Raw genomic sequence first — 139,432 nt, forward strand, 5'->3', positions numbered from 1 at the left:
GGGTCTCATGATGTCCCTTCAGCCACTGGTTTTCTTCCGGGAGGGGCACCATCTGCTTTTTTTTTTTTTTTTTTAATTTGACAGATAGAATTAGACAATGAGAGAGAGAAACAGAGAGAAAGGTCTTCCTTCCTTTGGATCACCCCCTAAATGGCCGCCATGGCTGGAGCTGTGCTGATCCAAAGCCAGGAGCCAGGTGCTTCCTCCTGGTCTCCCACACGGGTGCAGGGCCCAAGCACTTGGGCCATCCTCCACTGCACTTCCGGGCCACAGCAGAGAGCTGGCCTGGAAGAGGGGCAACCGGGACAGAATCCGGCGCCCCGACCAGGACTAGAACCCGGGGTGCTGACGCCGCAAGCGGAGGATTAGCCGAGTGAGCCGCGGCACCGGTCCTCCTTCTGCTTTCGTTGGGGAGCTGTCGTTAGGAAGAGGGGACAGCCGAGAAGAGAGCGTTTTCCTTCTAGTCCTCCTCCTCCTGGTTTTCAGTCTGCCTCGCTCTGGCCCCTGAACCTGCAGTTGTCACAGTAATTGCGCATTCAGGAGGGTTAAAAATCCTCACCCCGGGGCGGCGCTGTGGCATAGCAGGTAAAGCCGCCACCTGCGATGCCGGCATCCCATATGGGCGCTGGTCTGAGTCCTGGCTGCTCTACTTCTGATCCAGCTCCCTGCTGTAGCCTGAGAAAGCAGCAGAAGATGGCCCAAGTCCTTGGGCCCCTGCACCTGTGTGGGAGACCCAGAAGCTCCTGGCTTTGGATCAGCTCAGCTCCGGCATTTGTGGTCATTTGGGGAATGAACCAGTGGATGGAAGATTCTCTTTCTCTCTCTTTCTCTCTCTCTCTCTCTCTCTCACTCTACCTTTCAAATAAAAAACTCTTAAAAAAAGAAGAGTTGAAATGGCTCTCTGTGTGAGGTTGGAGCGTTATACTGGAAGAACTTCGGCTCGTAGGAACTGTTGAAGAGAATGTGGCCTTTTGCTGAGTGCGTTCACAGAGAACGCCACAGAAAACACCTGGTCCGACCCTGCTGGGGATTGTAGTCCTGGCTTTAGATAGAATTTGGAGGGGAAAATGCAGACCGGAACCAGCCCCATTTTTATGAAATAGCCTGCATTTGGGGACAGAATGTGAAATGTGCATGCATTTTTAAGATTACGAAAATGCGGCCATTTAGCTGGGGCTCGGGTTGGAGTGGGCTGGCCATGGACGTGGGAAGTTCCTCTCCTCTCGGGAAGTCCCCTGCCCGTGGGAGGTTGGTGGAGATACGGGGTGACTGTCTGTTCTTGGAAATGGAGTGTAAGGAGGAAGTTGATCTCGGTGTGGAAAAATTGTGAAATCCACAGCTCGTTTTTTCCCAGCACACGTGGTCATGATTCTCCGATTCCGAATCAGCCCCTTTGTTCTGCAGGTAAATTTGCAGAGACAGGAAGTGATCTGGCCGCGTTCCGGCGGCTTTGCAGAAACAGGGTGGAGTCTGACCCCCGACTCCCCCTCCTCACTCCAGTGCACCTGCTACCCCCTCCCCACTCAACTGCTCAGCTGCCCCTGGGTCACAGCACTTGGCTTCCTGAGCTTGGCACCAGTGAATCCTTCTAATCGTGTACTTGCCGTACCCAGCCTGGGGCTGGTGATGTGCTTTTCGTCCCTAGACCTCATATTATTTAATTATATATTTTCACTAGAATACTGGCTGGGAACAAAGCAGTCATCTGGTCTACCTAGGGCACCTGCACGTTGCAGATTTTGAGTCAGGAAACCTAGATTCAGACCCTGGCTCAGCTTCTATTTTTTTCTTAAGATTTACTTTATTTATTTGAAAGGCTGAGTTACAGAGAAAAAGGTCTTCCATCTGCTGGTTCACTCCCCAGACGTCCACAAGGACTAGAGCTGGGCCAGACTGAAGCCCAGGAGCCAGGAGCCTCCTCTGGGTCTCCCACGCAGATGCAGGGGCCCAAGCACTTGGGCCATCTTCCACTGCTTTACCAGGAGCATTAGCAGGGAGTTGGATCAGAAGTGGAGCAGCTGGGATTCGAACCGGCACCCATTTGGGATGCCGGTGCTGCAGGTGCCTGCTTAACCTGTTAGGCCACAACACCAGCCCTATAGTGTGATCTTGGGCAGATGACATAACCTCTCTGTGCTTTTGTTTGCCATTGGTAAAATGGGTTGATGTTAACCTCATAACACTGACATGAGAATTAGAGAGAGGGAGAGCGAGCAAGTGAGAGAGCGAGAGCGCCTTAGCACGGTGACTGTGCCGGGGAGTGGGTGTTTAGTAAACGTCACCCCAGTCCTCTGGTCTCTTCCTGCCTTCCCTCACCCGCCGCGCCCTCCCTGGAGGCCCACGCGCATCTCTCCAGGCACCGGTGTCTGTTTCAGGCGCAGGAACCCGACTCAGCTCCCACTGCCAACAAGTTTAAGGGCCAAGCACCTCAGCACATAGGCCTTTCCCGATGAGCCAGAAGAAGCTTCCTAAAGATTTATTGATTTGAAAGACAGCGAGATAGAGAGAGAGTGAAAGAGAAAAGACTCCTGTCCACTGGTTCACTGCCCAGATGCCCTTCAACAGCCAGGGTTCCACGGCCAGGGGAAGCCAGGAATCAGGAACTCAATCCAAGTCTCCGGAGTGAGGGGCAGGGACCCACCACTGAGCCATCGCCACTTCTTTCCAGGAAGCTGGAACCTGAGTGGAGCTGGGATTTCACACCCAGGCACTCCCATACGGCATGAGGGCCCCTTAACCAGTTCCTTAGCCATAGGTCACGTGGCTGCCCCAGAATTTCTTTTTAATGCCTCGAAATCCCATAGCAAGCTGGGAGCCGGAGCACAGGCGGCGAGGGTGGCACCTGCCGAAGCCCTGCCACACGCTCACCGTTTATCTCAGCCTCCAGGTGGGGGAAGTATCGTCACCTCCATCTTGCAGATGAGAACACTGAGGCACAGAGACCACGCTCAGATGGAGAAGATGGTGGCTGGATTCTGCAACTCTGAAGGTTTGACCCTAAAATTCTTTTTCCACTAAGATGCCCCGTTCTGCTTCCCGGGTCGGTGCATGCGAGACCTTCTTCCCCTGGGGCCGGGGGGGGTGGGGTAGGAGCCGAGGAGGAGGCTGTGGTCACATGGAGTACCTTAGGACCCAGCAGCAGGAGGTCTGGGGACCCGACCCCCTCCTCTGCGGGCCGGTCCCCCGACAGCGCAGGTAGAGGTGGGGCCGGGCTGAAGCAGGCGAAATGCTTGGAAAACAGGGGCCACTGTGCTAAAGAAAAGCAAGCGGGCGCTATGCCCTGCGTGATGGGGGCAGGGTCTCTCCTCGGGCTGTTCTTCCATCTCAGAGGAGACAGGAGGGCTACTCCGGGACGGGCCTGAGGAAGCACCACAAAGCTGGCTCAGACGGGGACAGAGACCACACCACAGATGGTGCCAAGTCCACATGGCGGCCACGGGGGCGCTGAAGCCGTCCCCCAGCCCGGCATCAGAACCCAGACTGAGACCCCAGGGAGAGAGAGGCCAGGTCTGCTCGTCGAGGCTCTGAGTGCAGACCCAAGTGCCCAAGCTCGGCCCAGGGGATGGGCTTGGGGGTCTCCCAGACCCAGGAAGAGACGGCTTAGGGTGGGAGTGACCTTCATCGATGTCACCAGCTTGGGCAGCGGACAGAGAACCTCACCTGGGAGCCCAGGACCCCGCACCTGCCTCCCCCGCCCACTGCCTTCCAGCCCCAAAGTTCTAGGGGACCCGATCAAGCCTCAGGCAAGGGCTGTTCGTGGTTTCATCTCCAGCCTCCAAGGGACAAGAATGGAAAAATAATTAAAAAATAAGAGCAGGGGGGGATGCCTGGATGGGGGGCGCATTTCCAGAGGGGAGCGGGCTGGAGAGTTGGAGCGGCTGGCGTGGAGATAGCCAACAGATGCGATGGCACAGATAAGCGTAGCAACTTAGATAAATCCAGGCTTTGGAGCTGGTCGCCTGCGTCCCCTCTCCTCCGTCTGCTTTTTTTCAATTTTATCTCTGAGCCAGGGGAGGGGGAGGGGAGGGCCACGAACTCCAAGGGGTGAGGAGAGGGGAGGCGGGGAGGCCGGGAGGGGGGCCGGCTCCATCTTCGGGGACTTGGGCTTTTCTTTTTAATGTGTTTTTCCCAGAAGGTGGGAAATGCCAACACACACTCGGAGACCTAGAAGGCGGCCTATGTTTTTTAAAAAGCGGCGGACAAAAATCAAAATATTTGAAAATGTATTTCATGGTAATTATGTCATATTTCATGGGCTGGTGCCACTACTGAAAGAGAGGCTGAATGCCTTAATTTGTATAGAAATTGTAATCATTTGTTCATTTCAAGGTGAAAATTGCATTTTTTAATTTAAATTGTATCCTGCATGATAGTCTATTATCTAGTAAAATTGTCTGCATGTCTGAATGCCTTATATGCAGCTGCAATGCTTGTTACAAAAATCCACTTATATTCATAAGCAGGTGGACATCTCAGGAAGTGGAAGCCGTGGTGTGTGTGTGTGTGTGCTTGTGCACGCGTGTGGGTGCGTGTGGATGCGGCGGCTCTCCCGGCCCCTCTCTCACTCCTGCCTTCCCGGCGCCCCCTCCCCTCCCCACCTGCGACTCTTCTGTCAGCATTTCCACACCTACTTAACGAATGATAATTAGTCGGAATAAATGAGGAAGCTCCACGGCTGGAAAGAACCGGCCCGGACTGAGTCAGGGGGCTGGGCGGGGTGCTGCCGCCCTCCACTGTGTGTGCCTGGGTGGGCTGCAGCCATGACCCCCTCTGGGCCTCGATTTCCCCCATCTCGAACGTCAGACATCCTGCAAGCAAAGAGCAAATGTTCTGTGCTCACACAGCCAGAAGGTGAGGAACAGCCTGGCTCTGGGTCCCGACTGCCTGCCGGAGGCGCCTGGTTTTCCGCTTTCAAGCCGTGAGGTGCTGCACAGGCTCCTCCATCTCTCTGGGACTCAGTTTTGTCATCTTTAAAATGGGTAACAGCAAAACCTGCGCCGTGTGCTTGTTGTCAACAAACCTTCCCATCACCTTCCCTTACAGCCTGGGGACGCAGGGAGGTTTTTGCCTTTTTTGATGGTTTAAAAATATATACTATGGTCGGCACCGCGGCTCAATAGGCTAATCCTCCACCTGTGGCACCGGCACCCTGGGTTCTAGTCCCTGTTGGGGCACCGGTTTTGTCCCGGTTGCTCCTCTTCCAGGCCAGCTCTCTGCTGTGGCCCGGGAGGGCAGTGGAGGATGGCCCGAGTGCTTGGGCCCCTGCACCCACATGGGAGACCAGGAGGAAGCACCTGGCTCCTGGCTTCAGATCAGCGCAGTGCACCGGCCGCAGCGGCCATTGTGGGGTGAAGCAACGGAAAAAGGAAGACCTTTCTCTCTGTCTCTCTCTCACTGTCCACTCTGCCTGTCAAAAAAAGAAAAATAAATACTATGTGTCAATTAAAAAGAAAAATGGAAAAGAACAAGAACAGGGGATGGTGTCTGAAATCCAAATGTAAGTGTCCGTTGAAGTGTTCCTGGAACACGCACACTCTCGTGTGTCCACGCACGGCTGCTCTCATGCCACGGTGTTCAGAGTGGAGCAGGTGCACCAGAAGCGGCGTGGCCCCCAGCTTCCCCGCTTTACCACGGGCCCCTCATGGCAGGTGCCGGCCCTCGAGTAAGGGAAGTCAAGCGTGGAGCCCGGTGCCTGGCTTCAGATGTGGGAGAGTTTGGGTGTCATGAGGACAATGAATCGGGGCCTGGGAGTGATTAGATCAAAAGGCCGAGCCCTCACGAATGGGATTAGTGCATTATAAGAGACACCTTTGGGGGCCGGTGCTGGGGCATAGCAGGCTCGGCCTCCACCTGTGGTGCCAGCATCCTATATGGGGGCTGGTTCGTGTCCCAGCTGCTCCACTTCCGATCTGGCTCCCTGCTAACGCACCTGGGAGAGCAGCAGAAGATGGTCCAGCTGCTTGGGTCCCTGCACCCACATGGGAGACCCTGAAGAAGCTCCTGGCTCCTGGCTTCAGATCAGCCCAGCTCTGGCCAATGCGGCCATTTGGGGAATGAACCAGTGGATAGAAGACCTCTCTGTCTCTCCCTCTCTCTGCCTGTAACTCTGCCTTCCAAATAAATAAATTTAAAAAATCTTAAAAAGGGGGGGTGGTGGTGGTGCTGTGGCACAGGGGGTTAATCTGCCTGCAGTGCCGGCATCCCATATGGGCGCTGGTTCGAGTCCCGGCTGCTCCACTTCTGATCCAGCTCTCTGCTGATGGCCTGGGAAAGCAGCAGAAGATGGCCCAAGTCCTTGGACCCTTGCAAGCCATGTGGGAGACCCAGAAGAAGCTCCTGGCTCCTGGCTTCAGATCGGCACAGCTCCAGCCATTGTGGCCATTTGGGGAGTGAACCAGCAGATGAAAGACCTTTCTCTCTCTCTGCCTCTGCCTCTCTGTAACTCTGCCTTTCAAATCTTGTTAGAGAGAGAGAGAGAGACCCTTTGTCCCTGGCCTTGTGGGCAGTCAGGGCGAGAAGACACCATCTGGGCAGCAGAACGTGGCCCTCACCAGTGCCCGCCTTGCTCCTGGATGTCCAGCCTCCGGAACTCTGAGGAGCACCCATGTCTTGTTTATAAGCTAAAACCACAACTCCACCAGCCTTAGTGGCCGCGACTGTCACACAGGCCCAGCACAGCAGGTGCACGCTGGCTGAAGACGGCGTTTCTTTTTAGAGCAAACACCAGAACTTTCCCAGAGTCTTCTGGAAAATTCTATGGCTTTTTTTTTTTTAAGTCTAGGATGACAGAAGGGGCTCTGGCACAGGAGCTGCCCGCCCTCGTCCCCTCATTGAGTCTGGGCCTCAACTTCTCACCAGGAAAATGGGTCCCTTCCAGCAAGTGGCGCCCACGCTCCTGGCACCCAGCGCTGCCTGCAAGGGTGAGTCCCTTCCTCTCCTTGCCCTGGGGCAGGGTCCTTGGTCACTGAAGGACCCTAGAAGCATCTACTACTCACCTTGCAACTCATTCATTCATTCAGCAATTCCTAAGCTTTCCCAAGGGCCGGGCAATGTCCGGGCCAGCCTCTCAGGCTTCATCCCAGGCTCCCTTTGGCCAGGGCACTCACACCCTTGTATGTGATTCTATCCCTGAGCCTCAGCTTGCCCAGCCAGGAAATGGGAACAATCATTGTCCTCTGCCTCACAGGGGTCAAAGCTCCGGTCAAGTGCAAAGCCCGGGCAGGTGTAATTCTGAAATTCCTGTGCTTCATTTCATTATGATGACTTTGTCTTTTATTGTGAAATATTTCAAGTAACACAGAAAAGCATACGGAAGAGTTCAATGAGCACACAGAGGCGTAGCGATTTTTATCATTCGCTACATGTTTGATTCATGTGAACATCACGTTTGTACACGTATACGCTACTATTTGAAAGCAAGGGTGGATTTGTTGACGTCACATAATGTGGGATTCATGACAAAAGTCATAAAATGAGGAAAGAAGGTGTATGATTACGGAAGGGGCATAATTCAGCAGACAGCACGTATGAATGGCAAATAATACGGCTTCCTCTGTGTGTGTCTCTCTGTGTATGCATGTATACATGTCCACACCTCCACGCATGAGAAAACACGCAGCATGCAATTGTTGCTTTAAAAAGATGTGTTTATTTATTAGAGGGAGAGACAGAGCACGCTTCCATTTGTTGGTTCACTCCCCAAATGCCCTCCACAGTTGGCTGGGGTCAGGCTGAAGCCAGGAGCCCGGAACTCCTCTGCTGCCTTCCCAGGTGCATTAGCAGGGAGCTGGCTTGGAAGTGAAAAGCTGTAGAAGATGGCCCAAGCACTTGGGCCCCCTTCGCCTGCATGGGAGATCGCAAGAAGCTCCGGGCTCCTGGCTTCGGATCGGCTCAGCTCCAGCCATTGTGGCTGTTTGGGGAGTGAACCAGTGGATGGAAGACCTCTCTCTGTCTCTGTCTCTCTTGCTCTCTGTCTCACTCAATCTGTAACTCTGCCTTTCAAATAAATGAAATAAATTAAAAAAAAAAAAAAAAGTGGAGCAGCCGGAGCTCTGATCCGGGATGTGGCTTCTCGGGGACTTAGCTGGCTGTCACAGCGCCTGCCCAGTTGCTGTGTAGTGGTTTATCTTTCCCGGGAATCAGGCTGGGGACACGTGTCCCCAGAGCACAGGGCTGAAAAGTGACCCAGAAGGGTCTGATGCGAAGCCCGGGCTCCGAGTCGCCCAGCACGCTTCCTTTCCGGATTCCTTCTCTGGAGGGACGGGAACGCCACCCTCTGACTGCAGCCGGGGGAGCTCAGGGTAGGAGAGTGAGGGGCAGGGTTCTAGGGCCTCAGTTTCCTCACTGGTCGTCAGTACCGGGTGTGTGTGCATCACGGCGCCTGGGCCCGGGTCCCAGAGGTTCAGATCTGGGGGTGGGGGTGCTGCACGCTGGCTGGGCTTACCCTCCCCCACCGTGCTCCGCACTCTCCTGTCTCTGGTTCTTCTATTATCTTCTATTACAAATTATTAATTTGTAATGTCGATTCACACACGCCACTTGCCCAGGCTGTGGGGCGCAGGGCGAGGCTTCTGCACACGTGTGCAGGGAGAAGTGATCAGATCAGGCACTCGGCGTCTCCGTCCCCGCGTCCCCACATCCCCGCGTGGCCATATCCCCGTGTCCCCGCGTCGCTTCCCGATCCTCAGGCACTGCGATCCCCACTGTGCTGTGGGGCACCAGGACCTGTGACTTCTCTCTCTGATTTGGCTCCTCGGAGCCAGTCTCCCCCTCTCCAGTCCCCAGTCACCCTCCTCCAGTACCGTCTGTTCTGGGTTCAAACGGACAGTTTTAAACTCCCGCCTACGAGAAGGGAGAAGTGGCTTCCAGCCCACTTCGCCATCTGGAAACAGTGCCAGGATCTCGTTCTTCTTCAGGGCTGGCCAACATCCCACATTTCTTCCATTCAGTGGACACCTAGGCTGATGCCATGTCTTGGCCTCTGTGACCGGGCTGCCATGAGCATGGGCGCGCAGCTGGGCCTTGCACAAGCTGACTTGGTTTCCCTTGGGGAGACGCCCAGAAGCCGGGGTCAGAGGGTAGGTCTCCTTTTGGTGTTTTGAGGAATCTCCATGCTGTTCTCCATGATGGCCGTGCTAATGTGCATCCCCGCCAGCAGTGTGCTCGGGGTCCCTTTTTCCACATGCTCACCAGCATTTGTGGTATTTTATCTTCTTGGTAACAGCCGTTCTCACAGGAATGAGATGACACCATCGTCATTTCGATTTGCTTTTCTGTGACGGCTAGAGATATTCCTTTCATATATATATATATATATATATATAGACAGACAGAGTTAGACAGTGAGAGAGAGACAGAGAGAGAGGACTTCCTTTTTCCGTTGGTTCACCCCCCAAATGGCCACCACGGCCAGCGCTGCGCCAATCCGAAGCCAGGAGCCAGGTGCTTCTCCTGGTCTCCCATGTGGGTGCAGAGCCCAAGCACTTGGGCCATCCTCCACTGCCTTTCTGGGCCACAGCAGAGAGCTGGCCTGGAAGAGGGGCAACCGGGACAGAATCCGGCGCCCCGACTGGGACTAGAACCTGGTGTGCCAGCGCCGCAGGTAAAGGCTGGAACTGAGCCAACCTGAAGCCAGGAGCCAGGAGTTTCTTCAGGGTTTCCCATGTGGGTACAGGAGCCCAAGGACTTGGGCCATCTTCTACTGCTTTCCCAAGCCATAGCAGAGAGCTGGATTGCAAGAGGAGCAGCTGGGACTTTAACCGACACTCCTATGGGATGCCGGTGTGGCAGGCTGAGGCTTAACCTATTGTGCCACAGCACCGGCCCCTGTTGCTTTCATTTCTTGGAACTTTACTGAATTTACCAATCCAAACAGTTTTCAGTGGAGTCCTTAGGTTTGTCTGTACCTAGACTCCTGTCATGTGCAAACAGGCCTCACTTGACTTCTTGCTTTCCAGTTTGCAAGCCTTGTATTTCTCTTGCCACGCGGCTCTGGCCAAGGCTTCCGGCACTGTGTTGAACCAAGCCGAGAGCGTGGACACCCTTGCCTGGTTCCAGATCTTGGAGCAATTCTTTTTAGCTTTTGCCCCGGCCAGTGTGATGTTCGCTGTGGGTCTGTCACATAGAGCTTCTGTGACGCTGGGCTATGCTCCTTCCGTACCGAATCTCTGGGTTTTTAACCAGGAATAGATTTTCTGTGTTTATGGAGACGATGGGGATTTTTCTAGTTCATTCTGGTGAAGGGTGGTGTCGCGCGGGCTGGTTTGTGTATGCTGAACCACTCTTGCGTCCCAGCGATAAACCCCGCTGGCTTGTGGCGAAGGGGCTCTTCGCTGTGTTGCTGGATCTGCTTTGCGGGTTTCCGTGGGGAACTGCAGCTTCTGTGCGCATCAGGGTCACTCTCCTGCGGTTTGCTTTCGTTGTCGTCATGTCCTTGTCTGGTTTTGGAATCAGGGTAATGCTGGCCCCGTGGAATGCGTCTGCGGGAGGGGGCTGTCTCTGGGATTCGCAAAAGTGGGTCCTGATCCTAACACTGCCCAGAGCCCATCCACGCCCCGTGATGCAGGTGAGGAGATGCGGGAGAGCTTCAGGATCAGCTGGGGACCTGACCTCCCCACCTGCCCCGGGGGCTCCTCTCCGGCCCAGGAGGGACAGGGCTCAGGGAGGGGCCAGCAGGTGGGGAGCTTTCCTTCCAAGCGTGTTGATAATGACATGTGACAATGGTTGCAGCCTCCTGGCTCCTAGGCGCTCGGCCAGGCTGCCCCGGGGGAACCACTCTGCCCGGCTGTGCTGCCCCCCCACTCCCCTTTGCCCTTGGAGACATCCTCCGAGGCTCCCTCGGCCCCTGCTCCTGCTTCCCAGCCGCCTGCCCTGGATCCTCCTTTGCTCTCTGACTCCAAAGCCTGCGAAGCTCCGTCCGCGGTCCTCTTTCTTCTCCACCCTCTCTCCCTCCCTTAGTGATCTCAGCGGGGCTGCAGTGCTGGCTGGCAGGTGGACCATGGTCCTCACCCCTGGGCCATGGGGCTGCCAGGCAGGGCTGCCCTTCCTCGGGGTCTCCCTGGGAGCCCTCAGCTCTAACCTGCAGAATCTCCCGGAGCCGTGGCTGCTTCCTCCCATACATGGCCCCCAGGTCCTCCCGGTAGTCCAGGCTCAAAGCCCAGCCCTCTAGCCCCCTCTCTTAACTCCCACTGCATCCCAGGTGTTGGTAGGACCTGAGACGCCTCCTCCAACACTCGCCCTGCACCCGGCAAGTCTCCCCTCTGCTTCCACAGCCACCACGTGGTCACAGGTGCCCTAGCTTCCCTGCCTCTCCTCCCACCTGCCCGCACCCTGCCCTCTGACAGCAGTGGAACAATCTTATCCCAACATACATCGAATCACGTCACTCAACTCCGCACCTGAGCTTACACCGGCAGAACCCCCACCCTCTCCCAGGCTTTATGAAAAAGGACGAAGCGTACCCAGCTGAGAACGGGCATCCTGCTGCATCCAGCTGGCTTCCGCCAAGAACCAGGTCAACTGCCACCCTGATCAAGATGGAGGAAACACCACGTTCATTCTGTGGCTCGGACACAGCCCTGGGGAACCGAGGTCGCAGCCTCCCGGCCTCTGTGTGATGGCGCCAACCCCCTCCCGGCCCTCCCTCCAATCCAGAGCTGGTCAGCCACGGCACTCACATTTTAGGCCAAATCCCCCTGTGCTGTAGGGACAGTCCTCTGGCTCGGTTGTGATAACCACAGCCGCCTTTAGACATTGTGCAGGCAAATTGTCCTCCGCAGAGAACCAACCTGAAACGGAACTGTCGTGTCTCACGTAACCTGGGTGGTCCTCGCTGCTGTCTTCTCACGACCAAGAACAGCTCGCGCTGAGCATGGGCCACGTGGCAGACGCCCAACCTAAAACGGACCGACTCACTGCACCCATCTATCCCAGCAGCCCTTTGGAGCAGGTACTATTGTCAGCCCATTTTACAGATGGGGCGACGGAGGCCCAAGTGGGTCAGATGAATGATCCCTAGCCAGGTTCTCTGCTGCTCCCGTGCCCACATTCTTGTCCTCATTCAATCCTAACAGCTTGGCAAATCACAGAGCTAGGAAGCTCAGATTCTACAGGGGCCAACAGGGCTGCGAGGTTTCCGTGAGCTCACCCAGGGTCCCAGAGCCACGGCACATGGCAGAGCCAGGGTCGGAGCCCAAACCTCATGGCAAGGCTTGGCGTCTTTCCACCACTCCTGAGAGCCTGCGAGAGACGCACACGCATACTTCCAGCCTGACGGGTCCTTAAGATCGTTTGCTTCTGCAGTTCAACAAACGCTTGATTGTCCTCCGTGATGGGCCAGGCCCTGTGGCTAAGGGCGTGGCTGGAACTCCCAGGGAGGAACTGATGTGAGGTCAGGGGTTTGCTCTAAAGGAACCAGGGGTGTGGAGGGGCGCCGGGGGGTGAGGATGGGTGAGACAAGACTGGGGGTGATTTGGTGGCTACTGAAGCCCGGGCGGCTGCCCCTCCTTGTGTCATCTGAGGGCCGGTGCTGTGGCATAGTAGACTGAGCCTCCACCTGCAGCACCAGCATCCCATATGGGCGCCGGTTCGAGTCCCAGCTGCTCCTCTTCCGATCCAGCTCCCTGCTGTGGCCTGGGAAAGCAGGAGAAGTTGGCCCAGGTCCTTGGGTCCCTGCACCCACGTGGGAGACCGAGAAGAAGCTCCTGGCTCCTGGCTTCAGCTATGGCCATTGTGGTCATTTGGGGAATGAACCAGCAAATGGAAGACCTCTCTCTCTCTCTCTCTCTCTCTCTCTCTCTCTGTAACTCCAGCTCTCACATAAGTAAATAAAATCTTAAAAAGAAAGAAAGTTGCCCTCCAGCAGTGCTGTCTCAAGTGTGGACACAGAGTTCTTGTTTGAGCTCGGCCTTGGGCTTCCGGGGTAAGTTTCTTCCTCTCTGGACCTCAGCTTCCCCGTCTGTAAAGTGGGGATAATCATTTCTAGCTTGCGGTGCTGTTGGGAGGATGAGGTGAGATCGTCCAGGGGCAGCCCCTGCACAGAGAGGCCCTGGCCAGCTCCTCCCCTCTCACCAGGGCAAGGACCCCACTGCTTGCTGGGGATAGGGGACGCGTGGCCTCATCCCACTGCTATCCACGGCCCTCCTCCGGCACAAACTTCCAGGGAAGCCCTCGGCCTTGTGGTGGCCCTGGAGGACCGACCCTGAGACAAAACCCCTAGTCTCCATGAAGGGCTCAGTGTCCCCAGCTGCAACTGGACCATGTCCTCCTCTATGCCTGGTGGCAGGGGTATCTGCAGGGTCCTTGGCAAAGCCACTGCTGAGAGGGCCCTCCCCCTACTGAGCCCTGGCCCCCCGCCTCCTCCAGCCTCTCCGGGCCCCTCGGCAGCTGGCCGGGCTGCTGGAGCGATTTCCAGACTCCCAGGGGCTGGCGCGGACTGTTGGCAGCCCTCAGGAGTTCCGGCTGGGTGGACCAGGCAGGTGCCCTGCTCGGTGCCTGTTCACTTCCCCCGGGCTCACGGGCAGGGCTGCGATGGTCTCCTGCTCCCAGGATGGCTGCTTTAGGACCTCCGCTCGACAAACACTCCGTGTGCTCCCCTACACTTCCCAGACTCCCTTGCGGGAACATATGGGGGTCACATGACCGATTCCAGCCAATGGGGTGCAAGAGGAAAGGGGCATGTAACTTCCAGAACCTGGTAGCTGAGAGCCAGGCTGTCTCGCTCCCCCTTTTCGTCCCCAGATACAGTGGAGGGCCAGTGGCAGGTGCAGACGCCTGGGGCCAGTGGCAGACGGGGTATGGAGGTTTCCCAGGGTCACTCACGCCAAGTCTGAGTCCCAGTGCCGGGACAGTCAAGGACCAGGGGTCCTGTGAACCCCACTTTTCTGCAGGTGCGACAGATTTCACAGCCTGTCTTTCTGGTCACAGGCCCAGGACAAAAGGTCCATTGAGCTGGGAAGTGTGAGAGAACCCTCACAAACCTCTGCCCTGCCCTGAGCCACTGTGGTGACTGTGGTCACACACGGGCACCCCGAGACAGAAAGAAAACCGGCCCCCTACATAGAGGAACCCGGGGCTCCCACTTTGTGACGAGCATGGACAGAGGCCAGAGCTCGCTCGCTCTCTCTCTCTCTCTCTCTCTCTCTTTCTCTCTCTTTTAATCTTTTACCTTTTGTGCCTCCTCCCTGGGGGCAGGCGCAGTCTCAGGCACCGTGTGACAGCGTCGGAGGCGGAAACACTAAGAGAACGCATTCTTCAGGACTCCGTGACGAGAGAGAGACCCCTGCGGGCCGTGGAGGAGGGAGGAGAAGAGGAATTGCCAACTCTGCGTCTGAGCTGACGTGGGCACCAGCTGGTCTCCAGTGGAATGAGCATTTTTTTTTTCAAAAGGCAAAGGCTTGGAGAACTGAATGAGGATGTAAGCAACCACCCGGGCCCCAGAGAGGCCAGCACGTACCGAGTGGCACTGGGGGGAGAGGGAGAGACCCCGAGGACAAAGCAAAGGGCTGACGTCGGCAACGCTGCTCGCAGAAGGCAACACGGCTCTTGCTGTTTGAACTTGAACAGGTGCCGGTCTGCCCCGCCGGGTCCTGACAAAACTAAGGAACAAGCAGAATGTCCACACTGCAGAGGATTTTCACAAGCCCCAGACCCTCCCAACAAACTATCCAAAAAGTCCTGAATTCCTTGGTATACTAAAAACCAGGAAACTAAGCCCTAAACCAACGCTGAAGGGAAAACACAGACAATAGATGTTAACCCTGAGATGACCCAGATACTGGAAATACTAGAGACTCTCATGCAGGTATTGCACCTCACCCGTGAGATGCAGGTGGGTGTTCTTGAAGCAAATGAAAAGATAGAAATCTCAGCAAGGAAACGGAGGCTGTCAAAAAGAACCCGGTGGAAACATGCCATAGCAGCATCTTTCAATTATTGGACGAGTGTAACAGTAGATTAGAGATAACAGAGGAAAAGTTCAGTGAACTGGAGGCCACACCAAGAGAAATTTTCTGAGCTGAAGAACAGTGGTGGGGGGTGTGCAGTAGCTAAGATACCACTTGGGACATCCACATACCTCGGAGAGTGCTTGGGTTCAAGTCCTGACTCTGCTCCCGATTCCGGCTTCCTGCACATGTACACCCTGGGGAGCAGCAGAGGACGGCTCGGGTAGTTGGGTCCCTACACACGGAGACCTGAGCCACGTCCCCTGCTCCTGCTTTGGCCCGGCCCAGCCCTGAGCATCGTGGGCATCTGGGGAGGGAAGCAGCAGATGGGAGCTCTGTGTCTCGGTCTCTCTGCTCTTTGAATAAATTAATTCCTGAAATACAATGAACGGAACAGACTCTCAGAGACGTGCTTGGCCATGATAAAAGATCTGACTTTTCTATCCCTGACCAGGAAGAGTCAGGGAGAGACGCAGAAAACATATTTAAAAACATAATAATGGGGTCAGCGCCGCGGCTCACTAGGCTAATTCTCCGCCTGCAGCGCCGGCACCCTGGGTTCTAGTCCCGGTCGGGGCACCGGATTCTGTTCCAGTCACTCCTCTTCCTGTCCAGCTCTCTGCTGTGGCCCGGGAGGTCAGTGGAGGATGGCCCAAGTGCTTGGGCCCTGCACCCACATGGGAGACCAGGAGAGGCACCTGGCTCCTGGCTTCGGATCAGCGCGGTGCGCCGGCTGCAGCGGCCATTTGGGGGTGAACCAACGGAAAAAGGAAGACCTTTCTCTCTGTCTCTCTTTCTCTCACTGTCCACTCTGCCTGTCAAAAAAAAATAATAATAATGGTGGAAATTTCCCAAACTCAGTGAAAAAACATAAATATACAGATTCAAGACTTTCATTGATCCCCACGGATGATAAACCCAAGGAAACTGTGCCCAGACACAATGTAATCACTTCTGCCAAGCGTAGACCCAGGGAGCCTGGAGAAAAGGTAGCCACACATAAGGAGCAGCAGTTCAAGGTCTGTGGCTGCTTCCTCCGAAACCAGAGAGGCCAGGAGACACAGGAATCTTCCCCAAAAGGAAGGGATCACCAACCCCGAATTCTACACTGAGCCGGGATAGCCTTCCAATGTGAACGAAGACCAAGACCACGCTGGCCCAGCGCGTGCGCTCTGAGCAGAAGCCCAGGGGTTCTGGCCGGATGAGAGCTGGTGCCAGCGGGAGACCTGGCGTCTCGGGGGTCGGGTGCGACAGGAACGGCAGATGTGGGGGTACAGCAGGCTGCCACGCTCCCCCGGGCGCTCTACAGTGTGTTAAGGATGCAGTTGTCTGAGAGGTGTAATGCATGTACGTGTAACACAGAGGCTGACCGTGGCGTCAAGGCTTCTAAGATGTCTACATTTTATTTTTATTTATAGGTAAGATAGTACCCTAAGCAGACTATGCATGCAAAGGTAGGGATGTATATTATAATCCCTGGACCAATCACTACAAAATACTACAAAGAGATACAGTAAAAAAGCCAACAGAGAAACTAAAACAACATAGTAAAACACGTTTAAATAACCCAGTGGACAGAAAACAACAGAGATAAGCAAAAGGAGGTGATGTATGGGATATAGATGAAGTGGTGGATTGAATATGGCCACCTGACTTTACCTTCAACGTGAATGGTCTCAGTGTAGACTTGGAAGACAGATTCTCAGATCCTGGTCATGCTGTCTCTAAGAAACATCTAGAACTATCTCTGTGCAATAGCTATATATAGGTATTATATAGTTATTGTCTCTACATAGATAATTAATGTAATACTTATTTAATAATTTTAATAATAAATTTAATAATTATTAAGTAAATAATATACTCCAAATTTTTCCAGAATACATACTGTTCAGCTCTTGGCCATCCCATACTTACCAAAAGCCTGGTTTTTTTTTTTTAAGATTTATTTTATGTATTTGAAAGAGTTACAGAGAGATGTAGAGCCAGAGAGAGAGAGAGAGAGAGAGCGAGAGAGGCAGGTCTTCCATCCTCTGGTTCACTCTGGTTCACTCCCCAAATGGCTACAATGGCCAGAGCTGTGCTCATCTGAAGCCAGGAGCCAGCAGCTTCTTCTGGGTCTCCCACATGGGTGCAGGGGTCCAAGCACTTGGGCCATCTTCTACTGCTTTCCCAGGCCACAGCAGAGAGCTGGATCGGAAGTGGAGCAGCCAGGACTCGAACTGGCGCCCCTAGGGTATGCCAGCACGGCAGGCAGCAGCTTTACCTGCTATGCCACAGCACCGGCCAGTTTTTTGTTTGTTTGTGTGTTTGTTTGTTTTTTAAGGGAAAGAGTTTATTGGGGGAAACCCGACAGTCTGGAGGGAAGGCGCAAAGAAGGAAAAAGAGAGAGAAGGAGAGTGTAAGAGAGAGAGTGAGAGAGAAACCAAGAAACAGAGAGAGACAGAGAGATCAGGAGATGGAAAGAGAGCCACGTGTTCAGGAACAGGGTCCTTTGAAAACTTTGCCGGGGGCGGGCAGGGAAGTAGAGCAGCGAGTCCCATTAGGATGGGGGTGGGGCTGGCACCGGTGGTTGGGCCATGTGGCCACCTGAAAAGGTCATGCTAAGTGTGGCTTTCTTAAAGGGCTTACTCTCCTCCTCCAGACATCACCAAATGAGCCTTGGAAGAAGGAAGCCACGAAGGAACTCGTCACCTGGATCACATCCTGTTGTCTCCTCACCTGCCGCCAGGACTTCTTTGGCTAAGTTGCTACCAATGGGGCGAGTTCTGGTGCAGGGGTGAAGTCCCTGCTTGGGGCACCCACAGCCCATGTCAGACGCCTGGTTTGAGTCCTGGTTGCTCCACTTCCGATGCAGCTTCCGGCTAACGTGCACCCTGGGAGGCAGCAGGGACGGCTCAAGCACTTGGGTCCCTGCGTCCATTTGGGCGTTCTGGGCTCCCGGCTTCAGTCTGGCCCAGCTTGGAGTCCTGCAGTCACTCGGGAGAGTGGACTGCTGGAGGGAGCGCCACGCTCTCTCTCCCCATCTCTCTGCCTTTCAAATAAAATGAAAATTAAAAGCATCAAATTGCTCTCAACCTGTATTGAAGACTAGGGTGTGAAAAACACCTCCCCACACATCTTCAGGTATTTCACAAGTCTGTTCTTCTTTTTTTTTCAAGATTTATTTGAAAGGCAGAGTTACAGAGAGAGATCAATTGATCTTCCATCCGTTGGGTTACTCCCCAAATGGCCATGATGGCTGGTGCTGGGCCAGCCTGAAGCCAGGAGCCAGGAGCTTCCTCCAGGTCTCCCACTTGGGTGCAGGGGCCCAAGGACTTGGGCCGTCTTCTACTGCTTTCCCAGGCCATAGCAGAGAGCCGGGTAGGAAGTGGAGCATCCAGGACTCAAAACAGCACCCGTATGGGATGCCGGCATTGCAGGCGCCAGCTTTACCCGCTACGCCACAGCGCCGGCCCCTTGTTTGCTCTTGAGTTGTAATGTGTATACATTTTGGGTTGAGCAGGATTTGTCTTCCCTGTTGTTTAAACTCTGATGTCTTCATGATTGACAGGTTAAGGATGGAGACTTGCTCTAGTGATGGGGCTGATGGGAAGTCTGGATTTGGGGGGGAGGGGGGTGGTGTGCCCTTGCAGGGAGGTTCTTGGATGGGGTTTGATGTTTCGAGTTCCAGTTCAGCCTAGGTTGTCTCTGCTCCTCTCTGGCTCACCGTGTAATCACTGTGCCTATTATCTACCATAACAAGGCCACATCAGACGCCACGTTCTGGGGCCACCCCACCCTGTAACCTCCACCGCAAATAAACTTTTCTTTCCCGGAGAAGTTCCTCTCGGGTGTTTCAGTTAAGGTAATGAAAAGCAGACTAACGCAAAGCGCCGTGCAGTGTCCTTCCCCTACCCAGCTGTGCGTCTTCTCACCAACACCAGATCTTCGTAACTCATCCGCTCTCCCCCTGGCTGCTAGGAAGCTCAGGTTCTCCCCAGCAATGCCAACAAGCACACCCACTGGTCTAGTAAGGTTAGGACACACAGGTCTAAGGACAGTTAGGTCAGTTTCTTTTTCTCTGCCTTATGTAGTCCTCGCAGTCACCTGGGAAGATGGTGCTGTCTTTATGGCAGATTGACAGAGGACGACACTGAAGTTCAGACAGCGTGTGCGTGATTATCCAGGATGATCCAGGACTGGGCAATCAGCTTCCAGAGAGAAGGTTTGCCTCCAACACTCCTCTCAGAACTTGTGGCAGAGTCAGTGCTGTGGCATAGAGGGTAAAGCCACCACCTACACTGCCGGCATCCCATATGGGTGCTGGTTCAAGTCCCGGCTGCTCCTCTTCTGATCCGGCTCTCTGCTACGGCCTGGGAAAGCAGTAGAAGGTGGCCGAAGTCCTTGGGCCCCTGCACCCACGTGGGAAATCTGGAATAAGCTCCTGGCTCTTGGTTTCAGATTGACCCAGCTCCGGTCATTACTGCCGTTTGGGGAGTGAACCAGTGGTTGGAAGACCTCTTTCTCTCTCTGCCTCTCTGTAACCCTGCCTTTCAAATAAATAAATAAATCCCCCCCTAAAAAGGAAGAAGAACTTTTGGCAAATCTCACACATGAAGCACGTGGTGGGGCGGGCATTCAGCCTGCGACTAAGACACCAACTCAGATGCTCGGGTCCCAGATCGGAGTACCCGGGTTCGACCCCCAGCCTCCCGGGAAGCAGCAGCGAGGGCTCAAGTGCTTGGGTTCCTGCCACCCACACGGGAGACCTGGACTGAGTTCCTGGCGCCTGGCTTTTGCTGGGCCCAGCCCCGGCTGTTGCAGGCATTAGCACAGTGAAGCAACAGATGGGCGTTCTCTCTCTCTCCATCTCTCAACTAAACAAAAATTTCAAAAACCATTGAAAACCCAGTGCCCAGCACAGAGAGAAGCGCCAATCCTTACAGCATGGGCAGCTGTCGCTTGTCTCAAGCCTGGCTTCACCAAAGGGTGAGACTTGTGGGCAGGGAGGCCTGGCCCTGACGAGGTCTCGGGGAGGCAGCCACCTCCACCTATAGACAGCCCCGCCCTTTCCAGACCCTGATGTGGCTGGGGCATTCTCCCCCTCCCCCACCCGTGCCTTGACTTTGAGCTTGGCCAAGAGGCTTGCAAGAGAAGAAGCTTGAAGTGGAGACTGTGGAGGGGACCCCATAGCACGTTTGACCTCGGGCGGTCTGCCGTCATGGGCCCCCAGAACAAACTGCCCAAGTCTCTGGCCTGGAGCTGAGCTGCCCATTTGAACTAGTTTTCTATTAATGGGTGAAGGCCACGCCCACTTATCACTCCCAAGTTGCTGCGGGGTCTCACCGGGAGGAAATCAGGGCTGGGCGGGGGCTGTGCTCTCATCCGAAAGCCTGACAGGGGAGAATCTGTTTCCAGGTTCACCCAGGCTCTGGGCAGCAGTGACTCCTTGCTGGCTGTGGGACAAGGGACACCCTCAGCTCCTGGAGGTGCCTCCACGTCCCAACTACGTGGCCCTCACACGTCACAGCAGTGTGTTTCTTTAGACAAGTAGATTTATTCTTGGGGCTGATGCTATGGTGTAGTGGGTAAAGCCACGGCCAGCAGTGCCAGCATCCCATATGGTCGCCGGTTCTAGTCCCGGCTGCTCCACTTCCATTCCAGGTCTCTGCCATGGCCTGGGAAAGCAGTAGAAGATGGCCCAAGTCCTTGGGCCCCTGCACCCGCGTAGGAGACCTGGAAGAAGCTCCTGGCTCAGCTTAGCTGTGGCCATTGTTGCCATTTGGGGAGTGAACCAGCTGATGGAAGATCTCTCTCTCTCTCTCTCTCTCTCTCTGCCTTTCTCTAATTCTGCCTTTCAAAATAAATAAGTCTTTTAAAAAAAGATTTATTCTCATTTGAAAGGCAGTTACAGAGAGGGAGAAAGAAAAAGAGAAAGAAAGGTCTTCCGTCTGCTGGTTCACACCTCAAATGTCCAGAACAGCTGGGGCTGGGCCCAAACCTGGAGCCAGGAGCTCCATCTGGGTCTCCTATGTGCATGGCAGGGGCCCAAGGACTTGGACCATCTTCAGCTGCTCTCCCAGGTGCATTAGCAGGAAGCTGGATTGGAAGCTGGGACTTGAACTGCAGCCCCTATGGGATGCCAGCACTGCAGGCAGCGTCTTTACCCACTACGCCTCAACGCTGGCCCCAGTAGCAGTGCCTGTCTGTCAAGCCAGCAGGCAACTCTCCCTCCAGGCTTGACTTACGTGGCCTAACACAAGCCCACCAGCGGCTGTCCCATCAGCGTTTCCGATGCCATCACATGTCGAGGCCCATCAGTCACAGATTCCACCGACCCTCAAGGCGTGTGCGTAGCCAGAGGCAGGAATCTTGGGAGCCACCCTGGAGAGCCACTTGCCTCCCCCACCGTCCAAGCCCACGCTAGCTGATCGTGGCTGGCCTACACACCCTGACCGTGAGATTTAGCTTCTGCAGCGGTGAGTCACTGAGCCCTGGACTCCTCGGGCAGCAGCCCTGTGACAGGAGCTGATGGGGACAGTTCTGTTCAGGCAGCACTGTCCCTCCCGCTCACACACTCCTGTCCACCGTGTGGTCAGGTGATTGTGCGATAGGGCATTCAGGATCAGTTGGGTCTGGGTTTGAATCTTGACTCCCGTGCCTTCCAGCCGAGGGGCTGTGGCCAGCGACTTCACTCCAGGGTCAGGAAACCCAGCACAGCGCCCTCATCGGGTTGTTGAGAGGACTGACAACGGATGTGCAGAAGCGGATTGCAAACACGAATTTCCTCTCCCAGCTCCACGTGCCCGTCTTTCTGGGCGTGGTGGTGAACGTCTTTCTGGGCGTGGTGGTGAACGTCTTTCTGGGCGCGGTGGGGGCGGTGGTGAATGTACTATGAATTCTTGAGGGGCCACTGCACTGCTGATGTCCTGGGTTGCTGGCTGGTGACACCACCGGATGACAGGGTGACCTGCAGGGCTCTGTCCCTGGGCCGACTCTGGAGCGTGAGCCAGTTGGCAGAGGGCAGCCCTGCCTGGTTTCTGTAGGGTAGAGACCCTGGACACCCACCCTCACAGACCCCTGCAGTATTAAAAGGTGGGGCTGGCACTGTGGCGTAGTAGGATAAACTTCCGTCTGCGGCACCAGCATCCCACATGGGCACCAGTTCACATCCTGGCTGCTCCACTTCCGATCCAGCTCTCTGCTGTGGCCTGGGAAAGCAGTAGAAGACGGCCCAAGAGCTTGGACTCCTGCACTCCCATGGGAGACCCAGAAGACACTCCGGTTCCTGGCTTCAGATTGGCCCAGCTCAGGCTTTTGTGGCCATTTGGAGAGTGAGCCAGCAGATGGAAGACCTCTGTCTCTCTCTCTCCCTCTGTCTGTAACTCTGCCTCTCAAATAAAAAATATTTAATAAAATGTGACATGGTGACCTTTGTGGAAGAGCTTGGTCCCCACCACCAGCTGGGTATGGGGCTTGGGCAGGTGACCTGACCTTTCCTTTCTGACCCTTGACCTCCTTCCCTGGGCATCGGGGTTAAAGCCCCATCTCGGGCTGTGACAGTGATGAGGGGGTAAAAGCTCCTCCCTAATCCGCTGGTGCGTGTTCCTAACGGGACTCAGGGGTCACCCCTCCCGCAGTCCCCTCCAGGTCCCGCAGGGACACAGCAGAGGGGAGCCCCAGGAACGTGTCCATGTCCCTTCTCCTGTCCCCCATGCGTCTGACCCTCAGGGTAGTGCTGTGAATGTGTTCTGGGGGGCAGTCCCTAGCGGCGTCCACTGGGTCTTGCTTCCCACCTGCCAGCCCCTCTGGGCTCAAGTGCAGCAGGACCACGAGTATGAGTGGGCGTGGCCTGACTCCGGTGGAATCCTAAGAGCTGGAGTGGGAGTCCCCAGAACCCTCCTTCCCGCCGGCTCCAGCGCCAGCGGTGCTCGGGACAGCGCCCTTCTCCACCTGCTGCAAGGAGGGCGGGGTTGCAGGTGACCCCGGAAGTGCATTGCTGCACACTGAACCCCCGGATGAGGATGTGAACGGTATTTGGAGACGGAACCTCTGGGAGGTCATTAGATGAGGTCATGAGGGTGGGGCCCTGCCATGGCATGAGTGGCTTTATAAGAGAGCAGAGTCAGCGCTTGCTGTGCCCCCTCGGGGTGTCCTCAGCCCCATGACGATGCAGCAAAGAGGCCCTCAGTAGATGCTGGTGTCACATTCTAGAACTTTCCAGCCATCAGACCTATGAGGCGAATAAGCACTGTTCCTCATAAATTGCCTAGTATCGGCTACTCTGTTAGAGCAACACAGCTGCTTGGGCAGGCGTGCCTTCTAAGTCACTTGCTTGTCACCCTGGAACAGCCAGCAGCCAGCGACTGAATGGTGTCACGGTACAAAATGCCCAGCCCCTCCTCCACCCCCAGCTGGGGCTAACACTGGTGCCGCAGCCCACACTGCGAGCTCTCTGTGGCACCGGGCTGAAGCCAGTGGCGGAGGTCGTCCCCTGGCTGAGCTTCTCCCCTGCCCTTCACTCCCTTGGCTCCACCAAGAATCCACCCTGCATCCGGCTCTGCTTCTAAGACAACGTGGAAGCTTCCTGCTGTCTCCACTTCCAGGTTCCAAGCTTAGCAACAGGACAGTCACGTCCCGGCAAAGAGAACGGAGCATGGCCGCCTCCCCTGGCACTGCGCTGCTCTCAGCTGCCCAACGACTCTTCAGTCCCAGCATCCTCTGGTCGAACGCCGAATAGACAACCATTGCACGGTCGGCACTGGGGGAGCCAGCAGGGTGCAGGAGAAACCCACTTCCTCCCCTGACCTTCCAAAGCAGGTCAGAACCCCCACCCCCACCCATCCCGCGTGGGGCAGCCACATAGCGATAATCCACTGAGCACAGAGAAACTTGCAAATGCTTTTAATTTCTTTTAATGTGTAACAGTTACGCCTGAGTTACAGAGGAAGCACGTACAAGCAGCAGGTAGTTAAAGCAAATACCAGTTTCTCTTCCTAGTGTACTACTCCATATAGCTGAATAAATTATGGTGCGATTATATTTAAACACACACCCACGCACGCACCCACGCACGCACCCCACTCACACGCACACACACTCGCTTCCGTGGGGAGGAAAATGGCTGGAAAACGCGGAAGCAGCAACGTGGTAGTTACAAGGAAGGAATGATCTAGAGAGAACTCTGTGGCCATTCCCCAGGCAGGGCGGGGCTGCGTCCGAATCAACAGAAGAAGCATCAGATACGTGGGGGTCTGGAAGCGTCTCGAGATGGCGGCTGGTGGACCCCATTCGCTGCTTCCCATTTTGCAAGGGGAGGGAGGCGAGACCTGCGTGCCCCCAAAAGCACTCAGTTCAGAAGGACACATTGGGGGGGTTTGGTGGCAGCATTGACCTGAGAGGCCCCAGTGACAACCGTGGAGTTTCATGGAGCCCCAGGATCCACAGTCCAGGTCTCCCCAGCTGCCTGGATTTGGGCGGGGCGGCCACAGTCAGGAGCCCGACCTGAGCTCCACTCGGGCCTCGCTCGCTCTCGCCTCCTCCCCGCCCCTCTTCTTCTCTTGCTCGTTCCTCTGGCCAAGGCACAGCCACGGTCCGCCAGGTGTAGAAGAGCAAGTGCTCCCACGCCTCACCCCGAGGCTCTTCGTCACGGCAGGAGGAAGCGACACGCCGAATGGAGACACAAAGCGACAAGACCGGAGGGACCCGGCCGAGCCAGGAATGTATACTCTGAAACGCACGATACGCAGAGAGGTCCCTACAGGTGGTCCCTGGCACTAACACGACACACACCGCAGGCTTTCCTGTTGTAGCGTGTGTGTGTATATATATTTATATATGTATAAAAAAGTCCACTTCCTATAAACAAACAGCACGTCACCACATTTCCAACTAATGTACAATGAACTCGGCAGAGGCCCCGCCCCCCTCGCCCCCGCCGCGAGCAGGACCGACAGCTACGGGCGATCAGTTGAAGGGAACATCTCTTATCTGCTATGGACTCTATGTACAGGGGTGGCTGAGGCTGGCTTCTGGGGTGGCCAGGCCTTCTGTTTCCGACTGTGGCCCCCAGCCCCCACTGAGATGGAGGCCTGGAGCCACTCGTCCAGCGTCGTCGCTGGTGAAACTGCCGGCTCAAGGTGGAGCTTCATGGACAGAGCCGGTCACACACATCAATACGGAAGGTTTTAGGGACAACCTGTCCGGGTCAAGGGCATCCTGCTGAGGAGGGCGGGGCTCCTCAGTCCTACTGAGACCGTGGCCTGGGACGGGCTCAGAGGTGCCGGGTGAAGCCGTCTGGATACGCCCAGGCAGGTGTGGGGTCCATTTCTCCCTAGGGGATAGACACTCGGCGTTGGTCCTAGCGTTGGAATGCCACCTTCTGGGGGGAGTCAGGGGTCGGGCTGCATGGTCCTGATGTCACCTGAGATCCCTGCTCCTCAGACACGTCCTGAGAAGGCCTCCAGGGACAGATGCACCATTCCAGGAATGCGGATGAAGTGGTTGGTCGTCGGGAGGAGCTCACCACGCCTTTTCTCTCGTCCGGAGCTTGGAGAACCGGGGTTCCTGGAGCTGGAGCCCCAGCTGAAGCCTCGGCTGACCCTGACGGGCCACAGGCGTCTGGGTGTCCACTGCGACCACAGTCTGTCCGGCCCCCACTCACTTGACCAGGCTCTTCTCAGAGATCTGAGCTGCTGTGGCCACGCCCAGGACAGCCGAGGACGAGAAGCAGGTGAGCATTTGTCACAGCGGTGATGTCCACGCAGACAAGCGACTTCGGGTCCTGCCCGTCCAGCCTTCCTGGAGACCTCGGGAGACACTGAGGCAACAGCCCTCCCCTCTGGGGGGCGCTGTGCTGGGTGGGGACAAGAGACATGGACTGAGCATAGGGCTGGCTTCTCGCGCCCAGGTGGGGACAATCGGGTCCAATGTTTATGCATTCAGTGCCGTGTGCACATCACAGGTGCCGGGTGCACAAGGCGGGTGCCCTGCCCTCCAGCAGCACTTGACAAAGGTGAGCCAAGGGCAGAACAGACAACGATGCTGACAGGGAAGACGCACACGACGCTGGCAACTAGACAAAGGTGGCGAGAAGCCTCGTGGGAGGAGTGAACAGGGGCTTGGAGGGCCCCCGAAGGGCCCAGCTCTTCAAGAGAATGGAGCTTGAGTGGTGAAGGAGGGTGCTTCTCCCTCGTCTCTGGAACCTTTGGTATCTCCCTCTGCAGGGGGTGGTGCCTTGCAAAGCGGCCACACGGACCGGACCTCAGCTCAGCTGTGCTGCGTCACGGGCTGGGCGTGCGTCAACACTGAACCGTGCCACTCTGCGAAGACAGCCACATGCCCTGATGCGAGGGGACTGGGAGGTCTTATCTGTGGGTAAGTGGGGGGGGGGACCCCTGCTGGGTGCAGGAGCCCAGCTCCAAAGGTCTTTGCAGCCCCCAGGGAGCCCCTTCTGAGATCAGGCATGTGTGGGCGGGGCTGGGGGCTCTGCCGGAGGCTTTGGGCAGAATCTCAGCTCCATGGGCTGTGGATCTGAAGGCTGCGAGCTGCCACCTTAGCCAACCAAGGCTCGCACCCCCAAGCAGAGGGGTCCTGGGTATGCAGGGTCCATCCTGAGCCTCCTCTCACCCGGGCCCCCTTCCCCAAGGAAGCCGGCAGGTTCTGCAGGTCCAGGCCCCACGTGGAGTAGACAAGTTGGAGGTGGGGCTTCAGGCAGAGTCCTCGGCTTCCAGGTGTCTGCTTTGGGGCTAACCAGCCCTGCCCCCACCCCATGTGGCCCCGCTCCCTGACAGAGCCTCTTCCTGCCTGGGCTGTGTCTCCCCCTACCCAGCAGGGGTGTGTGGGGAAGGTCCTGAAGCCCTCCTGATCCCTGCGTGGAGGCCAGACTGTTGCCTCGCTTACTCCCCGGGAAGAGCCCAGGGCCGGGTACCCCCTCTGCTGGAGCCCCAGTGCGCAGAGGCGGCAAAGGCTGTGCTGCCGACACTGGGCCACTGACCCACCTGGGAGGGCCGGCCCCCAGCACCTGCAGCTGAGAGCGGCCCTGGGGCCTTATTCTCCACGTCCGCCAGGGCACCCCCTGCACCCCGGCCCGAGTCTCAGGCACCATCCTTCTCCTCTGGGAGCCTGTTCAGGGTGAGCCAGAGGTGGCCCGGAGCCCAGGACAGGCTGCACGGCGAGAGCACCATGGGCTGGCCACACCCTCTGGGGAGAGTGCAGGGCGGGGGCTGAGAGGGAGAAACCAAGGGGGTCACTCTGGGTCCGGAAGCGCAGGGGAACACACACGGGCTGTGCACCTCCAGGGGCCGGCGATGAGAAGGGACTGGGCTCCCCTTGTGGCCTCCTGAGACACCAGGGGCAGGAGCGGGCTGAAGCGGGGAGGGGGCTGGGCGGGGCTGGGCGGGGGGCAGGTTGCCCGGGCCCTAGTAGGCTTGGCCGGTCTCCACAGGCAGCAGTCCCAGCACGGCGGAGTGCTCCCCCAGCTTCATGCGGCGCTGTGTGGACAGACTCACGTTTTTGGCCAGGTAGTCAACAGCAGCTGGGGAGAGAGAGAGACACTTGTAGAGACTGGTGTTCTTTCTTTGTCCCTCCATCTTCCTCCTCCTTCCTCCTCTCTGTCCATCCACCCAGCCAACCATCCCTCTACTCATCCTTCCATCCCTATACCCACCTGCCCACCCATATATCCACCCACCCATCCATGCACTCACCCACCTATCCATCCATCCATCCACCTACCTATCCAGCCATCCACCCATCCATCCACCCACCTATCCATCCACCCACCTATCCATCCATCCACCTATCCAGCTATCCATCCACCCATCCATCCACCCGCCCACCTATCCATCCATCCACCCATCCATCCACCCATCCACCCACCCATCCACCCACCCACCTATCCATCCATCCATCCACCCGCCCACCGACCCATACGTCCTTCTGTCCATCCATCCGCCCTCCCATTCATCCATCCTTACACCTCTTCCTGAAGCTCTTTCTTCCACTCCTCTCCAATCATGCAGCAAACGTCCACCAAACACTTATTTGCTCAGGTCCCTCAAGAAGTTCAGGCGCCCACCCCTCTTCCAGAAAGCCCTGCTACGGAGGACATCCGGCAAGTCCCACTGAGTCCAGGCCGTCGGGAGGCCAGGTCCTCTGCCCTCTCTCGGCCATGAGCTCAGCTCCCCCCGGTTGAGACAACGCAAGACTCCCGCTCCAAAGCCAAGGCAGCCTCAGCAAGTGGCCTGAGGGCTCCACGCAGAAGCAAGAGCCAGGCTCGAGCTGAGACACCAACACGCAGGAGCCAGGTCTGGCCACCCAGAGGGGGCAGACGAGTGTGTGAGGGTGTGTGCACGTGCGTGTGTGAACAGCGGGCACAAGACGACCTATGGAGTAATGATGAGTGTGGCCGTGAACTTCACCTGAGGGCAATACCTGCTCTAGCACATCCGTGTCTGCGTTGTGCACCCTCGGGAGAGGGTGGGACAGTGGGGATGCCTGGGCGGGCGCTGGCACCACATCTAGGCGAGCGCCACCCGAGCCAGGGATGTGTGCCTGTTTGGTACAGCCATGCCATGCGCTTGAGTGCGTGTGTCTTTCTTTCCTAACTGTGGCTTCTGCGGTCAGACAGAGTTGCTGCCTCCGAAGCCAGGGTCCGGTACTGTGGCCAATCCAACGCCCCAGGGCCTCGAGGACCAGGAGTGAGACAAAGGCAAAGACAACACCGTGCTAAGCCCACCACTCGCTCTACCGCCAGCCCAAGAGGGACCACACTCTAGATGCTTGCCCTAAGTGGGAGGCTCCCGCCGAGGGCAGGTGGGTGGAGCCATCAGGTGATAAACACCGAGGGTGGGGCTGAGAAAGGCAAGTGGGCAATGCTGGTCACCGAGCCACAAAAGGCATTACTGCCTCGCGGTCTGAATGACCTACGATCAAACCCGGGCCTGCCGCCTGTGGTTTACAGTCTGGAGCACACCACCAGCCAAGCCTCAGTGTGCTAGTCTGTAAAGTGGGGATGGTCCCAGCAGGAGGCTGCAGAGCTGTGGTCAAGGGTCCACAATAACCTGCCTGTGAAGGTCAGTGGCAGGTGCCTGGCACACTGGCGATGAGTTCAAGCCCCATGGGCTCAAACGCAGGGGGACCCCAGAGCTGGCGCTGGGTAGACCAGTGGGACCCCTGATGAGGACAGGCAGGACAGGGTGGCAAATGGGAGGCTGGCAGTCCCAGCTCCTCCTGGCTTGCGTGGCCTCGGGCAAGCCCCTTTGCCTCATTAGGTCTGTTTCCTGGGGAGCCAGTTCCGGCTTCCTCCAAGGCCGCTGCTAACACCCTCATGAGAAAATGTTCTTCAAGGTGGTAACCTCAGAGGCTTAGAGGCACAACCACCTGGATTTCAAAAGCATGTGCAAATGCCCTGGGGTCTCTCTGAGGGAGGAGGGGGGTGTCTGGAGCTTGCCAAGCCCCCAGGTGGGTGATGAGAGCAAAGTTACAGCCCACGTATGGCTGAGCTGAGCCCCAGGGGCTGCCGTCCTCTGATTTGCGGGGTCTCCAGGCTCCAGACGGCACAGCAGTGAGGGTTCTGGCCAGTCTTGCCTGGGGCCTGTCCCTAATTCCGGGAGGGGGTGAGGCACTTCCATCTCTGGTCTGGGGGAGACCTTGGGTCCCTGGCCACATCTCCTCTGCCACCTCAAGCCAGGCTCACCTGGGCACCAGAGTCCACCCTGCCCTGCTCTTGGTGGGGTAGCGGCCTTTGGCAGGGGAGGCCCTGGGACCCCCAGAGCTCGCTGGAGCCAGGCCTTGTTCTAAGCTCTTAGGGCACACCACAGCTCTATGAGGCACCAAGTGCTGACGTCCCCATTGTAGAGAGGTCAGAACTGAGGCCGTGAGCAGCTGCCCAACCCGCAAGACCACAAGGCTCGTGACCTGCGGAGCCAGGATGCCATCGGACGCCAGCTACTACTCCCCCTGCACAGAGTAGCGCTGCATGTGAGCTTTGGGTCTGACTGCTCCCATTGTATGGATGTGGAAACTGAGGGCCAAAAGATCACGGGAACAGCGTATCAGCAGGAGGAGCCGGGCTGGATCCTGCTCGCGCCTCTGGCTACTCTGTGTGTCCCCTCTTTTGCCTCTCTCAGTCAGCCCGCGGACCAGCACACAGTAGGCGCTTACCCCGGCCCCATCCAGGTGCCCAAGGAAATGCTGGGAAGCCCAACGTCACCGGTGCCCCTGCCAATGTCAAGGGCGCCGTGCGGAGCCCAGGGACTGGCGGGGGCAAGGCTGTGCTGACTCTCAGCATGGCCACTGTCAGGGGCCCTCCCTGTGCCTCTGTCTCTCCGTGTCTTCACTCCTCTGCCTCACACCCGCGCCCGAGCTCTACACATCTCAAATTAGATTAACCGGGAGGTGGCAGGAGATGCGGTGGTGATGCCAACCAGTAAACAAATCTCAGCCGTCAACGCCTCGCCAGCCCGCGGCCCCAGAGGACCCTTCTAGACACAAATTCTTATTAGACTTGTCAGATCTATTAAAATTCTTTTCACACTTCTGCGTCCTATCAGCCCCATCATTAGCACAGCCCCGGCCTCTGGGAACACCGGGGCCATATTAATCTGCCGGGTGCCCCTGGCCCTGGCCCCCTGCCCCCACCCACTGCAGGGACAGGGAGTGACAGACAGATGGACGGACAATGGCCGGGGTGGGAAGGAAGGTGTGAAGGTGCCCCCTGGCAGCAGCAGAGGCGCGGGGAGAGGGGAGGCCTCCGTGGCTTGCGTCTGGCCCACGTGCCTGTGCCATCCAGGCACACCTGGAAGGGGGCCCGCGTGGGCGGGGCTGCAGGTGCGGCTCTGTGCTCACTGAGTTCAAGGATTCGCGCTGCCGGGTGCCGTCAGGCAAACAACCGCTCTCGGGCTCTACTTCCTCATCTGTGCAATGGGCACAGCCACGTACACGGAGAGGCCGAGACGGCGGAACGCCAGACCCGGAGCAGGTGCCGGTAAGCGGTTCCTTCACCCACAGTGTATGTGTGTAGGACTTAGGTGTCTATGCATACACTCTCGCGGGCCAGGGCTCCCATCCGATCCACCTCTGTGTGCGTCGGTCCGGCTGCAGGTGCACCTACGAGCACCGATCCATGCGTGGGCGGGTGCCGCCGTCTGGCCTGAGTGTCTCTCACTCTGCTCTGTGACTTGGAGTCAGGGGGCACGGAGCCCACCGGCCCTGGCTGCGGACTCCGGGAAAGCTGCCCGGCTCCCCTTAACCTGTCGTCTTTGCACCTGCGCTACGCTTATCTGGGAACAGTAACTTTGAAGTCATGTCAATGGCCGGCACTGCGGCTCACTAGGCTAATCCTCCACCTTGCGGCGCCGGCACCCCGGGTTCTAGTCCCGGTTGGGGCGCCAGATTCTGTCCCAGTTGCCCCTCTTCCAGTCCAGCTCTCTGCTGTGGCCAGGGAGTGCAGTGGAGGATGGCCCAGGTCCTTGGGCCCTGCACCCGCGTGGGAGACCAGGAGGAGGCACCTGGTTCCTGGCTTCAGATTGGTGCAGCGCACCTGCCACAACACACTGGCCGTAGTGGCCACTTGAGGGGGGGGTGAACTAACGGAAAAAGAAAGAGCTTTCTCTCTGTCTCTCTCTCTCTCACTGTCTAACTCTGCCTGTCAAATAAATAAATAAGAAAGTCATGTCAATGAGAAACACGCTAAACTGGTGCCCAGGACAGAAGTGAGCAGGTGAGCGGCCAGGCTGGGCGTGCCCCAGGCAGTGTGGACACACAGCTCCTGCACACATGCTGAGGGAGCCCGGGCCCGCGGCCGTGGGACACACCTGTCCTCCAATGACAGAGGTCAGGGAGATGGCACAATGGAAACTGGAGGTGGTGGAGTCTGGTCCCCGAATGCCATTTCACAGATGGGAAGACTGAGGCCCAGAGAGGCAAGTGTGTGCCTCACCCAAACAAGCAGGTGGCAGAAGAGCAGGCTGCCCTCCGGGCCCGGCCAGCCCCAGCCCACAGCCCAGTGCCTTTGGGTAGGCCTGGAGAAAGCGGCCCAAGGGCAGCTCTGAGCTCTCCCTGGAGGAGCTGGGGGGCGAGGGGAGGGAAAAGTTGAGGCAGGAGGAGCTCCTGGCCTCCCCACGCCCCGCTCCTCCAGCAGTGGGAACAAACGCGCCTTTCTCGCCTCCTGGGCCCCTTCCCTTTTTTGATCCCCCTCCCCCAGCGCCCCATGCCGGCTGCGGGGTTAATTTTATTTCCGAATCGGGCAGGCGCCTCTGGAGCAGGGCACGGGCTCCGGGTGTGACTAACGCCCGCCCCAGGCCGGCTGCCGCTCTGATGAAGAGCATGTGTGTCCCGCGCCACGCTCGGGCGCATGGGCGGGGTCAGGGGGTCGCCGGGGCCCTTGGACACTCGCCCATGCACACGTGTGCACCCTCTCAGACACGCATGCGGTCCCACAGCCCTGTGGGGCACACAGGCATGGCACACTCACACCCCCTGCTGCTGGTGCTGCACTCCTACTGACCCACAGCCCACAGGGCACCTGACCTTGCACACACAGCCCCAGACACACACCATGTGCCTGCCTGCACACACACGCACATGTATGTACTCACGCACACACAAGCACGTGTACACACATCCATATGCACATGCCGGAATGCACTGTAACCATACGTGTGCACACACATTCACATACAACCACACATGTGCATCCTATGTGTGCTGTGTGCTATTGTGTGTGTGTACAGGAATGGCCCTGTGCACATTCCTACACATGGCTGTCATACTCACACACACACACCTATATGCCAAGACGCACGCACACACACACACATGCTAAAATACTCAGACACACCCCACACACAGGATGCGTGCACGGCCACACACGAGTCATCACACATCCGGGACAGCCACCTCCACGCACATGTGCAAGCGTGCACACACGCACGGAGGGTCCACGCACACAGCTGGGAGGCGGAGGCCCGCACAGCTGGCTCTCATTTAGCCATGGAGGCCAAGGTCATGTGAGGAAGAGCTGGGGGGCGGTACAGGAAGCAGAGGGCAGAGAGGCCAGGCCAGGGCCGGGGCGAGGGCAGAGGGTCCCTCGGGCTCAGAGGCCCCGCCCTCTCCCCCCGTGGGCCCTTCTGATTAGTTTGACACCAGCAGGTGAGGCCTCTGTAGGGAGGTGGGGCAGGAGGGGAGCCTGGCGACACCCTGCTCCCTGCCCCCGGCCCAGGGCCTGCCTTGCCACTGGCCCCGTACGGAGGCCTCCTCCAGCCGTCGGTCTGGGGGTCTGCGGGTCCTAGCTCCAGGCACGTGGTGCCAAGGGGACAGTGGCCACTGCACACACAGTCCAGGGAGATGGAGGTGAGGGAAAGAGCTCCAGGCTTGGCTCCCAGCCACACCTGGGGCGGGAAGGGTGAGCAGCCCCTCGGCCCCTCGGCGACTGAGCACAACTGGGAAAGCAAACTCCAAGTGTTTGTTTTACATTGATCTAATTTGAATTTTAAAGCTGGCCTTCAATTTAGCTATTTCGTGGTTGGGAAACTTGGAATTCTATTTGGAGCAACTTGGGTGTGCAAATCTACTTTCCTGATTGTTAAGTTTATACAGTTTGAGTATTTCCAGCGAAACTTGCGGTGTCTGGATTTAAAGGGGCTGTACCTGTAAAACACGTACTGCTTGTCACAGACACTAAGTCATTCACTCACTCATTCATTCATTCACCCATCCAGCACAAAAAAGAACATGAAGTCTCCCACTATTTTACATGGAAACAATCCTCTTTTGGATATATGGGATTAAATAAAATACGTTAGCAAAAGCGATGCCACTTGTTTCTTTATACAGTTTAAAATGTGGCGACTGAAACTCATGCAATGACATCTGTGGCCACAGAAACCCAGGTGGAGGGGCTGGGGCCTGGTCACAAGGTCAAGGAGACAACCTTGACTGATGCCCGGCTTAGCGTCCCCTTGGGCCAACCCTGTCTCCTTTCTGGACTTGAACTCAACCATCTGTGACATGCGTGCCCACACCCCAACACCATCTTGCCCTCTCTAGAAACACATGGAGGCCCCACAAGCGGCAGTGGGAGGAGGGGAGGGGAGGGGAGGGGCACTCACTCTGGCCGTACTGGCCGTACTGGTAGCCAGCCACGGGGTCCACGCTGTAGCCGGTGGTGCTGTAGGTGGGCGGGCAGTAGGACTGGGAGGTGGGTAGGCTGTCTCCCGGCTTGATGGAGTCCGCCCGCTGGCTGCAGCTGGCCGAGATGGAGGTGGCCGAGTCCAGGCCGCCGTGCAGCGGGGACAGGGAGAAGTCGGCCTGCGGCTGCGGGGCCACCGCGCCGGGGTTGCTCAGGATGCTCATCACCTGCGGGGGACAGACGGTCAGTGTCGCCGGCAGGACAGCCCTGGGGGAGGGGCGCGGCCTGTGCCGGTTCCTCCCTGCAGGTCCCTGCAGCGTGCCGTGGGGCTGCGGTTTATCTGCCTTGCGCGTCCCATGCCTGAGGAGGTTCCCAGTCTGCAGCATTTCTCCTGCGAAGTCCTGACCCCAGGGCACAGGGCCTGATCACCCCATGCTCCCCAGGGACTGGCTCTGAGACGCACCCTGAACTAGTGAATGAGTCTACGCACGCGTGAGCTACCCACATAGGGGCGCCTCTCCCATCCGCCCGGGGGGCTCTGCTAAATCAGAACCGTGCCTCCTCCATCAGACTGGGGCGCCCCCACCTTCCAACACAAACACGCGAGTACGCTTCTGGATCTGCCCAGCTTCATGCCCCTTCCTGTGCCAGCCTGGCTCTGCTCTCAGCGTCTCTGGACTTGGCGCCTCCTGCCCCACAGCACCAAGTCAGAGCCAAAGCTTTCCAACCGCCTCCTGTGGCGCTGCCAGCCCCCGACGCCCGTGCCCACCCCCGCCCCGCCTGGCCCGGCTCAGCAAACAGGCCCTCCCCATCAGGACCAGCGGGCAGCCTGCCAGGAAGAAGCCCATCTCCAGAAACTCAGCTCAAAAACCAGGTGCTTGGGTCGCTGGGCCTTCACTTACTCATTCAACAAACATGCATGGGTGGTGACTGTGTCCCCAGATGCCAAAGAGCAAGCCACGGTCCCTGCCCTTGGCCGGAGGGGGGTGGGGAGGGCTGGCAGGAAGGGAGGGGGGGAGCCCGGACCTGGTCGGGGAGGACCTAGCAAAGGCCCAGAGCGATGCAGGCCACGAAGAGGCCGCTCACGGGGGCACTCGCCCATCCTGTGGGTCCAGAAACGCATCCGCGGGAGGGGCCATGTGGGCAGCAGGAGTCCCTGGAGACTGGGAGGGCTCGGGGCCTGGGAGTCCAGGGGAGGCGGGCGAGGGCAGGGGCGAGGGGCAAGTCTTTGCGGGGCCCTGGTGACCTCCTGGTGATGCCATTCGTTCCACGAGGCAGTGCAGGGGGGAGGCCCCGCTGGTCACCTGCCCAGCCTGAGCTCCAGACGCACAGGGCAGTCCCCACCAGGCACGCGCTCTGCTGCCTGCCTTCCCCAGGGCCGCCAGGAGACAGCCAGCCTCGGCCGTGGAGACACGACCTTTCCGCTGCCCCCACCCCTGGCACAGGCACCAAGGCCTGGCCACAGACACGGACTCCCCAGGGACAAACCCCCGGTTCCTGCGGGACCAAGGGCGGGGTGGGAAGAGCAAGGTCCCTTAACTAGCACGCAGGGGGAGAGGGGATGCCGGTGGCTGGGACTGAGTCGAGCTCAGCTTGGAATCGCTCAGGAAGTGCCTCCCCTCCTCCCTCCCTCCCCCTCCTCTTAGCTCCCTCCTGTGCCTCTCCCAATCCAGAGGCCCAGGGAGCCGCAGGGGCAGAGCTACAACGCCCATTTCTCTTGTGTAAACACTGAGGCCCGCAAAGGGCCCTTGGCTTCCCCAGATCTCGCGGCAGGCCTGCAAGGGAGCAGCAGCTCAGGCCCCGTTCACCTGCCTGGTCAGAGCTGCCTCTCCAGGAAGGCCCTCCCTCCAGGGACCAGCAGCCAACATCTTCCCGGGCGGCAGGTGGGATGGGGTCCCTCACCGGGGGGCCTGGTCCCTCTGGAAGGCCGGGGCAGAGCCCCCCACTGACTTCCGCCTCTGGGTGTCACTCTGGGGCCCTGAAGTCCCCTCCTTTATCCTTTGCCTCCCAGAGGCGTCTCCACTTAGCGGGTGGGATTTAGGCGGATGAAGCGGCATCGCAGTCCCATGCAGCCGGCACAGGTGCACAGGTAGCTGTCTTGAGTTTTCCAGAAGGAGAGAGAAGCCCAGCAGGGAGGCAGGAGCGGCGGGCACCGTGTGCGTTACTCTGGCCATGCCCAGTATCGTGGGGAGCAGAGGCCAGCAGCGGGGAGCAGCTGCGACCAACTGCGACCATCTGGGTGGGAAGTCCTCGTGCTCGGCCCAGGAATTTGCTGCGGGGGACAATGGGGAGGGGGAGGAGGGCATCCCAGGGGGGCATCTCAGGAATCTGATTCCACCCTGAGGGTTAGGAGACAGGTTCCCAGGCTAGACCTCCCTTTCCACCTACAGTGAGAAGCCAGCACGCACGCCAAGCCCCACCCCACACAAGCATGGACGCTGCTCCCTGTTCGCAGGAGGCCCGGGCCCTAAGAGCAGACCTAGCAGCTCGGGGAGAACGTGCGGGTCCCAGCTTCCGGGGCTATGGCAGGTGCAGGACCCCCAGCCCTGCTTCCGGCCGTCCCTGCTGCACGCCATCCAGATGCGACGAAGGTGGCGGGGGTGGGGGGTGGGGAGAGGACACAGGTGCCTTGGACAGGCTGAGCGCTCGTCCTGTGAGACGACAATATGCACAGAACTGCGGCAAACCTGACCTCATCTCTCGGGAATTCTCCACGGCCCCTTGGAACCTTCCAGCAAAGGCTTCCTGTGATCCGACCTCGGCCCCCTACCCCGGCTCCCCCCACCCCACCTACCCCACACTCTATATCCCAGCTACACAAAACACCATGCGCTTCCTGCACTCGCTCACGTATTCATTCAACAAACAAATCTCACCGGGGGGTACTTGTGCTGGGCCAGGGGCAGGGCGGGACCGTGAGGACAGCACAGAGCTGGCTTTCAGCCAGGCCTGCAGCCTCGGGGCCTGCACTGTGTCTGTTGTGTGCAATGGGCTCCGAGCAGCTCTGCCGAATGCGTGCGCGTTCACCGCATCGGTGTTTTGGAGCACGTGTTATGCACCAGTGCCCTGGTTCCGGGAGCTCTCAGGCTAATGCAGGAGCTGAGAGCAACCAGATAAGTGACAATTTCCGATCCTGATAAATGCTTCGGAGGAAAAACAAGGGGATATGGATTGGGGGGGAGAGTTGGGCAAGGCTTCCCCAGGGAGGTGATGGTCAACAGGGCCAGAAAGAACCAGTCATGGCAAGATACAGCAGACGAGCTTTCCAGGCAGGCAGGTGAATCAGCAAGTGCAAAGGCCCTGGGGTGGGAACACCCTGCAGGCTTAAGAAATAGCAGGAAGGTCAAGGTTGAGAGCAGAAGCCCGGACGCCGCAGGCCTCCTGCAGTCCTTTGTTCACAGGGGCTAGCGAGGCGCCCAGGGGCTCCAGAGGCCTTGGACCCTGGCCGTCACCAGCAGCTCAGAAACAGCTCGGCCCAGGAGCTTTTCCTGTAATGGGATTTGCTCAATGGGATTCGCCCTGGAACATCCAAGCAAATCCACATCTGTGGCTCTTCTGAGTCCCCGGAGGCCTGAGGACCAAGGACTTGCCTTGCATGGGACACACACACACACACATGCACACACTCGCACACACAGATGCATGGACACACATGTGTTCACATGTACACGCACGCACACACATGTGCCTGCACACTCATGTGTGCACATATGGATACACGCGCTCACATGCACACACATGCACTCACATGTACACATGTGCACACGCACACATACACTCACGTGCACACACAAATACATGCATGCACACACTCGTGTGCACACACACACTTATGCACACATGCACACTCCCACGTGCACACACACCCCGTCTCCAGGCAGGGCAGCACCACGCAGCTGCCCTGGCCCCTCCTCAAGTCCTCAAACCGACGGGCTGATATCGCTCCTGTACTGCAGACGGGGAAACTGAGGCACCGGGCAGCGGCCAGGCTCACCTGAGATCAGGCCGCCGAGACGAAGCGGGGCCAGGCGCCCTCTCTCCCCACCACGGCCCCCCAGCACGCCCACAGCCCTGCAGGCCCACGGGGGGCCCACACCCGCAGCCCGGCTGGCCCGGGGAGTTGGCGGTCCCGCTCGGCACAGATGCAGGAAGCACTTGCCCACGGGGCGGGGCCCCGCCGAGGCCTGGGGCCTGCAAACTTTTGAACTTGAGGAAGTCCCGGCCTGCTGCGGTCATCCCCCCCCTCAAGAATGCTCAGGCCTCTCCCCGGGTGGGTCCCCGCGTTCCCGGTGACCTTGCTCTCACTAATGTATCACTTCTTGCTACGTTACCGTTACTAACTCAAAATCAATACCGACCTCCACATCTGTAAGGTTTTATCTGAAGGCAAATCTCAGGGCTGTCCATCAGGCTGACTGACAGCCATCCCTTCCTCTCCCCCCGCCCCTCCCCCACCCGGCCCCCAGCCTCTTCCTCTCCCTGTGCTCCAAATCAGTCCCAGCCTCAACCAGACTAAACCAACGAGGGGCCAGCCCCACCCTCCCTTCCGCCCGCCCGCTGGGGAGAGGCTGGCAGGTCTCGGGGGTGGGGCCCCCCTTCCACAGCCTCCGCTCGCCGCCGCGCTCCCCTACTTTAAAAGAAGGGGATGGGGAAAATGTAATTAATTCCCTCCGTTCCTGAGCTGGCCCTGAGGGCCTGGGACCGAGGAGGCTGAGCTGTGAGATCTGCACCCTCTGTGATAACCCAGCGCGGCTTTGGGGGCACTGCAGCAATTAGAAGGGGCGATCGCCAGCATGGGGGCTCCGTGGCAGGGGCCGGGTGGGTGGGGGCCGCAGCAGGGTGCGGACGGGAAAGGGGGGCGCAGGGGCTGGGCGCCAGGATCAGCTGCAGGTCAGACAGCACGCTGCCTGGTGTGGGGGAGGGACTCCGAGAGGACAGCAGAGGACACTCGGCCACGCCGTGCAGCCTGGGGGCCCACGCAAGCGTCCGTACTCTGCCACTGACCCACTGGGACCCTGGCCCATGTCTTGAAACTCTGTGCCTCGGTCTTCTCATCTGTGTGATGGGGACTATAATAACTGTAGGTACCTAACTGGGCTTCCTGCAGGGGTAAAATGAGCCCCTAGGACCCTACAACAGTGCTGGTGCAAAGTCTGCTCCCGGTAAACGCGAGGTCCCCTTTCCCCTCCTTCAAGGTCTCTTCTACCTGGATGAGGAGGGAGGTGGGGGAGAGAAGGGGCCCGGCGCCCTGGCCTGACTAGAAAATGATCGCTGAGGAGCAGGATCGGGGGTCGCCCCAGGTCGGGGGTCATCCCTCTTTTCCGTTTTTCCCCAGGGCAGTGGGCACCCCGGGCACACAAGCCCCAGCACGCCCGGCCTGCAGGTGCGCATCTCCCGAGCGGAGGGAGCCGCCAAGGACATGGTGCCGCTGGGGGTCCATGACGTTCCCTGTGCAAAGGCAGACGCACCCAGCTCCGCGCCGCACACGGCGCCGAGCAGCACGCACCCAGCACCACGGGACACGCACGCCGGGTGGCTTTGCACCAAAACCCCCACCAAGGGTCACGATCGGCCTTCAAGTGCACACTCCCTTTTCTTAAAACTCACCACACACACACACACACACATATGTACCTGCACACACACCCAAGACCGGGGAGGCGACTTGTAGGACAGCCACAGACACAGGGGGAGTGACAGCAAACAGTGCCATGTGGCCCTGCCTCAGTCCCCAGCTGGTGTCTAACAGGGCCCACCCACCCGGCACGCAGGTCCAGCTGGGGCCCTGGTTCCCTATCTCTCTTGTTCATCCCCTTGGCTTCCACAAGAGTTGGGGTGCGGCGTGACCTCCGGGGGGAGCCTCTTTCCATCACTGGGGGTGGGGGCAGCTTGCCGAGCTGGGAATGCTTGTCTGGACGGGGTGGGGAACTGTCCCCAGCCTGGGGAGTCGGCCAACACCGCCCAGCTCATAGCTGGCTCTGGCTTCTAAGCGCCCGGAGCCCGTGGGGCCAGGGGGCCGGGGCCGCTCCACGGCCTGCACAGTGACATGGTCAAGTCCCCCAGGTAACTAACTGCAGACAAGTCTGACAACCACGGCTTTCAAGTCATCATGGTTGCTATATACACACAGTGGGTGCACACATGCACACCCCAAAGGGCCAAGACCAGCGCACACAAGACGGCCGCACAGACACGGCCACTCACACGGCACGGTGGGAACACTCAGTGAACCGCACATCGGCCACGCTGCAGTGGTCATCCCACTCATGGACGCATGTATGTTCACGGACACCGCAGCCTCACAATGCCACAGCTCACCTGCCTGCCCAGATCCAGCCCGTGCAGCCCCCAACACCCCTCCCCGCCCCCCCCCCCCGCCTTGCCGGTCCTCCTGCCGGCCCCAGCTCCACGCTGGGATTACCGCAAGCGGAGAAATCGCCCAGCCAGCCAGCGGCCACCACCGCGCCCCGGCTCTGCCTCTCAATTCTGCACTAAGAGGATCTGGGCCCCTCCCCTCTGCCTGCCCCCTGTGGACAGCAGTAATGGGCTTCGGGTGCTGACTTGGAGCTTCCAAACAAGATTTCCTGCAGGGCTCCAGCCCCCCCCCCCACCGCTGCCGCCTTCCAGCTCTGCTCGCAGCCTCACACCCCATCCCTGCACTGCCCACCGCCCCCACCAGCCAGCCCGGCCACCACATGCCGCCCTCCCCTCTCCTCCGTCAGCCCACCCGGCTGCTGCGGCTCCCTGCACAAACTCAGCACCCCCTGGAAGCCGTTACCCCACTGCTCAGATGGGGAAACTGAGGCCTATCTACAATCACCTAAGGGATGAGCGGCAGGACTGGGGCAAGAACTCCGGACCCTGACTTCCAGCCCAGGGCTCCCCTCGTACCCAGCTGTGGCCTTCATTTACCATAGACGGCTCAAAAACTGTGTGTGCGCAGTTTTCACGTGTGAGCACATGGAGTGTGCATGCGTGTGCACATGGCACTACCGTGTGTATTTGTGTGTGCTGTGTGTATTGAGTACCTCCCGCGTGCATGTGTGAGCACTGCCTATGTGTGTGCTGTAAGGGTGCATCTGTGTGTGTGCTTGTGAGTCTGTGTGTGCATGAGGATTGCGTGGGGGGTGAGCGCTGCACACGCATGAGGCACATGTCCTGTTTGTCCTTCCAGCCGAAACTCTCACCGAGAGCACGGGTGGGCTCAGGCCCTCGGCAGCTCGAAGGGGCCCGGGGAAAGCCAGGTCACCGACCACCATGTCTGATTAGCACGGGGCTCCCCAGAGCCGACTGGGGAAGACTCCTGGGCAGGCGCTGTGCCAGTCTGCAGCAGAAGGGACTCGGCTCCCCTCGGTGAGAACCTCCGGGCGTGTGCAAAGACCCAGAAGGGCTGAGCGCAGAGACAGCCCATCCCTGGGCTGCAGCCCCGCCTCCAGCTGATGCAGGCTGACCCTAACCCGGTGCACTGCTCATGAGACGAAACTCACACCCACACATGTATTCACATACTCCTATGTGCACACACCCACACACGCATGCACACCCACAACGTGTTCCCTTGTGGACTGGGCCCGGGTGCTCGGGGCAGACTTGTCCTACTCTCAGTGTCTGGCACATAGTAGGTGCCCAACAAACATTTGCTGAGTGCGCAGACTGATGAATGAGTGAGAAAATGAATGAGCAAATTCATGAATGAATGAGTGAGCGAGCAAATGTACGGATGAATGAGTGAATTTATCTGCAGATCCCCAGCACAGGGCCTGGCCCACGGTTGGCTGAGTGAAAACAATGAGCTGAGGGGTCCTGTGGCATGCTCACAACCCCTCCCCAACCCAGTGGATTTCAAAAAGCCCCTTCCCCACCCTGGGGGTCCTCAGAGGCTTTTAGTTAAAGGTTGCCTGCAGGTGGTGGAGGAGAGGGTGGACAGAATGGCTTCTCACTCACTAAGAATCTCACACACACACACACACACACACACACACACACACTTCCAATGTTTGGTCTATAAGGCGGCAACCTCTGAGTATCTAGAAAAATCTAGAAACATCTGAGACTTTTGTGCCCCCCCCTCCACTCCCCAGGCGGATCCTGGGTTGGCCCCAGTCTGAAGACGCCCACCCGTGCCAGGATGGGTCCAGGGGCTCTGGGCCCCCGACAGTTGCTGGAGCTGGTGGGATGCAGGGGGATTCAGAACCCATCTCTGATGGCGCGATAAATGGCAGCCGGGGGATTAGAGCGACTGGAGCAGCGGCGGCGCTGGGGACGGAAGGGGCCGATCGCCGGCAAAGATATGACTATTTAAAGATAATGATTGCATAAATTTAATTAGCACACTTTCACGCGGCAAATGGCCGTTTTGTAATTAATGTATCTTGCCTTACTAAGCATGAAAGAGCCCGTCTCCCCCGCCCTCCCCCACTCCCCCTCCTCTGCAGCCCTAATGAAAGACAGAGAGCAAGTGACAAAAACAGTTTGTCAGCGGCTCCAGGTGTCAGGGGCCTAATTGACTGAGTGGAGGCGGGGGGGGGGGTCTCCTTGACTCTGGCCCCAGCCCAGGTTGGGAGAGAGGAGGACCAGGAGGCCTGGGCTCACAGCCCCCCCACCCCGGGCGTGGGTGGCGGGAGGGGGTCCCGGCTGGTAATTGTCGCAGATGAGGATGTAGATTGGCTGTGGCAGGGGCTGAGTGGTGGCAGGAAGGCCTCGTTAGTGCCTGGGCAGACAAGCTGGCACTTATCACAATGCGTTAGGGACTCCTGGCCATGATCGCCCAGGCCCTGCCGGCCCGCTCCAAGGAGCAAAGTCCATCCGCGCGTGGGCCTCAGCTTCTGCGTGTATGAACTGGCCCCTGGCTACTGAGATGTTCGCATGGAGAAGTCACAGGTTTCCGTTAGTAAGCACCTACTGTGTGCAGGCAGCACCACCAGCTGTCTAAAAGCCACTGGCTCAACGACCGACGTGTTCGGTCCCTGAAACGAGGATGCGCCGTGCTTCCGTGCCCGGTGCTGGCTGGGCGCTGGGAAGCTGGGGAAAGGCTCCTGTCCACACCTTCTGGCAAAATCAAGAAAGGGCCAGCATCAAACCGTCCCAGATTCAAGGAACGTGGGTATAGTGAAAAGTGCTCCACTCTACAGATCAAGAAACCAGGCTTTAGGATACAACACAGTTTGTCCCACCCGCACCATCAGCAAGTGGTGGGGTGGGGATCAGGACTCGGAAGGTGTGACTCAAACGCCGATTCTCTTGTCATTGACCGGAGGGACTCACTGCGGGGCCGGCTCAGCCTCCTTCCCGCCCCCATGGTACCATCCCGCACAGGGGGACCGAGAAGCCGAGTGGCTCCACTTGGCTGTCAAGTGCAACGCTGTCCCTCCAAGTTGAGGCCACCTGGCTTTCCTGCAAGGTGCCCAGGTGACAGAGTGGACAGGGTTTGAGCTGCATGTCCACCTCCCGCACCAGGGCCATCCTGGGACCACGCCTAGGCTGGCCCCGCATAGCCCTCCACAGTCGCCATCAGCTGCCTCCACTGCCCACTGCCGGGCTCAGCCACAGGAGCCCTCAGCCCCTTCTTCTCTGAGGCAGGCAGAGCAGGGAGGCCTGGAGCCAGCCTGGGCTGCAGGAGCAGGGCCCGGCCAGCCCTCTCCCGGACCAAATTCAATTTCGAACCTTAATGACTTTGCAGAGCAGCGCAGGAGCGCGCTGACGCCACTCCTTTGCCGGCTGGGTGGTTCCCGGCCGGGCCACCGAGTGCGCAGCGGCCTGAGCCGGGAGAGCCCTGGGCCCCATCGAGAGCGGCGGGGGCGCTGAGCGAGTGAAAAATGTCAGAGCAAATTGCTCTTGACAGCGTTAATATCTGCACCTCATAGCAATAATTACATGTAAATAAATAGCAAAATCACACTCAGCTGGAGGCAGCTCGGGGAAGACAGGCGCGGCTAAGGACCAGCTGGGGACCCGCATGGCTCTGCTCCATTCTTCTCTCTCCTTCTTGGAGTCTCCTCCCCTCTCCCCCTCAACCAGGGGAGGATCCACAAGACCCTGGCTGCTCAGTTCAAACAGAAGGGAAAAGAAACTACGTGGGTCCCCTGTCCTCGCAAATGGTGCCATCCAGGGTCCCCCCTACTGCAAATGGCACCATCCAGCTGGGGGGCAATAGCAACAGCTGGACTGAGCAGCCCCCCAGCCGCTCCCTTCCCTCTTTTTTTTTTTTTTTTTTTTGACAGGCAGAGTGGACAGTGAGAGAGAGAGAGAGAGAGAAAGGTCTTCCTTTGCCGTTGGTTCACCCTCCAATGGCCGCCACGGCTGGCGCGCTGCAGCCAGCGCACCACGCTGATCCAAAGGCAGGAGCCAGGAGCCAGGTGCTTCTCCTGGTCTCCCCTGCGGGTGCAGGGCCCAAGCACTTGGGTCATCCTCCACTGCACTCCCTGGCCACAGCAGAGAGCTGGCCTGGAAGAGGGGCAACCGGGACAGAATCTGGTGCCCAGACCAGGACTAGAACCTGGTGTGCTGGCGCCACAAGGCGGAGGATTAGCCTAGTGAGCCACGGCGCCGGCCATGCTCCCTCCCCTCTTTCCCTGTGCCCCTTGCTCCATCTCGGGTCTCTGCAGGGCAACGCCTCAGAAACCCGCGCTACCTGGGCATCCCTGTGACTCCGCCCAGCCTTGCTCTCCAAAGAGCGACCCCCGATGCAGGTCTTCCCCCTCCCCCCTGCTTCCATCACTGCTCCACCTCCTCATCGCGCAGACCCTCGACACCCCTGTCATCCTGGCTTTCCCCCTTCATTCCTAGCAGCCAGCTGGCCGTCGTGGGCCATGCAGTCACAAACGAAACATGGCGCAACTTCCTGGAGAGAGTCACGTGACGCGACGCTCACTTGTCAGATCATGATTAGCCAACACAGAGGGCTCCAGGCGGCAAGGACCCCAAAATGCACTCACATCTCAAAGGTGATGCAGGCAGCCCTGCGCCTCTGGTCCCCAAGCTCAGCCACCACCAGGGTGCTTGGAAGCGCTGTGTGCACCAGCCTGGAGAGCATTGTGGGGAGGAAGCTGCTGGAGACGCTGTCTCCGACCAGTCACCTCTCGCGGCCCCACTCGGGGGCCTGGGGGCTCATCAATTCCACGAAATCCGCCAGTGGAAGCTGCTCCACGTCTGGACCCCCAGTACCTGGCAGCAGGACCCCGGGGGGAGTTTGAGGAAGGGAGAAAGGAAACGAAAAGGAAGCAAAAGGCAGGCAGGGAGGGAGGGAGGGAGGGAGCCAGGGGAGGAGGCGGCGGCTGCTGAGCCCAGGGAGGCGACACAAGGCAAAAGGAGCCCAGTGCTCCCTCCCCAGAGCCGGCTCAGGGTCTCAGCCCCTCCCCAGCTGGAGCCAGGGGCCCCTGGCGCCCCTGCCTGCGAGGTGCCACAAAGGAGGCACCGAGGAGAGGCCACAAGGGAGGCCCTGGGAGAAGGAGCAGAAACGGCCCTTCCAGCGCCGCCGCCGCCCTGCCTGCCTGGCCCGCACAGGGCAGGGAACGCGGGCGCCATTCTTTGCGAAACAAGTATCTTCTCTGGAGCAGCCCCCCATCCCACACCTTCTGTTTAGCTCACTGACTAATCCACTTATCGAGGATAAAGCGCCTGCGAATCCCCATTTGATAAAGAAAGCTACAAAATTAACAAAACCGTGCCCACGGCACCGACGCACCAAACAAACAAGGCTGTGGACGCGCACAGAGATGCTGTCTTGTTTCAGTGCCCGCGCCCGGGAGAGATGCGGGAGGAGATAGCGGCGTTCTGCTGGGGCTGGCGCCGCAAGCGGGGAAGGCGGTGCCGTGGGTTCCACGGGAAGGGAAAGGGCCCGGGAATGGGCCCCTGCGCGGTCCTGGAGTCCACGCAGCCCTCCCCAACCCGGCCTCAGCTCCGATCCCAGCCTCACCTCCAGACACAGCGTTTGCAATCATACCCCGTTTCGGGTCGGCTCCGCGCCAGCTGGTGTTGTAAGCACTTGAGCCGTGAACCCACCTACTTCTCACACACCCCGGCAAGCAGGTACTGCTGTTGGCCATGTTTCAGGAGAGGAGCAAACGGACGCACAGAGAGCTCAAGTCACCTGCCCAAGGTCACACAGCTGGGAACCACGGCCCCCAACTTCAATAATTCTCTCCAATCCAACATGACAGATCTCACTCTGCACTCCGTCCTCAGTCTGACCGCGGTGCCACAAACAGCAAGGATCTGGTCTCCACTATCCACGGTCCCCTCCTCTATCATCTGCACGGCTCCCTGCACTACTGACAGAGTCCATGTTTGCAGCCCACGTGTGCAGCCCACGTCCACCCTTCGTGGCACCCTCGTCACGGCTCTGTGGGCTCCCCAGATGCCCCCGCAGCCTCTCTGCTTTGCCCCTGGTGCTGCAGGATCACCAACACCACCAGAGCCCAGAAGGCAGAGGCTGCAAGAGCTGTGGCTTTGAGAGTTCTGCTCTCGGCTTCCGGTGGCCAGAGGAGGGCGTGTCCAGAGGGAGGGAGGGCGTGGCCAGAGGAGGGCGTGTCCAGAGGGAGGGAGGGCGTGTCCAGAGGAGGGCGTGTCCAGAGGGAGGGAGGGCCCGGAGGGGTCGTGCTTTACCCCTGTGCTGCCCCCCCCCACCCGCCAGCCCTGGCTTGGGGAGGAGGGGCTGGTCCCAGGAGTGGCGGGCTGGGGACATCAATCACAGGGGAGCACCTGTCAGGGTGGCATCCGGGACTAAAACGAAACACTTGGCAGGACAGGACGTCTCAGCCCAGGCTCTGGGACCAGCCACCGCCACACCAGGGGGCAGGCCAGCTGGGGTTCAGACCCGGGCAGGCCCCTTTGCCATGGACACCTGGACTGAGTGCAGGAAGAGGCTGAATAAGGGCGCGGAGGGGAGCGGCTGTGCCAGGTGACTGTGTGGGGGACAAAGGGACCTTTCCCCAGGGTGGGGAACCCAAGGCCACAAGAGCTGGGAGCCCGTGGGACTGGAATCTTCCAATCTGGGTTTTCTACTGCACAGCCGTGACTGGATCCCCCGTGTGGAGCCCTTGCACCCATTCTCTGCACCTTCCCCGCAGCTCAGGGGTCGCCCCCTGCCCCGGCGTGCACCCCAGTGTGGCCTCCGACCCTCCTTGCTGGCCTCCGCCTCTCCCTGCCGCTCCGCTCCTGTTTCTGTCCTGCCCCGTCTCTGGGTGCCCATTTCTCCCATTTCTCTGTCTCTGGATCTCCCTCCAACTCTCTCTCGCCCTGCCTCTCTCTCCCCCCTGCCTTCACGACTGTATCCATCTCTCATGTCCCTGACCCTCCTGAGTGTGGGCATGGCGCCATCTGTCCCCTCCCCACCAGCACCTCACCCCTGGCTCTCCCCGGGCCTCTGCCCCAGCCCTGCCTCCCTCCTGTGGTAGGCACCTCCCACACGGGCCCAGGAGCACATCAGGAAGCCAGGCCTGTCCCTGGTGCAGCCGCTCACCAGTGTGGTTTGGACACTGCAGGCTGGAGGAGCCCTTGGCTGCCTCCAGGCCTCAAGGCTCCCCCCGCCCAGGACTTTTCCCTTCTGCATGCCTGCTGTCCGAGCTGGTGCCCTCTGCGTCACAGCAGGGAGCCCACGGGACATCTGAGAGCTGGGAAGGAGAGCCGGGCATGAGAGGCTCACCCCAGCCGTGCTTCCCGGTGTGCCGTCAGCCACCTGCACGCACATCCCTGGGGGTCTTCTGCCCTGCACCAGACCTGCAGTGGCCGGGGTCGAGCCCCTGCCTCTCCTGACTGCAGAAGGGCACGTGGTCCCTGCACAGACCCGGGCCTGGGAGCCTGCCGCTGTCCCTTGCAGCTCATGGCGGGCTCTGCTTCTCTTGAGTCTGCCCAAGACCTCAGGGCTCAGCAGGGGTGAAACAGAGAATGGGAGCAAAGGCGCTTCATTGACCACGCGGCTCCGAGCTAAGGGGTACAGACACTGCTATTGCGTCAGCCAGGACTGGGGCCGGACAGCAGCCCCCCCCGGCCCCGTTGGGGGTCAAAGCAGAGTACGACCCCCATGGGGACAGCTGCTTCATCCTTGAGACCAAGAGAGGGCAAATGGGGCTGGTTGGGTCAGCAAGCTGGGGAGGTAGGGGAGGGGAGGGGAGCCCCTGGGCGGAGGCTCAGCGGCTTCTGCGCTGGGCATCACGTCTCAATTTCAGCCTGGACACGTCCCCTTTGTGATAAGACACTTGCCAGGGCCCTCGTGGGACCTTAATCCTCTGATGCCGCTGGTCAGAGACCCCGGGTCTGGTCACAGGGTCGCATTCATTTGGCTTGGGGCCAGCTCCACCCGGCAGTCCCCAAAGGTCTGGGGAACCGAGCGCTCTGAGTCCTCAGGCTCTCTGCTGGCCCCTGCAGCGACAGCCAGCAGGATGGGGGGACAGGAGCAGAGCCATGTACGGCTCCCCCGCCATCAACACCTTTCCCAGGTCTCTTCCCTGTGCGGCGCCAGCCGGTGCCTACACACCCGCACGGCTGCCTCTCTTGGATGTCGAGCCCGGGGAGCAGAGGCAGAGAGGAGCGCAAGTTATCCATCGGCCCCTTAAGTGGTGAGGCCACGGCCACAGCCACCCCACCCTTCCTGGGCCGTGGACGGGTGCGGCCTCTGCCAGGACCATGAAGCGGGGTCATTTCCCGAGGGGCCCCCAGTAATGAAAACAGACCTTTCTTTATAAACAATCACTTTCTTTATAAAGGAAGGAGGAGCAAGGTTCTGATGCTATTGGGGTGCACAGGGATCCCCGAGGCATTTGAAAGGCTGGTGAGGGCAGGCAACAGGGCCTCAGGTTCTCCCTGGGCGAGGTTCACAGGCCGGGAGGGGCCTCGCTTCGCGGCGCTTCCAACACACGGAGCCTTGACTTTGAAGCACACAGCCACAGCAGTGGGCTGCAGGGTGCAGCCTGGGCACTCAGATTTTTGCTAGACTTTCCAGATCCTTCTGACACAAGGTCTGGAGACTGCGGACCGTGACTGCCCTCCCTCGAGGAGGGCGCAAGGTCCTGCAGGCTGCTAGCTGTGGTCAGGAGTCTGCTCACAGCAGCCTGCAGCCCCCAGCCCCCAGCACCACCAGAATCCTGGCCTGCCCTTGACCTCTGACCCCTGCAGGCCCCCCAAACCCACTGGCTCTTGTCAGATCCCAACAGCACCCCAGAGCTTGGAGGTTTGGGGTGGGAGCCCATGGACTCCTTTGCCACCTCACTTTGCCACTCCACAATGAACCCCACTTGTCAAGGACAGGGGTCAGAGGGCGAAGCCAGGCCTCCAGGTGCCCTGAGCAGCCACAGTACCCAGGCACTGGGGGCCACAGGACCACCCCCCCCCCACCTTTGCCAGGACAGCCCCTCCTCTCCGGAGTCTCCTGACCCAGGCCGGTCTGCTTGCTGTCTGTGGCCAAAGGCACTGGAAGGCTCTTGAGGCCAGCGGCCAGGTAGCACACCTGGGACCCTTGGTGCAGCTGGCAGGGGAGAGAGGGGACGCCAGGAGGGTCCCGCGGAGGCCCAGGCGGGCGAGGCGGCCCTCACAGGGTGCCGGGGACACCAGCCCCAGGCAGCTTCCTGCTTGCTTTCTAGAGGGAGTGCTCAGAGGCCCAGCTGCTCCCCCGCGGGAGGGCAGTGCTGTGGCCCCCAGACTTGAGGAAGCGACCCAGGAACTGGGAGGAGAGGGGAGGGAAGGCTCCAGGCCAGGGAGTGTCCACTGCAGGGGCCAGCGGGGCAGGATGAAGGGGTGGGAATGGGGAATGGGCCCTGCCTTCCCAAGGAAGCCAGGGAGCTCGTGCGGCCCAGCCGGGGCGCGGACAGTGGAGGCGGCCCCGCGAGCAGCGGTGCGCGGCTCCCCGACGCCAGGCCTGGGCCGCGGGAATTAAGCGGCCGCCGAGCCGAGCGCGCCCTTATCTCGGGGAGACAGTTGTTGGGAATCACTTTGACTGAGTGGTTTTGTCTCCCTGCATTTTCCACTGTCAGGCGGCCTCGGGCCATGGATCAAAGGCGCGGTGGCGGCGGCGGCGATGGCGGCAGAGCGCGGGGAGGGCGGAGCACAGGTCCCACCCGGCCCAGTCCCCCCTCCACGCCGCCGCCTCGCCTCCCGCACCCTGCTCGGCCTGGCCTGGGTCGCCAGCCGCGGGCCGTGGAGTAGAGCAAGCGTGGCGGCCGGGAGAGGCCCCGGGGGGTGGGGGCGGGGAGAAGGGGGACAGGAGTGGGAGGGGTGGAGGAAGAATGGGGGGTCGCCGAAAGCAGGCACAGGAAATGAAGAATTGAGGTGCTGCATATGAGCCAAGGGAGAAAGAGGGGGGAGGGGCAGGCCTGGGGGAGGGGAGGCGAGGACCCCACCTGACCAGGTATAGGGGCTGATGTGGAAGGGGTGGTGGGAGGTGGGGGAAGTAGGCGTAGGCAGCAGAAGGGGGAGGGGACACACAAAGCAGCCATCCAAGGGCCTGTCCCATCACGGAAAGTTCTAGGTTCAAGGGCAGGACTGGGAGGCAAGCATGGCCGGAGGAGAAAGTGGAAGGGCCCGCGGCTGGGGCGGTGGCTGACCCCTCCCCTCGGAGCTCCTGGGGCCCTCAGGCCTGCCCCAGCAATGCGGGGCTGGGGGGACAGTGGCCACCTCCCCGGGGTTCCTGGAGCCCCAGGGGATGCACTGCTCCAGCTGTTTCCTCCCGAGCAGCAGCCAGTTCCCTTGGCACAGCTTCCTGGTTGGGGGGGACGGGGGGCTCACACCTGTGCCCACTGACAAAGGTGCTGGGGGGTGGCAGCTGGGGAGAGGGGCCAGAGAGAGGAGGACCAAGAACCAGCCGGAGCCTTGGGGCTCAAGTGTGGCAGGGAAGGCACCTACGGGGGGAGGCAGGGAGGCAGGGAGGCGCAGGGGCCAAGACTGGATCAGGCTGGTGGAAAGACCCTTCCGGCGCAGAGGGGCCGGGGAAGACGCCCTGCACCAGGAGGCCGAAGCCCTGGGCCTGCACCACCTCCCTGCGACCTTGGCCCGAGCCCCAGAGCCCCCACCCCAGGGTGTACACATGTTCGTACCCCGTTTGTCTGTACGACCACACGCACGCCTCAGACTGGCTCCGTGTGCTGCCGTGTGCTGCCGGCAGCCCCCTCCCCAGGGCCAGGGAGCCGAGGCCGGGAAGAGCTTGTCTGGAGTCGCACAGGCGGGAAGGGACCGTGCTGGAGTTGGGCCCCGACCGCAGGAGTCTACAGCCTGTGTCTTGGTCTCTGCTCTCTTGCTTCTGACAGGTCCTGGTGGTGGGGATCAAAGAGGCACGCGCGGGGACCCCCAAGACCTCCCCCAGAGGGTGGGAAACACCGCTTTACTGATGCACACACTGGCTGAGAGCACAGTGTCATAGGTCAGGCAGGCTGGGTTCAAGGCCAGGCCCCGCCACTCGTCAGCCACCGACCCAGGACAAATTATTTAAAATATCTGGTGCCTCTGCCCCCAAACCCCGATTTAGAGACAGAAATAATTCCTCCCCCAGGGCCTGTCGTAAGGGAGCTAATCCACACAGCAGGCTGTGCTCAACAAGACTGAACCACTATTATCATTATTTAATAATAGTTGTCAGGTACTTTTAATATACTCATAAAATACGGCAAACGCACAGGCAAGTACAGCTAACCCACCGCGAGGCTTCCAGGAAGTGGCTTAAGTCTTAAACAGTAAGGCAGGGCTGGGTTTGAGAGGACACGGGGAGGTGGAGACAGTGTCCCAGGCCAAGCCAGCAGCAGGTGCACAGCTCGGAGCCAGACCCTCACACTCGCCGGCGCCTCTCTTACCTGCAGCCTTGCCCGGCCTCCCAGGTCCAGTTGCCCGGCCGTCCCAGCCAGCCTCCCTCCCACCAGGGACCCCAGGGACGGGCCTGCGCCGCGCCGAGTCTGCCTGCGGTATTAATTGCTAATCTCCCTCATTTGCTTTCCCTCTATCTGCCGGGCCTGTCTCGTTTGGAGCCCTCGTGCTAATCAGAAAGAAGAACAAATCCGCTATCTGAATTCTTTCCCAGAAAGCCAGCTCTGCACCGCTAAGCCCTGGCCTGCAGGGGAGGGCCCCAGGAGGGCAGGGAGGAGGTTCAGGACGTGGGCCTGGGAGAGCCGGCCCTGCCCACAGAGCTGGCAGCTGGGGCTCCCGTGTGGGCCCCAAACCCGTGGCATCTCAGGCTCTGAGAAGGCAGGCCCTTTGTGCCCAGGCCGCCTCTTCCATTGCACAGTTGGGGAAACTAAGGCCCGGAGCAGGGAGGCATCTCCGAAGCTCACACAGAGGGCGAGAGGCACAGCGGGGAGGGAACTCAGACCGCTTGACTTTCCACCCTGTGCCCGGCCCTGGCCTGCAGGCTCGGGAATGCCCCGGGCTGGGCAGGGAAACCTAACGAGACCTCAGGAGTTCAATCCCTCTTCCGGGCACGGATTCGCAGAGAGGGGAAGCCGGTGACACAGGAGGCTCTGTGTGCCAGGCGCGGTACCGGGCGCTCACCCAGCCTCAGCGGCTGTCACAGCGCCACAAGGTGCGTGGGGCAGGCCCCAGTTTTCAGTCGAGGACAGCAAGGCTCTGGAAGCTCACATCGCTTGCCTGGGATCACAGAGCAAACAGGGAGCAGAGCGGGATTCGAACCCTGGTCTACAGGGTCATTCTGCAGCGTCCTTGATGCCGCCGAATCCCCTTCCGGCCCCCTCTTCCAGGAAGCCCTCTCTTAACCACGGCCTGGCTTCTCCACACCTGCCCTGCGCTCCCTGAGCGGGCACCACAGCAGTTTCTGTAATCCATCTTTTGGGATGGGGGGTACGGTCTCCCCAGAATGCACCAGGTGTGTCTGTGTCCAGCCTCCCTGGATGCCGTGGAACCGAAAAGGGACCCTGCGTGCCGACAGCGAAGCGCACCCCCGGCAGTCCCCGGCCTCCGAGTCCTCACCGCTGTGTCTCATCAGGGCTCGCCGACAGCTGCTGCGGGCCTACTACGTGCCAGACACCGAGTCATGCGGGTCACCAGAATGTATTGTCGCACATCGAGTCCTGTGGTGCAGACTGAGCACTGTGCCCCTGCCCCAGTGGGCAAGACATGGCAACGCCTTGACCGCGCCCCCTGCCCCAAGCAGTCTCCCTTCCCCTCCCCCACCCACGTGCCGGGGCCTTCCCTCCGCCCACACCTTCTGCAGGTGCGGGGTGGAGTGGGTGCAGGTGTCCCAGATGTACCAAGGAGACCCGTCTCTCCTGCTCAGGCTCGGGGAGGTGGGCAGACAGGAGAAAAGGCCAGGCTCGCGCCCCCCCGCCCAGCGTCACCCCAGAAGCGTGGGCAGGAGCTCCATCCTGAGCAGAGCCTGGAAAGTTCCCGATCCCGGCCCCGCCCTCTGCCCGCCGCCCCCAGGAAAAGGGGGTGAGGGAGGCAGAGACATAAACAGGGCTCTGTTTTCACAGCGGCTGAGGCCGGAGCGGCGCCCTGATTGACACCGGCAGGTGGTTTTGTTTGGTGAGGAGCCGCCGGGGGAAATAACTCAGCTTTTCCCACCAAGGGAGGCTAAGCGTGGACAAAGGCAGGGCGGCTTCCGGACCAGCGTCTTGGCAGGCCCCGTCCGGACCGGCTCAGGGAGCCCAGGCCCGGGGACTCAGGCATCGCCTCTGCCACGGGCAGCTCTGCCGGCCAGGCGAGAAAGGGCAGGGGCCTGGGGAGCGGCCGTGTGCCCCTTCCCCGCCGTGGGTGCCCTGCTCGGGGCTCGGGCGAGGGCGGGAGGTCTCTGGGCCAGGCTCTCGCTGGGCACAGTGACAACGGCTGGGGAACGCAGACGCTGAAACTGCCACTGGCCTTTGCGGCCAACGCACCCTGGGCCCCTCCCCCCCAGCACCCCCACGGTCCGTGGGGGTGTGCGGCCGTGACTCAGGTTTTTCCTGACCCTGGGAAAAATCACTCAGGGCTCACGTCCTTGCAGCCTGAGCCCAACCCAGCGAAGCTGCCCCTCCCCCACCCCATGGCCCAAGGGCGGGGACCTCTGTCCCTGCTGCAGCCTGGTGCCACCTGCGCCCTGGCACCCTCTCTTCCCCAGACAACCCTGCATTGCCCAGGCCGGGAAACCAGCTAAGCCTTTCCCAGCGGACCGGAGACAGTAACAGAGAGAGAGGCGGGGGGGGGGGGGGGGAAGGAGGAGTTAGGGACCGGGGCCAAGATGGAGGGCACAGAGGATGCGCATCCACCAACCACCTGCTATGCGCCAGGCGCTCAGACTTCCCCTTGGTCCTCACAGCGCTCCTGAGAAGGTGGGGTCATCACCCTCATTTTCAGAGGCGGAAAGGGAGGCTCAGAGAGGGTAAGTAAGCCGCCCAGGGTCACACAGCAATTCAGCTCAGTGCAGAACCAGGACCCCTGACTCCGCCGCTGGCAGCAGAGGCTTTGCAGTTTCTCTCACTGCAGGCTTCCCCCAAGGCGGGGCCCAAGGAGACCCTGCGAAGGCCCAGGGGACTCCAGCAGGCGGCAAGAGCCTCGCCCAGGGAGGGAGAAGCGAGGCGGGCCGGGCGGGGCACAGGCGAGCGCGCGGCCCGGGTTAAAGCCCCGTGTTCCTACAACCCGCTAAGCCGGAGAAATGAATTCTGATCCTTCCAAAACCCAACCTTGGAGAATGTGTGCGAGAGGGGTCTCATTCAGGGGGCAGGAAATCCTCCGCGCCTCCTCCCGACGCCCCGGTAATGCCAGGATGTCCCCAATCTGCTTTGAGGAATGCAGAGATTAAGAATAATAAAAAAATTGCAATAAAATATGTGTGAAGGAGGGGGTAATTGTGGACAAACGCAGCATTCAAATTCATTTTTCAGCTCTTTTACACACCATTTCAATCTTATTTTCTGCTTGTTAATGAGATCTTGTTGCCTGGGCTAGGCAAAACCTTCCAATATCACGACGTAATTGCACATAATTTTCTCTCCTACCAGTGATTTGCATCAGTTTTTTAAAAATTCTGGGCTATTTAACACCCCTCGGTCCCCCTCCCCGCCTTCCTGCCTACAAATCTCTCGCTCCCTCCTCCTTCCTCGTCCCTGGTCCAGCAAGACTTATTTTAAATGCTTATTACAGCCGCAGTGTCGCCCATCAAGGGGCGGGAACAGAGGGGAGGTGAGAGGGGGCGGAGACTCGCCCGTGCCCCTCTTGCCCGCCTGGCGGCTCCGAGTCAGAATCCGGTCCCCGCCGCTCACAAGCTCCGTGGCTTCGGCGAGTTCCTCAGCCTCTGTGGGCTTCCCCAAGTGTGGGGCCTGCGTGACCTGCGAGACGGCAGGCGGCAGGTGCCAATGCGGGCCCCGCCCCCTGGGTGCACAGGGGGTGGGGGCGGGGGTCTCCCCTCGCTGGGCGGACTCCCCGGGAGGTCTCCGAGGACGCAGGGTGGCAGTGCCGGGCCTCTGGCGTCGAGAGGCACCCAGGAGTCCCCACTCATGAAGACACTCAGTAAAGCTTTGCACTTTCTCCATTCTGGTCTCAGACACGGGGGGAGTTTGGTGCGCGCGGAAACAGGCTCTGAACCCAGCCTCGCCGTTCCTGCCCGTGGCCTCGGTCCTCACCTGCCCTGTGCGGGCCACTGAACCAACCCAATGGCAGGGTGGCCTTGGGGGCTGCACCGTTCCCACCCCAGCGCTGCCCCTTTCTAGAACCTTCCATGGAGCCTGGCCCATGGCACCTATCGGTCTGACGGGCAGATGACCCTGGACAGGGCAGTTCCCTGATCCGTACAGCAAGGATCATGAGATGGCTGTCGAGATCCAGTGAGTGAAAGGGGCGCAACCTGAGGCCCTGTGGGTGCCAGCCCCGGCCGGCACCCACTCCACGGCACAGGAGAGCGGGGGTGGGGAAGCAGACAGGAAAGGCTTGTTCATGGGTCTGAGCTGCCCACTGAGCTGCTGCTTCCCTCCCTTCAGTGCGCATGCGCCGGGAGGGGTATACGCATGGGCGTCCTCCCCTAGGGGCCCGCACTTTGATGCCGGAGAGGAAGGAGACGCTGTGGGTGAGGGACGACGAGGAGCACGCGATGGCCGTGGGAAGACGGGGAATTCCCCTAGCACCACGCAGCCCGGGAACCCAGGGTGTGGGGGACCCGGAGCCCTGGGGACCTCTGACCCGCAGTGTGAATCCAGAAAAATGTCGGGAAACTGGGCCCTCTCTAGGCCTCCGTTCTAAAAGGGGCCAGCATCGTGGTTCAGTGGGCTAAGCCTCTGCCTGCGGCGCCAGCATCCCAAATGGGCGCCGGTTCTTGTCCAGGCTGCTCCTCTTCCGATCCAGCTCTCTGCTGTGGCCTGGGAAAGCAGTAGAAGATGGCCCAAGTGCTTGGGCCCCTGCACCCACGTGGGAGACCCAGAAGAAGCTCCTGGCTCCTGGCTTCAGATCTGCCCAGCTCTGGGCTGTTGCAGCCATTTGGGGAGTGAACCAGCGGATGGAAGACCTCTCTCTCTCTCTCTCTTTGCCTCTCCTTCTCTCTCTGTAACTCTGCCTCTCCTGGCTCCTGACTTAAAACATTCACATGACAAAGTGCGTCTTTTGTCCTAAGCTGGCTTGAGCTGCTCTCCAAGAGCCATTTTCCAAGCACTGAGGCGGCGGAGGGGGCGGGGGCGGGGGCCTGAGTCCCACCCTGGGACACGCCTCTGCCCTGCACCTCTGCAGAGGAACCAGTGTGCACGCTGGGGTCACTCGTGGATTGCGGGCGTGGACTGCGGGCGTGGTCCCCGATCCCAGAAGGCTGCGGTGTGGGGGCTGCAGGGATTACGAGGAGACCCAGCTTCTGCCTGTGACTCAGCTCTGCCCACCTGCCCCTTTCTCCCCCGCGGCAAGGACTGAATGAGCCCCTCCCTCCACCGCGGTGAAAGGTCAGACACGCGGACTGTGACTCCTCCTAACCAGAGGGCAAGGGCAGTGTTAGGATCCCAGGCTCTGGATCCTGGCTGTAGCCTCTACATGGGGCACAAAATGCTCAGGACAGGGTCTGGACGTCACCAGGCTCCCGGAAGTTGAGCTGTCCTGTTGGCTCTGGCGCTCCACGCCCTGTGTGGACGGCTCGGCGGTGGTGTTTACCGTCTGTGCTTGAGCCCTGCGAGGGCGGGGATCTTCGTCTCTGACACACAGTGCACTGAGTAAATATTTGCAGGGCGCGGAGCTAGGGGAGTGCTGATCTGTGGGCAGTCTCTCCACGGGCCCCTGAGGCTCGGCGGCCTCCACTTCCCAGGCTGGTCCGAGACAAGGGACTGGGGTCGCCCCGCTGCAGGGGGCACGGCTTCCCCACGGGCAGCTGCAAGCCACAGTCAGGGCTCGCCAGGTGCTCTGAGAACCCCACTTCACATCCCCAGAAGGGAGGGCGTCCCTTCCTGGCTCCGGCTCTTACAAGAGCAGAATCACCCTCAAGTTTCAAGGGCCAAAGCTATCCCGTGACACAGTCGGCCACCTGCAATCCTGGGTGAGGGGCCAGCATGCAGACTGCGTGCCCTGTGCTCCTAACGAGGAACCCCCACTGTCAGAGAGGCCACAGGGTGGGGGAAATTTCAACCTTGCAGGCCTAGTCAGTGGCCAAGGCCAAGGTCACCCCCCCAACACCTCCTGTTCCTGAGACCACAGAAACGTGCCTGCCTGCCAGAAAGAGGAGGGAACGCGCCAGGGGTCGGCTGGGACTCTGTGACACAGGCAGGACCTTGTGCCCTGGCTGCACCTTCCCAGGGGTACCCCCGCCCAGAGGAGCACACAGGCCCCTCCCCCGGCAGCTGCTCGCCTCCCCGGGTCTCCTCCTCCCCCGCCCGACCTTGCATCTGTCCTCGCACCTCGGATGGGAAGCTCTCGAGGGTCCCCAGTCCATCACGTGCTGCCGGCCTCTGGAAACCCCCATAGCTCACCCCGGCCTCTTGCTTTTAGGGTCAGGGAGACCCTGGACCAGGCAGGGGTAAGGGTCTCACCCAGGACTTTCCAGCAAATCAAACACAGCCCTCAACTCTGAAGCCTTCTAAGTGCAAGGTCCGAAGTCTCCCCCTCCATCCGCCTGCTCACAGCCACAGGGCGGTTTGTCCTTGCCCCTCCCCCTTCCCCCTGTAATCTCACTCCCAAACCCCACTCTGCAGGCCTGTGGCCCCTAATCTGCACTCTTGCCTCTCTCAGGGACAAAAGTCCTGCTTTGGGGACAACCAGCAGTGAGACAGGCTGGGCTGGGCAGCAGCCAGGTGCAAGGTGCCCCGGACAGCTGGTTCTGGCCTGGCCAGTGAGGACCAGGGCCTTGTCCGACAGGGACCGAGCTCTCGAAGGCTGCCCCGGCACTTGCTCCGTACTAGGAAGCCAGGCGTGGGCTGCGTTCTCCCGTGTGGGCCCTCGCACCCCGAGATCCTGTTGTGTCTGATTCCTGGAAGATTAGCTTGGCCAGTTCTTGAACTCATGACTCAGAGACCAAGTAGGTGCCGGTGGGAGAACACATTGGCCTGCAGGCTGTGTTGGATGGGCAGGGCTTTGCTCTCCTGGGATACCAGTGAGAGTGGGCGTGGCCTGGGGCACCAGCCCATCACGCGGACCTCAAGAAGCCTGGTGCATGGCCACTGGGAGCCTGCACAGAGCTGCCGACGTCTCCCAGGCACCCTCTCAGCACCCAAGCTAAGGGCTTTACCAGCTGGGCGCATTCAACCCTCAGGCGCCCTTGCTCCGTTCCAGGAAGGTACGGAGGGAAGGTACCAGGAAGCAGGGAGGGGCTGAGTCGTATTCCGGGGAGAAGAAAAGCGAGGCCCAGAGCGGAAGAACTTCCTGAAGGTTTTTTCCCGCCAGTCAAGGAAGAACAGAAAGACAGAGGGTCTTTGGCTCCATGGACTCACCCTGGCAACCAGCAACAAGCCCAGATGACCCAGCAGAGGAGCAGCCTGGGCGGGGTTTGGCACCAGGGCTTCTCTGTAAAGCTCAGACAGTCTTGTGGGCAAATGGTCTCGGAGAACCACTAGTGTGACGGCACAAAAGCATGGCTGTGTGCCAATAAAACTTTATTGACAAAAGCAGGTCGCTGGGTGATGTGGCCTGCGGATGTAGCCAGCCGCTCCCACTGGACCCCCTTTTTATATGTAGGTACCGAGTCTCCTGTATGAGTTATACTGGAGGACAGGAGAGCTGACCTGTCACCTGCTTTGTGCCGGGCTCAGTGCTGGGCACCCTGACTTGTTAGCTCATTAAATGAGGCAAACACCCATCAGAAGAGGTGTTCAGTGAGGGGGGACAAGCCGAGGCCCCAGACGCCACCTTGCTGCTGTCACCCTCAGCAGTGGAGCTGGGATTTACCCTCCCCCCCAAAGCCGACACCTTGTCACCTCGCATGGCGAGGTTCAGACCAGTCTGCGACATGGGTAACGTGTTGCCACTGCACAGGGGTGGAGGGAGGCGTCTCGGGGGGAGCGGACAGAAGGGGGAAGTCTTGGAGTTAATTTCCCTCCCCCCAGACATTAGGGAACCTGCTGCAGCTACACAGATGAGCTATCGCGTCCTCAAATTCATCACCGCCTCTGTCCCCCAAGTCCATCAACAACCCCAGAACCCAGCATCATCCTTCTGACTCCTGCACAGCTTGGCGCCGCACCGACAGCCAGGGAATGGCTCAGCCAATCACACGTAGGGAGCAGGGTTCCCAAGGCCCAGTCGGAGAGGGTCCTGTCTGCACGTGTCCCCACCACCAGACATGGCCCCGCCTTCCGTGGATTGGTCCCTCCTGGAAAGGCGGAGTGTGGGACACGGGACAGAACCCAGGAAGGACTCCTGGTTGGAAAACAAATCCCCAGACACAGTCAGCGCCTGTGGGAAATGGGGCGTGGCTGAGGGGGCACCGGGCCAGTTCCCGCGAGCCGAGAGCAAGTCTCCAACACGACCGCTCTGCGCGGCAAAGACGACGGCCATCCCCTCCCCCACCCCAGCATCCTGCTCCGCAGCTTGAGGAAGACAAACCCCAGGCGAAAGACCCCAGAAACTGAACATCGAAGGCCAAGGGGGCAGCCCCCAGCCCGCTTAACCTGCTTCAGGCACCAAGAGCCAGGGGCCGGCGTCACGGCCCAGGTGGTTAAACCTCTGCCTGCGACACCAGCATCCCATATGGGAGCGCAGGTTCGAGTCCCAGCCGCTCCACTTCTGACCCCACATCCTGCTAATGTGCCTGGGGAGGCACAAGATGGTCCAAGTGCTCCCCACGTAGGAGTCCCGGATGGAGCTGGCCCAACCCTGGCTGTCGCATCATTTGGGGAGTGAACCAGTGGATGAAAAAACCTCTCTCTCTCTCTCGTCACTCTGCCTTTCCAACAGATAAATAAGTAAATCTTTACAAAGGTGTCAAGAGCCAGTGGTTCTATGGAGATCACCTGGGTCGCTGGGTGCCCTTGCTGGCCGAGCTGGCAGCGGCGCGTGGTGGCGGGACCCAGGGCGGAGGGGAGGCCACCTACCTGGGGAGACAGGCCGTTGCTGACGGGGTTCATGTGGTTGGAGGGCGCCGCCGGGTTCATGAAGCTGTCGGAGTAGCTGGAGAAGCTGTGGCGGGCTCCGTAGGCAGAGCTGCTGTCGGCGGCTGCAGCAGCTGCAGCCAGCCCCCCCTGGTGCATGGTGGACGGCGGCAGAGGCTGGGGCCGGTGCACCGTGCTGCCCCCGTCTGTGGAGAGACCCAAGAGAGGTCCTGAGCATGCGCGGCCCCGCCTCGGGGCTGGGCCTCTGAGAGGGGCTGGTGGGGAGCCAGAAGGAGCCATGGTCCCAGCTACCTGGGCAGGGACAAGCTGGCTCCCAGGCAGAGCAGTGGGGCCTGGCCAGGTCCACGGTGGCAGCTGAGCAGCAAACCCTCTGGGCGACTGCACACTCGGTGTTTGGCACACAGTAGGTGCTCACCCAGAAGCCACACTCTGCTCATCTACCTAGGCCCGTGCTGCCAGCATTGTGGGCATCAACCACCTTCCAGGGGCTTTTACAAATATACCCCGAAGGCATGAAGCAAGAACATGAGTCCCATTTTACAGATTAAGAAAGAAAAACGGAGGCTGGGTGGGGTAGGTACACTTGCACAAGTTGCCAAGACCAACAAGAGGTGGGGCCGTTCCTGCTCTTGGCGGCTGTTCTCCCACAGGGCCCCTCTTCTCAGCCACTCTCTCTCGGCCTCCCAGACTCCAGCCAACCCTGCAGGGAGGCACCAATGAGGGCCAGGCACCCCGCAGTGATGTTCCTGCCGTGCGCTGGGCATGGGGAGGGCGGACAGGGCAGGGTCCAGGGCGGGAGGGAGCCCTACTGGGGCTCGCCATCCCCAGGCCCCTCCCCACCCAGCCGCCTTCCTCCCAAGGAAGCCCACCCTCTTCCAAGGCCAGCCTGGCATTGGTACTTCAACAAGCCCAGCCCAGGCTAGCCCAGGCTAGCCCCGCCCAGAAGAGGAAGGAGAAGTGGGACCCCGCGGCCCTGGGTCGGGGGTCTCTGAGGAAGCCTCTGCAGGTCCTCCGAGGACCCTGACCTTTATTCTGTCTTGGGAGATGGATCTTTCCAGAAGGGGAGGGAAGGGCAAAAAATGAGACTCCAGATATTAGTGAAGCCTCTTTGTGAATTCCTACGGAGCACAGATTAGAGGCCAATCTAAAGTAACTATCCCGATATCCTCCCAGCACGCGCGCACACACACACCACCGTCCCTCTCACTTAAAAACACGTCCCAGCCATTGCTGCGGCTCAGTGAGCTAAGCCAATGCTGCCAACACCAGCATCCCATTTGGGTGGGAACCAGACCAAGTCCCGGCTGCTCCACTTCCGGTCCAGCTCCCTGCTAATGCACCCGGGAAAGCAGTGGAAGATGGCTCAAGGACTTGGACCCCTGCCGCCCACGTGGGAGACCCGGATGGAGCTCCTGGCTCCTGGCTTCAGCCTGGCCCAGCCCTGACTAGCGCATCATTTGGGGAGTGAACCAGCAGATGGAGGAGCTCCGTGTGTCTCTGTCTCTGCCTTCCAAATAAATAAAAGTATATGCTTCGATCAAAGGCTGTGGCCACACACAGTCCCGCCGTCCTTGGAGAACATTCCCTCTGCCTCTGGTCTGCTCGCCACCTCGGGCCGGCTGCTCGACTCCGCACTGCTCAGAGCACTGCCCGCGGGCCAGCAGCTTGGGCAGCACCAACGAACTTGGCAGAACCGCGCTCCCCTCCCCCACCCCCAGAACAGCATTTCAGTACGACCCCCGATTCCCCGGAGATCCTGGGCGCTCAGCAGCGGGTACAGCCCGGTGCACACAGGCGCTCGGAGGCCGCCTTGCTGGCCCCTGGGAGGCTCCGTGGCAGAGCCATGACCTTCAAGGGCAGGGCTCCCACGAGAGGCAGGCCCGGGCAGGGCGGGGCGGGCGGCACTCACCCTGGGAGATGGTGGAGGTGGGGTAGGCAGAGTCCGGCAGCTGGTAGGGCGGCAGCGTGGGCATGCCGCTGGCGGGGAAGCCTCCTGGCAGAAGGTGGTTGAAGGCGGCCAGCTGGTTGGCTCCTGCCTGCTTACGCCAGCGGGCGCGGCGGTTACTGAACCAGACCTGGGGGATTCAAAGTGAGAGGACAGGACCCTCAGCCTGGCTGAGGACACAGGGGGACGAGTGCCCCGGGCCGACGGCCTTCCTCCCAGCCAGCATCCTTCCTGCGGGGTAGGCAAACCCAGCCTGGTGCAGCCCGGATGAAGCTTCACAATGCTTCCGTGAACGCCACCCCTCTGCCCTTGTGGCCACACAGTGAGGGCTTCTTATCATTACAGGTGGGGAAACTGAGGCCCAGAGGAAGCAGGGGTTTGGCTACGGACAGAGCAAATCCCTGGCTCGGTCCAGAGCTCTGCCCACTGCAGAGGCGCCGATGCCCGCCTGACCCCACGTGCCTCAAAGCTTCGTGCCCCGCCTCCCGCAGGAAGCGCCCCGGAGGGAGCTGCACACCCGGAACTCTGGAATGAGACGCGGGGTCTGTGTGGAGCCCAGGGCCTGACTCTGCTCACACGGCGCGAGCCCCTTGAAGCGGGAACCACGCACGCAAGGGTTTAAGCAGCAGCAGTAGGAACAACCCACCCCCCTGAGTCCCCACGGGCAGAGGCTGCGCACCCCGCACTCCCTGCCTGGCCCTCCCTGGGTGTTCGGTGAATGAGTGAATGAGTGAACGAGGGAAGGCAGAGATGGCTCTGGTGTGTCTGCTGGGGCTGGGGTCGGCTGGAGTGCCTTCCTGGGCGGACCCCACACCAAGATGGGGGAGCAGTCTCAGCTGAGTGGAGGCCCTGATGTCACGCACCTCGCCTGGGCCCTTCCTGGAGATGGGGAAAGCTGAGTGGACAGAGCCGCGGCCCTGACCGCTGCATTCACAGAGCAGGGGTGGAGGCGGCCACACCTGGAGGGACAGGCAGCTCCCCTCATCAAATCCAAGTCCTGCAGCAGGGACGGACCCCGCCAGGGGCAGGCTGCCCGAGCCCGGCTGCCCAGCCCGAATGCCCGAGCCCGAGCCGGCTCCTGGCCACCTGGGGAGGGGCTGCGCCCGCCTCGGGGTTAAGTCAGTGCTTTCCAAAGGGCATCCGAGCCACATCCCAGGTGGTGAGCAACAGGGACAGGAAGTCACCCCGAACCCAGGTGACTCCGCCTGCCTTCCAGGCCCGCTGGGCTCAGCACAGCAGGGCTCTGTGCGCCACTCCTGCAGGCTCAGACCTTCTCACACCTGCGGACCCCCTGTGCACTCGGCACCGTCTTCCCGCCAGCCTGCAACCGCCTTCCCCTGGGGGCGGGGCTTGCAAGTGCAGGAGCCCAAAGGCTCACGGGAGAAGACGCGACCAGGAAAAAGCTGCGCCTGGACTTCGCGTGTTTGCTCCACAATAAAGTTAACCGTTCAAGTCTGCTTCTCCACGAACTTCCTGAAGCGCCCTCTTACACTTCTCTTTTAGACTACACTGACTCTTAAAGGTAAGTAGTGAGGGGCCGACGCTACGGCGTAGCGGGCGTCCCACAGCGCCAGTTCTAGTCCCGGCTGCTCCACTCCGATCCAGCTCTCTGCTGTGGCCTGGGAAAGCAGTGGAAGATGGCCCAAGTCCCTGGGCCCCTGCATCCAAGTAGGAGACCTAGAAGAAGCTCCTGGATCCTGGTTTAGACCAGCTCAGCTCCAGCCATTGTGGCCATCTGGGGAGTGAACCAGCAGATGGAAGACCTCTCTCTCTCTCTCTCTAACTCGTTCAAATAAGCGAATCTCTTCAACAAGCAGCAGGCAGTTGCGGCGTACGCGCTGGCGCTGGCTGCAGTGACGCAGGCGTGGGCGGTGCTGCTCTAGGTGGGGGTGGTGTCCTCTCCGTGGCCCCTCCCTCACAGAGGCGGGCCTTCCGCCTGCTCACCCCCCCCCCGCCGCCCCCCTTGCCTTCCCTGCCCTCTCTTCCTTCTTCACTCCCTCCCTTCTCATCTCAGACCCCGGCTGGGATTCAGGGCTGAGAAAGACACTGAGGGGGGTGAGCTATGGCTATGTCTCAGTCCAGCATCAAGCTGCCCGCTGCCTGGACACAGGGCTCACAGCTGCTGCAGAGGTCCAGTGAGCTCAGACTGCCGTGCAAGCTACTAGGAGCAGACTGAAGGAGGGGCTTCCAAGGGCACCTCTCGGCATCCAGGAGGACTTCCTGGAGGAGGGCACACCCTTTGCTGCAGATACATCTCTTCTTCCCTCCACATCCTATGTCCCCAGCCCCCCACCCCACCCCCCACGGGCAACACAACAGTTGGGAGCAGGGACTCGGCAGCAAACTCCTGGGCTTGAATCCGGCCTCTTGACTGCTCCTACCCCGAGACAGGAAAACCCTGCTGCCAGCGTCTCCTGCAAGCAGCCCATTTAACAGATGGGGAAGTAGAGGCCCCAGGAGAGGCGACATGGGCCCCAGGGCCCCGGCCAGAATCCCTGGTTGGGGTGGAGCTCTTTGAAAGCAAGGGCCAGGTTTTATTTTTCGTTTGTGATTTTTGGGGAGCAGGGCCGCGTAGACGCTGCCTGTTGCTGGAGCTGGAGGTTTCTCCTGGGGCGGCATGGAGGGGGCAGAGCCGTGGGCCTGAGCCCCAGCACAGCCAGGTCTGACCGCGTCCCCAGGAAGTCACTTCCCCTCGCCACCTCTCAGTTCCTCATCTGCAAAAGCAGGGAGGACCAGACCCCGGAACAGCTATGGAGAACAGCGCCGAGTGGCGGGTGCTGTGTCCGGCACACACTGCCGCACCGCCAACTAGGCTGCCGGGGGGTGGGTGGCCTAGGACTCCCATGAGCCAGCTCCTCCGTGCCTCCCAAATGGGATCTCTGCTCAGAGAAAGCACGGGCGAGGGAGTCCCAGCCGGCTCGGCATCCAGAGCTGTGGCCCGCTGCCCAACTCCTGGGCGCGAGACTCCACGGGCTGACCCGGGCCTCTCAGCCTACAGCCCGTTTCTAGGAGAAACTCAACAGGCTCGGGACCGTGGCGCTCACAGCCCAGGCGTCCGTTCCCCTCCCAGGAGGATGTACACAAGGTTGGGGTGGGGCCACCCGCAGTTTAAAAACGGACATCCCGGCCGGCGCCATGGCTCACTAGGCTAATCCTCCGCCTAGCGGTGCCGGCACCCGGGTTCTAGTCCCGGTCAGGGCGCCAGATTCTGTCCTGGTTGCCCCTCTTCCAGGCCAGCTCTCTGCCGTGGCCAGGGAGTGCAGTGGAGGATGGCCCAAGTGCTTGGGCCCTGCACCCCACGGGAGACCAGGAGAAGCACCTGGCTCCTGCCATCAGATCAGCGCAGTGCGCCGGCTGCGGCGGCCATTGGAGGGTGAACCAACGTCAAAGGAAGACCTTTCTCTCTCTCTCTCTCACTGTCCACTCTGCCTGTTAAAAAAAAAAAAAAAAAAAAAAAAAAAAAACAGGCGTGGGTCTCCTGCCCAGCGCCCCTTCCCGGCCCCTCCTGTGCCTGGGAGGGGGTTCCAGGCCCCAGCAAGCCCCCGAGCTGGAGGGAAGCAGGAGGAGGCGATCAGGCTGGCTCCGGAGCCCCACCCTCGCCGGGCCTCACGTCTACAAGCTTAGTTTCTGGTGGAACACCTGCTCATGGTGGCAGGCGCCCAGTGGCCCCGAAAGCATCAGGCACACAGTGAGGACCCCACGAACGAGCGCCGGGGCGCGAGGGCGGCCAGCACAGGAGCCGCGGGGAGCAGGCTGGGACTCTGCAGGAACAGCCCCTGGGGACGGCGCCTCTGTGCGCCAGAGCCTCCGAACTTGGCGCCTGTGCGCCTGCACTGAACCACTGCTCAGAGCAAGGGACACACTGCTACGGGCCTGTCCGTTCTGCGGATGGAGGGACTGAGGCAGGCCAGCGAGGAAGCTGGTCTGCTCTGAACCACTCCCCTCACCCCTTCACCTCCCAGGGCCACCGGGACGCACGGGTCCCAGAGTCAAAGACCAAGACCCGGGCCGTACAGAGCCGCGAAGCTCAGCGGTGCCCCGGGCTGTGAGGACCCTGCCCCGTCGTTTGCACAGGACCCCTCTCCCCAGCATCCCTGGTCCAGGTAAACCCCATTTTGGCTTGAACACTTTAGTGACGGGGATCTCACCACCTCCCAGGCATCCCTGACGGTCACTAAGGACGGACCCTAGAACCCTTAAGGGCTCTTGGCGGTCACTTCTGCACCGGTGGGTCAGAAGAAGGAAGACGGTGACATCATAGGAACCCACGGGTGCTGCTGGGCGGCACGCGTTCCCCTCTCCCCCCGGCGCACCCCAAAACAGGCCCCAGCTCTCCCTTCTCCAGGCTGAATGTCCTGACTTTGCTCTTGGCCGGCCCTTGTTCCTTCTGGAAAACTCTACGTTTTCTGTTTGCTTCGCTGCTGAGAAAGCTCTCAGGCTTAGGCAGGAGCCCCTGTGCTGCCCTGGGGAGCACGTGGCCCAAGGGCAGAGCCGGGGCGTGCCCTGGGGAAGCCCCGCTATGATGGAAGGGGGTCTCCGCGGGGCGGGGGGTCAGCCTCGGCCCTCAACCTGCCTGTTCTTCCATTCCCAGAGCCCCTCCCTCCCTGGACCTTGAGTGACACCTGCTTCTGCCCCTGTGGGCCAATAAAAGCCCCGGCCTGACAGCCAGGACATTTTACAAGGAGCAGCCAGGCCTCAAGGTGGTGGGAAGGCAGCCGTAGCCGCCAGACGTGGGAGTGAGAAAGCGCCCAGGAATGTGCCCGGAACAGCTGCAAGGGGACCGGAGGAGGGGAAGGGAGGCTGGGGGTGCGGGCGGGCTCAGATGTCACCCTCCAGAGGCAGGGAGGGGGGCGACGCTGCCTGCTGCAGCTGGGCCCCCGCCCTCGGTGTCTCCCTCAAAGGCGGCCACGGTCTGGTCTGGGGGTGGGGGAGGGGAGGGCAGGGGCGAGCACCGGTTCCTGGAGGGCTCAGCGCCAGTCTGTTTCCAGCGCTTCCCCGCTTGCTTGCTTGTGCCGGGTTCTGAGCCAACCCTATCCTTCCGGGCACAGACGGAGCCACCGTCCAGCCCTGGGCCCCGGGAGGCCGTGCTCCCAGCCTCAGTTTCTGCACCTGGCCACTGTGGGAAGCCCTGAGCACAGCTGGCACCAAGGAGGAGCCCAGGAAGCCCATTCCCCTGGGAGGGGAGCACCCCCCACCCAGAAGCAGCCAGGGGCGGAGCCTCTCAGGCCCAACGCCCCCATCGAGGGAGAGGACTGGCCGGGACCGGGCTCCCAGGAGAGCCACACATCAGGGGCTTCTGCCTTGGCTCCTCCCCCGCCTCCCTGCACAGGCTCTGTAGCCAGAGCATCTCCAGGAATCTGAGGGCTCAGCCAGCGGGGATGGGAGTGAGGCCCAGGGTGGGGGTGGGGATGAGGGGTGATCCCTGCCCCCCAGCAGGCTCCACTCCCTTTCCTCAGCCCCTCTGATGAGGAGCCACACGCAGTGAGGGCAGAGGGGACGTCCAGGTCTCCAGTCTGCCCACTCTTCCCTGACGCTTCAGACCTACCAGGATGCACCTGCCCCGTCTGCTCGCGCACCTCCCTAAGGCTCCTAACGGGAGCCTCGTCAGCCACCCGAGGACGCCCAGGCAGTCAGGATGTCTCCCGTTTCCCATCAGGCACTTGGAGGACCATACACTTCCTCTTCTGATGGGACGGACGCCCTCGCTTCCTCCCTCTGCCCTCCCTCCCCCTCCCCCGGGCTGTATCCAGCAAACACGTGCACTGGTGGTACTGCCCATGTGGTCCCCGGAGCACCTGCTGCAAGCGTCGCCCAGGGAGCACGCACTGAGCGCCTCGGCAACACACCTGCAGTGTGCACCCCCCGCGCTGCCCCTCACCTGGACGCGCGCCTCAGTCAGCTTGGTCCTCTGCGCCAGCTCCTCGCGGGTGTAGATGTCGGGGTAGTGCGTCCGCTCGAAGGCCTTCTCCAGCTCCTCCAGCTGCTCGGCCGTGAACGTGGTCCGGCTCCGGCGCTGCTTGCGCTTCAGTGGGAGGTCGGGTTCCGACTCCACGTCTGAGCCCTCGTCCAGCCGGTTCCCTACAGCCAGGGACAGGGAGGGAGAGGCCCGGGAGGGGGGCCCGGTGAGGTGGGGTCCAGGGCGGGGGAAAGCCCGGCGGCATGCTTGTGCCTCGGGACCGAGGACCTGGTCCCTCCTGAGCCGAGGCGGAAGGATGTTCACCGCGGCGTTGTTTATCAGCCTGGCGGACAGGCAGCAACCTCCAGGTCCAGCCCAGGGGCTGATCCAATACTTCCTGGCGCAGCCTCCCCTGTGGTTGGGCATTTAGGTTATTTCCATGCCTCTGTCACAGGTAGGGCTGGGGAGGGAGAGGATGGTTTCATGGGGGAATGTTTATTTATGTTATGTTGTCAGAATTCATAGAACCACATTCTCCAAAGTAGCATTTTATGGTATGTCCTGTGCGCCACATCACCAGGGAACCGTCGGCAAGGGAGCCGTCCCCTCTCGGCTGCCCTTCTCATCCCGAGGGCAAGGACCCCGAGTCAGACCTGCCTCCTTCCTCTGCTCTCTCCCAGCCAGGGCTGCCAGGTGCCCGGCCTCCCCCGACCGCATCTCCAAGAGGAGGCTGCAGTGGGCACACCGGGCACTCCGGGCCCGTGCCCGGCACATCTGGGGCTCTGAGCCAAGCCCAACTCATCCCAAGGGTCCAGTTCCTGAAAGACTAGCAGCCCCGGTTTTCTGATGGGGACAGGGAGAGTGAGCTCTTGGGGCTTTTAGGAGGAGCAAGCAGGCCTTGGCAGGCAGGCAGGGAGGCCAGCCCAGCAGAAGGGGACAGGCACCGGGCTGGGTGCCTCCAGCGGGGGCCTTGGAACTCAGATAGGAGCTGAGTGCAGTGGGGGCAGAATCCACAGGTGGAGGCTGTCCTCAGAGCCTTGAGGCCGGAGTGGTAGGGGAGCCCCAGTCTGATGGAGGAGGCGCAGCTCTGTCGTGGGGGCCCCATGCCTTGAGTCCTCCATTTAGTTCCAGCCCAGCGCTGTCCAGCAGAGCTGCCAGGCCATTCAACACAGGTGGCGCTGGTCACCTGCGCCAAGCACTTACGATCACCCCCTGCAACCGACGAACTGAACTTTCCATTTTACTTCATTTAAATTCCAGTGTGCGCAGCCGCAGGGTTGGCACTGTCCTACTGGGGGTTAAGCTGCAGCCCGCGACCCTGGCAGCCCACAGAGGAGAGCTGGCTGCGCTGCTTCTGACCCAGGTTCCTGCTAATGCCCCTGGGAAGCAGCCAAAGACGGCCAAGTGCTTGCTCCCCGCCACCCACTTGGGAGGCCAGAACAGAATTCCTGCCACCGGGCTCTGCCTGGCCCAGCCCTAGCTCTTGTGGCCATTTGGGGAGTGAAGCAGCAGATGGAAAATCTCCATCCATCTATGTGTGTATGTATCTATCATCTATCTACCTACCTATCTATCTATCTATCCATCATCCATCCATCCATCCATCCATCCATTATCTCTCTCTGTCTCCCTCTCTCCCAGCCTGCCTTTCAAATAAACCCATGTGTATTTTTTATAAAGTAAAATAAAAATTTTATTTTAAAAACGTGCATGCCACACGGGGCTGGGAGGGCACAGTCCTGGCCAGCATTCAACACAGCCGCTCTCCCTCCTTAGCCAAAGGGGTCAGGCTCACGCTCAGGGGTTCCAGTACCCACAGCCTCCAGCCAACACCCACCGACGCTGCTTTCATGCTACTGTTTTCTGATTCCCACCCACAGGTATCTCTGGACGTGACCCTCACGTTCCACATCCAAGCGCCCGTTGCCTTGAATTAGGCTTTTAAAGCTGCTTTTGTCCCATGTGAAATATAAAGGCAAACCTAGGATGGGCTCTCGGGCTGGGACCAAAACGCTGAGCGCAGTGAGCGAGGGACCAACATTTGCTTTCTGTTGACCCAAAAACAAAATTCAGGGTGGTGGTGCCAAGGCCCCGCCTTGTCGCCTCTGGTCCCCCCGCGACTGTGCTTTCTGGATGCATGCATCCTGAGCTCCGGGTCCCATTGAGCCCAGGGTCCCTGTCCCTCCCCTCCCTCACTCAGCGGGGATCTGGTGAGCTCCATGGATGCAGCCACGCCAGCCGGAAGCCCAGACTGAGGCGGGCGAGGCAGGACCCTCAGGTGTGTGTCGCACGAAGGATCTGGAGAGGGCCTCTCAGACCTGGGGTTGCCGTAACGACCCTGTGGATGCTGCCCACGGGGTTCCAGAAAGATCTCAAGAGAACAGGGCTGCGTTCTGCAGGTGACTGCAGCCCCCGGGGTGGGCGTGGTGGTGCAGTGAGCTGAGGCACAGTGTGAGACGCTCGCGTCCTATACTGGAGTCTGGTTTCAGTCTTGCTACTCCGCTTCTGATCCAGCTTCCTGCCAACGAACCTGGGAGGCAGCTGACGACAGCTCAGGTCCTCGGGGCCCAGCCACTCACACTCAAGACCCCGATGGAGGTCCTGACTCCTACCACTGCTCAGCCCCAGCTGCTGCGGGCACCTGGGGAGTGAGCCAGCAGACAGAGCTGCTACTCTCGCTCTCGCTCTCTCTGTACCTCTGCCTCTCAAATGCATAAATAAATCTTAAAAGACAAAAGAGGCCAGTGCCGTGGCTCACTAGGCTAATCCTCCGCCTTGCGGCGCCGGCACACCGGGTTCTAGTCCCTGTCGGGGCGCCGGATTCTGTCCCGGTTGCCCCTCTTCCAGGCCAGCTCTCTGCTGTGGCCAGGGAGTGCAGTGGAGGATGGCCCAAGTGCTTGGACCCTGCACCCCATGGGAGACCAGGAAAAGCACCTGGCTCCTGCCATCGGATCAGCGCGGTGCGCCGGCCACAGCGCACCGGCCGCGGCAGCCATTGGGGGGGGGTGAACCAACTGCAAAGGAAGGCCTTTCTCTCTGTCTCTCTCTCTCACTATCCACTCTGCCTGTCAAAAAAAAAATAATAATTAAAAAAAAAGACAAAAGAGCCAGCAGCCCAGGAGAAGAGCCCCCCCCTCCGCCCCGTTCCAGGAGTCTTTTCTGTAGTAGCCTCGTGACAAGCCTCTGAATAAGGAAAACGAGACGCAGAGAGGCTGAGCCACCTGTCGGAGCCACACCGCCAGAAAGCCCGTGCTCCCTCGCTGGAGAGCAACGAGGAGGCAGGGACAGATCGGGAGGGGGTGTGAGGGCCCTCTGGGACAGCCCTGGTCTCGCTAGCAGCTCTGGTCTGAGGGGACCTGAGATCCGGGTTCTGGCTCCGTCTTTCCCTCACTGGGTGGCCACGGACAAGGCAGTGGTGACTGCAGAAAGGGAGGGGCCGGGGGACCGGCTGCAGCACCACGAGAAGGGCCACCAGGGCACCACCACCGTGTCTTCCTGCCAGCCTCCTGCACCCCAGCCCTGGGGGCTTCTTTTCCGCTCCCCACCCCGGGGATTCCCTGAGCCTCAGGGACAAACTCATCAGCAGCAGTGGCTGGAACTGGTTGCGGGAGACCCTGCCGGCCGGCTGGCTCCCCCACGCACCGCACGTGTATGGCCAGTTGTTTGGTTCTTTGGGTGGAGAGCATGGGGAGGCGCAGCCATGGGAACAGACATTAAGCAGAGGCCAGATTCGAGGTGGGCAGCGAGGAGCAGTCCCGGGACGGCCCTGGCTTCTGTCCCACTGTGTGACGGGACAGCCCCAAGGGGGTGGGGCAGAGCCGGGGTAGAGCTGAAAATGGTCCCCAGACGGGAGGGGGGGTGGTCCTGAGAGGGCCCCTCTCTCCGGCTTTCTGCATCCTGTCTCCACTTAGCGGGCAGGGAGGTTCCCTGAGCACAGAGGACACCCAGTCCCTCCCGTGGGACCCTGCCAATCTCATGATGGACAGGCAGCCTCTCTGGTTTAGGAAGCTCCCCGTCTGGTGGAGGAGGTGTCCCAGTCCAACGGGGTGACAGGACACTGGGTCTGTCACAGTTGGGGGTCAGAGGGAGGGCAAGAGCAAATCCTGCCCAGAGCAGGTGCCGGCCAGGCTGAGGGTGGTGGCTGGCGAGTGGCAGGACAGCTCTCACTGTCTCATCCCCAGCCTCGGGCTCCGGCAAGCCTCCTCTCAGAGCCAAGGCTGACGGCCGGGGAGGGCCAGGTGGCTGCGGCTACACTGAGAAACCCCAGCACCACGGGCCCTGCTCCGTGTCCACACAGCTCACGATTCCATGCGGTTCCCTGTCCTGCAGCTGTCTCCCGCCGTCCACACCCATGAACACTGTGTCCTCTGCTTGGAGTTCCCTCCTGCTTCCCCGCCCCCCACACCCTTGCTCACCCCTGCTCGTCCCAGACAACCCAGAGCGTGGGCAGCGTCCCCCAGCACAGCGTCCTGGGCCCGCCCGGAGGGTTCCACGCCCCGCCTTGGGGCTCTCAAGGCTCACAAGAGACACTGACCTCGCCTGACTGTGCACCTGCCGGCATCACTGGGCTGGGAGAGCCGTGAGTACGCAGGGTCTCTGCCAGGCATCCAGCAGGTGCTCCGTAAAGGCCTCTCAATGAGCAGAGCTTGGCAGCACCCAGGTCATCAGGGTCCTTTCTGAACTCTGCCGCCTGTGTGTGGCACCCCACGGCCTGCAGGCTCCGTTGCTGGCCCAGCAGAGCCCCACACAGCCACCTCGGGGGCTGAAACAGGTGGCAGCAGCCCCATTTCACAGATGCTCGGTGGAACCCCAGGGCCATGAGGCTGCCAAGAGACCCCCAGGCCCATGAGAGGCAACTTGGCTCCAGTAAGTTCCTGGGTGACGGAGACTCTGTTCTGATCTCCCTCCACCCGTCTCTGGCCAGAGGGAGAAGCCGTGAATTCAGACGGTCACCTTTCTGGACATTTCCACCTCACGCGAGGCAGGAAGGAGCTGACTGATCTCCAACCCCGAGTCGGTGGAAGCCGCAATGGCCCTGAGGTCTGGGGTCCTCCTCTCCGCCCTGCCGCCCCCTCCCGCGCTCCCTCTCCCACAGCCTCCCAGCCCAGCCTTTATTACAGTTTAACATAGGCCCGGCGTGGAGCAGCGGCAGAGAAACGAATCACATAATAGTTGATATGCGTTTTAATCAAGTAATTCGGGCAGAGCCGAGAGCCAGCGAGTGTGGGCCGGGCGTCCCTGAATACCAAGCAGGCCTGGGCGCCGGCCTCGGAGAATGGAAAAGTCATCTACAGCTCAGCTGGGGGCCTGCAGAGCCGGGGCCGTGGCGGCGGGCGCCCTCCCGGCCCCTTCGTGCAAACCGCTCAACTGTAACTGGTGCGGTGCACCTGCTCAGGCCGGTCGGCGGGAGCTGCCTGCACGCGAGGCTGGGGCAAGGGCTTGGGCCCCAGGCAAAGCCTCCCACCCTGCACCGGGCACAGGGCACGGGGCAGGAGGAAGAAGCGGCCCCTTCTCGTCTACCTCTTCTGCTCACACTCCTATGGGTCCCATCTCTGCTCTGAGCAACACCACCCAGCCACACACGTCCTTAGTCCCCTCTGCACCCGCTCACGGCGCATGTGCAACCAGCCCAGTGCCAACACCAGGAGAAACCACATCCCTGTCAGGTGGGGGGATCGCCCCACAGCGCATCCCTGGCCCTGTCCTCCCCACCTCTCCCTGGACTCCAGCAGCGGCCGCCCTCCCTCTGCAGGTCTCTGCAGGCTGTGCCCTCCACCCGGGGCACCCTCCCCAAGCCCCTCTTGTCCTGTAAGCCCCCACAGTTGGCAGCATCGGGGTGCACAGGCTCCAGGCTGTGCCGCCTGCATCCTGCAGACTCCTCGTGCACCAATCTGGGTCATAGTAAGGGCTGCCCCTTCGCACAGCACACGTCACCATCAGACGTGCTAAGAAGTCCCTTTGATGTCCGTTCCCGACACCGCCACCCCACAGCAAGCTCCACGAGGCTGGGCGTCCTTGTCTTTTTGTTCATTGCTGAATCTCCAGCACTTGGCACAAAATGAGTGCCTGGAAGATTTGCTGCACAAATGAATGAATGAATGAATGAATGATGGAGTGAGCATCTTAAGATGCAGGAAACAGTGCCCAGGGCGAGGAAGCCTCCCCTGCAGTGTCCCCCTCCACCTGGGTCCAGGTTGCCAGCCTCTGTGGTCACACTGCCGAGCCAGCACAAACCAGACCCCTGCGGACTCATCTCAGATGTGTCAGGGCACCCACTCTGTCCCCAGCGCGTGGGAGTTCAAAGGCAAAATGGACCCAGCCTGGCTCTGGAGGCAGCAGGCGAGGGTGGAGAGGCGCCAAGTGCTGGAGCATCCCCCGGGGCTGACTTGTTAGCTCTGCTCTCGGTTCAGGCTCTGCCTGACCCTCTGCCCGTGTACACACACACAGACACACACACACACACAAACACACACACTCTCCCGTCCTGGGAGCCGGGACCCTGGCCAGGTGCCCTGCCCCACCCATATAGGCTACACAGCCCTGGACCGAGTGTGGGGTCCAGGAGCAGGACGAGTCCACAGTGCCTCCTGAGACCCCTCCCAGGCAGACGGGGTCTCCAGCAAGTCCCCAGGCCCCGCCAATCCTCTGTTGGCCCCACGGCCCTTGTACCCCATAGGAGCTACTGTCCCGTGGCTGCAGGACATCGGGGGAGTCTGTGATCTCTGACCCTTGGGCCAAGGCTACAGAGAGGAGAGGAGGAACCCAAAGCTCATGCCCAGGGCCTCAGCCAGAAGGTGGCAGGGCCTCGACAGCCAGGCAGAGTTTTCTGGAGCCGGGAACCTGCTTCAGGCTGCTGCCCCCACCCTCAGCAACTCCCTGGGAAGGAGACAGGGCTAGCTCTAACCCAGGAGGGGCTAACCCCGCCCCTCCCTCCAACCCAAGCCCAGTCTCAGCCAGGGTGAGATTCCCCCATGCTGATGTCTGAGGGGCCTCACGGACCCAGAACCAGAGCCTAGGCCTCCAGGCTCTCTGCCCGGCGCCCTCCCGCTTCCCCCACAAGGCTTCCCTGGTGGTGGGAGGCACTGGCGAGGTGGGATCCACACGGGCTCTGTGCAACTCTGTATCCCCCGTTACTTCCTGGTGACGGAGAGACGTTAACGGGAGAGTTTCTCTCTCCCAGCTGGGCAGAAAGCAGGGAGCAGAGCGTCCTTAGGAAGCCAGAGCTGCGACTCGCACCTGTTCACAGCCTGAACTTGACACACCTCCTCTTTCCCCAGGAACTCCCCATCTAACCCCGGCAGGCTCTGCGAACTTCTGAGTCGGAGGTACAGACTACAAAACCTGGGCCCTTCTCTCCCCAGATCTCTGTGCAGACAGCAGTGCCGTTCTTCACTAGAGGGCGCTGTGCACACATCCTTGCCAGGAAGGGGCATACGGAGGAAGAAGGAAGTAGCACCGACGGGGGCGGCACTGTGTAGTTGAGCCTGGCGTTCCCGTGGCCGACTGAGGGCTCTTCCTTCTGCATCAAGGCGTGAGGCACGCCCAGGTTACAGATGGGACAGAAGGGAGGGAGCGCAGAGGGCTGGTGCACCTGCGCGAACGGGCTCTCGGGCGGGGAAGACTTTCTGAGTGCAGAGCTCAAACCTGAGGCTCAGCTGCCTAAGGCCAAAGGCTGAAGCTGCAGAGGCCAGCAGGACCCAGCTGGGTCCTTCTGACAGGCCGACGTCACAGACCTGTGAGGTGGGGGAGGGGCAGCGCTACAGACTGGGGCGGGGAGCAGCAGAGCTCTTGTTTTGAGGCTTATTTTCTTGAAAGGCAGAGTCGGAGAGAGAGAGAGAGAGAGAGAGAGAGAGAGAGAGAGAGAATATGAGCATCTTCCCTCTGCTGGTTCACTCCCCAATGGCCACAATGGCTGGGGGGAGCCAGGCTGAAACGGGAGCCCAGAACTCCAGCCAGGTCTGCCGTCTTCCACCGCCTTCCCAGGCACATTAGCGGGCAGCTGGGTGGGAATTGGAGCAGCCAACCCGGAGCAGGCGCTCTCTGATACGGGACACCGGCACCTGTGAGCAGGCCCCAGGCCGCACAGCGCGAGCAGACACCTGGCAGCAGGAGCTGAGCTCAGGATCTCTGTTTCCGCTCTTCCATCTTGAAAATAATGACCAGCTTCCCTCCACTCTGTCCTTGGGTTGTTTCATTCAATGACTCATCAAAGTCACCTAATATGCAGGCAGGGGGCTGGCGCTGTGGAGTAGCAAGTAAAGCCGCCGCCCACAGCGCCGGCGTCCCATGTGGACTCCTATTAATGTCCTGGCTACTCCACTTCCAGTCCAGCTCCCTGCTAATGTGCCTGGGAAAGCAGCAGAGTGGCCCGAGTCCTTGGGTGCCCGCTACCAGGTGGGAGATGCCGAAGTTGTTCCTGGCTTCAGTCTGGCCCAGCCCCAGCTATTGTGGCAATTTGGGGAGTGAACCAGAGGATGGAAAATCAATCTCTCTCTCCCGGTGACACATGAAGCCCCGCCACCCGTTTGTGCCCCCACAAAGTGCCTGTGAAAGGAACACGTGCTTGAAAAGTCAAACCTTCAGGACCCTGGGGAGTGCCCTCCCCACCCCCTGCCCTGCTCTGCTGGAGCCCTGGGGAGCAGAGGGCTTGCAAAGTCATCAAAACAGAGTGGCCCTGCCTCCTGTGTCCACCCCGCCCGGGCCTCCCAGCTCAGCACTGAAAGCTGGGCATTTGCCAAAGACAAGAGCTCCGTGGTCATGGGCAGCCTCTCCCAGCAGGGCTGGATGAGAAGGGCGCAGGAGTACACGCCTGCAAACACACATGTGGATGTCGCTGACATCACTACGACCCCAGGAGCTATGTGTCACTGCTGGCCCCATTCTTCAGGTGAGCAAACTAAGGCTCCAAGGCACTGAGTGGCTCAATGGCAGCGCAACAGGAAGTCCCGGCCGCTGGCAGCCCCACCTTGCCTGTCACGGTGTCACCTGTGAGCCTGACCAGGGCCCGCCTGCACCTGCACAAGCAGACCCCACCTTGCAGGGCCACTGGCAGTCTGGGACGCCGCCACCTGCCCCGTGTTCCCAACCAGCGCTCACCAGCCACCAGGCTCGTGGGGCTGTGCGGCTGCCACCCCTGGGCGGCCCCATGGGTTCCCGTAGCACCAGCCCTTCGCGCCACACCCTGAGCTCCTGGTGTCCACTGCTGCCCGAAAATAGGAATTATCTTTCTTATTTTCATATTATTTGAAAGGCAGAGAGAAGAAGGATCCCCCATTCACCAGTTCCCTCCCCAAATGCCCCCAAACAGCCACGGCAAGACCAAGCCCACACCCGAGCCAGGAGCCCGGGGCTCGATCTCTGTGTGAGGTGGGGACAGGGGCACCCCTCCAGGGTGTGTGGCAGCAGGAAGCTGGAATCAGAAGCGGAGCAGACGCTCAACCCCAGGCACCCTAATATGAAATGTGGGCCCCCCATAAGGCGTCTTAGCCACGGCACCAAACGCCGAGAATTAGCTTTGAGCGAACATTAGCTTTTGTTCACCAAATACCAGGGCACTTCAAAAAGTTCATGGAAAACAAAATTAAAAGCTGTTTACTTTGGTCAAAAAATTTTTGAAACCCATACAATGCATTTTTGTAAACTTTTAAAAGACTCAGTCGATGCATGGATTTCAAAAACTTGTACCAAAATAAACTTTTGATTGCATTTGTCCACAGAGAGACAGAGAGAGAGAATCTTCCATCCACTGGTTCACTCCCCAAATGGACACAATGGCTGGCGCTGGGCTGGGCCGAAGCCAGGAGCCAGGAGCTTCTTCCTGTCTCCCACGTGGGTGTGGGGGTTCAAGCACTTGGGCTGACCTCCAATGCTTCCCTAGGCCATTAGCAGGGAGCTAGAACGGAAGTGGAGCAGTGGGGACTCGAACTGGTGCTCATATGGGATGCCGGCACCGCAGGAGGCTGCTTTACCCGCTGCGCCACAGCGCCGGCCCCCGTCTGCAGCTCCTCGGACACCGTGTGATGCAGGCCCAGGAGCTATATCTGAACTTCCTGCCGGGCTCCTCCTCACCCCGGGACACCCCCCAGAGATCCTGGCTTCACAGGGGACGGGATCCCTTCTGTCACGCTGAGTGCGACCCCAGGGCAGGGTGACGGGGAACAGTGCGGTGGTTCCCAGAATTCTAGAATCTTCCTACACAGGAACGCACGCCGTCCGTTACACTAAGGACCCGGGGGCCTCATCACCACAGACGCAGACGGGAGCTCACCCACACCTCCCGGTCCCACAGCTCCTCCCCCAGGCTTTCTCATCCCTGGGGACTCGCCTCCGCCGCCCCCTCCCCCAGCCTGCCTTAGGGACTCATGGGGTCAGTACCACCAGGCCCCTGGGCGGTTAGGACACCTGCATCCCACAGCCGAGCACTTGGGGTGCTGTCCAGCCCCGGCTCCCGACTCCAGTTTCCTGTCACCTGCAGATCCTGGGAGGCGGCAGTGATGGCCCAAGCAGCTGGTGTCCTGGCAGTCGCGTGGGAGCCCGGGACCAAGTTCCCAGCTCCTGGTTTCAGCCCTAGCTCAGCCCCGGCCTAACCCAGCCATTGTGGCATCCAGGGAACGAACCAGCAGATGGGAGCTCACTCTCTCTCTACCTCTGTCTCTCTCATTTTTCAAATAAATACATTTTAAATTATCAATAAATAAGCCTTCGAGAAAACTCCAAAACCCAGCATTCTGCTGCATACCACGGTGCACAAAAACAGGTGCACCTGCAGGATCCCGGCAGGACCCCAGCGGGGGAAGGGCAGGCGCCCCCCCCCCCCCCGCCTCTGGAGCATGTGGCTTTGATGCAGGCCCCTCCTCCCTCCCCTGTGACCTGGGCGCCCAGCTGGCAGCACAGACCCCACCCTCGCTGGTGCCACACCACGGCCACCAGCCAACCGGAGCGGCTTCTCTGCCTCCTGCTGCCTGCGCAGCTCCAGACTGAAAGGCAAGGGGGCGGGGGCGGGGGCGGGGTGCAGCTAGCAGCCACGACGCTGGTTAAAGGGCAGATGCTGTGGCACAAAGAGTAAAACTGCCCACTGGGACGCCCGCATCCCACATCGCAATGCCAGTCCGAGGTCCGGCTGCCGTGCTTCCGATCCAGCTCCCTGCTCGTGCGCCTGGAAGGGCAGCAGAGGGTGGCCCAAGTGCGTGGGCGCCTGCCACCCACATGGGAGACTGCGAGTGCTGGGTTAGAACTCCTGGGGCCGGTCCCTGACTTTCCCTCCAAGTTGCTGTGCACCCTGTGGCAACTCCAACCCTCTCTGAGCCCCATTTCGAAACCCCGTCCTTAGAAACAAAGCCCCCCTCTGGTTCCCTGGGATCAGGGAGTCTGGGCTGCAGGTGATTTATTCTTGACTTCACCACCACAGCCCAGCTCGGGCCCCCAGGAGGGCTGGCTTCCCAGGCAGCACCTGTTGCTGGAGACGCCGTGACTGACAGGCGGGTCAGCAGGACTCCCAGAAGGTACCAGGATTCTAAGTTGGTGGTGCAGAGCCACTTGCCCACCCTGAGCCCCCTGAGCCCTGTGGGGGAGGGGAAGGACACACTTGATCACCCTCACACTCTGCCTGGGGCCAGCCCAGCAGTCCCCTCCCTTCCCCCGCTCCCCCTCCCCTCCCCCGCCGTGCCCCCCGCCCCCCCGCGCCTCCTGTGCTGCTGGGCCGCTCGCTGGGCAGCAGAGGCCTTTCATGGTGCATTCTGTGGCTGCCCCCTCCCCAGCAACCCCATCCTGTCGTGCCCCCATCAATCTACAGCCACCCAGCCCTCGCCAGCTGGCCCGGCCGGGCCGTTCCCAGGCAGAGCAGGTCCACAGTGGAAGGCGGTGGAAAAATGTGGACAAATTTCTGATTTGCAACACTCTGGGACAGAGTTTATTGCCATTGTTTGCGGACGAGTGTGTAAATAAAGCAAGGCGAAGATTGCAGGGGGAGGCTGATGAAAGGCAGAAAACGAGAAATTTTATGGCCATAAGAAGCGTACTCTAATGGTGATTTTTGAGGCACTGGACCATGGTGGTTACTTAGCCAAATGATCGCTGTGAAGCTGGGTAAGGCAGCTTATTGCTTAATTACTGTTACGTATTATGTCAGGCGGACACCCCAGCCCTGGAAAACTTGGTCCTGGGAAGATACACACCGCCCTGGAGTCAGGTCCCAGCGCTGACGGGCAGCTGGGGGTGCCGAGGGAGAGCCGGCACCTGCCCCCAGCAGACTGGGGGCCCCTGGACCTGCCTCTGCCCGCCCCCTGCCCATGCGCTGGCCATGGAGGAGAAGGGAGAGACTCCAACTTGGGCCGTGCCTTGTGGGTCCTGATTTCTGGCGCCCAGTGCAGCAGCAGCCGGGGTCCGAGCCTGCCGTGGGAGGGACGGCAGAAAACTGATGGACTTCAAAGCTGTGCGCAGAAGGCAGTCGGGGGCTCCCCGGAGGCTCCCAGCACGAGAGCCTTCACAAAGCCGCTCAGAGGGCCCCGCTGGTGGTGGAAGGAGGCAGCCAGAGTGCTGGGAAGGAAAGAGATGGCCCCCACGTGCAGCGTCACCCAAGCCTGGGACGTGGCCTGAGTCTGTTCCTGACTCACTCGGAAAGAAAAGGAGGTGGCAGCAGCCAGCACTGCGGTGCAACAGGCTAAGCCACCACCTGGGACATCAGCATCCCACATGGGCACGGGCTCGAGTCCCAGCGGCTCCACTTCCGATCCAGCTCCCTGCTAATGTGCGGGGAAGGCAGCAGATGATGTCCCAAGTGCTTGGGCCCCTGCACCCTTACAGGAGACCCAGACGGAGTTCCAGGCTCCTGGCTTTTGCCTGGTCTAGTCCCGGTCATTGCTGCCATCTGGGGAGTGAACCAGCAGATGGAAGACATCTCTCTGTAACTGCATTTTGAATAAATAAATCTTGAAAAGCAAACCAAAGGGGGCAGCGACCCTGGGATAAATTGTCCCTTGGGGGCTGTAGCAGCTCGTGGCTGTGTGATTCTAAGAGGCCATGATGCTGTTGCTGTCGGAGCTGGTGAGGTGGATTTTGCTAAGGGGATGGGCACGTGCCAGTCAGACACCTGCAGCCTCTTTGCGTGGTTCGCTCCTGCCAGGGAACTCAACACACGTTCCCTCCTTTCATAGGACCCTCAGTATCATCTGGGGATGCCAGGATTCTCTGCTACAGGCTCAGGGAGGCGTGGGGGCTGGCTCAGCCAAGGCTCCAGGGGAACCCAGGTGAGCTGGGCACCAAAGCCAGCGACTGCAACGTCCAGCAAAGCCATCTTCCAGACCAGCGGCTCTAAGCCTTCCCCGCCGCGGAATCAGCAGGTGCACCCGTGGGGACACCCAGGATACCGGGTCCCACGTGGGGGTCCCTGAATCAGCAGGCAGAGCTGAGTTGTTGTTGCTGGGGAGTGCTGGGAGCCACTGCTCTGCAGGAGCTCAGAAACTGTGCGGCTCTGTGACACGGAGCAAGCGCCCAGGGTCGGCACCCGGCTCTGCTCACCTGTTTACTGGCGTGTGCAAGGGGACAGTGCTTGCCACAGCGTCAGGACAGTGGTCTTTCAAAGGCTGACGTCAGGGACCACACCTGGCACCTGCCTCACCCACACCTGTCTGGTAGCCTCCTGGCCTGAATCGTTTCCATCCCATGAGGACAAAGATTTTCTTTCTTTTCCTTTTTTTTTTTTTTTTTTTTTTTTTTTGTATTTGACAGGTAGAGTTACAGACAGTGAGAGACAAAGAGAAAGGTCCTCCCTCCGCTGGTTCACTCCCCATGGCTGGCGCTGCACCCATCTGAAGCCAGGAGCCAGGTGCTTCTTCCTGGTCTCCCATGCGGGTACAGGGGCCCAAGCACTTGGGCCATCCTCCATTGCTCTCTCGGGCCACAGTGGAGAGCCGGACTGGAGGAGGAGCAACCGGGACTAGAACCCAGCACCCATATGGGATGCCGGCACCGCAGGCGGAGGATCAACCAAGTGAGCCACGCTCTGGCCCCAGAGGACAAAGATTTTCTCTGTTTTGTTCAAAGCCTTTGTCCCCAGTGCCCAGAAAGGGGCGTGGCCGATGGCAAGAGCTCCACACACACTTGCTGAGTAAGTGAATGAAGGAATGAATGAATGGCCTTCTAGATGCAGGGATCTGTGCAACAGCTCGCCTTGTTTGGATAGAGGCTTGCAACAGTCTGCTCTCGGAGCCAGCGTGAGTGCTGATGAGGGTGTGAGGACCACCTTGTATAAGCATCTCATTAAAGATGTATTTATGCGACGCCAGACACCTGGCCCATGCTGAAAAGCCCCAGACAGCCAGCTGAGCAGGGCCAGGAGGTCTGGAGGACCGGCACTCCAGAAACCCACACACAGACACGCCACCGAATTCCCCCAGCTGCAGCCAGATGTTGGACCCACTCAGGGCCCCCCACATGCACACGGGGCGCCTTGGTGATCGGCTGCCCCTGCCCAGGGCACGCCCCACCCGCTCACGCCTCAGAGCCTGTCCCCGTGAAGGGCCAGGCGTCTTTGGAAACGACCTGCTGGAGGGAGCCACTCTTAAAAGGAGTTAAAATCCAATTTGATCCTGCTGCTTACGCCTTTTCTAGTTTGATGTGTTTTTGATAAAAAGATTTTTTTGATCAATAAAAATAAAATCTGTTACTCGCACCCTGGGGCAATTACTGCTCTGAGCCCAGTTTGCTGAACTTGATAGAATGAATAATGTTATTTTCCCAAAATGTGCCAGCCACAGGTTTAGTTACATTAAAATGGCGGGAGACGGTGCAGCCTGGTTGCACACTGGGGCTGACGGTGGAGGTCCTGAGTCCCCCTGTTCTGGGGTTTAAGGAGCTGGGGTAGGGGTTGGGACAGGCAACTCTCTCCCTGGAGACACAACAGTGATGGGGCTCTGGGCTGCCCTCGTCTTGTGTCAGGTACTGCACTTGGCCCACATCTGGCACCTCCGCCGGCAGCAGAGCCGGTGGGTGCTGATATTAACCCGGTTCTAAGATCAGAGAGGGCCCGAGACTTACCCAAGGTCACACAGCTGTGCGTGGCTGTTTCAGGACGGGAACCCAGCCCAAACCCAGGGCACAGACCCATCTGCCACTTCGCCTCCCTTCCACTAAGGGAGGGTCACGAAAGGCCACAGAAAGCATGGAGCATGCGCACCAGATGCTGCCGCTCCGGCCCTCCTTTTACAACCACCGCCCACCCCCGGCCGAGCCATCCTGTGCTCACTCCGCAGGGCCCTCAGAGGAGCTGCTTACGAACCAGTGCTCTGGGGCCAGCACTATGGCGTAGCCGGTAAAGCCGCCACCTGCGACACCAGCATCCCATATGAGCACTGGTTCGAGTCCTGGCTGCTCCACTTCTGATCCAGCTCTCTGCTGTGGCCTGGGATAGCAGAAGAAGATGGACCAAGTCCTTTGGTCCCTGCACCCACGTGGGAGACCCAGAAGAAGCTCCTGGCTCTGGGCTTCGGATTGTCCCAGCTCTGGCCATTGCAGCCATTTGGGGAGTGAATCAGTGGATGGAAGACCTCTCTCTCTCTCTGCCTCTCTCTAACTCTGCTTTTCAAATAAGTAACATAAATCATAAAAAAGAAAAAGGCCAGTGCTCTACGGATTGGGGCGGCGTTTGATGTGACGGATGCAGCATCCGAGGCAGGGATGCATGCGGTGGGCAGGTGCTGTGTCCTGCATGTAGTGAAACAGCTGTGCAAGCTGTGGGGCTGCGGCAGGCACAGAGCATGGGCGCGCGTGCGCGTGTGTGTGTGTGTGTGTATGTACAATGCCAGGGGTGTTTATTCTATAGTCTGAGCAAGCAATTTGAGCTTCTGTTAAAAGAAATCCGGTGTTGAGGGCTGTGTTGTGGTGTAACAGGTTAAACTGCCACCTGCCATGTCAGCATCCCATACGGGCACCAGCTGGAGTCCCGGCTGCTCCACTTCCAATACGGCTTCCGGCTAATGCACCTCAGAAAGCAGCAGAGGATAGCCCAAGTTCTCAGGCCCCCGCACTGATGTGGGAGACCATAAAGAAGTTCCCAGTTCCTGGCTTTGCCCTGGCCCAGCCCTGGCCATTGTGGCCATCTGGGGAGTGAGCCAGTGGTTGAAGACCTCTCTCCCTCTCTCTATCTCTCCCTGTCTCTGTAATTCTGCCTTTCAAATAAATTTTATATCTGTCTGTCTATCTATCATCTATCTATAGGAACAGGTGCATCCTACAAGAGTTTAGGGGGCAGGGGAAGAACAGCTGGTGGCCTCAGAGGCTGGGCTACACCTGACTTCCCAGGATGCTTGGCATCTGCCGGCTGGGTTCAGGGAAGCAGCGGTGAGAAGGGCAGAGACGGGGAAGGGGGGTCCTGGAAGCAAGGGGTCATCGCCTGCGCCTGGGACGAGGACAGGGTTTGCGCCGGAGGCCAAGACAGTGACGAGCACTCGCTGAGTGTCCAGGAGGGGTTCTGCCCGGCACACGTAGCACCTCTCGTGGTCCCGACAGACTTTTAGTGTCTTCGTGTCTCATAGACACTAAGCGCCCAGGCACTGGGTTCACTCCCCAAACGCCTCTGACAGTCAGGGCTGCGCTGGGCCAGAACCAGGAGCCGGGAAGTGAATCCAGGGCGCCCATGTGGTAGCAGGCACTGAATACTTGGGCCATCACTGCTGCCTCCCAGGGTCCAGAGCAGAAAACTGGAGTCAGCAGGCGGAGCTGGGAACCAAACCTAGGCCCTCCCACATGGGACGACGCCATCTTAACCACTGGGCCAAACACATGCTTATAGCATCCCTATTTGTAAATGAAGTACAGGGGGCTAGTGCTGTGGCACAGCGGGTAAAGCCCCCACCTGCAGGGCCGCATTCCACATGGGCGCCAGTTCGAGTCCCGGCTGCTCCACTTCCAAATCCAGCTCTCTGCTATGGCCTGGGAGAACAGTGGAAGATGGCTCAAGTCCTTGGGCCCCTGCACCCACATGGGAGACCCGGAGGAACTTCAGATCAGTGCAGGTCCAGCTGTTGCGGCCATCTGGAGAGTGAACCAGTGGATGGAAGACCTCTCTGTAACTGTGCCTTTCACATAAATAAATAAATATTTAAAATAAATAAATAGATAAATAGAGTACAGGAGGCTCAGGCTAAGGCACTAGGCAGAGCCAGGATCCAGGATTTGGGCGGCTGGGCCCCGGTGAGGCTGGGAGGGAGAGCATCAATACAAGGTCCAGCCTGCACCCTCGTGGGTCACCTCGGGCCCCCAGCCCCAAACCCCAGCTTCCATCCCTCCCCAGGCTGGCTGCCTACCCTCTAATTAGATTCCCTGAAAATAAGGGTGCATTGTACACTCCTGCGGAAGGCAAATGGATTTCCCAATTTCTTTTCTTTCTTCCTCTTTAATAACTCGTAATGTCTCAAGGAGGTTTTACTTAGGGCCTGCATACTGGAAAATTACTCCGTCTCTCCTGCGCTCATTTTTCCTCGTGAGGAAAATTGAAAACTGGATTTTTTCCTCTATCACCGGCCCCTCCCTCTGCCCAGAATACTCGAGTTCTTTCCCAAACTGCCAGCCTGCCTGCTGTCTACCTGCCTTCCTGCCCCATAGCTCGGAAAGGCTGGCAGACCCTGGCTGATCTTGGGCACGGCGAGGGTGGGGGAGGGGCAGCACGGGCCGGGGGAGCAGACCGCTCCGCTCCACTTGGAGACGCGTTGGCCCCCGGAGCCCTGGCCTGGCTCCAGCACTCAAGGGCAGGAGCTGGAAGAGCGTGGAGCCTTTATTGGGCCCATCGGGTTCCCGTTAAGTGTCAGGGGGTAAATCATAAACAAATGGGCCCCATTTCCATTTCTGAAGGCGTCCCCAGCCCTGCCCAGCCCTCCAAGGTCCAGGCTACATCCTCTTAAGTAGTGCCTGATGGGACGAAGCGCCAGGTGTGCAGTGTCACACAGGCCCGGGCGGCCTCCTGCACCGCCGGCGGCCCCTGCTAGCCGGCTCACACCCGCCCTTCGGGCCCTGGAGCCAGACCAGCCAGGTTTCCCGTGTGAAGGACGCACACGGACAGACTGTCAGGGTCCCGGTCCTGAGTCGACAGGTTTCATGAATTAAGGGTTGAGTGCTCTGGCCCAAAGGGAAGCAAGAGGGTGGAGGAGGGGCTGGGCTGGGCGTGGCCACAGCTGGGGGCGGGGTGGGGGGGTGAGAGGATGGGAAGGGAGCAGGCAGGTGCACCGGGCTGGGCACTCACAGTGCACAGAGCAGAACGTCTTTGGCACCCTGAGCGGGACAGCCAGAAGCCACCCCACCCCTGCACTCTACTCCCGGGCTGCTTCTGCCCCTGCTCCTGTGATGGGCTTGGGAAAGAGACTCAGCCACACCCGTGCAAAAAATAATTGATTTTACAACAACTGGGGCCATCTGCCAGGCTCCCAGCCACAGGCGCTTATTGTCTCACTTAATCCTTGCAATAGCTCCACGAGGTAGGTACCATTATCCCCACGCTAGACACAGGCGCTGGAAGTGCAGAGGAAGCCTTATCAGTGATAATTACAGCTCGCAGGAAGCTCTGCCACTGTACCAGGCCCGGTTGAGGGCTTTTTGGGGATTAGCTCATTTAACCATTGCAACAATGTTGCAACTAGTGCCCTTGCATTTTCAGATAAAGCCCTCAGAGAGGCTAAGCTACCTTCCCTGTCTGAAGCTTCTAAGCAAGCAGCATACAGGGTTGAAGGCGAGGCAGACGCCGGCACCAGCGTTCCTATCTGGGATGGCCTCGGTCTCAAATATATGCAGTCCACACGGTCAGTTCAAGTGGGGAGCAAATGTAGTCCTAACTCATTGTAGTCCAGGTGAGAAAAAATGAAAGCCAGAGAGAGGCGGTCACTTGCCAGAGGCTACACAGCAGCCCACTGGGGAGCCTGGACTGGTCCTGAGGCTCCTGTCTAGTCCCAGACATTTTGGGGGTATGTCACCGTCTGGTGGAGGCAGGGTGGTCGACAAGCAGGTCTCACCAGATAGGCATCTGCAGAGGAGCCACCGGCGTGACCACTGTGTACACGGCCACGTCCTCGGGCCACAGGCTCAGGAGTGAAGAGGCTCCTGCCCGCCCCTACAGAGCCACTCGGAGTGGGGAGAGCAGCTGAGCCATGGGAACTGGGTGGTGACAGCAGGGCTGGTGACCGGTGCCCAGGGCCACCGGTCACTTGGCCTCTCTGAATCCCAGCACCCAGGAGGCACAAGGGTGTGCAGGCAAAGCCAGTGTCTGAGAAAGTGCAGGGAAAAGAGAGACTCCCCCCGCCCCGATCCCCTCCTAAGGGCCCCCAAGGAAAACCGACACAGGCTCTTGCCACATCCCCGTGGGCCCTGACATGTTGCAGGAGGAAACTTGAGGCAGCAGGGCCCAGCCCGAGAAGGCACTCATCTGTGGCCAAGGCGGCTGAGTCACTGTTTGCTGAAGGTTACCTAAGATGTGTCCAAACAAGAAACAGCCAGGGTCCCGTCCCAGGGCTCCCAGACACACCCGGCTGCCCCTCACCGGGGCAAAGGGCGCCCTCCATTTCGGGAGAGACTCCTGGAACTATTCATGTGTGTCTAGAGAAAAGTGTATGTAAATATATGCAAAGTGCCTGACCCCCAGCAGGTGCTCCCAAATGGGAACCATTATGACGCTTAGCGAGTATTTAATGAGCACCTGCTATAGGCACCAGGCACTTTCTCACCGGGGTCTCTACCAATCTGCCTCACAGGTCTGTGAGAGGCCCCGACAGTGTCCCTGCTCTGTGACACTCGGGGCGGGGTGGGGGGCTCAGGCACCTCCGAGGCTGTGGCATCCACAGCTCTGAGTCTGGGCCACAGGTGGTCACCTGGGGAGTTTTTAAAAGTCTTGCCCCCCTTTTTGATGCCACTGATCTGGGGCTCTGACACTGGAAGGTCACGTGCAGTTGGGAACCACTGCTTAGGGCCCCTGAGCTTAGCTCTGAATGGGCCCTTCTAACTCAGCGCCAGGCGCAGCCCATGTAGCTACAAAACTGGGACAGGACAGAGTCATGGAGCTGCCAGGGGGAAGAGAGGGGTGCGCGCTGGGGAGAGGACAGGGGTCTCACAGGCCTTGGCTGGAGGAAAAGAAGAGCAGTGATTGGCCCCTCCAAGCCCTACTGTGGCTTAGCCTGGCTCAGAGGAAGCGTCTCGGCCCAAGAGGACGGGCAGGGGCCAGAGCTCCTAGAGTGGGTGGGAGGTCGCTCCGACCTTTCCCTGCCCCGTCACGTTCTGAGTCCTTCCCATTGGTCCTCAAATCCACCCACCTGGAACTCAGCCTTCTCCCGGCCCCAGGACCTCCAGACACTCAGAGGTGTGCGCATGTCTCACGCCCCTCCCTCCCACCGCGTGCTCCAGAACCACCTGCTGGGACTCTTTTTTTGTGCTCCACTGCCAGCAAAGTCCTTTCTGGGGGTACTACTAAGTCAGGGAGTACTTCCGGGGGTACTACTAAGTCGGGGGTACTTCTGGGAGCACTACTAAGGGAGTACTTCTGGGGGTACTACTAAGTCAGGGAGTACTTCTGGGCGCACTACTAAGTCAGGGAGTACTTCTGGGCGCACTACTAAGTCAGGGAGTACTTCTGAGGGTACTGCTAAGTCAGGGAGTACTTCCGGGGTACTACTAAGTCAGGGAGTACTTCTGAGGGTACTACTAAGTCAGGGGTGTGTGCAGACCTGAGTTCTAATCCCAACTCCGAAGGGTGCAGGCAGGGCCCAGTCTCCCACAGACTTCTCCCCACGCCTTCCCGGCCTGTACCAGGTGACAAGAACCTCTGAGTGCGACAGCACCATCCTCGCACTTACAGACAGCAAATGGCACGGAGAGGCCAAGCAGCCTGCCCGGCCAGCACACGCACAGCCCGCTGGGGTATGGGGCAGGACCGGGACTCGACCCCGCACTCAGCTGCTGAGCCAGGGGCAAAGTGTCTTTTGATCTGAAGCAAGAGGGCACGAAGTCAGACCAAACAGAGAACTGTCCAGCCTTGGTAATCCTAAGCGCTGGAACCAGCTGTCCCGGGGGGGAGCGGTACAACGTGTTAAGGGTCTTTCTCGGTGACCCCAAAGGACCCCTGGCCCCAAAACTCATGGAGCCAGGTTGCCGTTCCCCGGCCTCCACACTGCCTGCGTCCCCAGGTGAGTCAGAGGGAAATTCAATCCTGTTTCCTTTTCTGTGGATTTGCCAAAAGCTTGTTTGCTCTGAGAACATGGAGAGGCCCGTGAGGCCTTGGCTTCCTCGGTTCTGATAATTGACTTTCAAAGCCTGTCTCGGGGTGATCATTGCCACACACCACCTGGGTGAAGGGCTGAGCCCCGAGGACTGCACCAGGGGCCGGGGAGGGGAGGTGTCCCGGCTCCAGGATCGGCCAGATGCTTTCCCAGCCACCCTAGGCCCCCCCCCCACCCTTGGCCCCACCCCAAAGCCCTTCCCACAGTCACTGGCTGGCACGGCCTTCGCTCCGACTGGGAGTCAAGATGGGCAAAGCCAGCTCCCAGGGAGGGGCCTGGGACGCTACTAGAGAGAACGGCACCAGCAGGTGTGTTCCCGTGCCATCCGCCATCCCAGGGCTTCAGGCAGCTCCCCCAACAAACTGCATGCCCACGGGGTCCCCCAGGCCAGAGCAAGCTCAGGGTATCCTCATGGCCACAACATACCACTGAGTGGGTAGGGGGTGGAGCCCAGGTTCAGAAGCAACTTTTAAACCAGATCCGCGGAACAGTTCTCTCCCCTCCAAATGGAATGTCCGTTTTGAAGCAGGACAGGTGGAGCTGGCCCAGGCCAGCGGGCAGCGGGAGCACGTGCACAGCCACCTTGCTGTCTTGCTTTACAAAAACAGCACCATTTCTGCAGCTCAGATGCCCCAGAGCCAGCCCAGGCCCACAGCCCTGCAGCCCCAGGCACAAGTCCACCTCCTACCTCGCTTTGCAGGGGTCGGCCAGAGAGCACACCACTGGCGCGTGGTCGAAGCCTCTGAGGCTGAAAGCTGGGACCCGCAGCCCTTCTCGGTAGATCCTGACAATAAGGATGAGAAGCCACTGGCATCTGTTGGGCACTGACAATGAGTGGGCTGTCAGCCACCCGTGAGCATGTGAGATGTCACCGAACCCTCGGAACTGCACGATGCACATTGGGAAACCGAGGCACACACAGATGACGCTGTTCTCCTAAGGACACACAGCAGAGTCCAGATCGGAACTCAGGTCCAGCTGACTCCCTGGAAGCTGAGCAGTCCCACTGGAATCACCGGAACCGAAGGCCAGCGTCTTGGGCTGGGATTGCCAAGAGGATGACACAATATCTGGGCTGGGACTGGGGTTCCCCACGGTCCGGGGCAGCGCGCCCCAGACCCAGCAGCTCCTGGCCTCCCCTCCTGCTTTGTGAAGTCAGGAAGGGGTGGGGGTAGGGCCCAGAACCAGATGGTCCTGAGCTGGCCCTGTGGGGGGGGGGGGGTTAGGCTGCCTCCCATAGCAGAGCACTGGTTCAAGTCCTGGCTGCTCCACTTCTGATCCAGGGTGCTGCTAATGCGCCTTGGAAGGCAGCAGCTGCTGATGGCCCAAGTGCTTGGGCCCCTGCCACCTATGTGGGAGACCCGGATAGAGTTTCTGGCTCTGGCTTTGGCCTGGTCCAGCCCCGGATGTTGTGGCCATCTGGGGAGAGAACCAGTGAATGCAAGATCTCTCTCTCTCTAATTCTGCCGAATAAAGCTGTTTTTAAATAAAAAACTTAAAAAGCAAAAACAAAACAAACAAAAAAAAGAACTAGAAGGTTCCAAAACCTCCTCTCCAGCCTCCTCTCTCATCAGGTAACCCTGACCATGAGCAACTGCTGTGGCCCGTGAGCCTCAGTTTCCCTACTGCTCGCCCAGGGACTGGGTGTGAGGCCCACAGCCTGGAGCGGCTCTGTGAATTGCAAAGCGCTGGTGCAGGAGAGGGCAGAGAGCCTGCGTACCTGGACGCCCAGCACCCGGGCCCGCGAGCAGCCCCCTCCGCCCCTCCCCCACCCGCCCCCCAGGCTTTGTCTCCCCTTTTCCGGGTCACCGGCTCCCCATTTGTCATGGCCACCTCCAGCCTTGGAAAACTCTCAACAGTCGAGAAGGAAAAACCCAGATGTGACCAGCGGCCGTGAGGGGCCAGGGGAGGGGTCGCACCGCCCCCAGGGAAGCAGATCGGCTTTCCAGGGAGTTGGAATCCATGCCTGCCCCGCCGCTCATTAGCCCATTAGCCGTGTGACCTTGGGCAAGTCACTTAACCTCTGCGGGGGCCTCTGGCCCTGCATCTGTGAAAGTGAGAGGGTCAGGCCGAGCCTTCCAGGTCTGACATCTGAGCAGGGGCTGGTGGAGGGAACGCGTTCCTCAGCTCCAGACCCCGGGCTGGGCGAACCGGCCGCCGCGGCCGGCCATGCCTTCAGGATTCTGCCAGGAAAGGAAGCTGAGGCGGGGATTCCGCCTTCTCAAGGCCAGGGGATGGGGGAGGGGCTCCCCAGGGCTCTCTCCTCCGTGCTCTCTCCCTAGGAGAGAGGACAGTGGCACAGGCAGCCACCTCGGATGCGCTGGTGGCCGTAGGTGCCCTCCAAGGCCATGCCAGTGACACAACCGTCCCCGGGCCGTCCGGGCAGTATCAGCGCCACGTGTCTTTTGCCACAGCGCCAGGCAGGGCTGCAGTTCCTTTCTGTGGACCAACCTCTAAGCTCGGGATGGGGTCATTTCCCCTGCAGCCCAGAGTACTCAGGCCATAAGACTCACCGAAAACAAAACCAAAAAACAAAAAAACCACACCCCAAGTCAACCCAGCTACTTTTTAGCAGGGGACCTGTTCTGTTCTCTGGATCTCAATCTTATCACCTGTAAAACGGGACAGGAATAACTCCCTAAGTTAAACAGCTGCCTGGGACCAGCAGAGGGGTGGGCACTTCCGTTGCACCTGTCAGACTGACAGTGACTGATATGATGGGCAGGACTCAGTGTTGGCAGAGAGAGGGCCGAGGACGGAACAACCTCCAGTAGACGCCGCCCTTGACCCGCTGTTAACCCGAGCAGGGTCTGCCACACAGTCCTGACTTGGTCAAAACAAACAGGAGGACGGACGTAGGCATCTTCTCAGCACAGAAACATCTAGAAGATCAGACACCCAAATCATCCGCAACCTCTAACTCTGGAGGGGAAGAAGCAGGGGAAGGAAACTACTCTCTATATTCCGGGTATGTTCCTTGTTTCTTTAAAGACTTATTTATATATTTGAAAGGCAGAGTTAGAGAGAGAGAGAGAGAGATCTTCCATCTCCCAGTTCCCTCCCCAGATGGCTGTCAACGGCTGAGGCTGGGCCAGGCCGAAGCCAGGAGCCAGGAGCTTCTTCCAGGTCTCCCATGCGGGTGCCAGGGGCCAAGCACTTGGGCCATCTTCCACTGCTTTCCCAGGCGTATTGGTGGGGAGCTGATTGGAAGTGGAGCAGCCGGGACTGGAACCGACGCTCAGATCTGGGTTGCCGGAGTCCCGGCGCAGCCGTAACCCCTGTGCGCATGGCCCCTGCTCTGCTTGTTCCAAGTGTGCGATGCTTTCCCTGCCAAGAGCTGATCAAGTTGGGGGGGGGGGGCTAGAAAACAGCGCTCTTTTTTGTAATTCCAAGCAGAAGTCTGACCTGAAGCGGCAGGCTCTTTCCCGGGTGAGAGAATGAGAGGGTGAACGAATGTATGAGCGAACTCAAAAAGGAGCCGAGGCGCAACGGCAAACGCCATCGCTTCCTCCGGGCACCAGACGGGCCCACGCCAGGGCCGGCCCCTTCCACGTCCTTCCAGGGCCCCTCTACAGGGCTGTCCTGAGACAAGATCCCCAACGCCCAGCCAGGACGGGTCACAGGACTCCTAGTGCTCACCACACGCCTGGGGGCCCAGAGCCTGCTTCCACGGTCCCCGGGTGCCCAGCCCACGCCCAGCAAAGCACTCACCCCGCTGTCTCACCCCAGAACCAACCAGGAGAGCACTGGTGCAGGCAGGGGGCCAGGCTGGACTCTCAGGAGCCAAACAATAAATAAAGCCACTCTCCCAGCTCCAGGCGGCTCCCACCCCTCCCTGGCGAGGGTCTTTGATTTCAAAACAGGCTGGAGAGTAAAGCCAATAGTTTCCTGTGCCCGTAAACAAACAGGCTCAGCTGCCCTCCGCCCACCCCCTGCCACTTGAAGGCCCGGGCAGAGGGCGGTCCCGCACCATTGTCCCCAGGGAAGTGACTGCGGTACAAGGGGCTGCACTTAGCTTCAAAGACCAGGCGGGGCCACGGAAGCCCTGGCTCCTGCGTGCAGCCTGCTCCAGGCCCTCACCGACACCGGCACCTGTACTCCAAGGACCTCCTGGGTGCCAGGTACCGCATCGGGCCTTTGGCTTTTTCCCGCACAGCGTGGTCGGTGTCATTAGCCCTGTTTCACAAATGAGAAGACTGGGGCTCGCAGAGGTTGGAGGTTACAGAGCAAGGCAAGGGGCTGAGTGGGGAAGACAGGTGAAAACACTCATTTCCAGCCCGGATCCACCACTGTCCCTGGGCTGCCAGCCCCCTCGACCGTCCCTACACGGAACAGGGCAATGTCCATTTGCCTGTTGACCCTACCAAACAAGGGGCCCCAGAGCTGTTCTCTGTCCAGCCACAGAGGCAGCCACAGACACAGGGACCGGCCGCCGCAAACCCTCAGTCGTCGGGCCACGCGCCTGCCTGATCAAGCATTTGCACCACTCCAGGCCGGCACCGCGGGACCCTTCTAGCCGGCCAGGCCCGTGGGGGCTGCCGCCACCCCTCTGCTTTCTCTTAGTCCTCACAAACTCCCCACCAGGAAAGTGCCTGCAGTTCCATTTCACAGACGACCAAACTGAGGGTCAGGGAGAGGAAATACATTCTCACTTGAGGGGTTGGCTTTCCACTTCCTCTCCGAATTCTCTTGCCTAGCCGTGAGCCGTGACCATCCTCCCCCGCCCATCTCCAGCCTCACCGCCCCCCCCCCCCACCTCCCTTCTGTTTTTTCGTTCAGGATTCTGAGCCGAGCGGAGGAGCTGAGCTTGTTTATAGCGCTGCTGGCCCTGTGGCCTGGATCCCAGCTCAGGTCAGCTCTCTGGGGCCGGGAGGGGCTTTTGAAGGTGCTAAATGCAGGTTAAGGGGTCAGGGGTCACAGCCCTTCCTGGGGGAAGCTCCACTTGACTCATCCCAGAACGAGCCACTTTCATCTGGGGGAGGGGTTGTGAAATTGTGTTGACCCTGCAGCCGCTGCCTCGCTCATCACCGCCCCGCCCCGCTCGGCCTCTCCGGTGTGGACCTGGCATCTGGATTTCCCCTTCTCTCCTCTCCGCATTCTGTCCTGGGGCTGGAGGAAGTCAGGGCCTGGCGGGAGACGGCAGCGAGGAAGACCTGGACTCTGGTCTCTGCAGGCGGCAGCCTCCGTTCTGGGCAGAGAGGGACTCCAGGGGACTCAGGTCCCCTTCACAGAGGCCGGTGACGACCTGGCCCACACTCCCAGCCAGGAAAGGGCGGAGGTGGGACAGCCCAGGCTGGTCCCCAAATCAGGGACGGGTCCCCCCGCGGTGGCACTTCCCAACGCCAGCTCCGAGGTCAGAGATGCCGCAGCACCCCAGGACCTGTTGCTGAGCTCCAGTTCTGCCTCTGGGGATAGACGGCCTCTGACATCACGGCCCAGCTCCCCCTGCACCCCTGTGGGGGTCTTCCCGGGAGGGGCACCTCCGTGGCACGCAGCCCACATGCCTCTCCAAGTCTTTTCCCTTTACCGACCAGGGTGAGCGGCCGAGGACCCCACGTGGGAGAGGGACTGGTCCTCGTGCAGCGGGGCGCAGCTGACCAAGCACTCCAGGGTGCCTGGGCTGTGGACTTCTCTGGGGGTGTAGGCCCTCAGTGCTACAGTCAGCAAAGCCCCAGGCAAGACGGGACCGTGGGTCTCGCTGCCGCCACCGAGGAGGGCGCCGGGATTCAGAGGCCAGGGCAACTGTTCACACCTGCTGCTGGCTCACGGCCACTTCCCTTCCAGGCCCTCTGTCCCCAGTCCCTTGGAGGGGGGGACCACGGGAAAGACAGGCACAGCCCCTTCCTGGCCCAGCAGCGAAGGTGAAGGCACTGACAGGGGTCAGATTCTCTAACCCATGACCCTCGGGGACACTCCCTTCTCAGCGCCCTCTAGGACCCAAATGAAGACAGATGTGAGGGGGGAGAGAGGGGAGAAGGAAGCAAGAGAGGGGAGGGGCCCTGAGCTGAGGCCGGCCGCCCCGTCCCGTTCACTGCTTGTGCACCTCCAGAAAATTCCAGACACGAGGAGCACTTACTGAGCCTACTCCACACGCAGGCTCTGCCCAGCACTGAAATGGGGGGAGCGACAGAACAACGCGCGGTTAACCGATCTCTGTCCTCAAACAAAGCCCTCATCTGGCACAGAGGTGAAAACGCAAACAAAACTCACTAGGGCAGCAAATCTGCCCTGCGTGCACAGGCGCGTGTCACACACGTGCACACCTGCAGGGGCACACGCACACATTCCTGCACACTCGCAAGTACACACCAGCACACACCTTCACACACACACTCCCCAGCCAGGTGAGGGAATCCGGTTTCTCCGTGGCTGCAGCTCATCTGAGCCCCACCACTCTCTCTCCCTTATCAAGAGAAGATTCTCCCACGGCAAGTTCGCGTCCCTTCACGTCCATCCGCCGCACTGCCCGTCCCACGTGTCAGGCTTCTCCCAGATCACCTCCCTCTCAGGACACAATGTCTGAGCTGACGGAGCCATCACCAGCCGAACCAGACGCCCAAACCGGAACCAGGGCTAGGATTGGCTTTGGGCTTCACTCTCGCCCCGAATGCAGCCGCGTCAAAAACTGGGCAAGGCCCCAGGAATCTGCCAGGCTTGGCGCGCCATCCCAGAGGCTCCTAGGGGACGGGCTCTCTCTCAATGCCTTGCTTTGCCATCGGTCACCTGGGGACCAACGGTCCATGCCTTGATGTAACAGACCCAGGTCCCTGCTCAGCCCCCGGTACACAGCGAGTGTCCAGCACCAGCCAGTGATCTGTTCTCATGGGGACGGACGACAAGGGACAGAAAGGCTCCTGGGTCCCCTTCTCCTCTTCTTCCCCCAGAAATAGCCACCCTGGGGTCCCTCCAGGACACCAGACAGGCTGCACTGGGCAACATATGGCTCCAGGACCGTTGCTTGGGGAGGGGGAGGGGCGGGGGGGCAGGTGGGGGCAGGGCGGAGGAGGAGGAGGAAGGGCGTCTTTAAGAAAAGAGAAAAACCCACACAAACCCCACAGAATTCCAGCCGATTATTCCTCCGGCTGCAGATGTACATTAATGCAGGGGGGTGGAGGCGCTGCGGCTGGGCACAGAGGAGCAGCGCACGGCTCCTTTTAACAAGCCGTTGTCTGGCTTGATCTTGTCACTCTAAAGAGTGCCATTGAGAGGTATTCAAGCGTCCGCCCCGGGGGGACAAAAGGGCCCAGTGGATGTAGTGACTGCTCAGTTGGCCGCAGGCCTCGGGGCTTTGTCTATCTTTCCCTTAATAAACTTTTGGGAAGAGTTCATCAATCTGCCTCAATAGCTGATGTTCTCATTTTCAGAGGGGGCAGGAAAATAGCAAAAGGCTGGCGTCTTTTTTTTTTTTTAAAGGGAGCATGAAGGAGAGAGCGAGCGAGAGCCTGCAAACACCCTACTTTAAAGGGAAGAAAGAACACACCAGCACTTCTGTCGCCAAGCCTAAAAGGGATCCACCAGGACAAAAACCGCCATTCATCGGGCCCCTGAATTCTGCCTCCCTTTAAGGAGTCCCCGGCCCGCGGGAGCTGGGTCTCCCGGAGGGCAGCCTGGAGGAGGCAGGAGACGCCCCCTGTGCTGGGAGCCGGCTGAGCGGGGTGGTTCTGGGGAGCAAAGCGAGGCACACACGGCGACAGCAGGCTCCGAACACGCCAGCTTCTCCCTCAGGTCCGGGGTCACGCGCCCAGTGTCCCTTGTTTGTTTTTTAAGCAAGAGGTGCCTTCCTTGGGGTGGGGCAGGCTGGTCTCCCCTGAGTGTTGTTTTTTTTCTCCCTAAAGGAGACTTTCCGGAGCACAGTGACCTCCACCCGTAGGCTGCTGTGGAGTCTCAGGGCCCACCCCTCCCGGGGAAGCTTCCCTCCTCCCCACACCCCAGCTTTGGAGGGGACTAGAGGAAGGCATCCCCTGACGCCCACCAGTGCTCCCCACCAGAGGAAGAGGGTCTGGACTGGCCCCTGGTGATTGGGGGAGGGACAAAGGAGGCAGGGTATCGGGCAGCCTGGGCGCCACCCTAGGCTCCGCTCTGTTTGTGTTAACTCCCCTCTACGTACAACCTTTTGAAAAAAAAAAAAAAAACATGCATTTTATCTTGCTTCTTTTAAATAGGGGCAGTTGAGAAACGGCCTGGGATCCAGAACCTCACGGCGGGATGTGGGGGGCCAACTCCATGAGGTTCTACAACCTCCCGCCTGGAAGACAGCACAGCGTCTCCCAGTAGCCGTGAGCTCAGGGCCAGCCACACAGTCAGGGACACCCTGCCTGCTGCTGCAATGCCCGTATCACAGATGGGGCACACTGAGGCACAGACACGGGCGCGGCAGGCAGTGGGAGGGCAGAAGCAGCCCCGAACCTGACTCCGGCCCGGCCTCTCCCACCCCCACGCCGCCCGGCCTCCCCGCCCCATGCAGGCAGCAGGAAGCAGAACAAACGCGTGTGACTTCTGCCCCCGCCAAGCCTCCCAGCCGGGTCTCCCAGGGCCTGGTCCGGCTCTGGAGCGCACGCTCCCCGGCACACGCACGCACGCACGCACACCCCCTCTCCAAGCCTCCCCAGTGGCCCTAGTTCAATGTTTTACAGGCCTAATGAGTGTTGACAAGTTTAATGAGTTTGTTTTAAAGCGGGGAGGGGGGACCTGGTCAAGTTGAGATTTCCGAGTCAAATGAATTAGGGGAGGCCGCCAGACTGCGACTGACAGCCCTGGAAGCGAGCCGCAGACCCCGGCTCCCCTCCGCGGGAGCCGGGCCCCTCGCCAGACCCTGGGGACTCCCCCGGCCTCCCAGCCGCCCTCGGGTGCCCGGGTCCCGGCCGAACCCTGACTCCACTCCGCAGCCCACCCCGGTGCCCCCCCCCACCCCCACCCCCCACCCCCCGCCTGCTGGACGCTCCCCCCCACTGAGTCCCCAATGAGAAATTTGATTCAAACCCAGTTTGGCACTTGTTTGCATATTGATTGCGCGGTAATTAAGTGGCTTCATCTGCGGAGGGGACTGGCCACCTGCATTTCTGAGCGCGCAGTCACGGGCTGGGACCACCGCAGCCCTCGTTTCTGACCGTGGAAACCGGGATCCGGGGAGAGCAGCTTCTAGCGCTGCAGGCAGCTATGGCGCCTGGGCTTAACACAGTATTATTTTAAAAAATTTTTTTTGCAGTGATCAGATGAAGGGAGAAGGAGTCTGCACAAACTCCATGAGCTCAGACAAAGGGGCAGAGTTCAGATTCAGCAGAACTAAGTAGGAATATACACCTACGCAGGTATCGGCTGTGCCTCGTGGCACTGTAGGCACTGCCAAGTCACGTCCGTTCTCCCTTTGATCAGGTACCCCTGAGCTACCCCGGGGGTGACCCAACTCCTGCACCCACCAAACACCCCTTCCACCTCCTTCCCTGAACCTGTGACCTGGGGCAGGTGACTTGACCTCCCCGAGCCTCCGTCTCCTCATCTGTAGAATGGGATCGCTGAAGCCTACGCCATTCATTCACAGCGTTCTGAGGACGGAAGGGGCTGGACCGGAAGTATGCTAAATCCTCCCCAGTTCCCGATCTGTCTTCCAGAGCACAGTCAGTTCCTCCCTAATTATCACAGCTGAAATGAGGGCCAGCCGCCCTCGGCCACCCCACGGACTCCCCGCCTCCCAGGAAGCTCTCCGTGAAGTTCTCAGGTGGCACCTGCCACTCCTGCCGTCACAGAAGGAAGTGGGCGAGCAGGAAGGAGAAGCAGCGTGTCTGCACGTCCTGTGCTGCCGGCCGCTACAGACAGAGCTGGCCTGGCCAGATCTCAGGCGGGGTCACAGCACCCAGCGGGCAGTGTGGCCACCCCGCTCCAGCACTCCCCCACCCCCCCATGGGATTCTTTACGGAATATTTCCCTCGGAGGGGGGGGGTCCCTCCTTCTGTGTAACGTTCCCCATCCTCTCTGGTCTCAGGCTGCAGACTTGTGCAGAGTGAGAATTTTTGGACTCTGTTTACGCCTCCAGCCGGGAGCATGGAGCTGGCGGGCGGGGGCGGGGCCGGGGGGGGTCACTTCAAGTTGAGGGGGCTGGCTGTGAACGCCTCTCTGCACAGGGCTGCTGTGCGCCTCTGCTGATTTCTTTCTCCTCCTAGGTCTCGCCATTGTTCGGGGCTGCAGCCAGCTGCGGGCGTTAATCTTTGGCGTATTTGCAATCCCGAGAAAGAAAGGCCCTCGTGTGACGGGGCTGGGCTGGGGGCCCAGGGAACGGGCAGGGGCTAAGACACCAGAGCGAGGAGGGGGACCTGCATGTGACTGCACACACGTCCGCCAGGTCCCGTGACCGCCGTGGCGGCGCCGCGCGCTGGCATTTAAACCTTTTGTTGTGACTTAAAGCCGTCCTGGGGAGCAGGGGAAAAAGGCTGGACTCGGAAGGCGCCCCTGGTTTTCCGTCCAGACTCAGCCACGGACCGGCTGGACGGCTGTGGGCCAACAGCTCAGCCTCTCCAGGCCTCAGTTTCCTATCTGCAGAATGGGGGCAGGCAAATGCGGAGCCACGGACAAACCCACGGACCAGGTAAATTCAGAGCCACGGCCAAAGCCACGGACCTGCCACCAGACATTGAAGGATGGACAAGGCCGCCTGCGTGGGTGTACCCCAGCTTCCGCCCCACCCCCACATCACCAACAGCTGCACCCCACCACACGGCCCTGAACAGTTCTCACTCGGCCGCATACCGCCCAAGAATGTACCTGCACGCACGCCAAAGAGCAGCAGGAAGCAGCCCCACCCCCATGTGGACTCCCCAGATGTGGCCCATCTGTTACATGGGCACCCAGGACAGGCGCACCAACAGCCACCACAGCCTCGGCTATGAGAGACCACCCTCCCTCCAGCGGGGCCCCAGCAACTGTCTTCCAACACATGCCCAGGGCCCACTGGGACTCCTTCACCCGCAACTAAAGGTCCAAACTGTGAGCCGGGCCCCCGGCAGAGAAAATGCATCAGCCAACCCCCAGGATGGGTGTCCGAGGGACGAACCCTTTCCCTGGGGAAGGCCAGCGCGCAGGGACACCGGGCCCTGTGAACTAGCAGAGCAGCGTCCAAGGTCAGACGCTGGCCGGTGTCCCAGGAGAGAGAGCTGGTGCACCTGCTTTGCCGCCCGCCAGCTGTGTGACTCCAGGCAACTGAGTGAACCTCTTTGAGCTCTGCCTTCATCTACAAAGTCGGCGTGATGGGTACCCGCCCGGCAAGGCGGGGATGGTTAAGCGGGATGAGGTCCACAGTGCACCTGGGCCGGCTAAGAATGCAGCCTTCCTTCCACTGAGATGTCCTTGCCCGTCGTGGGTTCAAAGGGCCAAGGCGTCTCTCTAGGCCTCCGTTTCCGTATCTGAAAATGGGCTTCTGAATCATGCCCCCTTCAAGGTGTCCTTGGCGAGATCTGATGATTTCAACTTGCAGAGCTTAGCCCAGTGCTTGGGACGCGGTCAGCTCTGGCTACTGGACCAAGTAGAGGACATTTCCAATCCACGACGGCCTCCTTCCTGCCAGGGCACAGCTCGAACACCACCTCCTCCAGGCAGGCCTCCCCAGCAGCACACTTGCACCACCAGTCACCTCCTGGCACCGTCTGTATATTCTTCAAACCCTTATCCGCCTCTGGAAGCAGACCTGTTCACTGCCTCTCCTCCCCCAGCACAGAAGCCCCGGTGCAGCCAGGTCTCTGCACCACTCACAGCTCCTAGAACTGTGCCGGGCACACAAGACAAAAAGTACACGTCGTCGTCGCTATGGGAATAAACATCACAGCTCCAGCTCCAGCCTCCCGACAACTGCGGCGGGGGAGGGGAGGGAGGGAAGTCCATGTTACAGGATAGGGGGAGCGTCTCCTTCCACCTTCTCTGCACACACCCCTACCTCCCTCCGGAATGCGAAGCCCCCTACACCCTCCCCCCCCCCCACTCCCCGCCTGCCTGCGGCTCCTGTGCAGTGGCCCAGCCTTTCCGCTGCCCCCCAGCCGCCTCCTGCCAGGGGGCTGTGAGCCTGGATGGCTTTACCTGAGTGTTAATCCCCCAACAATCCCCCTCCCCTGGCCTGACCCAAGAGGCAGCCTCCTTTCTTGTCCTGGGTCTAATTAAGTGCCTGAAATGCCACTTCCCCTTTCAAGCCCCGGCGCTGTTCTCCGAGGCAGGCAGGTAGAGCTTGGCCCGATGCTTTGAAGCACAGGAGGCCGGAAGCCGGAGCAGGTGCACAGGGCTGGGAGGGAGGCTCCGGGAGGAAGGGGCTCTGACACAGCAAACACCTGCAAGTTTTCTAACTCAGGATGCTTAACCTTTGGGGGACCTTGAGCTCGAGGCGGTGGTGGGGGGGACTCAGTCAAAGCGAAGGACGCCTCTCCAGGGCTATCACACGCACACATACCCATGACTGAGAGCTGATTCTGGGGGCTCACAGTCACCCCTGAAGCCTCTAAAGTCCCCATGCCAAGCTAATATGGTGCCACTTTCCTTTAAATCCACAGAGGCACCAGTGTTGTGGCACCATGAGTTAAGCCACCACTTGGGCACCCGCATCCCACATCACAGTGTCCAATTCAACTCCAGGCCAGCACTCTCCTTCCCGCCCCACTTCCCGCCCGTGTGCATCCTGGCCAGCAGCAGGTGACGGCACAAGGATGGGGTCCCTGCCACCCATGTGGAGCTCCCGGCTCCTGGCTCTGGCGCTGCCCAGCCCTGGCTGTCTCGGGCATTTGGGACATGAACCAGCGGGTGGAAGCTTGTTCTCTCTCTCTCCCGCCACACTTACTCCTCCTGCTTTTCAAATAAATAAATCTTTTTTTAAAAAAGTAGACAGATACGAGGGTAACGTACAAGACCTGTGAAAATGTGTATTATAAAAAAGTCAGATTTCAAAATATTTTGCACTAAAATAAACATCTTTTTATTCCATTTTTTCCATAAACTTTGTGCAGCCCCCCTAGCTGGTGGACAGATGCAGAGAGCTATGCCCCCAAGCTCAACAAGACCGTAGCTGTGCTGGGGAAGCCCTACTTTTATTTCCTATGCTTTTTATGATCCGAAATGTTGCAGGATCACGTAACCCTGCAGCGAGTCTTTTTAAAACGCAGCAACAACATACATACGTGTTAGAGCCCCTCAAGAAACACCAGGCACCAGATGCGGGGAATCCGCATCTCACAACCCTGGAGGTCATCAATCCCACTCAAAGTACTTCCGGTCTCGCATCACCCACTTCCTGTGTGCCAGGGACCCCTTCTGCACAGAAACTCATTTGCCCCTTTATGGGCTGCGTGAGCTAACTGAGGCAGACCTAAGGGACCTGCTCAGTGTGGAGCCTGCTGGGGTGTCTTTTTCAATTAATTTATTTTTCTTTGAGAGACAGAGACAAAGATCTCTCTCATCTGCTGGTTCACTCCCCAAATGCCCGCGACAGCCAAGGCTGAGCCAGGCTGAAGCTGGGAGTTGGGAACTCAGTCCAGTCCCCCATGTGGGCGGCAGGGACCCACGTACTTGAGTCATCGCTGCTGCCTCCCAGCGCTCATTGGCAGGAAGCTGGACTTGGCAGTGGAGCCAGGACTGGCACCCGGGCACTCTGATACCAGGTGAGGGCATCCCCGCCAGGACCTCCGTGGTGAGGCCAAACACCTGCCCCCAGGGCGCCTTTCATGGCGCTTTAGCTACTTTTACGAATCTGGGTAAAAGTGGGTGCCCGCGGCACAAGAAGGGGATTGGGAACAGGGGACCGGGCAGAGAGCTGGCTCTATTGGCCTCACTGTTCCCAGCCTGGTGCCTGGGCAGACTGGACCCTGACAGTGACAAAAGGAGAGGGACCCAGCCACTGTGGGATACGTGCCCCAGTCAGGATGCGGGCTCTCCAGCCTGGAGACCGCATGCCTGCTCTGATTCTGCTCTCGATTTGCTGTGCAACAAGGAACAAGTCCTTTCCTCTCTCTGGACCTCAGTCTCTCCACCTGCAAACTGGGTACTGCACTAGACCTGCGCCTCTCCACTGGGGTGGCCGTCGAAATGACCCAGGAGGACCACTCAAAAGCCGGTGCTCCGGGAGGGGCCAGATACCCCCCCCCTTTTTTTTTTTTTTTTGCAAAACCACCCTGGCAACTCCGCTGCTCACCTCTCTTTCCATCACCCACCGTCTGCCCGGACTCCTCCTTCCAGCCCCATCCCAGCGGCTGCGGCTTGGTGTCCAAGCCCAGCAGGACCACAAGGCCTCCAGGGCAGCCCAGAGCAGGTCCTTGCCTCCCCTGCTGGCACACAGGCTGGGCGGGGGACTGATGAGGCAGAGGTGGGTGTGGACTCTCCAGCCAGGAGAGAAAGTTGGCTACTCCGGGGAACTGAAGTGGAGGGAAATCATTTGTCACCAGATAAGCACTATCACCTTATCTCTAAAGACCAATAACCAGAGCCCCAGGCTCCAATTCCAGGCGACACAGAGCTTCCGCCCCCTCCGCCCCGCCAAGTAGCCGGGGACAGAAGACAGCCCTGTCTCACCCAGCAAGCAGCCTCTAGCACTGGGCAGCAAGGCCCCCCCGCACATCTCCTCCCACGGGCACCTGCTCCGAGCAGCAGGGCTCCCTCGGGGAACCCCGCGTCTCCAGGGAACACAGCTGGAAAACCACCAGGCTGACCCTGGCTTTCCACGGTTCAGACCAAGGGACCCAGGGCTGGAGAGACCAAGCGTCTCAGCCGGAACTGCATGGCGGCCGGGGCAAGGCCAGGGTCTCTGCACGGGGCGTCTGCAGGCAGATGTGAACGCCAGTCCAAGCCAGATCACTCTGCCTCGTAGCTCAAAGAACTTTTCCCAGGATGAACAGATCCTTCAGTGCTAAACTGTGGCAGTGACCAAGTCTCCAGACCCCAGCAGGCGCTCACAGGTGCCGGAAGTGGGGATGAGTGACAGGAGGCAGGACTGGCTTGAGACCCCCAGTCTCTCCTGGGCCCAAAGAACCAGGGAGGGTGCCAACTGTCCAGATGGGTCAAGAAGAGGGGCTGCACTGGGGCCCTCCTGGCCTCTTTGGAGCAATCTCTCAGGGTCCTGCAGGCCTGCTAGGGGACAGCCCCCCACCACTTCCTTGCGCCTGTGTTTCCCCAGTGAAATGGACGGCATTACACAGCGGGTGATGGAGACTGCAAGGATGCAAAAGGACCTTATTGCCCAGGGCTGTCCAGCTTCCTAGAAGCCAGACTTCTGCCAGCGCCCAGGTGGAGCGAGCGGTCTCTCCTCTGGGGCTCCAGCCCTCGGTTTTTCCATCTGTGAAATGGCCAGATGACGCAAAGGCCTATTGGCCTCTGACTCTGTTCTTTGGGATTTCAGCCAGGAAAAGGCTTGAGAGCCAGTCAAGGGCTCAGCACTCCTGGGGCAGCCCTCTCCTGCCCCCTCTGCTCCTAGGCCACAGCATTAACACCCCCGCCCCTTACCCCTTCATCACATTCTCTGCTCAGTCCCTCACTCCGCTATGGACACCCTCCAAGCACCCCTCTGCCCACGAAACGGGTCCTCACTTCCCTCCTGAGTCTTCCAAGCAGGGAGTGACCTCTCATCAGAGGAGGGGTAAAGAGGTGAGGGGGCTTCCTAGCACTTCCGGGTCATTCCTAAGGGGTGGCTAGGGAGGGAGCGAGTGCCACAGGGACCTGCTCAGCTCACCCTGGGGTCTGTGTCACAGGCTCCTACCTGCCTCCTTTATAGCCGGAGACTCAATCACCAGCTAGTGCCGCCCCCACTGTCCCCAGAGCTGCCCAGCATCTACCTGGGAGGGGACAGAAACGACCAGGGGGAGGAGAGTCCACGCCATCTCCCAGCGTCCCCGGAGACCCCTCGCCTGTAAGGGTTGGGTCTCTGCTCCCACCCTAGGGACCACTTGGGGACTTACAGCCCTCTATCTTCCAAGGTCCCCAGTGCCAAGGGAGCAGCCTGTGGGTTAGGGGAAGAGAAGAGGCAGGGGGTGGTTGGGGTAATATTTATCTAGCAGCACAGCCGGCCAATGCTTTAAATAACGGAACCCTTCACTTGCGCCATGGAGGTTCTCAGGGGATCCCAAGGTTCTGGGTCCAGGGTGCCCCTTTTTCTTTCTCCCTTTTTCCGCACCCCCCCCCCCCGCCATCGGACACAGACTCCACAACACCCAAGAGGAGTCGGAAGCCCATCACAGACCCTCAGGGGCCAAAGTCGGGGTGGCTTTCGGAGACCCCAGAACCCAGGTCGTGAGGGTCAGACCGGGGAGGCAGAGCTGCGCGGCCCACCCGCCCCCGACTCCCGGCCCGGTCGCACCTCCGCGCCCCCGCCCCCGCAGCGGCAGCCAGGGCTGAGCTGGGGGCTGCAGCGGGTTCTGCGCGCCCCGAGGGGCCGCGGCCCCGCCCCCGGCCCCGCCGCCCCGGCGCGCCCGCTCTTGACTTCATCCGCTAAGTCAATAGCCGGGCGCGGGCGGCCGCCCCCCGCCCCCCGGTTTTCTTCTCGTGATAATGGGGGCTCTTTGTGGCCTAATCAGCCTCCTGAGGGGCCGCGGGGCCGGCAGCGCTTCCCCCGCGGCCGTCGGTGGAAATGAAAGCCGGATTAGGCCGGGGCCTCGGCCACACCACAGTAAAGCGCCACCAGGCATTCGCCCCTTCAAAGCGCCTTTCGCGGGTTTGGTTACTTTATTTCTAAAGTTGTTTGTATTTCTAAAGTGGCCATTGAGGCGCGAGTCGGGCTTCGCCGAGGGGGAGGCGGGCAGGGGGCGGCGGCCAAGCGCCGAGCCTCCCCGCCCTCGGGCGCCCGGGGTCCGCGGCCCAGATTCCTGGGAGCTTCCCAGGCCGCGCGGGGCTCCGGCCCCGCTCATCAGAGATGGAAACGGGCTCAGGAGCCGTGAGCGACCCGCGCCGGGGGGATTCAAACCCAGGACCCAGCCCCGAGGGGAAAGAGGGGTCTTCTGGGGCGGGAGTGGGGGTGGCGACTTAAAGGGCCACTTTGAGAAGCTCTGAGCCAGCGGCCCCATGGCAGTCCCCTAACCCCGAAGGGAGAGAGGGAAGTTTGGTCCCATTTATTAGAGAAAGTTCCCGAGCCTTTTTATGGAGGGTTCACTCTCTGAGCACCTCCAAGGAAACAAATAAACAGAACTGCAGGAATCTGCAACAATGCAGTCTCATCCCGAGTGCTGGCACTGGCAGGCAGCAGCGGGGCTGGGGGACAGGGGACCGGGGCTGGGGGACAGAGGACGGGGTGGGGGGTGCTGGCCAGCAGGAGCAGAAGGGACTCGAGTGGCAGGAAAGTTTCTCCCAGCTGCACCCCTTCCCTGCCCCCCCCCCCACTGGAATTTCTTCTACCAGGTTTGTGGACCCTCGGAAGTGTAATCTTAGCCCAAGAAGAGCAAGGAGGAGGAGGAGGAGGAAGACAACAAGGATGTGGGGTGCAGGAGCAGGTGGGGGTCCTGGCTGGAGCGGGTGGGGTCAGCAGGGAGGGCACTTCTGCTTCTGCTGGTAGCCAGAGGGTTCAGGCACTTCCAGGGGACTCCCCCCCCAAAAGGATCACCTTGGAGGCGAACTTGAGCTTGTATCTGAATTTTGGGTCTGCAACCCAGATCAATCCACTGTGCGTTTGGAGTTTCCAGGGACCCAAAAACCTTCAGCCCAGACCCACAAATTCTACCGCAAAGTTTGCCTACACAAGAGACACCTCACGGAACGCCTCCCAGCTGCGGCCCCTCCCCAGTGACCTAAAGACGGTGCCAGCAAGCTGCCCCCTCCACCTGTCACCCGCAGAACGAAGGCTGCCCCTCAGGTGGGTTTCACAACAAGGACCCCAGAAAAACAGGGTGTTTTCTAAGCGACTTCACCCAGCCCCTTTTTCTGTCCCATCCAGGGACCCCTTTGATCTCCCGCCTATTGGAGGCCTCTCCCTGCTACCCGGGGCTCGGCTCAGCAAGGCCCCAGCGGTCCTTGTCTGCCAGTCCAGAGGTCAGGTTGGGGGCCACCGCCTGCCAAAGTCAGCCCCAACCCCAATCACCGGCATGGACCTGCGCAAACACCCCCATGGGGCAGCCTAGCAGAGAGGCCAGGTGAACCCAGCACACGCACCCCGGCCTTGGTTCATTTGCTCCCCACTTCACGAGGACAAGGGCCTGGTCTTTAACACATAGTAGGTGTTCAACAAATGATAACACGAAGAAACTCGTGTTCAGCCCCAGAGGGAGATTCCATTCTTACGCTGGTACAGACGTAAAGGGAACACAGCTTGTGTGCTGGCCGATTTCTGCACACAGACACAAGCTGCAGAAAGGACCACGTGGGGGAGGGGCACTTCTCTATTTGGGGATGGGAAGGGCCAGAGGGGCGCAGGCTCTCAGCGGACCCTGCTCCCGGAACCAGCCACTCCCTACAGACAGCAAGCAGGACAGAGCACAGGGACCCCTTAATATGGTTTGCAAAATTCTACCTGGTGGACACGAGTGTATGGCCAGTTGTTTGGGTCTTTACTCCGGTTCCCAAAGGGGTCTGGGATTCCCCACAAAGATAAGAACCTTTGTCTGTTTTTCTTTTTCCCCATGAGAGGACACTGAGGCCCAGAGAGGCTGAGAGTGGCCCAAGTCTACACTGCTAGTGAGCTGGGGCAGGGAGGACACTAGACGGCTTCCCACAAGGGACCCTGCTCCTCCGGGATTTGCCCAGGCTGCTACACCTGAGTTCTGGGGATCAGGAAGCCGTGGAGCACTCAGCCACCGGCACCAGGCCTTCAGCTCGCTGGGCTGCAGCCTCGGCCTTTCTCGCCCTCCTCCTGTGCGCAGCGCCCCGAGCGAGCGGAGGGGGGAGAGTGGCCCACCCGACCCCTTTCCAAAGCCAAGAATTTAGCGGGAGCGGCTGCTGCCCCAGCGATGCCCGGCCTGCTGTTTAGGGACGCTCTGAACACGGGGTCCCTGCCCCCTCACCCCGCGTCCGGACCCCGCCGGGCGCGCGGGCTGGGCCTTCCCGGCGGCGCCCCGGATCGGAGCGCGGAGCCCGGGCCCCCGCCTCGGGCCGGCCTCCCTCCCGCCCCGCCGGCCCCGCTCGCTCGCCTCTAATTAAGCGGCGGGATGGCAGCGAGCCGCCGGGCCGCGCTGTAATATGATGAACTGCCTTTGTGCCTGTGTCACCGAAAGCGCTCCTGATAAGGGGAAGCCGCCGAGGATCAAAAGGGCGGCCGCGGCTCGCCCGCCTCCCGCCTTCCCCCGCCGCCGCCCGGCTCTGCGCGCTGGCGCTCTCCCGCGGGCTCTGCTCCAGGTCCCGCCGCCGCCGCCGCCCTGCCGGTCCCGGGGCCGGCCTCTCGGGGCCTCTGCGTCTCTTTGTCTTTCTTCCTGCTGCTGAGCGCCTCCCCGGGCCCCTGCGCGCCGCTCGGCGTCCTCGGCTCGCCACGCGGGTTCCGCTCGCGCGCGCTGAATTTCCCCGCGCGCTCTCCGCTGAGCTCTCACCCCAGCTCTGCGGCTCTCCATCGTCGCCGCCCTCTTGCCACGTCGCCCCCTTCCCACCCCGGGTTCGGGCCCAGCGCACCTCCAGGGCCCCGGCGACCACGATACCGAAAGGCCCAGGAGCTGACCCGAGGACTCGGGGAAGCCGGGCCATTCACCCGCAGTCACTTGCGGAGTCCCGCGGCCCCTCGCCATCCGCCCGCACTCGGCGAGGCTGCCGGGCGGGAGGCCCAGACTCGCGCGCCCCAGGCCTCCTGGACCGCCCTTGAGGCCTCTTCGGAGCTGCACTTGGGGAGCACACACCCCACCCCGCCCCGCCAGCCCACAGCGCGCGCCCGACGGACGCCCTTCCTCCCTGTACCCCCCAGAGGCTGCGGTTGCGTCGCCGGCGACCCCTGGCGCATCCCTTTCCCCACACCCCTTCCTTTGGCCCCCACCTCCCCTTTGCCCTCGACCCCATCTCTTCCTCCTCGGAGCCCCTCCCCGGGGCATGCTAGCAGTCCCCCCGCCCCCGCGCGCGCTCCCCCTACCCCACTTTGTTTGAAGTTTTGGCGAGTTCCCTCTACTAACGGCGCAGCTTCCCCCTTAGGTCACCGTTCTGCCTTGATTCGATTTGGGCCGCCGAGTTCTCCTCCCTCCCCCTGCCCGACCCCAGACGGGGCCAATCCCTCCGGAGCAGGTCAGAAAGCACTGACCCCATTTCCACCTTTTCCTCTTTCAGTCAAGAGTTGGGGGGAGGAGGACAAGAGGGAAGGCCGGGGCAGCGAAAACTGAGGGGGGCCTCCCAGTCTTCCCGGAGCCCCTCACCCCCTTCCTCAACTGAGTTTCCCGGCCACCCCTCTAGTCGCGAGCAGGGGGAGAAGAGCGATCCCCGCCACACCCCCCACCACCACCAAGGCTTGGTCTTCAAGGCCCCAGAGCTCCTGGCCGGTCCCCTCTGTGCAGGAACCCCTCTCTGCACCGGACACGGTCCCTTCTCAGTGGGCTCTGCTTGGCTGCAGACTCCATGGCCAGAGCCAGGCCCTTGTACCTTCCATGCTTACTGCTTCGTGCCCTTATCCACCCTGCACCACACAAGGACGCCCATCAACTTCGCTCTGGAGAACCGGGTGTGGGTCCTGGAGACTCCAAAGACCTAGTCCCCCCTCTCTCTCTCCCTCTCTCTCTCTGTGTATATACATATATATACACACACACACACATACATACACACATATAATATATGTATGCTTTATAGAATATTCTTTACGTATCGTGTAGTGTGTGACAACTATCATTTTCAGAAAAGCATTCTTTAAAGAGAGAGAGAGAACGAGCCCAATAATCACCTTACCGCTTAAGGCTGCTGTTATATATGCTATCAAATCCTCCCATGTAAATTCCACTGAAAATTTGGAAAGCTGTGAAAGGGGAGGGGGCGACGGGGGTGGGGGGAGGTTAATCCGGGTTTAGCGCTGCCACGCAGTCCTAGGACCAGGGTGAGCCTGATTGCGTTATCTCGCCCCAACATTTGAGACGCCCAGATTCTACCCAGCCAAATAGCTCGCAGAGCGGCGCAGATGGCTGCGGCGGCGCGCCTCAGGAAAATGTGTTATTAATATCTAAATAACTTCCCAATACTGCCTGGTAAAATCTCCCCTCTGCCATTCCTGATGATGAATTCGTTTGAAGTCTTCCCCCGGCCTCGCCTTTGCAGTGTCTCCCTCTTCCCTCTGCTTCTTAGCCAGGCTTATTTCAAACTGGTAAATATCTAATGCCTTTAACCGCCGCGCCGTGCACACGCGTCTTTTAGGTACAAACGGCTGCAAACAGGCGGTGTGCGGCCGTGCGTGCCCGGCGGAGCACACAGCATCCGCGCGCCCTCGCGGCGGGGGCCCCGCGCGGCTTAGGCGGGACAGCGCGCACAGGGGGGGACGCGGGCTGCGTGCGCCGCATCCTCCTTAGCCGAGCCAGGCCCCTCTCGCCGCGCCCCCCCCCACACCGCCCGGGGCCCCCGGTCCTGGTTCCCCGTGGAGCCGCAAAGGCACCCCACCGCCTACACGCAGCTCCTCGGCGGCTCCCAGTCCCCGCACCCCTCCCAGCCCTCCGCCGGCTTCCCCCGCGCTCTGGGGCGGATAATTACCCTGGGCTCGCCTGTTCGCCCTTGTTTAAAGTTTGTTTTCTAAATGTCTTCTATTAGATTACGCTCGTTCATCCCCCCTCCAACCTTATCTCCTTCTGTCTCTTCTCTCCCGGCCCGTCACACTTGATTTAGGCGCGAGTTTATCTGGCAAACACTTTGCCGACTTTGTTTACCGCGGGTTCCGGGGCCGCGAGCGCGCGCGCCGCCGCGCTTTGTGCGACTTATCTCCCCATTGTCGCTGCTCGTCAGCCCCGGCTCCCTCCGCCCCTCGCCCCGCTGCGATGGAGGGGGGCGGGGTGGGTGGGAGAAAGGTGGAGGGGGGCGCGCGCCCTGGCTCCACACCCCCTCTCCGCTCGCCCCATCCCCCGCGCTCGGCCCCTCGGGTCTCACTCGAGATCCACCGCCGAGCGCTGCCTGCAGCGGAGGACTTGCCCGACACCCCCCCCCCATCTTCCTCGGAGCCCCCATTATGCGAAGCTGATCCCACTCTGAACAGCCTCAAATCCCGCCTGGGCTCTGTTTGATTAGATTGCCAACCCCGGGTAATCCTTTGATTTGGTGGAGTGTCAATTACCTTTCTCTAAACACACATTTACAGAGGCGCGAACTTGTTGGTTTAAATCAACGCAGATTGTTTCTGGACACACCGACCGGCTCCGGCACCTCCCGCGCCCCGCGCCCCCGCGCCCCCGCCCCTCCCCTCCTCACCTAAGCCCAGAAACCTCTTCCCTTCCAGGTGTGAAGCTGGGCGGAGGAAACAGAACCGAAAGGCGGTGTGGGCTGAGCGGAGCCGTGCCCCCTCCTCCTCTTCATCCGCTCCCCCGGAGCCTAATTAAATTTGGCAGGTCCTTGTACACACAATCAAACCAGCCTCCTCCAGTGTAGCAAACGACCGAAAACCGCATTAGCAGCTATCGGGGCTGCCAAATTAAATTGTTTCCCACCTCCTTTTACAAGTGTCTAAAACCCACACCTCGGGTCTCCCCTCCTCTCCCACCCTCCCCCGGGCAGTGCCCCCGCCACACCTGTAAGTCAGCTACTGTAAAAATAAATGGAGAAGGGGAAGAAAAATAAATCTGCCTCACTTGCCGGCCCCTCCCCAGGCGGGAGCTTGGGAAGCGGCAAATTCTCCCACTGGGCTCCGGCACCCTCCACCGCCTTCCTCCTCCTCCATCTGCTGCTGCTGTGCAACCTCTCCCCATATTTAATCGCCCCACTGGGGCCGCGTCTGATCTCGCCAGTTTGGGCTTCAGCTTGTGTCTTGTGAGTCTGTGGCCCGCGAGAGCCCCAGTTCCTACTGCTTGTTAGTGTTGCTATTGTTGTTTATCCTACCTCTCACTTCTTCCACATTCACTCCTTGGCTCCTAGGAGAGAAGCGATTTGACCCTTTGCAAGCCCCTAGCCAATTCCCCACGAGGATCTCTCTGGGCTCAGATTCTGGGAACATCTTTGCCTTTCCCTCCCCTCAAATCCTTCCCCTGTTGGCTCCCTGGGGCCCAGCAGGGGTTGGGGGTGGGCCCTGGTCCTTGGAGAGAGGGGTAAGGAGGGGAGGCTGTGGGGTTGGGGACAGAGAACTGTCCACTTCCCTCTGCAGGTGACCAGAGCCTGGCCAGAGCCCCTGTCGGCAGCGGTCTGGGGGACTCACCACCAACAATCCTAATAACTCAGTCTTAACAAGGATAAGAGCAAAAAAAAAAAAAAAAATACGCACAGCCTCATGAATATCTCTGCCCAAGGGGAGCAGGAGTGAGCTGTACAGAGATGAAAGTGCACAGAAATAAAAGCTCAATTTAATCTGCTTTAAAACCCTTCAACTTAACGTTTGTGCTTCCAACTCTGAGAGTGAGGACTGATTGGGGATAAATAGTTTCTTACCATGCCTGGAAGCTATTACACCCCTCTCCAACACAGTTTCCTATTCAGCAGTCCCAGTTTTCATTACCAGCTCTAATAAGTCTTAACATTATTAAATGCCAAGCGGACGATAGGAAAAAAACGGACTCAGGGAGGGATCTCTCTTTAGCGCTTAAAGAGGAGAGCTCTTAAACCCCTTCTTTGGCGGCTCCCCGCCACGAGAGGGGCAGCCCCCGGAGAAAGCATTTGTCAAGAGCAAGAAGCCAAAACAAAGTTTCCGGTGTGCACCTTTCCCCCTGCTCTGCCCACTGCGCATCTCTGCCCCTCCCGACCCGGACGGCGCGGCCGGAGGCTGAGAGGTGTCTTCACCTTCTAACTCAGTCACTGAGGTCCTGTCTGGGTCCAGGGCCAGAGGGGAGGAGCCTGCCAACCGCCCAGGCACACAACACAGGGGCCGAAACAGACTGTCCGCAGATGGACAGACAGCCCTGGCATCCCCAGCACCGCGCGGTCCACGCTCACTCTCCGCCACCACGCAGCACCCTCCTGCAGAAGCAGCCCCTTCCCACCCCACCCCTCACCCCCGCATGGACACACAGCCCAGGGCATCCTGACCCAAAGACCCAAGGGGGGCGATCACACCGAGAGATGCCACGGCATCTGGCACACAGTCGCAGGGACCCACGCGCCTGCTGTCACTCAAAACCTGTGGGGTGTGTTTGGACACCAGGCCTTCCTGCAGACCCTCTGTGGTCCCGGCACCCGTAAGCTCAGTCTTCCCCCACCTCGAGCCTCAGGGCTCCTCTTTCCACCCTCGCAGACTTGCAGCTTCCTGGTTCTGCTGCAGAGAAAGCCTCCATCCAGCGAAGTCGCTTCCGAGCTGGTGGTCTTGGAAGCACCCGCAGGCCCCTTCTGGAAGCCCCCCAAGCCCCCTAGAGTCAAAGGAATCCCCCCCAGGGGGGGCGCAGGTGACCTCCTTCCCTTCCATCCCCGGAAGTAGCCCTATTTGTATTTCTTCGCACCCAAAATCTCTCCAAATCAAATCTCTCCAAAATCAAACCGAGCCCCTTTCTGCTTTGCTGGGGTCGCTCAGCAGAGGTGTCCCGCGGGCATGCAGTGTTTGGGAAAAGCCGCTCAAGTTCTAGGTACCGACCTGCCCACACCAAGTCCCTGTAGCCCTGTCCAGTGGGAACTGGAATAAGGACTGGGTCCCCCCGCGGGGGTCTCGGCGCCTTGGGCTGACTGGCCTGGGCCGGGAGCTACTTGGTAGTGCAGCGCTGCCTCCTCCCACAGATCCCAGGCCCCTCGGCAGGCCCCGCACAGCGGGGTGCCAGGCACAGCTCCCTCCCTTTCTTCCCCTGCCCTTTTGTCCCGAGCGGGGCTGCCGCTCCGCTGGGGCCCTCAATGTCAATCGCCCGCCCCTGCCCCAGCTCTCGGCTGCAGGCTCACTGGGGGCTGTGCGGCCCCCAATTCCCCCGGCACACACACACACACCATCGACGACCTGGCCTGCGGAGGCTTTGTCCGTGAAGTTCATCTTCAAGGTTGGAGGGACCAGAACTTCAGAGAGACCCCACCTAGGAGTGCCGGGAGGGGACCCCAGAAAGACAGTCACACACAACAGGCTCGGCTCAGCTTCCAGGGTCCAGGACCGCCCCCAGCTTTGCCCAGAGCCAGGGCTCGGCAGGTTCTCAGGGCGGCTGTCTTTCCGATTCTCTCTGCTGCCACCTCGCAGCCCGGGTCTCTGGGACCCTCCTTTCCCCGGCAGCCTCTGTGGCTGCAGGTCTCCCGTTTCTTTCTCCCCTCCCCAAGTCCCTACTTTGCACCCACAAACGGAGCCTGAAAGAGAGCTGCGAAAGACAGGGGATGAGAGGAGGGCTAGCCCCTGTCTGCTGAAATGTCCCCGGGGGCAGAAACAAAGCAGGCAGACGAGGAAGCGCAGGGCGCCGGGCGCATACCCAAGCCTGCCTGTCGGGGTGGGCAAGGCTGTGGGGCACCCAGATCTCTGTCCCCCTGGGGTCCTCCGACCCCTGGCATCTGGGAACTTGACCTCAATTCTCCTCTGCCCCGGCAGCACGCGCGCCAAAGAGGAAAGCACCCCCAGCCCCCCACTCCGGCCGGCGCTGGCCCTGGCTAATTTTTATTGATTGGGGCGGTCAGTCAACTGTCAGGCGGGGTTTCCAGGGACCGTTTAGCGAGCGTGTGCGGCTCTGGTTAACAAATTCATTTAGGGAGCCGCGGGGCCGACTCCTCCTGCCGCATCCCCCACCCCCACCCCCGCCTCCTCACCAGTTTCCTATAAATAATTGATCAACATCGGAACAGCAGCCAAAACGCCAGCCCCAGAGGACTCAGGACCCGGGGTACACGGGCAGATCCCGCTCGGGAGCATGCGGGGGTTCAGGTGCACGGCTCACAGTGACCCCAGCGCTCCCACAGCCTGGCTCCCCCTAGAAGGAGGAGGCCCCGGGCGCTGGGCTCTCCATCCCACCAGGGCCTGGGGTGGGGGTGCACGGAGGGGACCCAGCGGCCTGTGCGCTGGGGCGGCGGGAGCAGCGGCCGGCCTGGAGCCGCATCCCTACCTTTGTCGCCCAGGATGCCGTCGATGCTGTGTTTAGCCTTCTTCTCACCGTCCTCCTCCTTCTTGTCGGCCTCATCTTCCTCCTCTTTCTTCCCGAACTTGATTCTGAGCACACGGCTAATCGAACTCACTAAACCTCAGAAATTCAAAGGCAAAAGAGCGCGTATAAGTCGTTGGGGGGCACGGGGAGCCCAAACCACCGGGGGCCCCTGGGAGAAAGTCAGGAAGCCCCCTCCTCCCTTCCGCTCCCTTCCATTCCGCCCCCACCAGGCAGTTGGGCATCGCACAGTCACGGACGGGCACACCCGCCCCACAGCTGGGCGCTCACACCTGCGCACCCGCCTGGTGCATTCCTTCACTTGTCTGTGCCTCCCGCCATCTCCCAGCCCCTTCATAGCCTGCACTGCCACACTCACACTCAGGTGTGTGTCCCAGCCCGGCGGGCCTGCACGCACCAGGACATCTGTCTGTCTCTTATACACATACACACACACACACACTCGGGCCACTTTCTCTCTCACAGGCAGGAGGGTTTGGCGCCTCCGAACTCAGGACCCAGCGGCCGGCGCTGGCAACAGAAGGGGAATGCCTACTCAGGGAGGTGGTCAGAGAAGCCCCCAGACACCACCTCTCCCGGGACACACCCGCCTCGCTCCCAGGGTCCTCCCTTGTCACACACCCTCTAGGTGAACTTGCTGCCGCCTGCCCCGGCCTGCCAGCCTCCCCCTCTCCCTTCCCCTCCTCCCCTTTGCTTCTTTCTCTTCCTTCTCCCCCCTTCCCATCTTCCTTTCAGTTTTGATTTGCTCTGACACTCTTTCTTGTTTCCCTTCCTCCCTAAGTTTCCTCCAAGTTCTCGGTCTCCCACCGTCTCCCGCCGCGGGAGTCCCGAGGGGACGGAGCTCAGCTCAGCGCGGCTCAGCTGCCTTCTCACCTGAGGGCACGGTGCTGCGGTCGCAGTGCCCGTCCTTCAGCAGCCGGTCCCGGATCTCCCAGCTGAACATGCCCGGGTTTTCCCGTTTGTACTCCTCAATCTTTTTCTCCACATCCGGGGTCGCCACCTGCTTCAGAGGTGGAGGCGGGAGAGCGGGAGTGGAGAGATGGGGCGGGGAGGGGGACACTTTCAGTATCAACCTCCCTGGAGCCCCAGGCCGGGCTGGTGGCTTTGATAGCCCCCCTCCCGCCCCCCCGTTTTGAGGTTGCCTCTATCCTTTCAAGCAGCCAACTCCTGGTTCCCAAGAGGACAGCCAGGGGCAGGGAGACAGAGCTAACAAAGTAAAACCCAACTAAGACCCTCTTAAGGTCCCCCCATACTATCTCTGGGGGTTTCAAGAAATGGAAAAATGATGGGAGGCCGTGCGGAAGTAGGAGTACTCTCTCCAAGTACTTCCCGCAGGCAGCAGGGAGACACCCGGTGCTACTGGGGTGAGGGGCTGCAGCCAGGACCCCCTGGCCCCCGCGGGGAGATCTGCCGCCAGCCTCTGTGGCGGAGACACTCACTCTGGGTTTGCTGCCGCCGATGGCCCCCGGCCGGATGGAGCCGGTCTCCTGGTAGCGGCACAAGATCTTGGAGACACAGCCGTGGGAGACGCGCAGCTGGCGGGAGATGACACAGGGCCGGATGCCATGGTGGGCCATCTCCACGATCTTGTGGCGGATGTGGTTAGGCAGGGGTCGCCCGTTGATGAAGACCCCACCGAGCTGATTGACCCGGCCTTGGCCCAGCGGGGTGGACACTGCAGAAGGGCAGGGAGGCGAGACAGAGAGAGAGGCACGGGGTAAGTAAGGATGAGGAGGAGCGTGCACCCTGACTTTAGTGCTGTCTGAACCCGCACACCGCCAACAGCCGATCCTAGAGGTTGGCCAGCCCGGGGCTTTGGTGGCTCAGAGATCAGAAAACCACTCCGAGAGGGTCCTGCGCATGTGGGCAGAGGGGTCACAGTGCCGCGCCCCCACCTCCTGCTACTCTGCAGGGAATGAGGCCACACCTGGGGAATGCCGCTGAGAAGGGGGGGTGTATAGAGACAGGCCGGGGAGCAGATCGGCAAGGCTGGTGGGGCCATGGAGACCTTGGGAGTGGCGGCTTTCCGCACACAGGGCTCCGGCGCGGGCGGGCGGTGGGGCTGCCTTGTTCCTGCCCTCAGAACAGCCAAGAACCCCTGAGATGGGGCCCATCTGGTCAGCTCCAGGCTCGCTGCAGCCACTTCAGGGGCCCAGCAGGCGCTGGCTGCTGACTAGCTAGCGTTTACCGGGCTCCTGGTGCTTTTACAGCCGAGACACCGCCGAGGGGCTGGTGGCACCGGGCTGCTGGCCCTGCCTCTGGGGTCACCTGGCTGTCCCTCTGCTTGCACTCACTCTCAAAGTTCTCATTTCGTTTTGGGATAATTTGGGGGTACACACTGTGCCCTCGGCAAGCTCCTGAATCAAATACCCGACTCGGTCTCTGAAACCACTGTCCCTTGCAGGCTCGGAGAGGCTGGCACGGCGACCTGGTCAGAGTCCCGGGTCGCGGGGCGCTTTGGGAACCAGGACTGGCGCGAGCGGGGAGGAGACGGCGCCCCGGCAGCCTCAATGCAAAGTCTACACAATTTCCTCACGGAAGGTTGGGGGGCACCCGGTGCACTAATCCGGCCTCGATCCCCCCAATTTGGGCACTCGGCGGCTGCGGAGATCCGTAAGATTAGAGCGATTTCACAGCCGCCCGAGCGCAGGGAGCTGACAGCGTTAATTGGAAGGGAGGAGGCGAGAAGAGGCTCGGGCTGCCGAGCTGTGCCGGCCGCCCCCTCCCTCGCTCTCGCGGTCCCCCCACCTCTCTCTGTAAAAGTAGGTATCTGAAGCCACCCTCGGATTTAATCAGAAATCGTGCGTCGCCGAGCCCGAGTCCCTGGGTCTCCGCGGCGGGGTATGCCATTAGCGCTGGAGAGCTCTCGAGCGCCAAACTTTGTATTCAAGAGCCTCTCCAGCGCCCGGCGCTCGCCTCTCCTCCGTATTCCGCGTCATGTTGGGCAAATATTGTCCTAATCCGCCGCGCGTCCTCAGCCGCCTGTCTCACTGGCGTTCGCTCCAGGAGAGCCTCGGCAAATCCCCGGGCTTGCGCGCTCCGCCGCCTGCGTGGCTGCCCGCGCGCACTTGATCACGGAGCCGCCCTCTGCGCCTCGTTCTAACGCGGGGACCCGGTGCCGTCTCGCTGCCCGCGGGGCCCCCTCCCCGGAGCGCGGGCGGGCTGCCTGCCCGCCCACCCCCTCCCAGCCTTCCCTCCCCTGCAGCCAGCACGAGGGGCTCAGACAATTACACACGCGAGTAATTAAAAAACAAAACTCTTTGCGCGTTAGGTCTGAGCACTTCGCTCCGGCACCCCCAGAAGCCGGGCGCCTCCTGGGTGACTGGTTGAAGGCCTCCCGTGAGTTTAAAACGGTCCCCAAAACACAGGACAGGGTCTCCGCCCACGCTCGCCGCCAGGTCTCCGGCCGGGGGCCGGGGCGCCCTGGGTCCACACCGCGCTCGCCTGGGCGGGCGCTGGCTACTTGGGAACCGCGCGTTACAAAGCAACACTTGTCCCGCTTTGCACAAGGCCGTGCCCTCGCGCTGTCTCCAGGTTTTCTCCCCGGAGGCTTCCAGAATCCGAGAGAAAAGTTTTTGGGGGTGGAAAAATCGTTACTTTTTTTTTTTTTTTTTTTAATCTTAGTTTGTTTCTCGGCCGGGAAGCAGGCGCGTCTGAGGGCGGCTCCGGAAAAGCGAGGATCCTTGGCAGCGCGGGCAGATCAAGGATCACACAGGGCTGGAGTTTCGAAATAAAAGGGCTCGGACGAGCATCCCGGTGGCCGGTGAGCGCCGGAGCCCGCCGAGAAACCACCTGAGGAGACGTCTCTGACACCGCCTAAGGCGCGGACAGGCACTGGGACCTGGCCGGGGCCGGGAGCCTGCGGCTCCCAGGAGGTCAAGCCGGCGGTGAAGGCCAGCGGTGTCCGCCCTGAGAAGCGGAGGCCGCGCGCGGGGCAGAGAGACCCACGCAGAAACCGACAAGCGCCGAGCCAGAAACTTGCCGAGTCCCGCGCCCGGCTCGGACCCGGGAGAGCAGGGGGCTCTGGCTGCCGCCGCCGCCCCCCGCCCCTGGAGACTGCCTCCTCGCCCGGGCCCGGGGGCTGCGGGCTCCGGGCGCGGGCGGGCGAGGCCGGCCGGGCCGCGCTTACCTTCCAGGGGAAATCCCGTGCGCGGGTAGCTCTGCCCCGGAGCCGGCCGCATCATCCTCGGGACCGCGCCGGGCAGGGCAGCCATTCCTGCGCACACCGGGGACGCGTCCGGAGTCGGCAAAATTCGCTTCCCGTCCGCTCCCTCTACCCCTGCTGCGCTCTTTCTTTCTTCCCTCCTTCTTCTTCTTTTTTTTTAACCTCTCCCCCCTCCCCTGCACACTCACTCCCTACCCCACCCCCCACCCCCGGCTGCAGGCGAACGCGTCCAGGAGCTGGGGGGGGGGGAGGCGGGGGCGGAGGCTGGCGGGGGGGGGGAGGGAAGGTGGCGACGAGGAAGTTCACGCAAACAAGCACTCGGGCCCCAAGGCCGCCTCCGCCAGCTCCGCTCGGCCGCGAGCTGCGCGCGCCGACGCGCACGGCGAGACCCGCGGAGCGGCTCGGGGGCGCGCGGGGCAGCGGGGTCCCCGGGGCTCAGGCCCGCGAGCCAAAGTTTCGGAGCCGCGAGGCTGCCGAGCGGGCCGCTGGCGGCGTGTCTGTGCTCCCGCGGCTGGCTCCCTCCCTCGGCCCCGCGCCTTCTTGCGGCGGAGCGCGCGGGCTGCTCCCCGGTCCCGGGGAGGACTGCAGGAGGAGGAGGAGGCAGATGCCTGCTCCGGGCTCGGGGCTTGCGGGCAGGCGACGGGGAGGGACGGGGCCGGGGGAGAGAAGAGGAGAAGCGAGGGGGCGCGAGTGGTGCGCTGGGTAAATTGTGCAAAAGTGCTCCCCCGGAGCCCGAGGAGGAGGAGGCGGCGGCCGTCGAGATCTGATAGGTTCGGACTTTTCTTTATTCATGAGGAGGGAAGGGGGCCAGGACCGAGGGGAGCGTAGGACCAATAACGAAAAGAAATCGCCAACGAATTTTTTTTTTCTTCTAATTCCCGGCTCGACCTCGTTTTGGGGGCGAATCCGAACTGCCCGTGCAAACGGAGCGAGCGCAGCCCGCGGAGCTGGGGGCTGGGCCGCCGAAGAGGGGGCCCGGCTTCAAGCGGGCGTCTTCCTTTGATGAATGGGCCGGATCCAAGCGTCCCTCGCGCCCGTGACAACATCTGGGACGGCCGCGGCCTCTCCGGCCTCCGGGGGACACAGCCCCAGTGCAGTTCCTTGTCTGCCGCGCTGGCAGGCTCCGGGTGGGACCCCCCTCCGGCGGGGGGGGGGGGAGGGCTCGGGCCACTTCGGGAGGGATAGTGACTTTCTCAGTGAGATGATGTCCCGTTCCCGGCCGGCCTCCCGCCCGGATACGGTGTCCGGGCCCAAGGCTTGGAAAACTGGGGCTGCCTGGGGCTGTGGACGGTTTCTCAGCCCCTGCCCCACCTGTGGGCCACCTGCAGCAGGGGCTCACCCCCTTTTCTCAGTTAGCCCTTCAGGCCACGGCCCAGGACTTTTTCCAGCAGGTATGGGCGTCCTGAGGCTGTACAGGAGTTGACCACAAAACAGGGAGAGGAGAGCTGGGGAGGGGGACCTGGTCCCCCTCTGGAGCCCCGCGGGGGTGGCTGTGAGGAGGAGGTGCTCCGTTAGGCTGTCAGGAGCTGGGAGGTGGGAGGATTAGAAGGCAGCAGTTCTGTACTGTGACCGGAATGGCCAGTAGCCTTAGCCTGGGGACAGGGAGTCTGGGGGCGAAACGCCCTCTCAGCGGGACAGGACGCCGTGGCTGCTGGCCTTTTGTCTCCCCCCAACCCTCCCGAGAAAGAGCGTCTCTGGCTAAGCACTGGAAGCGAAAATACAATCGTGTCCACCCCCTGCCCCCTCCCCCGCCTGCCCGGGAGTCTGCCTTCCCTGAGCCTGGGGGCTTTCAGCGGGAGGTACCCCTCCCTCCCCTTCTCACCTGTGACCTTTGTCCCTCTTGGCAAGCGACAGACCCCCTTTCTCCTAGCAGGAGGGGCTCATCGGACTTTTAGGGGGCCCTCTGGGAGGGAATGAGGGCCCTGTTGAAAACTCTGTTAAATTCACACCCTCCAGTGGCCCCAGAATTGGGAAAGGTTAGGCCAACTGGCTTTAGGTTGGGATGGGGGGGGGTACTTACAACCGGACTGCTGGGCTGCGCCTGTTAGAGGGCCCGTCCCCCAAAAGGGATTGGATGGTGAAGGCTTGAACCAGAGTATATGTGTCCAGGGAAGATGGTCACCCCACCTTACATCTCACTGGGGGCTCTGGCCTGCCCTGAACCCCAGAGATGAATCTGTATGTATATATTTGCATATACAAGTACACACATACATACACACACCTGTATGTGAATACCAGCTCATGGAATGGAAGTTCATTTTGGTGCAATGTTTGTTTTGAAATCTGTGCATAGAGGGATCTTTGAAAAGTTCATGGCAAATGAAATAAAAAAATAAATGCATGGGTTTCCAAAATGTCTACGTTGAAAAGAAAGGTATCTTCTGGTTCTATTTTCCGTGCGCTTTTTGGGGCCCTTCCTGTGTAGGCAGACGCACACATCCACACATGTACACCGCACGTGCCGGTGCTCTTTCCTTCTTCCCTGACCCCCGTCTTTGCCTGGAAGCAGTTGTTACGTCTGCGGGATGGACCTGTGTGTTAGTGCCCGAGCGTGGGCTGCAGTGCGTGTCCACGCGCTGGGTTTGGGTGCAGGTCTGTGTGTGGCCAGTCAGGGTTTCCCGGTGTGGGCTGTGTCTGCCTTTACCTTCTGAAGCCACACCCAGGTTGCGCGGGCATCGCGCAGGAAGGTGAGAGTGTGTGTTTTTGTCCATTTCCGGGTGTGCAGAGACTTCGGGTACAAAGCCCAGGGCCCCTGGAGGCCTCCTCCCTCCCTCATGGACTCCGCTGCCTGCATCTGAGTTTCCTCAGCCAAGTGGGGTCACCTCGGGGTGGGACCCATACTGCGGGACTCTCCAGCTCCAGGCCACATTGCTGCGGTCCCCTCTCCCTCCTTGCCGCTGCAGTGGGTCCTGAGGTGACACAGGTTCCCCCAGACCCCGTGCTTGGCAGCAGCCTGGGGAATCCAAGGGCCCTGGTAGGGCGGGCAGGGGTGGGGGTGAGGGGTGTCTGTTGGAATGAGCGTGGCCATTCTCACCGGTTGGAGACCAATTTCACAAATGATTTTTGCAACAATTAAGAAGTGTGGCGGGGTGAAATGGCGATTTCACATCCAGCGGGAGGAAGGGGGGCTCACCTGGGGACTGGGGCAGCCGCAGCTGGGGTGGAGGAGAACATCCCCCCCTCCCCTCTTTCCCGGCTGCTAACCCCTGGCCCAAATGCGCTCCCCAAGCAGTCATCCGTCAGCTTCTAAGACCCGGTCAGGGCGAGGCGGAGCGGCTCCTGTCCAGATTGCGGGAGCTGGGCTGGACTTGGCCTGGAAACTTCTTCCCGCAGCCCCTCACCCCCTTCTTCCTCCCCCTCCCTCGCCGTCTCTTCCGTCCGTCTCCGTCCCCCCCCCCCCCCCCATCTGTCTGCGTCTCTCCTCTGTGTTTTGTTTTGCTTTTTCCTCCTGGCCTTTCTGACTTCTCCCCAGTGGGCTCCTCTCCGCTGTCTTGTCCGGCCCCTCCCCATCTCCATGGTTTCCTGAGGCACGCATGGGCCTCCGTGGCTCTAGGGGCTGTAATTCAGCCCTGAATCCCCGGGACGGGCGGAGCCTTTGGTCCAGAAGGCATTGGGCAGAGACCTTTGCGAAGAGCTCCCCGTCCTGCGCGCTCCGTCCAAAGGTGCAGCGCCCGGGCCTCCGCAGCCCCAGGAGTCTGCCTTTCTAGTACTGGATGGCTTGGACACTTGTCCCCTGCCTGCACTCTGCATGCTCTGAAATCTCTCTCTCTCTCTCTCTCTCTCTCTCTCTCTCTCCACACACACACACACACACACACTTTTTTTTTCTTCTTTTACATGGTAACAATGTTAATAGGAATCCCCCCCTCCCCCAGGCTTCCAAACTGAACCCTCCTAACCCACTCAAAGGGAAGAGAAAAAATAGACTGAGGCTAGAGGAGCGAGACCCCAGGTGGAGTTCAGCCCAGGAAACTTGACCTCTGTGTGTGCCTCCCCGGGATGAAGTGCTGGAAGGAGGCGTGGGGCTGCCTTCTCCCAAGAAGTGGCTAGAGTCCTGGCTAGAGTCGCGTCTTCCCCTAGCCCCCCCCGGGGGGGGGGGACTGCACACTTTTCAGACCTCTGTGCACTGCACACCTTTTGCAAGCGATCACCCAGTAAATCTTCCTTTAAAGTGTGGGAAATCCACCTTGAGGCCAGGGGTTTGGGTTTCCCGGGGCCTTTTGCAAATTTCAGAGGCCAAAGATGTGGACACTTGGCGTGCTTTGGTCTTCGAGGGGAGAGGGCTGGAAGCTCCGGGGAGCAAAGCAGCTTGCCCAGGCCCCCTCGGGGCTCCCCAGGGCCTCAGTCTGGAGGAGGCAGCCTTGGGAACCGAGCCCCTCTTCCCCGCTCCCCGGGTCTTCGATTGCATTTCCCCTTCTTTGAAGAAGCAGAGTTCTTCGCAGAGTGACCTTGAAATATCTGGTCAAACCGGAATAGGAGGAAAGGAAAACGCAGTTGTTTTCTGGCTTGACTTTTTTTTTTCTTATTTTCCCCAGAAAAAGTGAACGAATTGCCTAGGAATCTAGTTCTCAAGGTAAAGCCCAACAAGAGTAACAGGAACCAGGCGGCCCCAGGTGTGTTTCTTCCTGACCCTCTTCCTCCCTCCCCTCCCCCTCCTCTTGCCCCTCCTCCTCTCCTTCCCCACTCCCCGCATCTGCCTCTTCCATCACCTTCTGCCTTCTCCTCCTCCTCTCCTCCCCCTCGTGCTGTCCCCTCCCTTCTCCCCTCTTCTCCTTCCCAGGCTGGCCCAGGGAGCCGCTGACCGCCCGCGGTTCTGCAGTCACAGACCTGGGAGGCCACGCTCAGAGGGACACCTGGGAGGTGTGCGATGTCCTTGCGGCACACCTGGCATTGCCGATGCCCGGTCTCCTGCTCTGGCTCCCTGCCCCGCTCCCTGCTTTGCCTCCCGCCTTGCGGTCAAGGCCAAGCTATAGGATGCTCCGCGGGATCCGTGAAAACCTTTCTTCTTCTCTGCTGGAGCCTTTGCGTTCCTGGAAGGGGCCTTCCTGCAGGGAGTGGAGTGGGATGGAGGGGACTGCAAGTGCGGGAATTTGTTGGTGTGGACAGGTGAGGCTGAGCCCACACAAAGGTGCCCCCGTCCCTCCATGCATGTGTGCGTGCACGCGTGTGTGTGCACAGAGGCCACGAGGGGTGTATGTCACGGGAATTCCTGCTTCCTGGCACCATCTGAGAGCCTGGGAAGCCTCCTCCCAGGCTTCCAGCCGCCTGAACAAAAGACCGAGTGTCAGATGGCGCTGGGCTGCCTGCCCCCGGCCCCTTTAGACCGCTTCTCCAAGTTCAGTCTGCAATGAGTCCAGCCTTAATGCGCTGTAGACTCTGTCCTTGGACAGTTACCTATCACAGTGCAGCATCTACGGAACGGGCAAATGTTTTCATTAAACAAATCACAGGGGGGTGGCGGCGCCCAGCCCAGGGCTGCACGCAGGGTCCCGGCAAGTCCTGGGCACAGACTTAACTTTCCCTGCAGGCGCCGCCCCCTCCCCACCCTGGGCTTTCAGGAGGGCAGGGAATGATGGGAATCAGGACGAAAGGATCAGACACTGCCTGTTCTCCACCTCTCATCACGTGCTGCTCGGGGGAAGCTAGTGGGGTTGGGCTGCTCTGGTCCCCAGGGCAGCTGCTTCCTCCTGTCCTTAGGAGGCCCCCTCCTCTGTCATGGCTTGCTCCTTGTCCTCTGGGTGCAAGAGCAGAGGACGTGCTGGGCACCCTACCAGGGCAGAGGAGTGTGCCGGCTCAGCTGTGTTTCCGGGGCTGTGTGTCACGTCCTGGGGTAGAAGCTCCGTCTTTGCTGGGTGAACGAGTGAATGAACGACCCCAGGATCAGCAGGACTTCCAGCCTTGGGAAGAGGCTGCCAGACAGGGGCCGGGATCCTGTGCAGCCAGATGTCTGCTGTGTGACATCAGACCCTTGTTCAGAGGGTCAGTGGAGACTGACCCCTTGCGGCAGCAGGAGGGCGAACGGCTGCCTCCGCGTTGTAAACGGTGCTCGCTGCTCGGGAGAGCTCACAGGCCCTGTCTTGTGCTGAGTGAGGACACCTAACGGGGCATCGGTCTGCTGTGGGCATCCACGCCTGCGGCCCTCCACCCCGGCTCGCCCCGCGTCCCGCTGACACCTTCCAGCGTTCACCTGGGCAATGCTGGGGCTGAGCAGTTCTGGGAGAGCACGGTGGAAGCTCCGGGAAGCGCCAGGCCGAATGTGCACGCTGCCCCTTCACCCTGGACGCCAGCACCCAGGGCCACCGTGCGGGGATATCCGCTCGGTGCCGGCCGTCTCTCAGCGAGTCTGCTTCACCGCAGGGCCACCTGTGGGCGAGCTGTCGGCCCCTCTGTTTTATAGAGGAAACTGAGGCCCAGAGGCCGGCCCGAGGTCAGTGAGCTCTCTGATGGAGACACAGCCAGTGCTGCCCCTCCCCTGCAGCCCCCGCCTCTCCTTTGGTACATGAGAGGACCCCCAGCCCTGAGGGCAGCTGAGCGAATGGAATGGAAGCTTGTAGGAGAAACACCGGACCTAGGGTTCTGTGCCATCCGGGGCTCCTGGAGGGGTGAGGACCTTGGGGCCGGAGGCGGTAGGGGCTGGGAGGGAGCCTTTGCCATGACCTTGTCAAGGACTTTGTGCCCTTAGGTGCCTGCCTGCTCTCTGGGGGCCTGGGGAGGCCAGGAGGTGCTGGGCCCGTGGGAGCAGGTGGCCAGGCTGGGGAGTGCCGAGCCCCCGCCGGCACCCGGTCCTCATTGGCATGTCTGGGTGGAAGGGAGAAGGCACTGCGTATTTGTCTAGGTGAATTAGAAGCACAATCCCCATTTCCCAGAGGGAGCCGTTGGTTCATATTTATACATTTAGTCTTACAGGTGTAAAATAGGTTTCCTTTATGCTTATATAATAATTTTTCATTTGAATTTCAAGGCTTTATTCCCTTCTTTGGATTCAAGTCTTCCACCTGAACCTGATTCTCTCCACAACCATTAATTCCTTCATCATGAAAATGAATTCCATCTAATTCTCTATAGCAGCAGTTAGAGCAGATCAAAAAGCGCCTTGGTGAAGGGGCTCCCCCCGCTCCCACCATTGTCGTCTCGGCTCGCTCGCCCCGGCACCCCATCCCCCCAGTGCCGAGGTGCGGGGAGAAGCGGGGCCTGGAGCAGGAGAACTTATTTCTCTGGCGCGGGAAGGGGTGTGCGTGCGTGCGTGCGTGTGCACACGAGCATGCCCGGTGCGTGCAGGCGGGTGTGTGGTGGGAGGCTCCTCAGCTGTGAGTAGCCGTGATGACAAAGGTGTCTCGGTGCCGGCAAGGAGCCGGGTGCTCTGCTGGGCACCTTGCATGCCTCATGCTTTTAGCCCACACACAAATCCATGAAGAAGATGCCAGAATCCTCATCCCGCACGTGGGGAGAGAAAGGGCCAGGGCTGTGAGATAGATCATCCAGGGCCACACAGCTGGGAGGTGGTGGGGCTTCACATTTATCTTTTTTTTTTAAGATTTATTTATTTTATTTGAAAGGTAGAGCTACAGAGAAGCAGAGGCAGAGAGAGAGAGAGAGAGAGAGAGAGAGAGAGAGAGAGAATCTTCCATCTGCTGGTTCACTCCCCCAAATGCCTGCAATAGCCAGAGCTGGGCAGATCCGAAGCCAGGAGCCAGGAGCTTCTTCCAGGTCTCCCACGCAGGTGCAGAAGCCCAAGGACTTGGGCCATCCTCCACTGCTTTCCCAGGTCATAGCAGCTGGGACTCGAACCAGCACCCATATGGGATGCCGGCACTGCAGGCAGCGGCTTTACGCACTATGCAATAGTGCTGGCCCCAGGGCTTAACATTTAAAATAGTGTTGTTTGGGCTCCATGTTGGGGCACGGTGGATTAGGCTGCCGCATGGGATGCCCGCGTCCCGGATCAGAGTGCCGGTTTGAGTCCTGGCTACTCCACTTATGCTGCAGCTTCCTGCTGATGCATCTGGGAAGGCAGCAAATGATGGCTGAGGGTGTCAACTGCATTAGTCAATAGTTAAATGAAAAATATTAGAAATAAATATTTTATACACTTTTTTTTATTTGAAGGGGAAAGAGAGAGAGAGAGAGAGATATCTCCTGTCGGTTCGCTCCTCAAATGCTGGCAACAGCCAGGGCTGCAGTTCAGCCAGGAGTCAGAATCAGTCTGAGTCTCCCACGCGGGTGGCAGGGACCCACATGCTTGAGCCACTGTCTGCTGCCTCCCGAGTGCACACAAAGAAGAAGCTGGATCAGAAGCAGAGCAGCTGGGACTAGAACCCGGCCCTCTGATGCGGGATAGACGTATCCCAAGTGGTGCTAAAGCTACTGGTATTACAGCGGCAGGTGGCTCTGCCACCCATGTGGGAGACCAGGAAGGAGTCCCAGCTCCTGGTTCAGCCTGGCCCAGCCCAGCTGATGCAGCCATTTAGGGAGAGAACTGGTGGATGGAGATCTCTCTCTCTCTCTCTCTCTCTCTCTCCTTCTCTCTCTGGGTCTGCCCTTCAAATAAATAGATGTACAAATCATCAGAAAAAAACGGTCGACTTCTCGGGCAGGTGTGGTTAGACCTGAGCAGCGGCGTTCTTGTCTCCGTAGAATGTTCTGGGCAGATGTGGAGGCAGCTGTGGCTGCCACGTTCTGAAAAGGCAGAACGACACTTGCTCGCCTCTTCCCCCAGGTTGGGGGGGGGGGCACAGGTGCACACAGATCTGCCACACGGCACGAAGGCTGGGCACCGAGGGGAGCTGGCTTCTTGTGAACCCAGGGATCGCGTCTCAGACTCTGGAGAGCCCAGCCCAGCCCAGGCCAGGAGGCGAAAGACACTGAAAAGGAAAACTCACGTGGAGAGGAGCACGTGAGCCTGCGCATTAATGTGAACCCCTGAGGGGCACAGCCACAGTCCCCCTCTCTCCAGGACTGTGGCCGTGAGGGTGGGGAGGGCTCGGTGGGCTGTGCTGACTCAGAGAAGCCGGGGCGGGGAAGGGAGCAAGGGGCTACACGGCATGAGAGAGTTCAGCTATGCCTTTGGGGCTCCAGTCTCTGGGCTCACCTTTCGCGAGCCCGATTCTCACCTCGATCTAGTACGGGGTGGAGGCGATGTCAGCCTCGATGAAGGGAGTCTGGCGTAGTCAAGTGTTTCCTGGCGTCACAGAGCGAGTGTGAAACCCCGAGAGTGGGGCTCAGCCAGGGGCCCCCCTGGGGAGCTGGAATTCCGGGGGCAAGTCGCTTCACCCCCTTGAACCTCCCTGCGCTCTTGTCCGACATGAGCGCGGGAGCATTCACCTTGTAGGGACTGCCCTTGTAGGGCAGCTGGCACGGAGCGGGGCTCAGGGAGGGGCGCCTCTCATGGCTTATCCTCAGTGGAATATTATGTTTCTTCTTGCAGTCCTAGGCGGCAACCTACATTCCACCAAAACTTCTCGGGGAAATTTAGAGAAGGAAGCAGTCAAACCAGTTGGCTGGCATCAACTGATGTCACCAGGCGGGCTCGCGTTATCCCTTTTTTGGGGGTCACTGGGGCGTGATGACCTGTGACCTGTGACCTATAAGGCAGCCAGCAGGGGTAGGAGCCCAGTGGATTTGGGGTCATCTCAGACTTCTGGAAAGACCTGCCCGACCACTTTTCAATCTGGGGTTTTTCATTATGTAGGGGGCAGCAAATTAAAGGCACTGCCCCAGGCTGTGAACTTAAAAGGGCCTAGGGCTGGGCAGAGGCAGGATGCCGATGGGGGGGGGGGGGCTGGAGCTCCTGGCTCCGTGCCAAAGGGATTTGAGGAGAACAAAGCAACACTGGGGCGGGGGTTGGGGGGGGGGACTCAGGGAAAGTGCAGCTGAGAGCAAATGGCAAATGCAAGATACACTTGCAACAACTGCTGCAGAGGTGGACAACTTTGCTATATAAAGAGTTCTTGCAAATCAATAAGGATGTTGAACAACCCTGGGGAGGGACAAGGACAGGCAATTCGTGCAAGATACACTTGAGGACTGGGTGCATAGGAAAAATCGCCAGTAGCTAAGGAAAACAAAGTGGCAGTTGAGAGGGGGTGTAGGATGCTATCCGATTGCAGACGGTTCTGGACATCGCAACTCTTACAGGTCTGTGGCAGGATAAAGGCGGTTTGGAAAAAGCTCCAGAAATGTTTAGAGCATCCTCGGCCCATCACTCATTTGTCCGGGAGTGTATAACACGTATGAGTGAAGATGGAAGGCCATCATAGGTTTTTATAAAAGGGAAGACTGGGAAAGAGCAAACATCACTAGTAGGGTCCTGACAAATGTGACTATCACAGAATACTCCGGAACCAGCACGGAGCACAAAAGAGGTAAGGTCTGTGTACTGTCTCTCCCGTTCTGTGCTAAAACCACGCTAAATGCTGGACAAGCGAGGGCTTGCCTGATCCTCACAACAACTAAAACCAGCACTATCGGCAGAGAAACTGAGGCATGAAGACGTTAACTCGTCCAAGGTCGAGAACCCGGTGAGTGACAGATGCCAGTGAGACTTCAGGCAGCCTAGCTCCAGAGCCCGTGTTCTGTTAGTGTGTGTGTGTGTGTGTGTGTGTATTTGCTTATTTATTTTCATTTTATTTGAAAGGCAGAGAGGCATCTTCTGTCTGCTATTTCACACTCCCCAAATGCCTGCAGCAGTCAGGGCTGGGCCAAAGCCAGGGGCCCAGAACTGCCCTGGGTGACAGGGATCCCAGTACTCGGGCCATCTTCTGCCGCCTTCCCAGGACGTGAACTGGCAGGAAGCTGGACGGTTCGTGGAGCAGCCGGGACTTGAACCGGCGCTCTGATACAGGATTCTGGCATCGGAAGCGCCGGCCCCGCCTGGCCACTGTGGGTGTCCCTGCACGCCCTGTGCCATCTCTCCCTTCTTTTCCTCTTAGGGGTGGGAGGGCCTGGCGTGATTCCCCTCCACTCAAAAACAAAGGTTGCAACCAGACACACACAGTTCTTGGATACCCAAGACGTCAGTGACGGCCAGGTGCCCGGGAGTGGCGGTAACCAGGCAGACACGCGGAGCCCCAGTCCCGGCCACAGCTGCTCTGAGCTGCCCCGCGGCAGCATTCTGCTTCCAAAGTTGTTTTCTTCGCCCTCGCATCTGACCTCCCCAGGTCGCTCCGGCAGCAAACCTGGATGATTCTCGAAGCGTGCGCCAGGGACCAGCAGCGGCGGCACCTCCCTGGGAGCCTGGCGGAAATGTACATTCTCGGGCCGTGCCCCAGTCCGTGTGGACCGGACGCACCGGCGGGTGGGGGTGGGGGCGGGGGCGGGAGGCTGCCTCTGTGCTCCCCCAGCCTTGCGCAGGACTCCGAGGCCCCCCGAAGCGCTGGAGTCACGAAGCGGAGGGAGTGCGGCGCACGGGAGGGTGTTAGAAGCGTTTCTCATTTTCTCCAAGGCCTCCACAGCGGCCGGCTCTGCGAAACTCATCTTTGAAATCCTGGAAGACAGGCGCTGGGAAATGAGTCAGCGCGGCCCCCCCTCCCCACCCCCGCTGACAGCTGATTAATGGCGGAGGACTCTCTGAAGATTTCTTTACATACATTAGGCCAGGAAAGTCTTTGAAAACTTTTGTGCCGATTGTGCCTGCAAAGATCCCCTCTGTTGGTTCTCCTCGGGGAGGGAGCGCTTGGCTTGGTCTCCTTGCGATTTTGACAATGACCTCCATTCTTGTACCTCTCTGGGCAGTGCTGTGAGCCCAGGGGCCTGGGGCCCACTGGGGCTCCAGCACAGATGCACCGTGTGACCTTGGGCAAGTCACTTCCCACAGGGTCTTGGTGTGCTTCTCTGGTTCATTATGGGGGTCAGATGCTTCCTACGGTTGCATCCGAGATTTGAAACCCGGAATCGTTATTTTGTTCTGAATTTTCAGAGCTGGGTGATATTGAAACGGCTCACAGAGGTGTGGTGTTTGCTTGTGTGCCCACAAGTAAGAGCTGATGCATGTAGAAAGAGCATATTCCAAGGGCAGGGGCTGTGGCGCAGTGGGTTAAGCCATGGTCTTCAGTGCCGGCTTCTCATGTGGACGATGGTTTGAGTCCCAGCTGCTCCACTTCCAGTCTGGCCCCCTGCTAATGCACCTGGGAAAGCAGCAGAGGATGGCCTGAGTGCTTGGGCCCCTGCACCCGCATGGGAGACCTGGAGGAAGCTCCTGGCTCCTGGCTTCAGATCTGCGCAGTTCCAGCCATTGAGGCCAACTGGGGAGTGAACCAGCAGATGGAAGACCTTTCTCTCTCTCTCTCTCTCTCTCTCTCTCTCTCTCTCTGTCTCTCCTCTCTCTGTGTAACTCTGACTTGCAAATAAATAAATAAATCTTAAAAAAGAGAGAGAGAGAGAGAGACCCTGATGAAGCTCCCGGCTTAGGTCTGGCCCAGCTCTGGCTGTTGAGGCCTTTTGGGGAGTGAACCAGCAGATGGAAGATTTCTCTGTCCCTCTCTCTGTCTCTGTATTTCTGATTTTCAAATAAATAAATAAATAAATCTTTAAAAAAGAGAGAGAGAGAGAGAGAGAATGTTCCAGTTGTCTTTATTCCCTGAGATGTGTTAACAAAATGTGCTGACCAACACTGGGCTGCAGTGAGTTGCAAAATACGGACCAGTCAAATGTGCTCATTGGGAAGTCAAGCTTTTTTTTTTTTTTTTTTTTGACAGGCAGAGTGGACAGTGAGAGAGACAGAGAGAAAGGTCTTCCTTTGCCGCTGGTTCACCCTCCAATGGCTGCCGCGGCCGGTGCGCTGCGGCCGGCGCACCGCGCTGATCCGATGGCAGGAGCCAGGAGCCAGGTGCTTTTCCTGGTCTCCCCTGGGGTGCAGGGCCCAAGCACCTGGGCCATCCTCCACTGCACTCCCTGGCCACAGCAGAGAGCTGGCCTGGAAGAGGGGCAACCGGGACAGAATCCGGCGCCCCGACCGGGACTAGAACCCGGTGTGCTGGCGCCGCTAGGCGAGGATTAGCCTAGTGAGCTGCGGCGCCGGCCGGGAAGTCAAACATTTTCATCTGCTCGTGGGCGCCCTGGCGTAGCGTTACAGCCATGGATCTACATGAAAGCAGGGCTTTCTTGGGATGAACCGGCAGCTCTTTAAAAGCCTTCTAAAAAATACAAATAAAAGCCTTTGTGAGCTAATTCTTTGTTTCCCTGTGGCTGAAAAGTAGATCCTAGAGGGGCCAGCAAGTTATGCTGCCCGGGGAGCCAGCATCCCGTGTGGGCGCCTGTTCGAGTCCCGGCTGCTCCACTTCCATCCAGCTCCCTGCTAATGCACCTGGGAAAGCAGTGGAAGATGGCCCAAGTCCTTGGGCCCCTGCTGCCCATGTAGGAGACCCGGATGGAGTTCCAGGCCCCTGGCTTCAGCCAAGCCCAGTGCCAGCTGTTGTGGCCATCTGGGGAGTGAACCAGTGAGTGGAAGATCTCTCTGGCTCTCCCTCTCTGTCTGTCCCTCTCTGTCTTTCAAATAAAGAAAGAAATCTTTTAAAAAGGAGCAAAAAGCAAAGGAAGCCCTCGAGGGTAGAGACGGGAGAAGGATGTTCCTGAACTCGGCCTCTCACATCCTGTGCCAAGATCTGGATGCCCGGGACGTGGAGCAGAGTGTGCGGGCGGGCAGTGAGTTGGCTGAGCCAGCTGCCTCCATCTGCAGGTGGTCTTGCCTCTCCCAAATAGCGTCAGAGTCTGTGTGTGCCGTGGTGACCAAAGGAAGCAGAGAGCTCCGCTTTCAGTGGCTTGATTCCCTACTCCGCCAGGGAGCCTGCAGCCCACTCTGTGTCCTGTGCATCGACCTGCAGTCAGGCCACGTGTGCACCTGCCTCCCCCCAGCCTCCGCCTGGGTAAGGGAGGCCCAAGGTACCAGCTGCTCTGGGCCCCCAGCTAGGAACAGGAACCAGGGACCAAGGTTTCCGGGGGCCCTCTTGGCAAATTGTGGGTTTAGAAACTATCACCCTGGTCCTTCATGGAGACCAACTGTGGTCCCCAAGCACAGAGCTAATGATCTTTAACACACTGGACCTCCCCTCCCCCGCCGCGGGGTTCAGAGGCTTCCTGACCCACCAGCTGTGTGATGCTGGGTGTGTCGGTGCCCCTTTCTGTGTCTTCAGCTGCTCCTCTGTAAATGGGGAGACTTAAGATGCCTGGAAGGAAGGAATGAGGTAATAGAGGAAAAGCGCTTGGCACAGCGCTGATGCCGTAAGAGCTGCCCTGGGCTCACTAACTGCTGAGCCCAGCGCGGCGTTGGCTCTGAAGCCCCTCTGCAGCGAGCGGACCACGTGGACGCCAACCGGGAAGCAGTTCAGACGGGCTGGGGCCCTGCGGCCGAGGGGGCTCTGAGCGTGAGCGCTGGTGCTGCTGCTCTGCCCACGTGGCACGCAGGACTCCTGGGAGCCCGTGTCTCCTCGGCAACACTGCTGCGTCTGCCTCACCGGCTGTCGGAGACGCAGACGATCAGACCAGGGTGGCCCAACGCCCAGGCAGGACAGGACTTGCTTATTTGAAGATACTTTACAATGTTCATGAAAAATATAACTAAAAGTTCATCTGGGGAGGGCCAGCACTGTGGAGTAGAAGGCTAAGCCTTCGCCTGCACCATCGACATCCCATATGGGTGCTGGTTCAATTCCCGGCTGCTCCTCTTCCCATCCAGCTCTCTGCTGTGGCCTGGGAAAGCAGTGGGAGATGGCCCAAGTGCTTGGGCCCCTGCACCCACGTGGGAGACCTGGAAGAAGCTCAAGGCTCCTGGCTCCAGATCGGTGCAACTCTGGCTGTTGTGGCCTTTTGAGGAGTGAACCAGAGGATGGAGGACTTCTCTCTCCATCTCTCCCTCTCTCTACCTGTAAAAAAATTTTTCATTTTGGTGCAAAAAATTTTGGAGTCCAAGCATGTGAGAGATCTTCAAGAAGTTCATGAAAATGGCTATAATTAAAAAATTATAGATGATTTCAATGGTTTTATAACAAACTCGTAATCTTTTTAAATCTCATTTCCACAAGCTTTTTGAGGTTAGATAGTATGACCCTTGTTGGAACAACTTTCTTTTCTTTCCTTTGTAAAGGTTTATTTTATTCATTTGAAAGAGAGTTAGAGAGAGAGCGAGCCCAAGAGAAACCAGATCTCCATCTGCTGGTTCACTCCCAAATGACTGCAATGGCTGCGGCTGGGGCTGTGCCGGGAACCCCATCCGGGTCTCCCATGTGGGTGCAGGGCCCCGAGCACTTGGGCCATCCCCATTGCCTTCCCAGGCACAGCAGCAGGGAGCTGGGTAGTAAGTGGAGCAGCCGGGACTTGAGCCAACTCATGTGGAGGGCTTCGGAAAGAAGATTTGGGGCAGGCATTTAGCTTGGTGGCTAACAGGCCTGCATCCATGTCGGCGTACTTGGTTCTGTTCCCGACTCTGCATCCTCACTCCAGCTTCCTGCTAACGTGCACCCTGGGGGGCAGCAGGTACTGGCCCGAGTAGGGGGCTCTGCCACCCACATGGCAGATGTGGATGGAGTTCCTGGCTCTCAGGTTCGGACTGGCCCAGCCCCAGCTGTTGCAGATTTGGGGAGTGAACCAGTGATGGGGACTCTATTGCTTTGCCTCTCAAAAACAAATAAACAAACAAACAACAACAACAAGGAAGACAGAAGATTCAGAGCTGTCTATAAATCTGAGACAGCTCTGAATTCCTCTGAGACAGCCGGAGGGAGGCTGGGTGTCCTGCGGGCTCCCCACGGCCTCTCCTAGGGTGGGGCTTCTCTGGTGCTGGCGGCCGAGGGGCAGCACAGCGGGGCCAGCAGCGGCCTGCAGCCACGCTGCCTCTCTGGCTGGGAGCTCGCCTCCCCCTCGGCGGCCGCGGTGCCAGGCCTGGAGCAGAGGCACGCCTGGGCCGTTTGCTAGCTGGGAGCCCTTTCAAAGGAAGCCAGCGCTTGATGTTTTCTGGAACTATCTGGGGGGAGACATCCTGTTGGTGGATCAGAAAGGCAGCATCGTTCCTTGCAAAGTATGTAGAGTGAAATAAAGACCACCCAGCCGAGCAATTTCTGACGTATCCGTGTGTCTGCGTCCGGTGTTTGTCCTCATCTGTGCCCGCCGTTGCGCGATGGGCTCAGGTGCTGCATTTTTTTTTTTAAAGATGTGTTTTATTTATTTGAAAGGCAGAGTTAGAGGGAGAGGGAGAGACAGAGAGAGAGAGAGGTCTTCCACCTGCTGGTTCACTCCCCAGATGGCTGCAAAAGCCAGGGCTGGGCCAGACGGAAGCCAGGAGCCAGGAGCTTCTTCCAGGTCTCCCACGTGGGTGCAGGGGCCCAGGGACTTGGGCCATCTTCTGCTGCTGTCCCAGGCTTGTGAACACAGGGCTGGGTTGGAAGTGGAGCAGCCGGGAGTTGAACCAGCACCCAGGTGGGATGTCGGCTTCACGGGCAGAGGCTTTGCCATAGTGCTGTGCTACAGTGCTGGCCCCTAGTGCTGCTTTACTCAAATCTATAGACGCTATTGCGTCATGGCTTTAGGTTTTCATTTTTGCAGACGCCACATGCATTAGCTGCACACTGGGCCATTGTGCGGGCGCAGCAAGGTTCTTAGCCACCCCTGAGCTGTTTTTGTGGGCTCCTCCGGCCCCTGGGGTAACTAACGCCCTGCTGGAGCAGGGGGTGCACTTGGCGCAGTGGTAAAGACGCTGCTTGGGGCACCCGCACCCCGTATGCGAGTCCCTGGGTGCAAGTCTCCGCTCTGCTTCTGATTCCAGCTCCCTGCTGATGCACACCTGGGGGGCGGCAGGTGAGGGCTCAGGACTGCAGTGGAGTCTGGGTTCAGCCCGGCCCAGCCCTGGCTGTCACGGGCATTTTACGGAGTGAACCAATGGATGGGCGATCTCTCTCTCTCTCTCTCTCTCTCTCTCTCTCTCCTTCGCTGTCACTGCCTTTCAAATAAATGAGTACAAAATTTTAAAGACCATCCTGGGATGGAGCCCCAGTACACCTGTTAGATGGAACCCCTTCTCCTGGCCCTGGGCAGGCCCGGAGCCCCGTGTGCCCCCCATTGCGTCATTTTTGTAGCGCTTGGCGTGGGACCAAAACTCACTTTGGTTTTGGATGCTGGAGGCCAGACCCTTCAAAGTCAGCCCCTCCCCTCTCCTATTAATTGGGCAAATTGGAAGCCTGGGCTGGAGTGAAAATATTATTTTTCCCCAGTCATTCTCAAATTGCTAATTCGCCAAGCGAGAGCAGCCCAAGTAGGGGAAAGAAAACAAAACCTGGAGCCGGAGCAGCTGGGCCGCGTTGTGCGGACCAAGTCAGCCCTGACCGCGAGCCGGGCGGCTCCGTGACCGCGGCTGCGAGGCGGCGGCGGGGCCGCAGCTGCTCCGGCCCGGCGCGGCTTTTGTTCCAGCCTTTCTCTTTTTTGGCCGGTTTGTTGTGCAAACGGTATTCCACTATGAAAAGCCAGGATGAAAAGAGGGAAGAAGATGCTTAGACTGTCTCCTGGAGCAGGAGCTGGGGGGCTCTGCCTCCCTCCCTCCCTCCCTCCCTCCTCTGCTTCTTCCTTTATCCTTTTTCTTACATTAAAAAAAAAAAATGTGCGGTCAAATGCGTTTCACGTAACCACCGTCACCGTTTCAAGCTATGCCGTTCCGCGGCACTGAGTACATTCGCCGTCTGTGCGGTCCTGACCGCCATCCCCTTCTAGAACATTCTCACCACACCCAAAAACAGAGCCCGAGCTTCCTGGCCGTCACTCCCCGCTCCTCCTGCTGACCCCAGCCCCGGGCGCCCACTAATGTACTTCTTGTGTCTGTGAAGTGGCCTGGGTTGGATGTTCAGACGGCAGAATCATCTAATGTGCACCTTAGGGCCCGAGGTCTTCATTCTGCACAGTTTCCAGGGCTCCCTCATGCTCATGGCCTGAAGCACCACCTCATTCCTTTTTGATGGCTGAATAGTGGTCCACTGCACGGCCGGAGCTGCTGGTGCATCGGGCCACGGCGGGGGACTCTGGGTGACGAGGCGGCCCAGGAAATGAGCAGAGTTACACGGATGTGTCAGACGGGGAAGTTCAGCCTGTGTGGACCTCAGGATTCACTGTCTAAGGCAGGCATCCGCGTAGGCTGGGGACACTGGTTGTCTTTAGCATTTAAAGAAAATATCAGGGACAACACCGTGGCATAGCGGGTTAAGCTGCCGCCTCTCGCGACATCGTCGTCCCACGTGAGCACTGGTTCCAGTCCCACCGACTCTGCTTCTGATCCAGCTCCCTGCCAATGGCCTGGGAAAGCAGCAGAAGACGGCCTCAGTGCCAGGGCCCCCGCATCCACGTGGGAGACCTGGATGGAGCTCCTGGCTCCTGGCTTTGCCCTGACCCAGCCCTGGCCATTGCAGCCATTTGGGGAGTGAACCAGCAAATGGCTCCCCCTCCCCACCCGTCTCTCCCTCTCTCTCTCTGTCACGCTGCTTTTCAAACAGATACATTTATCTGCGTATAATCCTGTGTTTCGAAGGTCGCTGCGGGGATTAATCGGCCGGTTCCTCACTGCTGTCGCGAGGAGCTGTTGTATTGCGCATGTCCGCACACAGACCGGCTCAGGTGAGTGTCCGCGCTGTGTACATTAGGCTCCGACTCCACCACTTCCCCTCACGGCCGCCTGGCCAAGCCTGTTTCCTCCCCTGCTTGCTGTGAGCGTCGAGAATGAAATAACTTATACCAGAAAGGGAAAACCGCACAAAAGTTACAAACCAACAGCAGGAATTCCTTTTGGTTCTGGCTTCTCTACCGTCTTTCTATAGGCCTCTTGACAGAAGGATAAAAGAATTAAAGAACAATTGAAGATGGGTTTGGGGAGAGAGACGAATCAGAAAGCTAGGCTGAGAGAAGCTGTGTCAGTTGCGTATAAAACTTTGCTGTGAGCTTCCTGGTGGCCAAGACAAAAAGAGAAAGACAAGAGGCGTGGAAGCAATCTGACGCAGGGCGTCTCAGCCATGCCCCCGTCGCTATTTGGGGCTGGAGAATTCTTTGCTGCGGGGCTGCTCGGTGCGTTGCAGGATGCTTAGCCGTGTCCCTGGCTCCTGCTATTGGGAAGATGACAGCAACACCTCCCTGTTCCCCCTCCCGGCTGTGAGAGTGTCCTGAAGGGCAGGCCGTGGGTTGGGAATGGCTGAGCCAGCGACAGGACGCCAACCTCAGCGTGGGGTCTTCAGACGAAGGCCTGGGCAGTGAGCGTCAGGCCCTGATGCCCTCAGAGGATCCCAGAGTGTGCAGACACCTTCTCAGCCTGCGTGGCGCCTGAGCCACGTGGACAGCAGCCCCAGCTCTGCAGCCTCCGGCACTGCAGCTGACCTCCGAGGGATGTCACCCCCATTCCAGGGCAGTTTTTTCTGGTTGCACCCATTTGCCAGGTGCTGGGCTGAGCACCTGCTGTCCACCCGGGAGGCTTTATGTGCAGGATCTACAGGGCATGTCCATCTATGGCCTTGTGAGCCCCGTGAGTGGTAGATGGGCATTGGGTGAGGAGGGCAGATGACTGGCGGCTGGCACGCAGTGGCTGCGGAGGGAGTGTGTCTCCCCCGGCGTCTGATGCTGGAGCTTGGTGGCGGCTGTCAGAGGTGGGGCCCGGTGCAAAGCAGTTGGGTCCCTGGGACCTCAC

General features: G+C 60.0%; 1 protein-coding gene across 4 annotated transcripts; it reads right to left on the minus strand.

Moving 5' to 3' along the window:
- Window positions 1-27,209: 27,209 nt before the first annotated feature.
- On the minus strand, window positions 27,210-119,975 carry PAX7 (paired box 7). 4 transcript variants are annotated; one of them, XM_089299240.1, is made up of 9 exons: window positions 119,755-119,975; window positions 117,065-117,300; window positions 116,499-116,625; window positions 115,569-115,703; window positions 68,291-68,490; window positions 62,377-62,542; window positions 60,450-60,652; window positions 34,037-34,283; window positions 27,210-27,459 (listed from the first exon to the last, which is right to left on the minus strand). In XM_089299240.1, exons 1-9 carry the CDS (start codon window positions 119,837-119,839, stop codon window positions 27,344-27,346), a joined length of 1,515 nt encoding a protein of 504 aa, XP_089155366.1. In that variant the 5' UTR covers window positions 119,840-119,975; the 3' UTR covers window positions 27,210-27,343. The 4 variants fall into 4 exon arrangements, with proteins under 4 accessions (XP_089155366.1, XP_089155367.1, XP_051714010.1 ...); XM_089299241.1 differs by having other exon boundaries at window positions 115,569-115,697; window positions 119,755-119,974; XM_051858050.3 differs by having other exon boundaries at window positions 115,569-115,697; window positions 116,499-116,628; window positions 119,755-119,974.
- Window positions 119,976-139,432: the final 19,457 nt, after the last annotated feature.

The sequence above is a fragment of the Oryctolagus cuniculus genome, chromosome 7 (assembly GCF_051225735.1).
Source record: "Oryctolagus cuniculus isolate XC-2025 breed Fujian yellow rabbit chromosome 7, ASM5122573v1, whole genome shotgun sequence".
Lineage (NCBI taxonomy): Eukaryota > Metazoa > Chordata > Mammalia > Lagomorpha > Leporidae > Oryctolagus > Oryctolagus cuniculus.

Excerpts from the sequence above, each read along its gene's own strand:
- PAX7 (XM_051858048.3), bottom strand. The coding sequence starts at position 119,839 with ATGGCTGCCCTGCCCGGCGCGGTCCCGAGGATGATGCGGCCGGCTCCG. Across the intron at positions 117,301-119,754 it reads CACGGGATTTCCCCTGGAAG|TGTCCACCCCGCTGGGCCAA; the intron begins GTAAGCGCGGCC and ends GCCCTTCTGCAG. Across the intron at positions 27,460-34,036 it reads GTACGGCCAGTACGGCCAGA|CTGCTGTTGACTACCTGGCC; the intron begins GTGAGTGCCCCT and ends CTCTCTCCCCAG.